Source organism: Vidua macroura, chromosome 17 (assembly GCF_024509145.1).
Source record: "Vidua macroura isolate BioBank_ID:100142 chromosome 17, ASM2450914v1, whole genome shotgun sequence".
Lineage (NCBI taxonomy): Eukaryota > Metazoa > Chordata > Aves > Passeriformes > Viduidae > Vidua > Vidua macroura.
In genome coordinates, this window is record NC_071587.1 from 2,316,640 (window position 1) to 2,454,622 (window position 137,983).

Here is a 137,983-nt window from a genome sequence, read left to right on the forward strand (position 1 = left end):
CCCTGCATCCCTTGTTTGCCACTCCCAGGGGCAGGAATGTGGCCCTGGGCCCAGCAGCTGCCCCACGGGCACAGCAAATCCTGGCTTTGGCCAGGGAAAGCAGCAGGGATTGATAATCAGGCAAACAACGTGGTGCTTGGGGGATGGGTCCCCATGGGAACGGGGACAGGCTCTGCCACCCCATCCCTGGGAGGGCCATTTGTGGTTTGGGTGCTGAGCCTGCCCTGGGCCGGGGTCTGGCAGTGCCCAGCTGGGCTGGCAGCAGCAGCTGCTGTCCCTCCAAGCAGGAGCTTCCCTGATCCCATCTCTGCAGCTTGCTCCTGGCATCAGCCAGGTCAGCCCCTGGCACCCCAAACCAGGCAGCTTCTGCTGGAGCAAAACAAGCTCCCTAAAAGCCAGTGACCCCTCCTGTGCTGTCACCCCCTGGGGCCAGCGGTGCCACCGTGTCAGAGCCACCCAGCACAGTGTGTATGAGGGGTCCCCAGGCAGCAGCTGCACCCACTGCCCCTTCAGGCACAGGTTTTCCTGCCTGCAGCCAGGGACTGGGGCAGAGGCACTCAAATTAATGTTTCTGGTGGAGCAGCACCCACAGGGAGTGGGAGAAGAGGTTGGGGGTGGTAGCAGGTCCCGGGTGAGTGAGGATTGGGGGTGCCACGCTGGCACTGAGGACAGGCACTGAGGATAGGCACTGAGGACAGGCACAAGGATGATGTTCTCCAGGCCAGGAGGGTGGCTGCTGTCCCTCCTGCCCCCTGTGCCCTCCCACTCCCTCCACACTGGCTGTGACAATGCATTTTTTCCCAGCTCAGCAGAGGCTCTGCTGCTGCAGCACCACCAAGGAAACCCCCAGTGCCACCCTGGAGCAGGTGGGATCTGCTCCAGCCTTCCCCCCTCACTTAGTGCCCCCCACCCCAGACCCCTCCCCATTAACTCAGCTCCAGCTTCTGGCACCACTGCCCAGTGCCAAGGCTGGTTTATGGGAACTGAGGAAGCAGCAGCCTGGAGCCACTCTGGCCTTCCCTGGGAGTGGGATGTGCTGGGGACAGGTTCAGCCGTGGGCACAGCTGGTGGGGCACAAAGCCAACCTCAAAGCCACAGCGCGTGCTGCCAGCGTGGCAGGGCATGATCGGGTACTCCCTGCCAGAAGCACTTCATGAAATATTTTTTCCCTATAAAACACTCTTCACAATCCATACCAGGCCACCTGGCTCCCTGGGCAGGATGTCACAGCTGGCCAGTGCCATGTCCCCCTGCCCATCCCCGGGCAGCCTCAGAGCCAGGAGGAGGAGCTGAGTGCAAGAGGGACTGAGGGCTCCTGGGCTGCAGCACCAGCGCAGTGCTCCCCCAAGGGCCAGGCTGCCACCCCACCCACGGCTCCCCCAGGCGGCTCGGACACTGGCTTAGGAGCAGGATAAAGAAATAAATTAACATGACAAGAGCAAAGGAGCAGAACACTGGCAGGGCCGAGGGCAGGCAGCCCCCGCTGGCCACAGGAGGGAATGGAGGGACAGGGAGGTGACAAAGGTGACAAGAGGCTGTGCCCAGGGCTCCACGTCCTCCCGCATGCTGATGGTGTCCTGGAGACGCTGCCCCGGGTCAGTTGTTGTTCATGATCCACCAGGAAGCTGGGAAGAGAGGGAAAGCAGGGAGGTGAGCGCGGTGTGAAACTGGGAATGGGGATTTGGGGTGGCAGAGATGGGGGACCTGACCCTGCAGGTCCCTGGCTCTAAAGCACCCACCCCACCCCGGGCAGGGAGCCTGGAGAGGGGAGATCCCCTGGAAATGTGGCAACTTGTGCAGGAGAGCACTGGGAATGTGGTCAGTGGCACTGGCAAGTCGGGAGCAGCAGGCTTCAGTCCAAATTAATCCATGTTTTATGGACTAATATTTTACAATATTTACAAGATCCCTGAAAGCAAACCAGGGCTGACTTTGGTTCCCAGTTCCCACAGCTGGTCCCATTTGCATTGGTACCCTGGGAATGTGCACATCCCCTGTGCTGGCCTGCCCTGCCCCAGCGCTGGGCTGTAACCCTGCACGCAGCCCCTGGCACTGACCTGGCAGCAGCAGCGCTCTGCAGAGCACGTTCAGGGCTCAGGGGAAACACAAAACGAGGCACCAGGTGTATGTGGGACAGGACTCAGCTCATCTGCTACCCGGGCAGTGTCCCTGCTCCTGGCTGTCCCCACTGGAGAGCACCCTTGGGCAGGGGACAGACCCAGCTTACACCCAAACCTGCTGGGGACAACGGGTCTCACCCTGAGGCTTGAAAAACTTCATTTAGGTCACCCCAAACCAATTTTCTGCTCTGCAGGGAGCCACAGTGCCTGCTCCTGGCCTGTTCCTGCCCTGTGCAGCACACCCAGAGCAGCACTGAGGCACCCTCACCTGGGAAGAGCATGGTGGTCAGCAGCTCCGGGGACTCCAGCAAGCTGAGGATGGACTGCTGGAAAGTCTTGCTGCAGCTGGACTGCAAGTGGCTGTAAAACAAGGTGTAGGGTCAGGGGGATGTGGTGCCAGGGCCCTGTGCCCACACACAGGGACAGGGCAGCTTCTGCACCCCCAGCACCAGCCCCTGCTCCTGCCCTGCTCCCCAAGTCCTTTATCGGGGCGTTCACCCCTGTGAGCTGCAGATGGCCCCAGGGCACACGGGGCAGAGCAGTGGCACAGGCTGGGCAAGGGAAGGGAGCAGTGGGCACCCCTTTGAGCCCCCCCAGCCCCACCCATGGGCACGGCCCCACCTTCTCCAGGAGGTCACGTCCCGCCAGAACTCGTACAGGATGAAGCAGGCCTCGTCCGTCAGCTTGCAGGCAGAGACACTGCGGGGACAGAGCCACCCTGAGCTGGGCTGGGCAGGCTGGCACAGCCCTGGCATGGCCCTGGCATGGCCCTGGCACAGCCCTGGCACGGCCCTGGCACAGCCCTGGCATGGCCCTGGCACAGCATGGCCACGTGTGCCCCCGCAGCCTGGGGCAGCAGGGCACTGCTGTGCCCATCAGCCTCCCCACGAGGCTCCCAAAGCACAGTTTGGGTGCATCCACACTTTGTGAACAGCTCCAGAGGATCCCGAACCCAAATCCTGCTCCACGGCTCCTGTGTCCAGGTGCCAGAGGAGCTTTGCAGCTCTTACACTGGTCTTTGCTGCTGCCCAGGAGCCAGCACGTTCTGTGTTTTATTGTTTTACTACTCCCCAGCACTGACACAGCTCATCCTGCCGGCCCCTTGGAGTAGGTGTATGTCACCCTTCACACGGGGGGAAACTGAGGCACGGGGGCAGAAGCTGAGCTCACAGCACAAACCCACAGCTCTCTGTCCCCAGAGGGCTGCTTCCCACATTCCTTCGTGCCCAGGAGAGGCTGGGGCTGGTGTTGGGGAGGCAGCCAGGGGTAACTGCAGTGCTGGGGGTGCAGGGCCAGGGGAAGCAGCTGTGCTGGGCTGCAGCAGCAGCAGTTCCAGCTGAGGACCAGCGATTCCTGCAGCTGCTGGAGGGGGCCAAGCCCTGGGGGGACAGCACAGCGTGTCACCCAGCAGCTCTGAGGCTGTCCCCTGCTCCCACACGGGGCTCTGCCATTCCCTGGAGGGACCCAGCCCCACGGAGGATCCCTGGGCTCGGCTCCAGCTTTGGGCTCACGTGGAGAGCCAGCCCACGCCACGCCACCCCGCTGTCTCCACAAATAGCCCTGATGACAAAAAAGCCCATCAATTCCAAAGAAAAAGCCTCCCATTCTCTCCACCACACGTGTCACAGCGAGCATCTTCCTTTTGTTTGGACTGAAAATGTGAATTTGTGCTGTTGAACGTGAAGAGCTGAGAAAGGACACTTGAAACGGGAACAGCAGGAACATTCCCTGCAGGAGGCGGCCTGGAGTGTCCCGTGGGACAGGGAAGGGAGCAGCTGTGCCATCAGGGCCAGGCTGGCACTGCCATGTCCCTGCAGGCACAGCAGGGCTCTGGGGCAGCCTTGGCCTCACCCAGGGGCAGCTTCAGGTGCTCGTGGCAGCTTCCCACAGGCTCTCCATCAGTCAGAGCTCTGCAGGAGCCCTGCCCTTGCCCTTCCCATTGCTTCTGAGTGCTTCAGTGCTGGAGGAGCTCGTGCATTCGCTTACAGGAACACGCCACAGCCACTCGTGCAGGCACAAACCCCCCACTCCTGGCCAGGCACTGGTTCTCACTGGGAATACCTGCGGCAGATGGGATGCTACTGCTGCAGCCGTGACACCATCCTGCCTGCCAGGTCCGAGCCCAGCACACAAAACACTCCACACAAACCCTTGTGTCCCCCGAGGGTGTTAAAACCCCCATTTCCGGGGGGGGGGCACCCCCCAGAGCACCCCCAAAACACCCCACTTACTGCAGGCAGCTGCTGTGCCCGGCCGTGCCCTCGGTGTAGGAGCGGAACGCCTGCCGGAACTCCTCGACGCTGCTCGTGGCCACCGAGATCTGCCTCTTGGCCACCAGGATGTGCTGCCGAGGGACAGCACGGCGTCAGGGGCTGTCCCCTCCTGCCCTCCCTGCTCCCCCCTGTGTGCGATCCTGTGCCACCGCAGTGGGTCTGGCACCACCGTGCTGGGGACAACGGGGACACAAAGCGGCCTCTCCCCAGCTGGACAGGCTGTCCTTACGGGGACCCCACCAGCGGGAGATGCTCCATCCCCCGTGGGGGTCCTGCTGCAGATCCCCCACAGAAAGGGGCTTGGGGACCCCCCACCTGGGTCTGTGGGCACCCTCAGCGCTCCTGGGGGATCTGGGCTCTCACGAGCAGAGGGCTGCATTCCTCTGGGCTGGCAGCGGGCACTGCCCGGGGCTGGCAGGGACACGAGGGAGCTGCATTTGTCCCCTGGATGGTCCCAGCCCTGAATCCAGCCTGCTGCATCAGCGGGTCACAGCAGAGCTGCCAGGCTGGGCACAGGGGCAGCGTCCCTGCAAACCACGGGGACAGGGACAGGGACAGGGACAGGGACAGGGACTTACTGCATCCTGTCCTTTGCACATGGCTTCTTCCTTCAGCGGCTCCAGGCGCGGGCTCTGCGTTAGCACCAGGGGAAAACCAGAGTTACTGGGAAAAACCGGAGGTACCAGGAAAAACCAGAGGTACTGGGTAAAAGCAGAGGTACCGGGAGAGCTCTGCAGCAGGACAGGCACCGACCCCGGGGACAGCTGGGTACCGCCCCAGGGACACCCCCTGTGCTACCTGGGGGAGGGCAGGGCTGTGTCCTGCGCACCTGTGGGGTCACTGGGGCCTGAGGGACTCCTCAGCACCCCGGGGAAGCCAGCAGAGCTCAGCAGAGCTGCGGGGGAAGGGGATGCAAGGCTGGGGCCGGTGCGTGGGTGCAGCTCTGTGACAATGCCAGGGCTGCTGGCACAGGAGGGGGTCCCAGCACTGATGTGGCCGTGCCCAGGTGTGGGGCAAGCCCAGCACCCCCCTGGGCACACACCTTGCACTCCAGCTTCTCGATGAGCTGCTGGAGCCTGTTGATCTGAGCCATCCACTGGCTGCTGTCCTCCACACAAACACCTGCAGGGCAAAGAGCACAGAGGTGTCACCCAAAATAAGCTCAGCTTTGTCACGGCCAAAGCTTGCTCAGGACCTAAAACCCACAAAATCTTCTAGACCTCTGATTTAATCCAAAAAACTAGATTTTTTTTTTCCTACTGCCCAAAAGATACAACATCCCCCAGAAGCTCCAGCTGGCATCTGGACAAGATGCTCCGGGCTCCATCCTGGAGGAGCCCTCACTGCCCAGTGCTGCTGGAGATGTGGCACTTGGGGACACGGGTCAGTGGTGGCCATGGCAGTGCTGGGAGGACGTTTGGACTCGATCTTGGGGATTTTTTTCCCACCTCACTGATTCTGTGATTCTGTGCTGGTCCCACACCCCCTCCGGGCTCCAGCAGCACACAAAGAACCTGAGGAACAGCAGGCACCTGTTGTCAGCATCCCAGAGTAGGGGTCTGTTGGGGACAGGCAGACGTTCTTCTGTCCCCTGCGCCCACACCGCCTCCCTGACCTCAGGCCAACAGAAGTCTCCGATTTCTTGATCTCCTTTCTGGAATTAAAACAAAAAAAAAAAAAAAAAAAAAGCAAAAGGAGGGCTTGAAGTCATTCCTAGAGGTGTCAGCTCCGCACTGGGCTGGGAGAGGGCTCCTGGCTGTCCCTCCCAGTGAGGAGGGGGCTGGGGACAGGGGGAGCAGCACGTCCCAGCCCGGTACCTCTCCCGTCCCGCCTGCTCCTCCACCGTGTCCACGGCGCACTCGAGGGACGCCTGCAGGGACTGCAGCTGGTGCATGGTTTCCCGCAGCAGGAACCGCGTCAGGAACTGCTCCATCTTCGAGGCTGTCTCGTACCTCTGGGGGAGAGGGGAAAGGATCTGTCAGACCTGCCTCTGTGCAGGGACAGCAGAGCCACACCTGGAAAGGGCTGTCCCTTCAATAAACCAAACGCGGTGGGGTTCAGTCAAATTTTAATCATCACCAAAAGCGGCATTTGAGGGCAGAAGTGAGGCTGTGGGGCAGAAGAAGCCTCGGGGTGCATTGCTGTGAGGTCACAACAGGGAATGCAGCCACGGTTCCATGGGCAGCCCTGCCCCAGCACCCACAGCCCGGCCCTGGCACTGCCAGCCCTGGCCCAGCACTGCCAGCTCCAGGAGCCGTGGGGGAGGGCAGATGGACACAAGCCACCAGGTGAAGGTCACTCTCAGGGACAGCCCCCAGCCCCAGGGAGGCCCCCAGGGCTGGCACAGCACCCCTGTGCCACCCGCTCACACCCTGCTCTGCTCACTGCAGGGCTTGGGGACAAGGCTGACAGCCTGTGGTGGCACCCTGATGCTGGCAGCTCCTCCAGGGACCCCCCCACCACTGGCAGGCCCAGGCAGAGGCTGGCTCTGTGCCCTCTCTGCCCAGGGAACAGTGCCAAGCCTGTCTGCTTCCATGCGAGATTCCCTGATGGATTTCTGACGTGTGCTTACACTGGGCATGTAAAAGTGCATCCAGAGGGGCATGTGAGAAGCTCTGGGGAGAACAAAGGGGTCACCTGGCCTGGAGAGTGCCCAAAGAACACGTCAAGAGGCACACCATGCCACAGGAGCAGGTCTGGGAGGCACAGAGAGCCAGGAAGGAGCCTGGACACACAGAGGCACCCCAAACTCCTGCCTTTCTCTGCCAGCTGGGATCACAGATCCTCTCAGCTCCTCTCTGTTGTGCTATGGGCTCTGCTGGCAGCAGCATTTACAGAATCATAGGATGCTAAGGGATTGGAACGGACCTCAGAGATCATCCAGTTCCAATGCCCTGCTGCCATGGGCAGGGACACCTTCCACTGTCCCAGGTTGCTCCAAGCCCTGTCCAGCCTGGCCTTGGACACTTCCAGGGATCCAGGGGCAGCCACAGCTGCTCTGGGCACCCTGTGCCAGGGCCTCCCCACCCTCACAGTAAAGAACTTCTTGCATTTAATATCCAGCATAAATTTCCCCTCTTGCAGTTTGATCCCATTCCCCTTGTCCTGTCACCACAGTTCCTGACAAAGAATCCTCTCCCGCCTCCCTGCAGCCTCTTCACACTCTGGGAAGGTGCTGGGAGGTCTCCACACAACCTTCTCTTCTCCAGCCTCAAGAGCCCCAACTTTCTCAGCCTGTCTCCAGAAGGGAGGTGCTCCAGTGCCCTCAGCAACTCTGTGGCCTCCTCTGGAATTGCTCCAACAGTTCTGTGTCCTTCTTATGCTGGAGACACCAGAACTGTGCACAATATTCCAAATGGGGTCTCACAAGAGCAGAGTAGATGAGAAGAGTCACCTCCTTTGACCTTCTGGCCCCTCTCCTTCTGGTACAGCCCAGGATTTGGTCCAACTACTCAACTTTCTGGTCCAGTGATCACTTGCTTCCTTAAAACCACCTCAAGTTCTGTCCTTGCACTGTTAGAAAACCTCTGGGGATGGAGACAAGGTACCCACGCAGGGACACTCAGTGAGACGGGGAGTGAGGAGACAGGAGGGACACACCCAGACGCTTCTAGAGCAGACACCGCTGTCCTGCAGTGGGGCTGAGCCAGCCCCCCTTGCAGAGCAGGCACCTGGGCCTGGTTTGCCCTCACCAGACCCCTCTTGTCCCAGCGCAGGCTCTTCCTCCGTGCCCGGCATCCCTGAGGAGCGCCAGCCATGCTGAAGGCCGCGGTGGTCATAGACAGCGGCAGCCGCTTCACGCGGGGGGGCTTTGCGGGCCAGGAGCAGCCCCAGTGCGTGCTGAGGACGGCGCTGGGGCAGCCCTGCAGCACAGACACCCCGTGGGACGCCCGGCAGCACTGCCCTGCCACGGAGAGCCCGCCGTGCTGGGCCGCAGCCCCCTGGCGCTGCCCGCTCAAGTACGGCCTTGTGGAGGACTGGGACGGCATGAAAACCCTGTGGAGCCACCTCTTGTGCTGCTGCCTCAGAGTGTCCCCAGAGGAGCACCCGGTGCTCCTGGCTGAGTCCCCGTCCTGCCCCGCCTCCGACAGGGCGAAGGCGGCCGAGGTGCTGTTCGAGAGCCTCGGGGTGCCCGCCCTGCACGTGGCCAACACCGGCTTCCTGTCGCTCTGCGCCCACGGCAGAGTCACCGGGCTGGCCGTGGAGGCCGGGGCCGCGGTGTCCCACGTCACCTCCGTGTGTGGGGGCCAGACCCTGAGGAAGGGCACCCGCTGCCTGGGGGTGGCCGGGGACCACCTGTCGGGGCACCTGCACCAGCTGCTGCTGCAGAGCCCCACGGAGCCCGCGGCGCTGCAGGCCCTGACCAAGAAGGTGCTGACGCAGCTGAAGGAGCAATGCTGCTACGTGTCCTTGGACTACGAGGGAGACCTCCGGGAGAAGGGGTCCCATCACCCAGCCAGATTCCAGACCCCCGACGGGCGCTGGATCACCCTGGGCAAGGAGCGCTTCTGCTGCCCGGAGCCGCTGTTCCGGCCGGAGCTGCTGCAGCACAGCTGCCCCGGGCTGGCCCAGCTGGCCGGCCAGAGCCTCCAGACGGTGCCCGAGCACGCCAGGAGGCACGTGCTGGGCAACATCGTGCTCTCAGGCGGCTCCTCCATGTTCCCTGGCTTTCCCGAGAGGATGTGCTTGGAGCTGAACTTCCTTTTCCGAGGAGCGGGTGTCCACATCGAGGTCCTGGCGAACCCCAGGAGGGGCACGGCAGCCTGGGCCGGGGGCTCCATGGCAGCCTCGCTCACGTCCTTCCAGCACACGTGGATGACGAAGGGCGAGTACCAGGAGCACGGGGCCGAGTACGTGCACGTGAAATTCCAGTAGAGGGGTGGCAGCCGTGCCACTGTGTCACTGCAGGAGTGACTGAAACACTGCCCTGCGCCGGGGGCAGCCGCAGCAGCGCTGCCCGAGTGGCTCCTGCGCTGCTGCAGGGGTGCAAAGTCAATTAAAGTGCCCCAAAAGAACCAAAGTGCTTTTCACTGACACTCCAGGTTATTTGCTATCTAACAAGGCTGTGTCCCATCGGGCTGGAAAACAACTGGGGCTCATGCTGGGGATCCAGGCCATGCTGACTGCCTGGTCTGGGTACATTCAGGCAATCCTAATGCTCCAGGCTGCCTTCCCCAACTGGAAATGCAGCTGCCAGGACGAGGAAGGGACCTGCTCCAGCTGTCAGCAGTGCAGGACCCCCAAGGGGAGCCACAAGTGCAGGAGGAAGGAGCTGAGCAGGGGAAGGTCCACACAGCACCTGCACTGCAGCCACTTACTGCAGGAGGTGATTCCTCATCCTGGCACTGAACAGATCAGCACTGGTGAAGAAGATGAGCTGAAAACCAGGGAACTGCTTTCACTCCTTTAATTTAGATCTAAAGGTCATTTGGTGCTTCAGGGAGCCGATTCAGCTCCCTGAGAGGCATTTCCTCACCTGGCCTTGCTGCTGCCTGGCTGAGCTGACTCAGCTCGGCAGATGATTAGAAAGGGATCAGAGGTTGTGAAGGAAGCAGCTGGGGAGCACAGCCCAGCTGTCACAGCAGACTCCTGTCCCCATGGCCAGCCCCGTGCCAGCTCCTCAAGGGACACAGAAACCACAGGATGTCACCGTGAGCTCTGAGAGACAGGAGCAGCAGTGGGAGGGCGAGGAAGGAGCCACCACATGATGCAGGAGGGCTGGTTGCTCCCCAGGAGCATCCACCAGGAGAGGTCCACCCCTTTCCTCAACAAGACAAGGCTGGAGCAGCATCCCTGCCTTCCCCGTGGTGTCCTCGTGTGACCCCAAGGCTGCAGCACCCAGAGCTGCCCTCTCCCCCCCCAGGCTTCATGAACCATGTCCAAAATAATGTCCAGCAATGCCACCCCATTACTGGGGTCAAATATTTCCAATTCCTGCTGTGTTTCTCTCCAGCACACTGAGGAGCTGGAATTTCAGAAGCTCTGCACAGAAGGATTTCGTTGTAACCTTTCTACTGCTGGTGTCAAAGAAAGGGAGCAGTGGGGAGGGTCCTGAGCCCCTCATGGTGTTCTGGTTGCTCTGTGCCAGTCCAGGAGCTGTGTCTGACTGGGCACAGCTGTGGCTGGATGGGAAGGGAAGGGAAGTGGAGAGAGTGGAGAGGATGGATGCTCATCCCCAAAGCTCTGGGCTCATGCTGGAGTCAGCAAAGGACAGTCACAGCCTCCCCACAGTACCAGGGGCCAGAGGCATGGGGGTTTTATCCCTGCTGGAAAATGAATCTCATTGTCCTGCCTCAGGAAGAGGATGGCAGCAACACTGACAAGATGCAGCCACAGCAAACTGAGTTCCAGCTCTGCATCTCCAGCCTCTCCCAGCCAAGCATCCCACATGTTCCCACAAAGCCTTCCTTGCCCTCAGCCCCAGAAAGGGAGAGCTCAGGGCTGGGAATCCCTGCCCACCCTTCCCCTCCTCATCCCAGGCTGTGCAGGCACTGAAATCCCTGCCAGCAATGCCTGCCCAGCTCCTGCCAGCCTGGACTCATTCCCTGCTTGAAGGGGAACAAGAGACACTCCAACCTCCCCAGGAGACACCTGGAGTGAGTGAGTCCCCAGGGGGGCACAGCAGGAACATTGTTCTCCCACCACATAGCCCTGCACAGTCTGTTTTGATGCCTCAGGTTTTAGCTTTTATATTTTTCAGATTCTCTGCTGCTTCAGTGTGCACTTCTGAGCTTCATATTATGGGATGGTGAGCTCTCTGCACAGAGCAGAGAGACAAAACAATTCCTTCTCCAGCTGGGGACCAAGGACAAATGATCCAAATCTCAGGCCCAAGAGCACAAACAGCGTGGGCTGGAGAGAGAAAAACAAGCAGGATGGGAGTGCCTGGGCTAAAGCTGGAATGGGACAATGAACTGCAAGGTGCAAATGGAGCAGAGCTGATCCCAGTGAGAGCCCCCGGGAGCGCTCGTGCATTTTGGGACCATTTTGGTTCCTCTTGGGTGCAGCCCTGGCTGGGCTCTGGTGCTGCCCAAGGTGGATCCATGGAGGCCTTTTAATAAATCCCTGCTTTATTCTCTAGCTCTGCCCAGTCTCTGTTCTAGGGCAGCCTGCACAAGGCATCAGTTTCACTGCCCCAAATCCAAATCCAAGCCTTGTCATGCCTCTGGCACCACCGAGGGCCCTTCCCCCAGGCAGCAGCCAAATGAGGTGTGCTCCCAGCTCTGAGGTGTCCTTCCAGCCCTGCCACAGCCTGGGCAAACAAACACTTCCCTTGGCCTGGGGCTTGGAGGCTTCTCCCCAAGCACATCACTCCCCTTCCTGTGGGAACTTACTTAAGTTAGTAATTTTATTTTTAGGGGGTACTGGGGTAGTACAATTGTACTACAAACTTGAGTTTCTGTATATAGGATGATGGGGAGTAACATTTAATTATGGATTTTTTTTTGGTACTGAAACTCAGTACAAAATTCTATTGTTAAAGTAGAATATTGTTATTGTGTTGTTAGTATTGTTAAAAATAGAATAGAAGTTTTTAAAGCACATCTCAGTTTGCCCCATCTCTGGGTCAGAAAAGAGAATAATCTGGCACCTCCCCAGGGCCAGGTTCTAGGAAAAGCAGCAACCCTGCCTCCCAGCTCTCCCCATCCTCTCAGCTTCCACCCTGAACCCCCAAAGCCTCACGCCCCCCATGGACGGAGTTTTATGGCAGGAGCAGAGCTGCTCTCACCAACACCACCTTCAGCCTGCCCTGAGCCCCACAGCTCGCCCAGGGCAGCCCCTACACCCCAAACACACAGGCACAGGCACCAGTGTGGGGTGAGAGCCCCCAGAACCCCAGTGCCAGCCCAGGGCACGCTGTGCCAGGAGGGGACTCAGCTGCAGAGGGTCCCATGGGGACACGGCAGCAGTGCCAGCTGCCTCCTGCCCCGTCAAACACAGCACACCCAGGGGAACGTGCTGGGGACAGGATGGAAATAACCATCCCCCAGGAGAGCTCCAAATGCTGCTTCACCTTTCAGCAGCACTTTGGAAAATTTCATGCCAGGGCAGAGAAAGAACCTAAAATCTGGCCCCCATCGCACTCCTCATTTTGGGGCAAAAAACCCAAAATCCTCTCATCAGATGCTGCACAGAGGTCAAACCCTCTGTGACCAGAGGTTCAATAAACTCACCAAGCACAGCATTTTCTGCTCATGGCAAAGGAAATAACTCAGCAAGCTCAAGACAAAGAATTTTGGTCGTGCACTGGTGTTTCAGCTCTGTTTACCCGGTTGAAAATCACCAAGTTGCCAAGAGCTGCTGTAATTCTGCTTTTCAGGGGTTTTATTGATTTCTTATGATGATAGTTAAGCTCAGGACAGAATGGAATGGGTGGCCACATCATTCCTGTCAAAGGATCAATAAGGCTGCCTGGCTTGGAGAGGTATTTATGTGAGGGTTTGCAGTGTTTGCACACTGGAGAATGGAAAGATTTTAGCATGCAGACCCCCTGTGAGAAACATCAGGCTGTTTTCTGACCTATTTCCACTGTTCACCTCCTACCCTTACACAATTATATTGAAAACATGAAGTTCAGCCACAAAACAAGGTGTAATTAGCCCTCTACAGCACAGCTATCAAGTTATATTTTACAAATAAGTGGGAATGACAGAATGTGGAGGGAAAACCCTCTCTTCTTGACAAGGCATATTTTCTTCAGCATGTTCCTAGCAGCCCAGTGAGGAAGGATGGAGGCATGGGAAGCCCTGCTGACCTGCAGATCCATTAAAAAAAACAGGAGCAGGTTTGCTGCTCACACACACACACACAGAGCTTCCTGCAGTGTGGGAAAGGGATTTATAGAAAATTCTTAAAATCTGACAGAAGGTTCACATAGTACATATTTGCACGAAAACGTTGAGATAAGAAATGTTAACTCAGAAACATTATAGAATAAGATAGATATTGTTGAGAGAGAAATTAAACTAAAAATAAGTTCTAAAAAGTGTAAGTGCAGTATAAAGTGTATATATATATAAGTATAAAGTATAGTATAAGTATAAAATAAGTTTTTAAAAAGTGTAGCTAAAGCTGATAGGCCAAGAAATGCTTATAGTGTTTTGTAATTAGGAAATAGTTGGCTTCTGATTGTGATGGTGTGAATTATAACATCTGTATAGTCTCACCCTTCACATGAGACTGAAAATGGAATAAAAGTTTTTAAAACCCCTCTCAGTCGCCCCAGCTCTGGGTCAGGAAAGGGCCCAATCCGACACTGCAGCAACTGCAGGCACCCAGGACAAAGCCAGCCTGCACTGCCCACGCTTTATCCCAGGGCTTCTCCTGACAAGGAGATCGAGGAGCCTGCCAGCCAGGAGACAGCTGGGACACAGCCCAGTGACCCATGCCAGGTATCCTGGCCTGCAGGGACACGCACAGAGCTGGGAATATTCAATCCCAAGAAGGCTTTTGGCAGCACTGCCTCAAACCACAGCTCCCAAATACCCCCATGGCACATTCCCTCTGAGCCTTCCTTTCCTTATTCCCCTCCTGGGTAGCTCACTGGCACGGTGTGAGCAGCCCCCACGGAGCTGCCCGGGCTCTCTGTGTGTTTTCCTGCTCCTTTTCACATTTCCAGCTGTGTCCCTGGAGGCTGCAGGGCTGAGCAGCCCTGTGGCTGCAGCAGGGAGGAGCTGCTGGAGCTGGATCATGCCCTAACCAAGGGATGCTGTGCTGGGACAGCTCGAGGCAGAGATCTCCTCCTCCTCCTCCTTCGTCCTGCCAGCCTGGACCTCGCTGCCTGCTCCAGAGTCGGGCCAAGTCCTCCTAAGCACAGCCTGACAGGAACAGGCAGGGCCTGCAGATCCTTCAGCAGTGAGGAGTCGTTGCTCCTTTTTCTGTTAAGGTTGGGATGAAATGCTTGACATGGGATTTCTTGTTTGGGCTTAGATGTTTATTACTTCATAGCTATATTAGAGTTTCACAATTTGTGAGTTCTATAGGACTTTATTTTAATTAACCAAAAATAGAGCTGTATCTCTCTCTCTCTCCAAGGTTTTTAAGGATAAACTGTTTAATTAAGAAATGACACTTAAATTATTTTTACTTTTAACTAACTACTTGTGGCTTGTAATGCAGGTTTTTTTATCCAATTACACAATACTACTCAAACTCATGAAGAAGAAGATGAAGAAGAAGGAGTAGCTTCCGCCCTAAAACTTCTAACTTGTTTTATATATATTATTCTAAATTTATATTATATTATATTATATTATATTATATTATATTATATTATATTATATTATATTATATCACATATATTATTATAAATTTCATATAATATATGATTATATATTATATTTTATACTATCAATTATTTTATTATATTATAATAATATATAATATTATTCTATTATTCTTTATATATATTATGCTAAATCCTTAAACTATAAGTTTTCTACTACATGATATTTCACACTTCATAATCCTAGTTCTATTATACCATTTTGGAAGCCTTCTCCACAGCCTCGGGTCAATGCAGTGTTCTCCTGGGGGTCAGTGCCTGTCAGCACAGAAAGTCTGAAATTCTCAGTATCTAGGGCTGCAACATTCCAGTTTTCTCAGTGCACAGGCAGCTCCCTGGGATGAAAGTTCATCTGGTTCTTCCCCGAGGGTGCTCCCTCTGCCAAAGTGGGGCTCCCAGGCCTCAGAGAGGTGTTTGAACCCGAAGAATTGAGGGGCAGGTGTAATGTGGGACATCTGCTCTCTGCCTGGCTCACAGAGGTGTGAGCTTTGGCTAAAATCCAGCCCACTAATCCCATCACAACTCAAGCTCCAGTCCAACTCTGGAAATACAAATGTGGGAATCCATTCAGGTCCCAGCAGGTAGGAATGCAGCATTTATCATCTCTGGAGCCTCCAGCAGTGGCAGGTATCCCACAGCTCTGCAGGAGCCCGGCCCACTCCTGCCTCCTCCCCAGATCAGAGCAGGGGAGTGCAGGGGAAGGGTCCCAGGAGGATCAATATCTGCACTGGGGCACATCAGGGCTGGGATCAGAGCACCTGATCAGGATCAATAGCTGCACTGGGGCACATCAGGGCTGGGATCAGAGCACCTGATCAGGATCAATAGCTGCACTGGGGCACATCAGGGTGGGATCAGAGCACCTGATCAGGATCAATATCTGCACTGGGGCACATCAGGGTGGGATCAGAGCACCTGATCAGGATCAATAGCTGCACTGGGGCACATCAGGGCTGGGATCAGAGCACCTGATCAGGATCAATATCTGCACTGGGGCACATCAGGGTGGGATCAGAGCACCTGATCAGGATCAATATCTGCACTGGGGCACATCAGGGCTGGGATCAGAGCACCTGATCAGGATCAATAGCTGCACTGGGGCACATCAGGGCTGGGATCAGAGCACCTGATCAGGATCAATAGCTGCACTGGGGCACATCAGGGCACCTGACCAGCACAGGCCCCTCCTGGGTGGGAGCAGTGCTGGGAACACTGGACTGCCCTGGCTACAGGCAGATCCAAACAGGTGGAGAAATGAGTCCATCCAAATTTGCTTCAACAGGAAAAACCTGCTTCTCTTTTCCAGGGAACACCAGTGGCACAGAAGGTCTGGAGGGAGTGAATGCTGTGGAGCAGAGAGTGACTGTTCTGCCCTTTGGAGAAATACATGGCTGTACACATTCATTACCCAAAGAAAACAGAACAGAAAGGAACTGAAATAAAGCACAGCTCTCTGGAGAGGATTCCTCCTCTCCCTCTGGATTTGTATTTAATAACTGTGAGTGGGGCCAGGGACCTGAACCAATGAGAAAATGCATTTTCAGGAGATTCCCTCTCCTGGCATGAAATTTCCACACGTACAGGGAGACACTGCTGAGTGTGGCTCTGGCCAGAGGAAAACGCAGAGAGGGACTGACACTAGAGAGGCACAAACACCACGGGGGTGAGTGTGGGGCTGGTCCCCCTTTTCTTTGTCTGACCAAGAGGTCAGAGGAGCATTCACACGGACGATGCCCCTCACCTGCTTCAAAGGAAGGGCGTTCCCCTGGCTCAGCAGCAGCCCAAGCACATAGCTGAACCCTTTGCCACATCTCAGATGCAGAAGGAGCTGCTGTCCCTGGGCAGGGCCCTGCCAGCGCTGCCTTTCCCCACTGTCCTTATCCTGGCGCTGCCCAGCACAGCCGGGGCTCGCAGCTTGCCCTAATTAGCAGCCTCCAAGCTGCTTCCATCAGCACGGGCTGCGGGGAGAGGGCGAGCATTGGCTCAGGAAGGAAGCCTGTACCAGGCTGGGAGAGCAGGAATTGCAGCGCTGCCCCTGCCCCTCTTCTGCAGCCGGCACTCGGTGCTGCGAGCACAGCCCGGGCTGGGCTCTGTCCCGAGCACCATCAGCCCTGCAGGGCACGTTCTGAGCCACGCTGCTGGGTGGGAAACACTTTGTTCTGGCTCAGAACTCGGCACGGGCTCTCAGTGATGCTCCCAGGAAGCGTCCGTGGGCAGGACGCTGCAAGGAGCTGCTGGAACAGGCACTGCCAGAGCCCTGCAAGGGGGGGATGATATCCCCAGAGCACAGATAAGGTCTCCACAGCATGAAGGCTTTGGGTTTACCCTTCCCTGTGAACACCTTTGAGCTTATTAAGGAAACTTCTAGGATATTGCCTTGGAAGAATTCACCACAGGCTTCGAGAATGCCTCTGACCTTAGGGTGAGTCAAAAGGGGCTTCTCCCATGGTGTCCTGCAGCTAAGTTAATCTGCCCTTTCCTCATAGGTCACTGCCCTTTGTACTGTCCCTGTGCCCCCAAATCATGGTTCCTGACCCCAGACTTAACTGAGGACACTCACTGTTTGCCCTGTCTTTGTCCCTGAATTCCTCCAGTGTGATTCTACAATAAATCTCACTGGAAGTCTATACAGAGACCCTTTCTGTCTCTTTTTGCTGACGTAGCTGTGGTGAGAGTGTGGATTGAGTGACTGTCTGTACTTGCCCGAGCAGCTTTCCCAGAAGATGCTTTTGGGAAAGGTAGCAGCAAACACCATCCACTGGTACCAGGCTGCTGCCCTTCCCCTCCTCCAGGCTGTGTGCCTGCCCATGCAGGCAACCCAAGCACGCACAGACACCCCTTCATTTGAGGGGTTTGCTGCCTCCAACCCCCAAATTCCACATTAAGAAGCAGCTGAGCTCACCACAGCTCCAATTTCACATCCAGCTGCCCTCCCCTGGTGCCATCCTTACCAGCTTGGTTTTGTCCATGGCTGCCAGCACCGCAGCGTTGAGGGTTTCCAGGGCGGAGAGCACATTCCTGTATTCCCCGAGGTACGCCGAGAAATAATCTGCAGCAGGACAGAACACCGTGGTCAGCTTCCTGAGCACCTCCATCTCTGCCTCCCCTGCTCCCACACACAGCCCAGAGCTGCGAGGGGGGATCCCCCTCCCTTTCCAGAATCATTCTCCCACTTGGACTGAAATGAAGAGTTCTTCCCTACTGTCCTGGGTTGTAAGATATGGTTCAGGGCTGTGTGTTCTATCCCCATCTGTCAGAGCTGGGGCAGTTCTCTGCTGTTCACTGGGCAGTTTTTTTCTTCATCTCTCCCACAGCCAATCCTCCCTCCAGGAGATCTCTGCTGTCCATGGCCACTGAGTGTCCCTGCATGGCTGAGAAAATTCCATCATCCCATGGGGAGATGCTGTGCCCAGGGGAGGAGCCAAGCATTCCTACCTGGATCCAATCTGACTTTGGAACCCCACAGCAGCCTTTGCCCACTGCATTCCCAGAGGAGCAGCTTTCTTCCCCACTGCATTCCCAGAGGGAGCCCAGGCCCATCTCCAGCAGCCCTGGAGCTCCAGAGGAAAACTCCAGCCTTGTCCAGGATCCTGCTCCAGCAGAAGCACAGCTGGCACTGCAGGAGGGCTGAGCCCCCATGGAATGGGACTGCTGGCACCACCCTGACCCACAGCCTGCCAGGGCCTGCTCTCACTCTGGCAGGGGATTGTTTTGTGTTACTGCATTGTTTATTTTATTTTTATTTTCTTCCCTAGTAAAGAACTGTTATTCCTACCCCCATATCTTTGCCTGAGAGCCCCTTAATTTCAAAATTACAATAATTCAGGGGGAGGGGGTTTGCATTTTCCATTTCAGGGGAGGCTCCTGCCTTCCTCAGCAGACACCTGGCTTTTCAAACCAAGACATCCATCCCCTTGGGAAAAGCACCTCTGTGCTGGGATCCAGCCACAGGAACCTTCGATGCCACCCAGTCCTGCCCAGCTCAGACACACACAAGCCTCACCACCCACAGCCAGGGGAGGAGAAGCTCTCCAGGGCAGGAATATCCCTGACTTACCACACAACTTCTCCGTGTCCACGTTACTGCAAGAAACACAAAAAAGCTCCCGTTAGGTAGTGGGGCTGGTGTGGGGGAAACAGTGGTGGTGAGCGGGGGTTTGGGGGCTTGTCTTGAGTCCTGGTGGATTTTCATGTTCGTGGATTTTCATAGGCTGCATTAGAAAAATAAGGAGCTGCACAGGTTCAGAGCCAGCAGCTCAGGAGCCATTCCCAGCCCCTGCAGCACCCAGGGGCTGAAGGAGCAGGAAAATCTGCTCCACCAACATCTCCTGGAGCTGGAGTGTGCAGGGAGAGCATCTGTGACAACAGAGTGGGGTCGGGATGGAGAGGCCCCACACCCCTGGCTGACCAGCTGGGTTGGCAGCCCCATTTCTGAGCCCTGGAGCTGCTTCTTCAACTGAAGCTGCTCCTTCCCCAAAGGTGGGAGACATCCAGCCAGGGCTCCTTCCTTGTTCATCCCTGAGCTCAGCCCAGGTCCTCCCCGTGGCCAGACCCCCTCCAGCTGCTCCTCCTCCTCTTCCCTCCCTCAGAGCCCAGGTGCTGTGGGGCTGTCTGCAGGCTCCCAGGGGCTGGATGACTTCACAGCCCTCCAGAGCGGTTGTTCCTGCCCTGAAGGCCATGAAAGCAAGGAGCTGGCTCCAAAATCCTGGGGGCAGGGGCCAGACCCCCACCCTTGTCACTAACAGAGAGCACTGCGCTGCACAATCCCCCCTGGCATCCCTGCAGGGCTTGGGCAGGTCCCTCCTGTGGCTGCTAAAGGTGCTGCTGGGGTGGAGAGGGAAGGGGGAATGTTCAAAAACAGCCCCAGGTTTTGGGATGGGTCTGCATGGTGCTGTAGGATCTGCTCAGGTGGCCAAAGCCACGGAGGCAGAGCTGCTCTCAATGCCCAGAGCCTGCAGGGACAGACCCCAGCATGTCATTTATTCAAATCAGCCTCTGCTCAAGGCGTTCTGCTGCCTCAAAATCCCCCAAATGATTACAACCAATTTTAATCCTGATTGGAAAAGTGGAAGAGAGCCCCAAAGAGAGCTTTTCAAGTGTTTTTTAAGTGTTTAAGTGCTGTCACACATGGAGGAAGTGGCGGTACCTGGAGTTTGTCAGGCTCTCAGCATGAGGAATGCTGCAGTGCTGCTGCCCAGGGGGTGGGAAACCATGGCCACATCACCCTGTCCCCCCTCTGACACTGCTCACAGGGCAAAAGGACAAAAACACCCCCATATAAAATAAGAGAACAGTGTGTGAAGTGTCCAAAATGCCATTTAAGGTGAAATAATTATGACAGAGTCTTCCCACAGCTGTTCCCAAGCCATCAAAGGTTGTTTTTGTCTCTCCCTTTCTTCTGGGCTTCCACTGAGAGCACTTTAACAGCAGGCAGTGGTTCAAAGCAGGGGAATATTTTGACCTGAGGGGTGGCAGAGCCAGGGCAGGGGGACTGCAGATGCTCTGCTCTGGGACTGCACCTGGAGCTCTGAGGCAGCAGAGAGGGGCAGTGTGAGGCTGGGATTCAGCTCAGCTATTTTAAACACACAGCAGCTGATTTAGGCAGGGCTCTGCGCACTGACCTGGCACTGCAGGCACTTTTAAAAGTGGATAAAAAAATCGTGTTTCCCTCGAGACTCAATACAGAAAAACCTGCAAAGCCACAGCCCCTCGCTCTGCCAGCTCCACTCTGCCCAACTTTGCTGATCCCATTTCTGGGCAGCTCTGCCTGACAGAGACACTGGGGTTTGGGGCACCAGTGTACATTGGAAAAAGGGTTTGCTCCTTCTGAAGTTTTCCCCTTTTATTTCTGGCAGCTGCCTGGAGCCTGCAGAGCTGCTGCAGTGCTGCAAGAGCCCTGGCACTGCAGCATCCACAGCTCACTGCCAGAGCTGTGCCCCAGAGCTGTCAGTGCAGGGAAAGCCTGGCTCCCACCTGAGAGAAGGGTAAAAGTCACCACAGAGGGGATGTGGACACCTGGTGCACACGTTATCCAGGCAATTGCACTGCTCCCAGTGAGCACCTGGGGCTGGGACTGGTTTCAGCAGCAACAAGGAGCCACCAGCTCAACTCACTGCCATTCCCAGCTCCAGCAAGGTGTGACAAGGAGCTGCCATCAACTCCCACCCTGTGGCTTCTAAGGTTATTAATAACTCTTTATATCTTGGCTGCTTGCTGCTTAAAAAGAAATGTTAACTAATCAATCACTAAACCACTGAACATTGAACCAATCAACAACATCTCGTGGCAGAAACCATCCCTCTGGGAGCTGCCCAGGAGATCTGCTCCCTTTTCCCCCTGCTGCAGCCTGCTCCATCAGCAGCCCTGCACGGGAACCTCTCCCATGGCCCCCAGCCTGCAGCAGCCCCAGGGCACAGACAGGGGCAGGACAGAGCACAGCAGGCAAACCCCAGAGCTGCCGGGGCCATTCTCATGCTGCCAGAACAAATTCACACCAAAAAGCGAGTGGAGCTCATGGACAGAACGTGCACACCAAATCCTGACCCATTTTGCAAGGCTGCCAGGGGCAGCAGGCTTTCCTCTCTGCCATTCCCACTCCAAGAGAAGAGCCATCCTCTGCCTCCAAAGCACTCATCCTGAGACTCTCCACATTTCCCATAGCTGTATTTTGACTGTGCTCAAACCACTGATTAACTGTAATTAAGCCTGAACTGATGATGGAGGAGCTTGTCATCATTATGCTATTGGGATTTTGTCAGAATGTGCCTGGAATTTATGCAAGAAAACAGCAATCAGCTGCAGAAAAGCAGACTTTTTTTTTTTTTTTTTGATAATTTGTCATGTTGGGAACCTCCACTGCCATCACAGATCTGGTTTCCAAACCTTTTTTTGTGTGACACAGAGTGTTTCAGTCACTCTCCATCATCAGGGGCTGGCAGATGCTGCAGAGTCTCTGAGTAAAGAGAGAAGAGGGAATCCACTCAAATCCCTTCTTCCAGACACTCACAGGCTTGAGGTTATTTCCACCAAGAGACTTCAAGAGGCACCAGGTCAGCACTTCCATCCCTTGTGGCTCCAGGTCAAAGGCTCTGAGCAACCTGCACCCAATTCCTGAACACCCTCATGGAAAGATGCATTTTCTAGACCTTATTTTTCTGAATTTCCCCAACAGGTGCAGGACAGAAGGACAGGTAAAATCCAAACAGCACTTCTCTGGGCAGGTTTCACAGCGCAGGCATTCAACCCCTGCAATTCTGGATGCAGCTGTGGAGCTCTCCTACTTCCAAAAACATCAGTCTTTTCTCACCCAGACATCTCAGAGGATGAAAATGCTCTTCTCCAGGAAGACAAACCTTAGTGTGCCACTGCCAGAGCTGGTGTGGAGCTCTGGACCAGCCAAACAAAGCCATGGACCTGCTGTTGTACCAGCTGCCATCCAGAGCTGAATTTGGCTTCAATATAAATTTTGAAATGTCACAGAATTAAAGTGAGGGGATACTTTTGCCAAAATGGCAACATTTTCTGAAATGCAGAACAAAACCAGCCTCGTGTGGAAATGTAGACTCTGAAGTGACCCCAGCAGAGGTGTGTGATGTGCAGGCCCCAGCGTCCCACCTCAGAGCCAGAGGGGTGGGAGGTGGACAGAGGAGAGCATGGGGCTCTCTGGAAAGACAACAAGAAATGTGGGAGACCTCTGAAATATTCATGTTCCCAGCTGCCAGCTCTGCAGGTTCCAGGGATGGGTGAGGGTCAGGAGGGGCTGTCTGTTACTGCCCCTCCTCAGGTCAGCCTGGCAGGGACAAGGAAACACAAATTCCAGCCTAGACATGACAAACACAGCACCAAACCCACCTGCTGGATTGAGAGTGAAACTTTCCCACCATCACAAAAGCTTCGGGACACAAAAGCAGCACAGCAGATCTGCTTGGAGAGCTTGTAGCTGCTTCCCAGCTTTGTAATACTCTTCAATCTGGCAGCAAACTTTGGCCAGCTCTCTGAAATATTAAATTCCTGACAGGGCAAGGAACAAGCCCAGGGGAGAAGGGCTGTCCAAGCCCCCACCACGGGGGCAGCAGGGCACCAGCACAGCCCTCATGCGACACCAAATCCTGCACACCCCAAACCCCTTGTTTCCTACATGTGCAGGAATTTGCAACAACTCTGTCTGAGGGTCCCTTCTGCTCTTGGTGGCAGGAAGAGGACAAGCACCCAATTCTCATGCCCTGCTAACAGATGTCACCAGCTCAATGCTGTCACAGCTACCCTCGTTAGGTAACGAGCTGTGGGGGCACTGCTGCAGCCACGGCTCCGGGCAGCACAGCCCGGTCAGGCCTCCTCAGCTGCTCCAGAGATGGAACAAGCCCCACCTGAAGGCAGGAGACCTTCCCTGCTCAGTTTTGAGCTGGGTTAAAGCTCCCAGCTTCACTGTACCCTGTGTTTTCCAGGGGTGTTGTGACTCCAAGATCACCCCAAAATGGAGCAAGAGGAAAGGAGCAGTTCCAGAGGAAAGGGAACACTCACTGCAGCTTCCTGGGATCACTGGGATCACAGCCCAGAGACAGAGATGTTTTCAGGAGACACCTCTTGCTGCCCACATCCACAAGCCCAACCAGCAGGCTCCAAGGAAAGCAGCACAAGGCTCCCCACACCTGCCCACTCCTCTGCCCACCACTGCAGTGGGAACCAAAGCCAGCTCCAACAGCACGGGGAGTCCATCATTCCCACTGCCCCAGGCCTGAGTGGGTGATGACCCTGGGTGGCTGCTGCTGGTGGCATTTGGTGGCCGTTGGCATCTCAGTGTGACAAGGGCCCTCTGTGCCACTGCCCTGGCTCCCTGCAAAGCCCTGGGACCAGCGTGTGCAGCTCAGGCTGCCCCAGATTTCCTCACCCTGGCAGGGACCTGCGCCCTGGTCAAGGGTGTCAGAGGTGCAGGAGATGCTGGGTGCTGGGGAAGCCAAACCTCCACCCAGACTGGGAGGAAACTGCAGCCCCTTGTCCCCCAGCAGCACCCCAGTGTTTGGGCAGACCCCAGCCATGCAATTTAGCAGCAGCCAGTTCCTTCCAGTGCCAGGACAGACTCACCCACAGCAACCAGCTGAGCATAGAGACCCCAGTGAGGCCAAAAATACCCAAAAAGTTGGGATGAGAATCCCAGCCAAGCCCAAGAGAGCCCTCTGGATAGCACCACTCATGAGGAGACCAGAGCTAATCACAATTCCTTCTCCTGCTCTTTGGGGCTTTCTTTTTTTTACAAGTAGCTGCCCTAAATTCCCCGTTACACGCACCGGGCCCACTTGGGGTGGAAAGCAGCTCTTACATAAGTGACAAGCAGTTCCTGAGTCAGCAGTGGCAAAGCCTGTGACTCTGCACAGCCTGTGCTGTGTCCCCACACCAGCACACGCTCCTGCAGACACACAGGCCGGGTATGCCTGGAGTACATTTTCCAAACCAAAAGAATGGCATTTTCAACGCCTGCTCGCTTTCCGGAGCTGCAGGAAATCCGATGGTGCTCTCAAAATGTCTGACTGCTCTCAGCACTCTCAGGGCTCGCTGCTGGTGGCTTTGAACACCTGCATGTGGCAAGAGGTGGGTTTGTCTCACCCTGACTATTTATCACACCCGCCTCCCAACGTCCTCCACCTCCAGCCAGGCAGTTTTAGCTTCTCCTGCGTCTCCCCCGTGCCACCGCGGTACTCACTCTGAGTGACGCCTGTCAATGCCACTGAACAACTCCCACAGCTCCTCCGAGCTCAGGATGCCATCAGCGAAATAGTTCTTGAACTCCTCAAATGACAGCTTCCCATCATCTGCATTCAAAGAAAAGGGAAGAATAATTATATCACTGTGGAAAGCAGCGCCCCGGCCCCGGCGGGCCGCGTGGGACGGCTGGGCGTGTTCTGCATGATAATCACAGCACAAATCTCCCTGAGAGCGTGGCCCACCAGCCCAGCAGAAACACAGGGTGCTGCTGGAACTGCAGGTGGAATTTCAGCCCTTTCCTAAAGGCCCCATTGTGGTGTTCTCAGAAAGGCACGCAGGCTGTCCAAGAACAAACAGCACACTGAGGGCAGCATCAGATTTCCACGGGAAGAAAGTGCTCTCCATGGACTCAAGAGCTTTTTCCCTCCTCTCTGTGGAGGACTTCAGCTCCTGGGCTGCATTGTGATCTGCAATAAAAGCATCTCCTAAGCTACCATGAAGGAAAAGAGCCCAAGAGAGTATGGGAAGGCTCAGGGAATCTACTTGTGATTTTGGACCTCTTGCTTTATGGGTGCTGGACTAAAAACTGGGCAGCAGAGCCTAACTCCCAAATGCCAGGGGCTCCAAGGGCACCCAGAAACAGGATCCCCCAACCAGGAGCACCTGTAAAACCCTGGACTGAGCACGGAGATGGAACCAATCCTGTGAGGGACCGAGCAGAAGCCTGACAGCCCCTGGGCAGGAGAAGGGCTTGGAAGGGGCTGTGTCCTGCGTGGTGCACGGATGGGGAATTGGGGGAGCCCATTCCCCAGCCCCTGGGCAGGCTCTGGGATCCAGGTGAAGCAGAAAAGCATTTTCCACCCTCCCTCTTCCAGCCAAACCTCGCAGTGGGAATGAGCCACGCTGCTTCAGCCAGAGCCAGGCAGGGAAGGGGGGCAGCAGGAACAAAGCACTCACCGTTCTTGTCGGCTCGCCGGAAAATCTGCAAGACAAAACACAACAGGGTTCAGCGTGACAGCAGGGGGAGAAGGGCAGCTGAACAGTGAGCCAGGCAGCACCCAGCACCACAGAAAATCACCTCCAGGAGCTCAGGGAGAAGCCCCAGGTGTTGGGACTGCACAGGCTGCTCCGGGAAATTCCCCTTTGCCAATGATTAAACCCATTTCTTGCCTCTAATGCACAGAGCCCCTGGCCGAGTGAGCCCGGCACTCACAGCAAGCACCTTTAGAGAACACAGAGGCGAAGCAGAAAGGACTTTGCTACATCCTTGTGATGGCAATTCTCTGATTTTTCAGTCCATTTAAATGAAAGAACATTAGGAGCAAACCCAGTCTGTAAGGAAGCACTTTGTGCATCACCAACACTCAGGCACCTGCGCCGAGGAGCAGCTCCTGCCCTGAGCTTTGTAACCACCCCTCAGCACAGCCCTTCCCGCAACACCTCGGCCTGCACACTCACTGGAATTAATTATTAATGAATTAATTAATCTGCAACTGCTTCTGCCACAGAGCACAGCTGGAGAGCTGCTCCAGTTCAGGGACTCAAGGCAGACTCCCAACCATGAGTCCTGCTCAGCCCTGTAGGATCTGTTTCACCAGGAATTATTGGTAGGGGCTGACCCTACTGAGGAACAACATCACTTCTGGCAACGTTTTCCAAGACCAAAATGTACCAGGTTTTGTCCAGCACATCCTAATGGAGGCAACGACATAAAATTTTCTATGTGGCAACTGTCCTTTACATTATCCCGGCTGATAAAGAAATCTGTGGGTCTGAAGAAAGATTAGGAAAGAAAAAAGGGCCGGGAAAGGAGACAGAGCTTTCCTATTCTTGCCCCCCCGCTGGCTGCGCAGGCAGAGGCACCGCTGCCCCTCCGCCCCGGCTCCTCCCGCACCGCCCACCGCCAGCTCTGCTGCGTGTTCCGAGGCCACGGTCCCTCACCAGCCCTGAGAGACTGCTGAGGGAAAGCAGGAAAACGCTAAAAAAACCCTAAAACCCCTAAACCTCTGGCTTGCAGCTGGGCAGAGGCTTTCCTAGGGCTGGAGCTCCCTGGTTCCTTCCCTGGGGCTGAAACCAGGAGCAGGGACAGCTCCTTGGAGGATGCTCTTGTGAGCACAGTGAGCTCCTCCTGCCCCAAGCTGCTGCAGGAGCAGGGGCTGCCTTGGGCTGAGCAGCATCAGGTAACCATCCCCCGGGATTCCAGCCGGCCAGGCTGCTGCCCTGCCAGCATTTATTAATAAACAGCAATAATAATAATAATAATAATAATAATAATAATAATAATAATAATAATAATAATAATATCGTCATCACAATTATAACTAAATAATATAATTATATTATAATTAATTATTATAATTATAATATAATAATAAACAGTATTATATATTATAATGCTATAATTATAATATAATAATAAACAGCATTTATTTCCTGCCAGGACAGGGGGGTGGGCACTCCCTGAGCACCACACAGCATCTGCCTCATGCACTGTGGAGCTGAGATGGGAACCTGCAGCTCCCAAACAGTGGCGATTCCTCTGGATTTTAAAGCAAAGCTTTCTCCAGGCTAACGGGTTCCTTGTGGGGTCTCACGGCTGCAGGGAATGGTCGCACCCTGCCATGAACTCTCCATCAAGGGAGAAGCTTCACCCTGCAGAGCTCCGTGTCATCAGAGGGACACGTGGCTCGTGTAATGACACCTCTGTGGCCCCAGGTGTCACAGAGGCCACCTAGCTCATCCCAGGGACTGTCAAGTGTCACCCAGGCACTTCGAGCGAGGGCAAACATTTCCCACTCAGGGGCTGGCCTTGCTCAGCAGGGCTTATCTGCGGGCTCAGAGGAGAACACAATTTCAGGGGAGATCCCCTGGGGCTGAGAAGGTCTCTCATCCGGGGTGAGCCCATCCTGATTCCCCAGGAGCCTCAGCACACTGAGCGGATGCCCCTCGTCACTCCCAGGGCTCAGTGAGTTACACGAGCCAGCGCACACACCACGACAGCTGCCTGGAGCTCCAGAGGAGCGCGGCAGGAGCGGGAGCCCTGAGTGGCCCCGGGGCAGGGCCGTGTCTGCTGCAGAGCCCCCGGCGTGGCAGGGCTTGGTGCGGCTGCTGCAGCCGGCCCGTCCCTGCCCGAGCCCAGGGCCAGCTGCAGCCAGCTCAGCCAGCACGGAGCCACTCCGTGCTGCACAGGACGAATGCTGTCCCCTCCCTGGGCACAGGCGATGGCAGCTGAGCGCTGTCCCCAGTGCGGGCAGGACAGCACCCTGGGACAAAGCCAGGGAAAGGTGATGCAAAGCCAGGCTGGGAGCGGGATTAGGTCTGCGTGGGCTGCTGGAGGGCCCTACAAGCAATCCTTCTCTTGCCTCAGGGTGGACTGGCAGCCTCAGAGGCACAGGGACACTGCCTGGAGCCCGGCATGTTTCCCTCAGCCCTTGGCCTTGTGCCCAAGCAGCCGCAGCCTCACCGGGACCGCGGGAAGAGGCACTGAAACAGCATTTATTTATGGGATGAGCCCCACACGTACCCCGGGAAGGAAGGAGATTACAGGATTTGTCCCTGCCTGCAGGTCTGGCTGGACAGGCAGGCAGGGACAGGCGGCTGCTGGGGAGGGGACAGCTGCCCTGGGGACAATGCGCTCATCGACCCGCGGCAGGCTAGGGCAGGCTGCAGCCAGGCACCAGAGCGCCGTCCTTCCTGAAGCTCCCGTATCCCGGGAGGGCAGAGAGCAAGCCCCGGCACCAGCCTGAGGGACAAATCTCCCCGAGGCTTGAGATGCTGCACAGGGCGATGGCAGCACTGCGGTTCGTGCCGCGCCTGCAGCGAAGCGTCTCGGGCAAAGCCCTCCTCCTCCTCCTCCTCCTCCTCACCTCTCCCAAAGGCAGGAGATGTGCAGGCAGGTCCCAGCGGAGCAGCAGCCACCGGGATCTGCGGCGGGCAGCGCTGCCGGGAGGCAGGCGGGGCTCCTGCCCTGCTGCCGTGGGATGCTCACCCCGACCAGCCTGGGGGGCAGCTGGACACCGGCCAAGTGCCCAGACCCAAAAGTGCAGAGATTAAACTCACCCTGCCGAGCTCTGGAGCAAAGGTGGGAGCAAAGGAGTCACAGGGTAGAGGAAGAGAAGCCGTCAGAACCCGGAAAGCAGCTGCTAGCGTTGTTAACATTTCCCATTTTAATTGCTTTAATGACACCCTGAGGGATGGATATGCGACTCAACGAGTGCCCTGAGGAGCTGAGCTGGAACACAGCTGTCACCACCCGCCCCCTCCTGCCCACCTTCCCTCAGCCAAGTAATTAGTGCGGTTAATGATGCTGGCTGGAGAGCCTGGCAGCCCGAACCCCCAGGCAGGGGACAGACCCTGACCCCCAGCTGGCAGCTGCGAGCGGCACCACGGCCGAGGGAGCCGCGCTTCCCAGCGCCTCCCTGGGGGTGCCAGGAGGTCTTGGACTGGACCAGACGTGGCATTCACCTTCCCAAAGTTCTGCCCGAGATCTGCTGTTCCCCTTCTCTGGGATGGAGTGGGGCACGGGGGTGAACCTGGAGCGGGTCAAGACGGAGACGACAGCTGGGACATGACAGCTGGCACCGACCTGGGCTGTGCAGGTGCCCGGGCACCACCAGCCCTCATCCTTAACCCTCGCTGGCTTTCTCCTTCTCCGCCCTGCGGCAGGGCAGGGGCAGCACCTCTGCCCCCACATCTCCTTGGTCCACAGGGTGGCTTGGAGCGCAGCGGTGCCGAACACATGGCAGTGCCAGGGCTCTGTCACCGGGGAGATTTGGGCAGGAGCAGGAGGGCCGAGCCCCGCGGAGCTGCTCCAGAGGTGGCTCTGGCCCGGGCTGTGCCCCTGGCCCGGGAGATGGCCGGGTGCAGCCGCCTCCCCCGGAGCCCCGGCCCCTGTCACAGGAGCAGCGCGGCCGCGGCCTGGAGGGGACGCGGTGCGACAGGAGGAACTGTGCCAGCATCTCCGAACACAAAGACAGCCACCACCTGCATTTCCAACTCCCCCGTGCCACCCACAGCCGCCAGGATGCCGAGGCAACCTCCAGCCCGCACGGAGCATCCTCCTGCACAATCCCGGAGCGTCGGGAGCGGGCAGGGACAGGGGCTGCACCCGGGGGCTGCAGCCGGGGGCTACCGCAGGCAGCGCTCTGCTGGATCCCAGGGCTGTGAACAGCTCCAGGGAACCTTCCACAGCGTTCCTGCCACGCACAGCTCCCGCTCCGGCAGTCATGACAGCCAGCTCTGGATGAGGCGTGGGCTGTTTCCAGCCACCCAGAGGCCCAGCATTCAGCAGGAGGACACGACACCATTACTGAAGCCATCACGACCATGCACAGCTCCGGGCTGGCACGGGCGCATCCCTCGGGCCGGTTCCTCCGGGAAGGAGCCTCACCCCGACGCCACCCGTGCGGCGGCTCCCCGAGGGCGGCCCCGGAGCTGGGCAGGGGTGCGGGGCTCCCGCCCGCGGTACTCACGTCGTGGAAGATGGGCAGCGGCTGGCGGTGGGGCTTGGGGCCGCGATCTGCTGAGAGCAGGCACACGGCCAGCAGCTCGGCACACGACATCATGGTCCGGCCGGGCGCGGGTGCTGCGGGCACCGGGGCGCGGGGAGCGGCGCGGTGCCGGAGGGTGCAGAGCCTTAGGGCGCGGTGCGGTGCCCCGGGATGCGGTGCGGTGCCGCAGGGCACGGGGCGCTGCTGTAGGGATGGGTTCGGTGCGGTGCCGGAGGACGCGGTGCGGTGCTTAGGGCACGGCTCGGTGCGGTACCGTAGAGATGGGCTGGGTGCGGAAGGAACGGCCTCGGTGCGGTACGGATGGGTTTGGTTCGGTGCCTCAGGGATCGGCTCGGTGCCGCAGGGACGGGTTCGGTGCGGTGCTGTAGGGATGGATTCGGCTCTGCTCGGTGCGGCTCTCTTCGGTTCGGCAAGGGTGGTTCGGCTGGGCTCAGTCCGGTTAGGCAGGGTGGTTAGGCTCGGCTCGGCCCGGCTCGGCTCGGCTCGGCCCGGCTCGGCTCGGCTCGGCTCGGCTCGGCTCGGTTCGGCTCGGTTCGGCTCGGTTCGGCTCGGTTCGGCTCGGTCCGTGCGCAGGTCGCGCCCCGCCGATCCCGACTCCGCCGATCGCGGCTCCGCCGCCCCAGCCAACTTTGGCTCCGCGGAGGGCCCGCCCCCGCCGCCATCCGATTGGCCACGGGCCGTGATTGGCATCGGAAACCACCAATGCGCTTGGCGGAGCGGAGAGGGGCGGGGCCACGCCGGGTCCGGTGCCCGCTCGCCGCTGGGGCGGTCCCAGTTGGAGCCAGTAGAGCCCAGTGGGCTCCCACTCCTGGGTTGTGTGACCGTCCCCGAGTGTCCCAGTGTGACCACAGGTCTCAGTGTTGGCTCCACAGTAGCCCTGGTTGCCCCAGCTGATCGCAGTGTGGCCACAGGTGGTCACTGTTGGCCGCGCTGTAGCACTAGGTGCCTCAGCTGGCCCGAGGGTGGCTCTAGTCTGGTGATGGGTGGTCCCAGTGTGGTCGTTGTTGACTCCACCATAGCCCTGGGTGCCCTAAGTGAGGCCCTGAGTGGTCCCAGTTTGACCGTGGGTGGTCCCAGTGCGGTTGCTGCTGGCCCCACTGTAGTCCTGATCACACCATTGTGGCCCTGGTTGGTGCCAGTTGAGCCATGGGTGGTCCCAGTGTGGTTGCTCTTGCCCCCAGGGTAGCCCTGGTTGCCCCGATGGCCCTGGGGCTGCCCCAGTTTGACCATGGGTGGTCATAGTGTGCTCATGGCTGGTCCTAGCATAGCCCTGGTTGTCCCACTGTGGCCCCAGTTGGACCACAGGTGGTCCCAGTGCAGTTGTTGTTGGCTTTGGGGTAGCCCCGATTGTCCCAGTTGGTCCCAGTTTGACCAGTCCCAACATGGATACTGATGGCACTGGGAAAGTCCCAGTTTCCTCAGTTGGCCCTGGTTGGCCGCAGTTTGACCACAGGTGGTCTCACTGTGATTTTGGTGGCCCTGGAGTGGTCCCCTGACACCCAGGGTGGTTCCAAATGAGTTCCCGGTGGTGCCAGCTCCTCCATGCCCCCAGTGCCAGGCACCCTTTGCTCTGAGCTGCTTCCCTCCAGAGCAACACGCCAGGATCCCAGTACCTGCAGAGATGTGACCCCCCTGCCCCAGCAGGCTGGGGGACATGAGGAGGAGGAGAAGGAGCTGTCCCCATCCCTTGCCTGGCACAGGCACCTGGAGGCTTGTGCCAGCATTCCAGGATTTCACTTCCTGAGAAGGGGCATGAACCAGTTTTGCCTGGATTTTGTAAAATCCCAGGCAGGCTTTGCCTCCCTCAGCACCACCTCTGCTTTCACATGGAGCTCTCCAGGACGCCCTGAGTCCTGAGCTCGGCTCTGCTTAAGCCAGATCTCAGATCCAAGCTCCTTCCCCACCCCAACGTGAGCGAGCTGCAGCACGTGGAGCTCACTCACCTCCTGCTCCCTTTGGGATAACGTGCTCCAAGCTGAGCCCACAGCATCACAGCTATTTTTACCATCTCCCAGCTGTTCCAGGTGTGTGCAAGGCAAAAGAGGTGGAAAAAGCACACCTGGGCCCTGGCAGGGGCATCTGAGGGCTCCAGGGTGCACGTGCACTCACCGCACTTGGCACGGGGCTGTCCCTGTCCCCAGGGAGGCAGAGAAATCCAAGGGCTGGAGCTGTTGAGCATGGCCATCATCAAATCCAACTGAAACGGGAGCAGGAACAAAACACGGGCAAGGGGTGCAGCAGGGGCAGGGGACTCACCTTGCCAGGGAGCATGGAAGGGGCTTGGGTGATGGTGAGGCTCTGCCACAGATCCAAATCCCCCCCTTGGAAGGGCTCCCTGCACTCCCATCTGCTCCAAAAATCCACGCTCGGTGGCCAGTGGGATCCCTGGGAGTCAGCATGAGTTTCCATGTGGGAAGGAGCAGCCTGAGAGTGACTATGAAGTTCAGGCAAACTGCTGATGGCAGGAGGTGACAGGTGACAGCTCCCAACTCCCAGAAAGCCACGGCAGGGAAGGGGGATGTGGCCCCAGCTGTGGGGGACAGCAGGGCTCTGCTTTGCTCCCCAGCACCTCAACGGGGAGGAATTAAAGGAAGCAGCCACTCAACAGCGTCCCAAAAATAAACCATGCTGCTCTTCACCTCCCTATGTTCCCTCCTCGTGGAGGAAACAGGAGAGATTTTTGGAAGTGGAAATAGGGAAGTGTGGGGTGGGATGCAGAGGGGGGGCAGGACACCCCTGCCTATAGAGACCCCAAACCCCTCTAGGACCCTCTGAGGGGGGTTAGGTTAAAGGCACAAACCCCTTGTGGGGGACACCTAATGCCACTGCCATGCTGTCCCAGAGCTCACCCCGCTGTGGAGCTCTCCTGCCTCCCCCAGATCCCAACCCTGCAGCACAGGGCCAGGACATCCCAGGGCTGCCCGGGCTCAGCGCCGTGGCCAGATCCTGCACGGCATTTTCCAGTGCCAATGGGGTCACCACTCACTGCAGCCCAACAGCACCCCAGGCTGGATGGACACGGTCCCTGTGGGGTCACACTGCCTGGCAGTGAGAGCCCCAGGAGCAGGCAGGGTGTGTGCAAGGTGCCTTCACCTGACAGAAAAGCAGCGTTGGAGCCAATAAATCAAACCAGGCACTGCCTGGGGCCGCTTCCAAAGTGGAAGCTGCCCTGTGCTCTTCCAAAGCAGCTACCATCAGCTCCCTCTCCAGCATCCGAAATAGCAGGAGGGAAGCCCTTCAGCTGCATCGTGAATCATCCTGGGAGGCAGAGTGGTTATTTTTACGTGCCGTGGCTCACGTGGAGCTGGCGGAGCAGCCCCCAGGGCTGGGCTGTGCTGCCGCAGTGGGACACAGCCCTGTCCCTGCCGGGGCTGCTGCCAGCGGGGTTGGGAGTGCCAAGGGTTCGGCGTGCCAGGAGGTTGCCTGCGAGGGCAGTGTGATGGTGATGCCATCGGAGGTTTGCCTTCTCTCGGGGGAAAGAGGGAGAGCTGTGCTGCTGCTGGGGGTTGGCTGGCTGTGGGAACAGCCCTGTGGAGCTCGGGATGTCAGTGCAAGTCCTCGCCCCTCTCCCTGTGCCCCCCGGCTCCCACAAAAACCATTTCCCGTGCCGGGGTCTCTCCCCTTTGCAGCGCTGCAGATCACCATCACCATCCATCATGACAGAACTGAGCAGAGGAGAGGAGGAGGGATGGCTGGGGAGGGGTTGGCATATGGCTGGGCTGGGCACCCTGCAGTAACTCATAGAACCTCCAGCACCTGCCACCTCAGGGGACAAACCCTGCAGTGGAGGACACAGCAGGCAGGGACGTGGGTCCGTGCCCTCCCACCTGGTCCCTGTCCTGCTGCCCTGGCTCTGTGGGGCAGGATCCCATGGACCAGAGCAGCAGGAATGCTGTTGCAGTGTCACTGTGTGAAAAAGCCCCATTTGAAGGGGTGGCAGTGTGACAAACACCAGCTCTTCCCAGCCAGGCGCAGGGGTCACCGTGCCAGCCTGTGCGTGACACTGCCGTGCTGGGCACTGGCTTGGAGATGGCAGGGCCTGGCTGGCCCTGCTGCCGTGCTTTGGAGGGCTGGGAAAGCTGGGAAAGGGAATGGTGTGCAGAGCTGAGCATCCACACGTGTCCAGCTGTAGGAACAATCCAGGGGCAGCACAGCCAGCCAGGGACTGGTGTGGGAAGAGAGGCACAAGGGTGCGGGCAGGAGGCCAGGCAGTGGTGATGGGCTCTCTGTGCCACCCAGCACCCAGCAGCAGCCTGTCCTGAGCCTGGGATCCCATTGCCTGCCCGTGCAGGAGCAGGGTGATATTACACAACATGGTCAGGGTGAAACATTTATCAGGCTGTTTAAAGGAAAACCAGGCAGGAGGCTGGGCAGGAGGAGGGGAGAAAGCGCACAAACACGGGCAGGAAGTAGCACAGCCCTGGCTGCCACTAGGGCAGTGGCCATGACGCTGCTGAGCCCCATCCTGGCTGCCGGGGAGCCCCTGGCAACCCCAAGCACCCCTCCCTGGGGGTCCCCAGTGTCCCTCGGTCCTGGTGTGCTGCAGAGGGAATCAGGGCACCCAGGGTCAGGGCTGCTGCTGGCAGTGTGTCCCCAGCGAGCAAGGACACAGGGACCTCGAGCTTTGGGCCAGAAACTGCTGCCAGCAGGTGTCTTGAGGCAGCACCAAGAGCTGGGTGAACGGGGAAAGCTGGGAACTCAGTGGATGGAGTGGCTTCACACTGGCCCCATGCTGCAGCCACAGCAGGAAAGTGCTGCCCCAGGACCAGGGGGAAGGCAGGGAGGGAAGCAGGCAGGAGAGGAGCCAAGTGGGGACAGGGACTGCTGAAAGAAAAGCAAACCCCACCCCAACCCATCACCCCATCCCCCTGCAGCACAGCCTCTTTGGAGGAGCAGGGAGGGCAGGATCAGGCCCAGATCCCACCCTGTGTGGGACCAAGGACTGAAACACCTATTGCAGCCCCAGGTATGGACATACCTGGTCATGGATTTCAAGTTCAAAGTGGAAAACATACCACAAAATAACCCCAAACCTCTCGGTTCTCAGCTGAAGTTCCCACCACCCCTCACACCCCCAGGCACCTGAGCACAGCCGAAGGGCAGAGTCAGTAGAAACCTTTATTAAACACAAAGCTCAGAGAACACAAGCTTGTTAAATGGCAGTAAAAGTGAAAGTGCGTCTCCAGCTCGGCCCAGGGGGACCCCAGGACCCCCCTCCCCTTCCAGCCCCAGTGGCCTGGGGATGGAGAGCCAGAGCCAAAAGGCTGAAGGGCTGCACAGGGAGGGGAAGGAAAGCCTGGAGACAGCGTTGGGTGCTCACCTGCAGAGACACTCCCCATGGACACCTCTGTGTCCCCTGAGGGGACACACACATGGTCCCAGGGCCACCAGCCCCATCCAGCCCCGTCCCCGCTCCCGCAGCCACCTGCCACAGCCGTGGCCTTGCCAGCCCCGCTCTGGACACAAGCAAAGCCAGGATGTGCTGGTGAGACCCTGGTGGCACCCTCCATGTCTCACCAGCACTGTCCTCCTGCTCCCCCCATGTCCTGGGAGAGCTCCACACGCCATAAATAATAAATAAATACCCCACGCTCAGCCAGGCTGCGGGCAGCCCCCACGCAGGGGGACAGCCCTAACCCAGCACCCCCCACATCTCCACCACCCCCTCCCAGCACAACAAAAACTCTCAGCACCCCCACTCTGCTGTACAGTCCCCCCAAACCCCCATGGAAATGAAACGCTGTCCCCAGGGGACAATAATAAATTAATCAAATCATTAATCTATACACAGGACTGCTTAAAGCTCTGGAACGGGCTCCCAGGGGGCAGTGGCTCTGCCCTGGGCAGTTGCCCCCGATCAGGGCCCTATTGGGAGGGGGGTTCCCCTGAGATGGAAACCCCATCCTGGCATCCTCCTTGTGGGGCTGGAGCTGGGGATGCCACTGGCCCCCGCCGGGCTGGAGGGATAATGAGAAAATATTGCAAAAAGGGATGGGGGAGAACAGTGGGCGCTGGAGCCAGAGGAGCTGCCCTGCCCTGCCCTGCCAGGGCTGCCCCCTCCCCTGGCAGCTCCCCCAAGCACCCGGGCAGGCACAGCTTCAGAAGTCCAAGGGGGTGAAGTCCCCAAAGTTGCAGTCAAAGAGCTCGCTGATGCCCTCGCCCTCCTCCAGGCCAAAGTGATAGTCCTGCGCCTGCGGCGGCGACAGGTTGATGAACTCATCGGCCAAGAAGCCCGCCAAGTCCTCCCTGCTCTGCTCCAGCAGGATGTCCATGGAGGCCAGTGGGGACAGGCTCACCTCCTCCTCCGGGCTCTTGCTGGGTAGCACGCTCGGTCCTGGCAGCAGCGCTTCTGTGGGGATGGGAAGCAGCTGTAAATCCCATAATACTCTCCAAAAAAACCCCCAAAAAAGCTTTTTTTGGCTATGGAGATCCTGCCTTCCCACCTCCCTGCCTCGTTGGGGCGCCTGAGCAGCATGTGCCAACAGCAGAGGGGCTGATGAGAGCCACCGTGACATCCCTGCAGCTCCCTCGTGTCCCCAGGTCCCTCGTGTCCCCAGCCCCACCTTGCTCTCCAGGCAGCAGCGGCATGTTCACATCCTGGGCGGGATGCAGGAGCAGGGAGGCTCTGGGCTGTGAATGGCTGGGAGAAGAGTCCTCTGCAGGGGCTTTGAAGGGGCTCTTGACGGGGCTGCAGACCCCCGAGCTGTCCTCGGGGCAGAGGAACACATCGATGGGGCCCTGAGTGCTTCGCACGGAGACCTGGAACGCCTGGGGAAGGGGACAGGAGTGAGACAAGGCGGCACAAGGACACCCGGGGAACACCCAGGGCTGTTCAGGGAGGGCACCGGAGGAGCAGAGCGTGACCCCAACTCACCTCTGCTGGGTCTGAGACCTGCAGCTGGGTCTCTGGGGGGGCTTTGATAACCATCACCATTTGCTCTGCGGGGTCCACAATGCTGCGGAGGTCCTGGCAGGTCACATAGGCTGCGGTGGGGCGGGTCAAGGAAGGGACACGGGGATGCGGGCTGAGAAACAGCCCTGTGTGAAACAGCCCTGCCTGTGACACCAGGGCTCAACCACAGCCGCCACCCAGCCAGCCCCACCCCAGAAGCAAAGGATATTGCTGGTTGGCGGGGTCCTCGGTGAGCAGGCGCAGCTGCACCGTGCACATCTGGATGAGGTCATCCAGCTGCCGCTCGGCCGCCTGCAGCTCCCGCAGCTCCTTCTCCAGCAGCCGGTGCCGGCCTGGCGCTCCCACCGTGGCCTGGCTGCCCCTGGGGAGCACCGTGTCCATCAGGAGCCAGCTCCCACAGCTTCCTGTGCCCCCGCCAGGCCAGGCCACATCCCACCCCACAGCCAGGGAACCAAACCAGCCCTGCAGGGATTTTGCAGACCACTCCCCAAGGCTGGATGCAGCCCCCCACTCCCCTGGATGACTTGGGGAGTCCCAGGGGGACTCGCAGGTGCCTCCTGCCATTGAGCACAGCCCTCCCGACAGGGGGCCACCACTTGGCCTGCAGCAGAAGTTCTGGTGACCCCGCCCTGAAATTCTCCACCCAAGTAAGAGCCTTCTCCACCCAGACAGCTCCCCCACCCCAGGAACAGCCAGGCACAGCCCCATGAGCCAAGGGACATACAGCCACTGGATGTGGTTCTTGGACTTCTTGGTGATGAGCTGTATGCCCTCCAGGACATTGGTGATGTCGTAGATGCGCCTCTTCTGCACCTTCAGGACCTCGGCCGCCCAGTTGAGGTCCACCACACCATCTGGGGACTGGCTCAGCAGCTCCAGGAAGCGCTTGGTGGTGAGGTTCAGGGAGGTTTCATAGCGGGACTTCTCTCCAGGAGACTTTGCCCCTGCCAGACGTGGAGGACAAGTGTCATTTGGCCACAAGGGAAATCCAGAGATGAAGTTGAAAGGTCACCAAACACCTGCCATGCTTGCAGGTGGCTTGTGGACTAGTGACCAGGACTGGCACCCCAAACCCAATCTGTTTTCTCAGGGCAATGGGGTGAGCTGCCCAAATCCCCCATAGGAAGCATGTTGCAGCACCTGGCACAAACTGTGACACCTGTGACTGAGACACCGAGTGCCAGGCTGGGCTCGGGGGGAGATAACAGCAGGTCCACCTGGGACACTGCACTGACACCATGCTGGCACCTACAGCTGCATCCCACGGGGAGGGACAGAGCCAGTGGGGTGCCCAGCAGAAGGGCAGGACAACCCTGGCACCAGCACAGGGCACAGCAGTGAGTGCAGAGGGTGGGCAGAGGCAGCCCATCCACACCGACACAAAGGGATGAGCCTGGGGGAGCAGAGTGGGGCTGCTGGACCTCTGCTCTGAGCTGGGCTGGCAAGGGGGGCCAGGGGCAGTGGAGCCGATACCTTTAGCAGGGTTCCTGGCCTTGCCCCGGCTCACTGGCAAACTCTCCGCTATGTACTGGTGATCCGTCTCCAAGTTCAGCTTCCTCTTCACCTGCAAGGGACGGGGTCAGCACAGGGACAGGCAACCCCTGGCCCCACTGCTGATGAAGGGATTCTGTGAGGAACCCCCCACAGCACTGTGGGGTACAGACACCCCAGATCCCGGCAGGAAGGGGTTGATGAGAGCTGTCACGCACGCCGGCGGGGATGGGGGGCTGTTCCAACCGCGGGGGCCCTGCCACGCTGCGGGGAGCGCCCCAGAGCCGACGTGGGCCGTGGGTGGGGAGGCAAAGCACGGCCCGGCGCCGGGGCCTGCGGCTTCCGGAGCGGCGGCGGGGCAGGGCCGGCCCGGCAGGTGCTGCGTGGCACGGCCCGGCCGTACAGCCTGGCACAGCCGGGGGCACCGGGCACGGGCTGGCACGGAGCAGGGCACGGCACGGCATATGGCACAGCACGGGGCACAGCAGGGAGCAGTACGGCCCGGGCCGGTACGGAGCCCTGTCCGGTATACAGCACGGCTCGCTGTACAGCCCGGCTCGGTATGGCACGGCTCGCTACATAGCAGGGCCCGGTATGCAGCCGGGGCCATTGTACAGCCCGGCTCGGTGTAGCCCGGTCGGGTATACGGCCCGGTCGGTACACGGCCGGTTCGAGGCCAAATACTGCACAGCCCGGAACACAGCCCGGGCCCGCCGGTCCCCGGAGCCCCCGCCCGGCCCCGGCCCCCGCCCCCTCCCCATCCCACTCGCGGGGGTTACCGGCGGGCGGCCCAGCGCGGGCCGTCTGGGCGCGGCGCCGGGGCGGGCGGGCTGCGGCGTGGCGAAGAGCAGGAGGTCGGTATCGGGGTGGCCGCCGCCCGCGGGCTCCTCGGCGGCGGCGGAGACGATCAGGAGGTGCGGGGAGGCGCTGCCCAGCAGCGCCGCCAGCCCCGCCGCGCCGCCCGCCGCCGCCATGGCTCACATGGCAGCCGGTGCCGGCGGTGCGGCGGGCGGCGCGGCGGGCAGGGCGCGGACAGGGGCGCGGCCCATGGCGGGCGCGGGGCCGCTGCGCTCCGGCTCCGGCTCCGCTGCGCCCGCCGCCGGATTGTTCGGCGCGCCGGCCCCGCGCGCCTTTGCGCGCCAAATCCTTTTTGCCGCGAAAAGCGGCGCGAGCCGTCCCGCCGCCCGCCCATTGGCTGCGCCCGCCGCGGCGGGGAGGGGAGGGCGCGCCGCCATTGGCCGCGGCGCGCGGGGCGGCGGGCGGTGCCGCGCGGCCATTGGCGGGCGGGGGCCGCGCTGACAGGCGGCCAATCGGCGGCGCCGCGCCGGGGCGGCGGCCAATGGGAGCGCGGCTCGGGGACGCGGCGGGGGCGCCGCGTGGGTGCGGCGCGCGCTGCGTGTCCCCCTCGGGGGTGTCCCCTCCCCTGTCCCTGTGCGTGTCCCCCTCGCGTGTGTTCCCCGTGTCCCCCTCGGGGGTATCCCCTCCCCTGTCCCTGTGCGTGTCCCCCTCGGGGATGTCCCCTCCCGTGTCCCTGAGTCCCCCATACGGGTCTCCCCCTCTTGTGTGCCGCCGCGGATTCCTCGCTCCGACCCGGCCCCGGTTTTCCCACCCGTGGGGATTTTAGGGCTCAGGCAGAGCCGGTCCCGGCCCGGGCTCAGCCCCGCCGGGGTGATGGGCTTCCGGCCGCGGGCGCGGCCGCTCCCCGCTCCGGACGGCCCGGGAGGACAGGGCACGCACCCACGAGCAAAGTTCAGCTCGCTCCCCTGCCCTGCGGGCTCCACCCACCCACGGGTGTCACTGCTGGGGAAGAGGGTGGCTTTGGACTCTGCGGGGTGTCCCAGGCTGTTCCCCTTCCCCAGGGGTGACAGCCAGCCCAGCGTGGCCCAGGCACCCCACAGCAATGCCTTGCTTTGGGGACATCAGTGGGTGCTCAGCCGTGCTGGGCAGGAGCTCTCCTGTGCTGCGGGGCAAGGCGTCTGCAGGATTTTTGTCTAAAAGTGCTGGAGCGATGAAGGGCTCAGTTCAGGGCTGCTCACTTCCCTCGTTCAAAGCAGCCCCGAGACCACGGATGAGGCTGTCGGGCTAGTCTGGAGGCTTCAGGCTCTGACGCTGCTCCAGGGTCCAGCGCGCACGGAAGGACTGGGATGCTGCAATCTGCTCCATCCGTTTGGCCGATGATTCACGGCATTCTGTGTTTCCAAACACCAAACAGCTGCGGATCTCGGCAGCTCCTTCAGGAGTGGCTGATAACCCCTTAGAGGGAAGAGGAAAAGCTCTGCCGGGAGCACAACCTGCACTTGACCGTGCCAGGCGCTATCTCTGGCCGTGGGACCGTGCGGCTGGGGAGCGGCAGGGACACAGGGGCGGCAGACGGAGCCGGGAGCGGCCCCATATGCTGAGAAAGGTGAGAGTCCACCCACGAGACACAGGACAGGCAGCTCCCAGCACCAGTATCTCCTGCCTGCAGGACACTGATAACCTCCTGCTGCATGAGGAAGCAAAATTAAAAAGGAAAAAAGTACATCTTGCTAATTTAAAAAAAAAAAAAAAAATTAAAAAGCATTTAAAGATCAGGCCTTTTGCAGGGCCTAGACGTGGGGAAACTCATGAGGAAAGTGTGGAGTGGGGTCTGATCCAGGCACCCAAACCCCACTGAGCCGAGCCCAGGGTTTGACCCCTCTGTTCCCCCCCTGAGCTGCCCCACGTGCCCCCGGGGGTTGGTGGTTGAGCACAGTGGCCCCCAGCCCGCTGCTGCTGCCAGGCAGGGCTGTGAGCCAGCGCTGGCTCCCGCCCCGGCCCCGCTGCCAACCCTGACCTGCCCGGGATGCAGGAGAAGGGCTCTTTTCCCAGCAGTGCAGGAGAAGGGCTCTTTTCCCAGCAGTGCAGGAGAAGGGCTCTTTTCCCAGCAGTGCAGGAGAAGGGCTCTTTTCCCAGCAGTGCGTGGGATGCAGGAGGCATTTGCAGGGATGAGTTAACTCCTCTGCTGTGGAGCAGATCCTGACATGCAGTGCCCCTGTGCTGGCCTAACAGGTTTCTGGCTTTAAAGGATTTTATGCTGGATATTTTGGCAGTGGCTGCAATTCCCCTGGGGATGGCCAGTGTGGAGCAGAGCTGTGATTTCCCTGGATCCCTCCATCCTTAAATACAGCAGTAACATGGTGCGTGTCCGTGACCAATCAAATAAACTCGCTGTGCCTCATTTCTTCATCAGCAGAGAGCAAATAGAAACGCTGCCTCGCTTAAAGGAAATTAATACACTTAATTAACACTTGGCCCTTCTAATATTCCAAGCCCCACTCTCCAGAGCCCTTCCACTGCAATATCATCATTACTACGAAGCATAAGCAACAGTTAGACCAGATGTTTGCACACAGTTAATGCTTCTTCCATCTGGGGAAGGGGGAAAAGGCAACCCCAGCAGCCGGGCGGGAGCGCATGGCTGGCGCTCTCCCCATCCCTGGGGAGCCTCAGCCCGGCGCTTCCTGGGATGAGGCAGGGTTTGGGACACAGCTGCTGCACCAGCTGCTCCCGCTCGGCTCACAAAGGCTGCCTTCACCCCCCCTAATTCATGCAGGAGCTTTTCGGGGGGAGCAGGCTCTGCCCCCTCTCCCGGAGGCTGCGCTGCGACTTCTCCGAGGCTTTCAGCGCCGGCGGCGCGAAAAGGGGCGGCTGTGGAAACAAATGAAAGGCGAACGCTGGTGGGAGAAGGGCGGGCAGGGCCTTTCCTTGCGTGTGGATGAGGGGAAGCAGATGAATTCTGTCTCCTGCACAACTGCAGCCTCCCCCCGGCCCCGGCAGCCCCGCTAAGGAGTGCAGAGTGCTCCCAAGATTAGCGGTGTGGCAGGTGCTGCTCCCAGATAAAGCCCTGTCTGCACAGCCCCGCTCGGTCCTGGAGAGCATCAGCGAGGCTGCTCAGACACTTCGTGCCCCAGCAGGATTTAGCCCGCGGCAGTCGCTGAGTTTGGGTGGGTTTGGCACTGTGGGATAGACTCAGGGCAAGGGGCGTGTGCTGGGAAAAGTCTGCAGCTGGAGCACAGCTGGTACCTGCGCTGGAAAATCACCTGGCAGCGGGAGCAGGAGAGCTGGCAGGATGCAAACCCCTGTGCTCAGTTAAGGGCAGCCTGCGGGTGTCCCAGGGATATTTACTGTCCCTGCCATCGCAGTTCCCACGTGGAGTGTGCTGAGCTGTCACACGCAAGGGGGGCAGGACTTCCTCGGGGTGTCCTGCCAACGCTCCTGTTCCCAGCTCACTGGTTCGTTCACAAGATGGTGAGTTGGCAGTGTGGCACAATCTGCCTGTGGTGGGGACACGCAGCTGGGGAAAGCCCAGAGCACCCCCAGTTCTGCTGCCCTGACCCTACAGTCCCTCACCTCTGCCACCTGAGCCATCACTGTTGTTCTGTGCAAACCAAAGCGATTTTCTGGAAGCATAAACAGTGTCTAAAGCTGGCTTGTGGCAGAAGGGGGCAGCCGTGGTTTAGGTGTCTTCTCTCAGATCCCAGTCCCAAAAGCCCAAAGCAGGCAGTGCCTGCTCCCTTGCATCTCTTACAGAAGACACAGCCCTTCTCGCAGGACACCAGGTCAGCTCCTCTTTTGGATGCTGGGCACACCAGACTCAGCAGTGCCACCTCCTCTCTCTCTGTTTTTAAAGCTGACACCATGCAGAGTGTCTCTCAGCAGAAGCCAGGGGCACAGAGCCCTCTGCCCTCCTGCTCTGCTCTCACACCCAGCCAGGGCAGCCTTGTCTCATCCTGAACCAAAACACCACAAACACTGAAAGCCACTCCATGCCACGAGGCTCTTCCATTTCCTTCACTCAAACCCCATGGAAGAACAGAGAGGCTGAAGTGTTTCTGGGGAGCCTGGGGCTTATCGAGGAGTGATTTGGGAATATGCCAGGCTCTAGCTTCTACCTCTGCTTAGCCAGTCCAGGTTCACTTCCCACCACACGGTCACTGGCACTGAGAACCCAAAAGTGCTGGAACACTTTTGCTTTTGTCAGAAAACCAGCAGGTCACCCAGAGCTTCACCTGGAGCAGAACAAGGGCTCAGACAGAGTATGTTGCTCTGTGAGGAGGAAAAAAACACTTGAAAGTAGGACTGGCATCAGTTTGGAGGTGTTAATTTGGCTCCTCATGGGCCCAGGCTGGACACTCCAGCATTCCAACAGCTACAAAGCTGGAGGTTTGGTCTTACAGACACTCAGCAATTGCTTCATCCCCATCACCACAGCAGTCACCTCTACAGCACATTCCCTCTGAACTTTTAGCTTGGAAGAGGCAGCAAAACCATCCATAGACATCCTTATTTTCTCTATTTGTCATATTAAAAAAAAAAAACAACAACAAAGAGGTGTCAGCCATCCCAATTTGTTTCTGCAGCTGGCATCCTTACACCTGCAGGAATTAAATCTGATGGTGGGGTCAAAGCAGCACTGGCTGTTGTTTCCAAGCTGGTAACACCAGAGCCCAAACCATGCCAAAACTGCACTTTGTGCATGGCTTCTCTACATCCAGGACTACAGACATGCAATAATCAAGCATTGCTTCAGAGATTTTAGCTTAAAAATTATGACAGTAAAAAAAGACAAAAAATTGGGATTTTTATTTGTAGACAAAGCACAGTACTGTAATATTCCAAGAGTGATTATACAGAAATAATGACCCCAAGAGGGTGATTCATAGCAGACAGAGCCACATCAAGAACTCCCTGACCTCTCTTTTTATTGTTTTAAACCCAAAATCCGAGATACATCTACAAGCATTCTGATCAGTGTCATGTAAGTTACCCGAGTTTATGTTCTTTAGTTTATTCTATGCTGTCAGAAAATCAGGGCCTGGATTACACAGCAATTATGAATACAAAATATATCTCAAAAGCAGAGGTAATAATACCTGCATTATAGAGCTTTTAGTTTGTTTTTCTCCCTCCTCATCACCAGAAACACAAAAATTCTTCAAAGTAAAGAAAAAAGTTACCTCCTCCACCAATCTGGTAGGAACACACAGGTTGAAAACTCAAGATTAACACCCCAAAAATATTAACAGTGGCAGACAGACATGATGCCTTATTTTCCCTCCTCCCTTATCTGTTGGGTTTCAAAAGCAGCATCAGAAAGCACATTTTGCTTCAGGCTGGCATGAGCCAGGGAGACAAACACAGCCTGACAAATAGGGAGCAGCACACAGCTCGGGGTATTATCCAAAGGTCACCTTTGTGCTGATGCAGGGAAAACGAGTTGGAGTCCCAGCAGCTTCTCCTGGGTGAAGGATCTGCACAGGGTTCTGGTTGCTCCAGCAGCAGCAGGCAGCCATGGCAGCTCCCAGCTGGCTGCAGAGCTCCCTCTGCACAGGGGGGCCCTGCTTTGGGTCACTTTCAGCAGCCAGGGATAATCTCTGCCCTTCCACCCACACCCAGTGGGGTGTAAAGCAGAGTTTGACCTACTCTAGCAGGGCAGAAAGTCTCACAGCACCAATATCAAAGCTTCTCTGCACCCTCTCCACCCTGGCACAGGGTGCCCAAAGCAGCTGTGGCTGCCCCTGGATCCCTGGAAGTGTCCAAGGCCAGGCTGGATGGGGCTTGGAGCCTCCTGGGATAGAGGAAGGCGTCCCTGCCCATGGCAAGGGGTGGGATGGTTTTTAAGGTCCCATCCAACCTGAAGCACCCAACAATTCTCTAATAAATGCCCTGAACAGGGCCAGTTCTGTGGTTATTGCACAGACACAGGGGTGGTGGCCAGGACAAATGCACTGTCCCATTACAGACACAGGGTCACACCTCCCAGCAGCCCCAGCCTCCCCGAGCTCTCCTGTGCAGCACTGAACGGCCAAACACAGGTTTTGCTCTCAGAAATACTCTCTCCTTCACTGCCAGCATCAAACACAGCCCAGAAAACCTTCCCTAAACCAAATGTCAGGCAGCTGTCTCGTTTTCACCCTTGTTAAATAATGCAATTGTCCCGGAAAGGATTCTCCAGCCATCCCCAGAGCCAGCCCCAGCACACAAGCTGTCCTCCAAAGGGAAGGGAAGCACAGTGGGTATGCCAGGGCAGCAGGCAGCAGCAGTAAATAACCCTGAGCCTGCTTTGTTCCTTCAAAAAATAAATGATTAATAGCCCAGGATAGTCAGTCTGCTTGAAAAGCTCAGGATTGCTGAAAACTTTTGATCAGTTCGATTCATTAACCTTTAAAACTGCCTCTAAGAGAGGCTTAAAATCTGAGGGAGAAGCATCATTTTAAACACTTCAGTTTTATCCAGTGTTCCTCACTTCTGACAAACTGAGCTAAGATTGAGACACTCTGCTCCTCTTTACAGACACTCAGCATCAGCCAGGTGTCAAGGAAGAAATAACAAAGGGGGAAATAAAGTTGCTGTAGACAAACAACCCCATGCTCATCTTAAAATTCAAACCCATTCGGGGCTGGGGGGAGAAAATGCCTCTTCTTTGTGATCCTTAAGCACTTGGCCATACGCAGGTGGCTTCCCAACTGTCTCTTTATTTCTTTTGCTTTTAATGCTAATAAAAAGGGAACCCAAACAGGGCACTCCATTCCCCACACAATGCCCTGGGGGAGGGCAGGGAGTGTCACTTACATATCCCCAAAGTCTGACTCAGACAGATTACTTCTAGTTCACTTCCCTACTACACGCCTGCATTGTTCCAACACCTTGGCAGCAGAAGGGGCTCATCCCCAGCGATCTGGTCCCAGAACAGCCATGGGGGCTGAGGTCATTAAGGAGCTGTCCCAATTACTTCCCTGGGGAAAGCAGTGACTTGCAGCTTACCGTCCTGGCCCGGCACAGCAGGAAAACCAACGGTCAGCAAACCCCCAGGGGCTGTGCTCCGGGAGGAGCTGGGCTTCCAGGGATGGCAGCTGCCTCCTGCAGCTCCTCTGCAGATGGCTGCAGGCTCAGGCACGGGTTCCTTAGGAAGGGAGAGATTCCCAAGAGAAAAAGGGCGTTTTGAACCAAGGAGAAGTCACGGTCACTGCTGCCAGGCTGACTGCAGACACTGGCTTTTGGCTGGGATTTATTTTCTAGAGAGGACAGAGAGCAGTGTGAAAAGGGCAGGAAAGGCCACTTGTCCTTCTCTGCTTCACCAGCAGCCACAGTGGTACAATGCCCAGCAGAGGAAGGTTATTCCACCTCGAAGGGAGCCACAAGCCTTTCTCAGAGAAAGAAATACCAGCTACAAATTTTACAGATCAAAACCTTCTCAGAGACACCCAGCTCACAGAACCAGCCCACAGCTTCTTTTGCTGCAATAATGACACATGGTCAAGGATTTGTGAGTTTAATAGTTTTAGGGAGCAATTCCCAAGCCACAGCTGTCAGCTTTCTGAAATCCCATCAAAGCTTGCAGGAATTCAGCAATTTTAGCAGAAGACCAATGCTCTTAGTTGGAACAATACTGAGGCTTCTGACAGAAAAATTGTGATGCTTCAAATGCACAACAGTGGTGGAAAGAAAGATGTTTATAAAGGAATCAGACCTCACCTGTAGCTTCAGCAGTTTTTCTGTATTGAATCTTTATGCTTCTCTACTAAAAAAACAAAACCAAAAAAACCAAACAAACAAAAAACCCAACAACAACAACAACAAAAAAAACCCACACACAAAAAAAAAAAACCTTAACCACAAGAAAGAAACCAAATTCCTAATGTTACAGCTTTCATGGGGTCTGATGGATGTTCCAATTCAATTATTCAGTCCAGACTGTAACAGCAGTTAAGTTAGAAGTTAGCAATGAAATTAGAAGTTGAAGGGATCACAGAGAGTTATTATGACAAAGTAGTATCTTGGTTTTTGGGCACCATGTACATCATGGATTTGCATGGACAAAGAGAAGTGGAAAAATAAAGGGCAAAGCAGCACTCTGCATATATGCAACAGTAATAAAGGAGTTTAGGAGGACAAGGAAAAATTACTTAAGAAGAAATTGGGAATTTTTTCCTACTCAGAAGCTCCCTGAAGTTAAATGTACTGTTTCAGCTGTACCATTGAATAGGAGAAATTGCCAGAGCTTGGAGGGTAAAGAGTTCAAAAGATGATGACGAGAGCATCGGCAGGATTATGAAATGCCATGGGCAGGTCAGGGAAAAGCAGGTGGACACAGGGAAAGTGAACCAAACAGTCCCAACTGAGCCAAAAGGGCTTAATGATTCTCTTGGAAATATCACCACATCAAACCAGCGTGGCAGGGATTCTTTCAATGCACAGCACTGAGTGAACTGTGTAGTGTTATATGGCAGGTGAGTGCTTTGCACTATGAGGCGTTTGAATTTATTAACTGATTAATTAAACCAGTTTTTGTGCTTTCTCAGCTCTCTAGTCAATCTTCTGTCACAGCTCAGGGCGTGCTGCCCTATCCTGGGACTCAGCAGAGTGTTTTTGAGAGGAAGATGATTAATAAATTAATCCATTAAATTAATCCATTAAGCCTGCACAAACTACAGGTACAAAATCAGACTCAAATCTGGTTACAGCCAACATATTCCACTGCTGTGGAGAGCAGATTCTGGACCTCAGAGAAAGCCTTGTCATGCTCCACCAAAATAAAAGTGCTTGGGAAATGTTGCTCCCTTGGACACACCAAGTCCCCAGCATGAGATCTGAGGCCTGGTCATAAAGGAGCTCAAGCTGTGTAACTGTTTTTGGTATTTAGTTCAAGCAGCTTTTAAAAGCTTTACAAACAAATTTAAAATAATTACAGGGTATTCATTAGTGCACTTTGCAGAGGCTCAGATTCAGACCAAGTGCAGGAAAGAAACCAAGCAAAAATAGTCTTTCCAAGCCTGATTTACCAGGCTTGTACAAGACAATCCTAACAAGCCTATTCTCACACATTTTATTGTCTCCCTGAGGGAAAACTGCAGAGGAATTCTCTCAAGGAGCATACAACTGTCTTTGTAATACTTCAAACAGGATTCCCAGCTATCCACAGCAATGAAGAAATGCTGGCCCTGCTTTCAGAGCTCAGCAGGGTCCCCCACACCCTTCACCCTCGATCACACCACAGTGAGCACAGCAGCACAGAAAAAAAACCCACTTGTAAACATTCAGATGAGCCCTAGAACATGTTTTCATACTCTCCACTTAGTGTCAGGCTGTCACTTTTTAAATATATTTAGTTTTTAAGGAGCAAACACCAATGCCACACTTGTAGGGAAAATAAGGCCTCTTAAAAAAGACTGCAACAAGTTTCTCTGGGGCGTGTGCTTCTTGTAAAAGGAGCCAAAAGACTGATCAGAACATTCTGGCCTGGAGACAAGAGCCAACTCTGCTCGACAGATGTTAATTTAAAAAAATCACAGGTCAAGGGCAACAGAATAACCTTTTCCTTCAGCTGCTGGGAGGTCCCATTCCATTCCAAGGTGTTTTAGAGTGAAGCACCTACTTGCTGTCTGTCCTTTTGTTGTAAATGAGGAAGTCAGACATGTCGTGCCACACCTCGCTGTCCTCGTACAGGTAGGTCATGGAGGACTGCAGGGAGGGCTGCAGAGTCTCCCTGTGGTATTCAAAGAGCCACAGGACTGTGCCCCACACCAGGGCAGCCAGGAGAGGGAAGGGATCCTGCCTGGGCTGTGGGATGTAGCCCTTTTCCACAGCCAGGCGGGACAAACCGAACAGGACCCGGGACAGCAGGTACATGATGATCTGCAGGAGGAGAAACCAGAGAGCAGGGTGAGAGCTGAGCACAGCCAGGAGGGCTGGGAACAAGTCCCCCACTTCAAAGCAAACAGGCTGTCATTTCCCCTATCAGCACCCTGCCAAACCACGGGTATTTGTGTCTCTCCAAGGCCTGCTGCTCTGATTTGGCAATCACCGGGCTGCATTTCATGCAACACTGCCGTGCAGTTGCACAACTTGTGTCTTTGCCCAGCTCATGGTGCCTCAGATGGTGCTGATGGAGCAGACCCAGAGCAGTCCTGCCAAGCAGGTGTGAGCTCAGGAGTCTGGACACAGCCTAACACCAGGCCTGGCTTAAGGTGAGCACTTTGGATTCACCTGAAGCTCTGTGTTTTACTCCTTGGTTTGTGACTGTGTGTTAACAACCAGCTTTAAATCAAACACCCCCTGGGCAGCTTTCATCAGTTTAGCCAGTTTAGTTCAGTGCAGCTCTAACTGATCAAGTTCTACACTCACCACACTTCAGGGGAAGGGTTTAACCCTGCGATGGCCAGACCAGGAACACACAGGTAGTGACCACAGCTCAGGTGACAGGTGGGACAGCCCCACAGCTTTGGGTTACCTGGCTGCCTTCCTACAAACTGAGTGCAGCCCTGGAGGCAAGCCTGGCCTTCCAGCACTGCAACTGCTCATGGAGACACACAGCCACGCCTGGGACTTGAGTGCAGAGCAGCCAAAACTGCAACTTGTGCAGAGAACGTGATAAAAGAGCAATGCTCTGTGGTCAGAACCACCAGAAACAGGCGCCACCAACCAGTTCCTGGCACACCTGTTGTGCTTCCTGGCCAGAGAAACTTTCAGCAAGTGCCTTTACCTGGCTGTTGATGGGATTGTTGTCACCAAACACCAGCCAGCCCCCAATGCAGGCTGCAAGGAAAGAATGAAATGGGATTTTTTCCTCCTGCAGCCAAGACTGCACTGCCAGGAGCCCCTTGTAGGTGAACACAAAATAGGCCAGGTTCCGGGAGTGAGTGTACGTGGCCTGGGCAATGGATTTCAGCTTCTCCCTTAAACTGAGGGAAAGAAACAGACAATTACCAGAGTGAAAAGGCAAGATCCTGCACTCACTCAGCCTGGGCACTGCACCCCCGACCTCCACCGATGGCTTGGCCATGCCAGGAGTGTCTTGGCAAGGAGGAGAAATTCCCTCAGCTCGGGCTCACTCATCAGAGCACAGCCCTACCCACTGTGGACTGGGTTTAATTTTCTCACTACTCAAACAGCCCCTTTTAAAACTTTTTTATTGCTAAATGCAAACCTCTGGAACTCAGGGAAAGGCACAATGTGCACTGCTATAGCCTGGGTTCCCATATTTCAGCACGGGACAGAACATTGCTGCTGGCATCTACTAATTCCCCCTCTGTCCTCACCAACCATTCCACCAGTGATTAAATCCCTCAATGATCTATATTTGTGTGTGTTTCACTATCAGGACAAGGCTCACACATCCTTCTGCTCTTTAAACTCCCTAGAAACACAGAAAACGGGCAGCTGTCATGAAAACATTCTAAGCAGCAGCACAAAACCACAGATTTAGCGTTTGTACCTTCCACTCTTGAACAGGAAAGTCATCACCAGGGCATGCGGGGCACGGATTTTGGCTCCATAACTGTAAAGGCGGACAGATACTTAACAGAGTTTGTTTTATACCATGTAATGATTGTTATTTCTATTCTACTAACAGCCGAAAAAGGCTATTTAACCAAATATCTATTATTTTAAGGCAGCCCAGCAGCACAGCAAAGCGGCAGGAGCCCAGCAGGAGAGAGAAGAGCACACGCACCTCAGCGAGCCAGGCCCGAAGGGGACCCTAACCCCAGCTCAGAGCACCCCAGCTGCAGGTGAGGGAGCGGAATCGCCTCCCCCGCACCCCCGCCACAGCAGCCCCGGCCTCCCCACCCAACGGGAGCGACCGAGACCCCCCTGCCCGCGCCCGGCACTCACACGGCGCCGTTGCGGAAGCCCTTGATGACGGCGAGCGCGGCGCGGTAGCGGCGCTGCCGCAGGAGCGCGTTGGCGGCGCGGAGCAGAGCGCGGAGCGAATCCCCGCCGCCCGCCATGGCCCCGCCGGCCATGGCACCCCGCCGCACGCCGCTTCCGGGGCCGCCGCCCCGCCCGCCGCTCCCATAGGTCCTAACCCCTGTCAATCACGGCTCTCGGCCAATAAGCGGCACCACCGCACCCTCTCATTGGTGCGGAGAGTTTGTCCTGCAGCCAATGGGGGCCGAGCGAGGCGTCCCGCCCACCCGCTCCGTGAGGGCGGCGGGCGCCGCTGCGAGCCCGGCCCGGCACAGCCCGGTCATGGGCCGGGGGTCGTGGCCGACGCGGCCGCGCCGGATGCCCGAAAAGGGCAGGGACGGCCCCCGGGCGGTCTCTGCCCGGTCTGCGCGGGCTGTCGCAGTGCCGCTTCGTCGCGCCCCGAGTTGAACACGACCCTCCCCGTCCCGCGGCCTCCCCCGCCTCTCCCGCGCTGTGGGCCCGTAGCGAGCGGCGGGCGCCCCCTGGCGGCGCCGCTGCCGCCGCCGCTCCAAGATGGCGCAGGCGATCTTCGAGGCGCTGGAAGGTAACGGGGCCAGACCGGGGCCGCGCCGGGACCTCCCGGGCCGCGGCGACAGCCGGGGTGCGCGACCCTCGCTCCTCCGAGCTCCCCCTGTCCAGCGCCGCCGCCGCGCGGGTCGAGGGGCCGCCGCGGGGCCGCCCCGTGAGGCCCGGCCCGGCGCGGCGTGTGGCGCTCCCGGTAGCCCCGGGCTGTCTCCCGCGCTGCTCCTCCGGTGCCCGCACCGCAGGCGCAGCTGCAGTCCCCGCCGGCAGCCCCCGCCGCCGTCCGCGGCTCCCTGCGGCGCCTCTGTCACCTCCGCTCCCCCGGCCCTGTGCCACCTCCTGCCTGTGCGCCGCGGCATCCCCGCAGTGCCCTGTGCACCGGGCAGCCCTCGTTAACCACGGGCCCTGCGCTCGGTGCACTGCATCCCTACCCTGTGCCAGTGCCCGACGGCCCAAGGCATCCCATGCCTTCCCTGCCCTGTGCCTGCTCTTCTGGGGCACCTCATCCCTTCCCTGCCTCTGTTGCCTGCTGCTCCTGGACACTCCATCCCCATCCTGCTCCTGCTGCTCTTGGACACTCCATCCCCATCCTGGCCCTGGACACCCCATCCCCATCCTGCTCCTGCTGCTCTTGGACACTCCATCCCCATCCTGCCCCTGCTGCTCCAGGCCCTCTCACCCCATCCCTGCTCCTGTGCCCTGCCCATCGGGGCATTCCCATCACCCCTGTCTCTGTGCCCAGGAAGCACCCCCGATGCCCAGGGCACTCTCAGCACTCCTGCACCTCCCGTGTCCCTGCATGCTGGGGTCCCCCCTTCTCTCCACGTCCAGGGCTCACGCTGCCCGTCCCACTGCTGTGCCATGCTCTGTGCCAGCCCCAGGGATAGTGCCTGGGTGGGTGCTGGCCCCTGCATGTGTATTCTGAGGGGTAGCCCGGGCAGTGCTTGTTGTGTGGGTGAACAGGTTGTGCTCAAACACATCTCACTTTAGTGCTGGGGCACTGTTACAGCCAGGTGCCATCCGAGGATGATGTGCCAAGCTGTGGCAGTCTGACACTGGGCTAGGGGTCAGCCTCTTTGGAGAGAAACTACTTCATGGACATTGATTTCCTAAATTGGATTACAGATGTATTTTCCTTTACATGACACCACTGCCTGGAAGGTCTGACATTGGGATTGTTACCCGTGATTTTGAGTATCACCTGTGACCATAGCAGCAGAGAGAGGAGCAGAGAATAATTATTTTTCTCTATTTTGTCAGGTGACTTGGTGCATTTGCCAACACCCTGTGTAGAATCGGGTCCCCATTTCCTCTCTGCAATCAGCTCCTCATTGTGTTAGTTTCCCTGCAGCATTCAGGACAGCAAAGCTTTTTAGCAAATTGAAAAAGGGGGGGGGGAGTTTAAGCTCGCAGCAATTGGCAGCTTTTAGTGCTTGAGCTTGTTTGTTTTGTCTTGTTGATTGGATTACAAGTCGATGGTGACTTGGCATTCTTAGAGCAGCCTGGTCTCAGGGTGCTGCAGGGCACAGGTGCATCTTCACCTGTCACTAAAGCACCTGGTGCTCCTGTCAGAAAAAAAGGCTTTATCACAAGGGCAAATTAGCACCTGGGTGACGTGGACAGTCTTGCTTCATCTCCAGCTGAGAGAAATTTGAAAGGGAAAGAAAAAAATCACAGATCAGTAGCCCTGTGCTTTTATCTTGGCTTCCCTAAATCACTTTGGTTTTGTCAGGCTCTGGGCACCTCAGCTGCTGCTGCTGCCAGGAGAGAGGGAGCTGGGTTTTCTAAGTTCCATGGCTGAAGAGCATCCTGCAGGCTGGTGCTGGCTGTAGGCAGGGCAGGATTGATCCAGAGCTTTCTCCTGGAGTCTGTGGATGGCTGTGACTGGCATCCACGTAACCAAGTAACTGCCAGCTTGCCTTCAAGGGTTGCTAGCCATGTCCTCAGGGGTTTCCCTCTGGGAAGTGTGGTGGTGTGCAGTGCCTCAGTGAAGTGCAGGGGCTCTGAATTGCAAATAGATATTTCTGTTGTCCTGGGCCATTTTTCTCCATCAAGAGGCTGAGTGCAACACTGACAATGTTGCTGCATCATTGTCTTGGCCTCTCCTGAAGCTTCTTCCTCCTCGTGGGATCAAGGCAATTGTTTGGCTTTTTTCTTTGGAAGATCTGACTCTGTGCCAGAAGGAAACCCATTTGTCTAGTACCCATATCACGAGTGGCACTGTTTGTGCAGTTGCATTATCCCCATACCATACTTCACCTGAATTTTTGATCCTTCTTTTCCTCCTGGCTTATTTTTGCTGGAGAAGCGCTGCTCCATGGCACTCTGTGCTTTGGCTGTGCCATCGGGAGCCTGCAGTGCTCCCCTTGCAGTTGACCAGAGGTTCTTTGTGCAGGGGGAGGTGTATTTAGAGCAGGGCTTTGGCTGGAGTGAGGAGATCCTCCCAGCACTGTCCCAGCAGTGTTCTGCCGGCGGGGCTGAGCTGCAGGGCTGGCTCCAGCTCTCCCTGCCAGCCAAGGCTTGCTGAACTGGACCTGCAGCTTTGCTGTGCCTCTGTGATCTGTGTGAAAGGCTTCCCATAGGCATGGTGGGAATTTGATGGGAGTGTGTGACGTAGTGGGATCTGCAGCCTTCCAGCAGCTGCTTGTGCCCTTGGAGGATGGTGCTCTGCTCTCTCCCAGGGATACGAGCAGGGGTTGCAGCATCTCCTCAGTGAAAGGATGAAAAAGGTGTTCACAGAGTCTTAATGTGACATAATTCACACTGGGAATGCATGAGAAATGAGTGTTTAGGGTATCTTTAAAAGGCTGTAGATTATATGGGTATTCCCCATCAAGAAGGTAACATTCCAGTTGTTCAGGAGAAGTTTTGAGAGGAACTTGGGGTGGTGGATGCTCCTGCTGTCCTGGTCCCTTATGCTGTGATCTGCTATGGTGCTTCACTGTCCTTCCTGCTGCTGTCTGCTGAGCAACCTCCCCTCATCTCAGCACAGTCCTCACCTCACTGCTTAGGAATGATCAGACCGATTGATTTTCCTTTCCCGTGGCACATAATTCTGAGTTCAGAGCTTTGCAGTTTTGGTCTGCAAAGATCTGGAAGTGAAAAACCACCTAAGAAAACCCCTCAGCTTTCTTCTCTCCCTTAATCCACGAGATATAATATACAACCTTGCTGTTCCATTTGCTTCCTTTGTGAGTTCTGTGTCATAAAAGAGTGATAGGAAGGAGTGGTGCATGAAAATCACCCATTTTTGCTCTTTTTCTCCCAAAATCAGGTTGTCCTTTGTGTCTTTACATTCAGTTTCTAAATAGAGTGTGTCATGCTTAATCCACAGTCCTGTGCTGCTGGCCAGGTTGTTTCCCTAGATGAGCAGTCCCAATCTTCTGTGTTTATCTGGAATACTTTAAAACATTTTAGCTGTATTGTAAAATGTTTGTGCCAAAGCAAGTAAGCTGATTCTAAAACAAATCTGACTGGGTGTGTGTGCCCTGTGTCTGATAGATCTGGGAATGCTGGCCTTGGAACAGGGAGGCATTTGTGACACTGCTGCTGGGAGAGCTGCTGCACACAAGGATTTTGTCTGCTGCGAGCTCGGTGTCTGTGCTGCACCCCTGGGCAGTTCCACCCAGGCTTCTGCCCCACACTCCCTGTGACATTCTCAGCTCTTTTCATACCCAGTGTTATAAGCATCCTTCCTCTCTGCAGCAAGTGCCTGAAACCAAACCCTCTTTGGCTTTCCTTGCCCTTCTTCCCTTCTCTTTTTGCACCAAAGGAGTTCTGAAGACAGGTGGGAGTGTTGCTGTTGTGTGGTAGTTGGTGCTGTGGAGTAGAGGGTGAGAAGGTGAGAGTGGCTCAGGGAGGAGAGAGCAGCAGCTGGAGAGTGTTTCAGGAGTGAGCTCCCAGCACCCAAACACCCCTGTCTGGCTGGGTTCAGTTCACCATCCATGCTTGTGTCTCCTTTCAGGGATGGATAACCAGACAGTGCTGGCTGTGCAGTCCTTACTGGACGGGCAAGGAGGTGTCACGGATCCGTCTGCTCCCAATGTCAACTCCTCCGCCGCCATCCAGCCCATGGGTGAGTCCTGGTGGCACTGGGACAGAGCACAGGGCAGGAGGGCTGCACATCTCCCCTGCAGCGTGCACAGCTGGCAGAACAGCTGGGTGTGTGGGGTACTGCTATGAGTGTTGTGAGCCCTCAGCAGGACCAGACAGAGCAGGAGGAAGGGACAAGTGCCCAAACAAGCAATGATATTTTTGGAGACAGTCATGACAACAAACTTGACCATGTGCTTCCAATAAATACACAGAGTGAGAGAGAAGCCACTGCCCCCACATCTAGTGCCTATCACTGTTCATGTTTTTTATTTAATATCCATTCCTTCTCCTCTAGAGATGCTCAAGTGCTCCAGTCCTGGAACATCTCTGTGTGAATGAATATGGGAACTGGTCATTTATGTGCATGTGGACCCTCACGGTGCTGGACTAGAATTTGCTGGGTGGATGGGGAGTTATCCCCCAAGGAGTTACAGTCTGTGTCCCCAAAAATGGTCAACCTCAGGCTGTGACTCAGACAGGGGAACAGCCTTGTGAGTCAGCCTGGATGGAGTGCAAATGGTGTGTGGTTTGCTAATGCTGCAGATTTCAGCTGGGACATGTAACTGGGTTGTCTTCTTTCTGCTTCTAACGTCAGGCATAGGTGCCAAAAACCAGCAGTGTTGTGGAGGGGTGTTAGGACACAAGCTGACAGTGACTGTGCCTTTATCCAAGGTACTTCTTGTGCTTTGTGCAACCTGAGTAATAAAATCTGCCTCAGCCAGCATAATGCTGATGCTTTGGAAGGAGCTGCTTTGACTAAAAGCAGAGGGTGCTACAGGAACAAGGTTGGTTGTTCCTGTATTTGGGATGAGAAGACAGACAGTGTGATTAGTGTGTCCCAGGGAGACAGTGGGGTTTGTGTATGGGAGCAGGGCTAAGATGAGCTCTGTCACATCACTTGCTTTTAGAGAGAGCTTGGGCTTGGGGAGGAGGGACAGCTTGGTCCTTGCAGCTGCTCTCTCCTGACAAGGATGTCCTCCAGGTGCTGAGATCCAAAGTGCCTGTTACCCTACACTGTGGTTGCTGGGTAGAGCACTGTGGAATGCAGGAGAGGGCCTGAAGCTCTGCTCTTCTTCACTGCAGATGACGAAGACGTGTTCCTGTGTGGGAAGTGTAAGAAGCAGTTCAACTCCCTGCCTGCCTTCATGACCCACAAGAGAGAGCAGTGCCAGGGCAGTGCCCCGTCCCTCTCCTCAGTATCTCTGGCCACCAACAGCGTGTACACCCCGTCCATCACCTCGGTGCAGCAGGCTCCCAGTGCTGGCCGGCAGGTACCGTGCTGCAGGCACAGGCTCTGCTGCTGGGATTTGGGGCTGGGGGGCATCGGGGTGATGGTTTTAGATCCAGTGGTGTCTCATGACTGAGCTCTTTTCTAGGAGGCTCAGCTGTTGTCCCTTTGTTGGCTTTTCACCTTGTGGTTGAAGTGGGGCCCTCTGCAGTGAGGTATCCTCCAGCAGGAGAGTCTGACAGCCTTTTTTCAGGACAGGACAAAAGGGGTTTCATGTTCTGTCTGTGCTGCAGCCAGACCTTGGCTCTACTGAACAGCCCCAGTGTCAGAGCCTGGCCACAAGCCTGGGTGCACTCTCACAGTGCTCAGGGGGCTGTGGCTCTTGCTGTCCCCTGGGCCGTGGTCTGGCTTGTGGGCAGAAGTGGAGCAGCTTCATCCCTGCATCCCTTCTCTCTCACTCTTGCAAATAAGCCCACGTAATGTGGTGTGATGACTGTTGGGGGAATATCCCCTCTGGAGTAATCTCATTCCCCAGAGAATCCTCCAGTGGGAGTCCCTGGTGCATGACATGTAATGTGCCTGCAGTTTCCAAAGTACTTTCAAACCAACTTGCTTTTTGCAAGTTAATGTAGTCCCAGTGGATGGTGCTTCTTCTCAGGGCTGCAAATGTGGGTTATTTACTGCCAAAACACTCAACAGCCTCCCTCCCCTGCTATAACCTGAGTCCGGTCTGAAGAGATGAGCCTGACATTCACTGTCTGAGCCAGGGCAGCCTCTGTGAGTTTTCCACCTTCCCTTGCTGGGGCAAGCACCTGGGAGAGGCCTGAACTTGTCCGTGACCAGTTTGTCCTGCAGATCTTGTTTAATAACCCCTGATTTGACTTGCAGGCAATGGCCACTTTCTGACCCACTGTGATATTTTTTTCCTCCTTTCTGAAGAATGTTTGTGGAGCTAAGAACCCCCATGGACTCAGCAGGAAGCTACAGATAATTACAGTGGCTCGCTGCTGACCAGAGGCTGTGAAAGCAGAGACCCTGAGGCTCAGGAAAAAGCAGTGTCATTGGTTTCTGGGTATTGTTTTGTCCTATTGCTGGTTAACAGTGTATCTTTCTTTCAGCAAATCTCTACGTACATCACAGTTCCCCCATCACCTTTGATTCAGACCCTGGTGCAGGGGAACATCTTGGTCAGTGACGAGGTGCTGATGTCAGCCATGTCTGCTTTCACCTCCCTGGACCAGCCTATGCCAGCAGTGCAGCCCCCGGTGCAGGTAAGGGGCACGTGTGGATCCAGGGAGTCATGGGTAAAGCTCACCCAATTCCAGCCCCTTGGCCATGGGAGAAACACCTTCCACTAGACCAGGTTGCTCCAAGCCCTGTCCAGCCTGGCCCTGAACACTTCCAGGGATACTGCCCACACTGCTGAGGATGCCTCCCAGGACATGCTTGGCTTTCAGGGCTGCCAGTGCCCACAGCTGGGTCATGTTGGGCTTCTCATGCACCAACACTCCCAAGTCCTTCTCCTCAGTGCTGCCCTCAGTCCATCCACTGCCCTGTCTGTGCTTGGGATCACCCTGACCCAGCTGCAGCACTTTGCATTTGGTCTTGTTGAACTCCTGAGCTTCACACAGACACACCTCTCAGGGCTGTCCAGATCCCTCTGGATGCCCACTCCTTCCCTCCAGTGTTTTGACTGCACCACACATCTTGGTGTTGCTCACAAACCTTTTTGTTGCTGGATGCTCAGATATTTGTAATGTGGTCTCTCCAGCTTTTTTTTGGGCTCCCATATCATGATTGGCTTCCAGGGCCCTTGTCAGCTTACTCCATGGACTCCTCTCCTCCTGGGAGGGTTGTTTGGGCTCTCCCCAGGCTGGCTGGGCTGTACACGCTCTCCATGCTCTGAAAATATTCCTTGTAACCAGAAGGATTAAAAGCTTTAAAAACAAAGCAATAAAAGCAGTGGGGCTTGAGGGCTTGGGTTTTGGAGGAGGCAATGTGTACCCACAGGTCATGCCAGGCCTCCAGCACAGTGTGCTCCAACCTGCACCGCCAGTTGGAGGTGCTGTGTTGTGCCAAGGCATCCCTGCTGTTCCTGCAGGCGAATTGGGATGGGCAAGGCGTGTGAGGGAGCAGCCCCTCCAGCTCCTGGCTGCTGCATTTCCAACGTGTGGTGTCTCTCTGGTTGCAGAGCAGCATGAGTATGCACGCTGGGGCTGGCTACCTATCCCAGCCCCCTCCGCCCCCGCCGCCCCCGGCGCCGCCCCCGCCGCAGCCTCCGCCTCCCCCGCCGAGCCTGGCGGCTCCCGGGCAGCCCGGCAGCGGCAGCGGGGTGGTGGAGGTGTACAGCGCCCCTGCTCCCATGGCAGCATCCAGCACCGTGGAGATCCAGACCCTGGGCATGCAGCCCTACCCGCCCATGGAGGTAAGGCCAGCGCTGCTCCTAAGGATGTGTTCTCAGAGAATCACAGAATGGGTTGGGTTGGAAGGGACTTTAAAGCTCATCCCCTGCCTTTGGGATGGACACCTCCCACTGGACCAGATTGCTCCAAGCCCCATCCAATCTGGCCTTGGAGGAATGTGGAATTACAGTGTGGGAAGATGGGCTAGGTTATTTGAAAAGAATTATTTTCTCTGGGAGGAGGCAGCAAACAGAAGATCAGTAAGATCATGAGGATTCTGAGAACAGGAGAAACAGATAAGAGACAGAGGACTGACACAGGCTTAGGAGACCTGGGCATTTGTTTCTGGCCGAGGGATACCTCTCAGCATATGCTGGAAGTGAGAGGGAGTAGACGTGAGGGGCTCACCTTCTGTGGAAGCACAGAGCATCACACTGCATACTTGAGGCTTATGTGGAGAGAAAAATCCAGTCTAAATCTCAATGAGCTTGTCAAAGTGGCTTTTGCTAAAGAATGGCACAGGCAAGGGGTGGATTTACTGGTGGATCAGCTGTTTGCAGTCTCTACATTTGCACTGCCCTTCATAACAGGAGCTGCTGGGTGTGGCTGAGGTTTGGCATCCTTACCTGTGTAACTGGAATCTGGTCTGGAAGTGCCAGTGGACAGGAATGGATGGGGATGTTGGATAAATAGTGATCTGTGTTAATTTATCAGGATGGGCAGCAGAAATGCCTTTAAACTATCACCCCAGACTGATCACTCTGTCTCTTAAGTGTTCTTTCCTAATCTTGATGCTGACATAAACTGTGCTTTGGCATCTGGAGTTTCCTTCTGCCTTCCTTCCCTTCTGCAGTCCTGCCAGGACAGGCAGCAGGACCTGGAGATCCCTGCTTCAGGACTGGTGTGAACCCACAGGATCAGCAGTGATCCTTCTGGTAACCTGCCCCAGAGGGATAAGAAACTTTTCCAGGCATGAGACATAGATGGGGAACAAGACAGCTCCCTCAGAATGTTTCTTTGCTGCCCTGTTGCTGCTGTAATAACTTCTGCATGCTTTTTGATGTTCAGCAGGAGAGTTTCACACTGTGCAAGGTGTCAGTTTTGGTTAGAGATATATTGTTGGATTGGTGAACCAGAAATTTGATCCAGTTTGGCAGAAGAAAAGTCAACCCAACTGCAGCCTGGTGTGGGTGGAGATGGAAGTTAGGGCATGGTATAATTCTCTGTAGCAAACCTGTTCCACTGATGAACTGCCCTCTCACAGGTACCAAGCCAGTGTGTGGAAAGCCCTGTGTACCCCTCTCCCCCTGTGTACAGCCCTGGGAAGCAGGGGTTCAAGGCCAAGAGCACCAGTGCTCCCAGTCCCCTGAGCAGTGCAGGAGGAGGCTCTGTGGTTGGATTTGATTCCCCTGCTGCTGCCAAAACTCGCCGCTGCAAGAACGAGAGTGGGCTGCAGGAAGGTGAGTCCCTTCCAGCACCTGCCCTGCGGGTCACTGGGCTTGTCCTGAGTGGGCTGCAGGAAGGTGAGTCCCTTCCAGCACCTGCCCTGCGGGTCACTGGGCTTGTCCTGAGTGGGCTGCAGGAAGGTGAGTCCCTTCCAGCACCTGCCCTGCGGGTCACTGGGCTTGTCCTGAGTGGGCTGCAGGAAGGTGAGTCCCTTCCAGCACCTGCCCTGAGGGTCACTGGGCTTGTCCCAGCTGGGCTGCTGAGCCATGGGCTCCCTGAGGGGTGGCATTGGCTGTGCAGCTCTGGAGGAAGAACACCATGGCCTTGCATGAAACTGGTGGGTGACCTGGGGGGTTCACAGCAGAGACAGAGCTGAGGCCCTTCCTCTCACTCATGCTATGTCTTTTCCCAGTGCCCAAAGCACCTTTAAGGTTGGTGCTTTGTAGCTGGAAAGGTCCCTGGAAGGCAATGGCTGTTGCCTGGGGGGAATGTGCTGCTCCACCAGACTACACTGCTCAGGATTTGTAGAGTAGTCTCAGGCTCTGTTAATAAATGTTTGTCCCCATAACCACTTCCCAGTCTGGCCAGGCAGATCTTATCTTTTTATAAGCTTTTTATTCTTGGTCCTGAACAGTCATGTCTTGGGGTGAGGGCCCTGTGACGCTGTGGGGACAGGGCTGTGCCACATGATCTCATTCTTGTGTGTGCTCTTCCTTTCAGGCAAACCCAAGTCCCCCAAGCTGAAATGCACATACTGTGACAAGGCCTTTACCAAGAACTTTGACCTGCAGCAGCACATCAGAAGGTAACAGTGCCCTACCCTGCACACAGCAGAGTGACTGGGCTGGAGCAGGGCACAGCTCTGCTGAGGGAGTCTGTGCAGTCCAGTTTGTTATGTCCCAGAATCTGTGCTGCAATGGGAGGGATTCATTCTTCTCACCCCAGGATACCTTTTCCCAGTGACTGGAGTGAAAGCTGTATCATGGATGGAATCTTCATGTTGATTATGTGCTGGGACTGGAGGTTCACTTTCCTTGCTGATGAGACCTTGACAGCCAAACCTCTTGTCACCTGATCACTGGAGTAGCAGTGTTCCCACTGCTTGCCTCTGCCCTTCCCCTTCCTCCCTAGCAAGCTGCAGCCTTCTTGTTTGCTGCTGTTAGCAAAGTGTAAGCCAAGCTCAGTGTCTATATAGGGAGCTCTAATCAGAGAGCTTTTCCCTGGCAGGAGGAAGCTGAAATCTGCAGAGTTTTTTCCCCCCGTGGGGTCAGCTGGACTCAGAACAGATGGGAAGGAGCAATGGTGGTTTTTGCACCTCTTCCCAGCCTGGACTCTTCACTGTTTCTTGAAGCAGAAGGGCAGAGTAGAAAGACCTTTTTGTATGGACAAAGGAGAGCACATTCAGGCAGATCCAGCTAGAAGAGGTGTGTGCAGGAGAGAGAAGGGTGACAGGGAAGGAAAGGCTTGTACCCTTGAAAAAGTGATGAGGTCCCAAGGTCTGTGCAGGGACCCTGACAGTGAATGCCCTGATGTTGCTGGAGAGCTGTTTTCCTCTCCTGCTTCTTCCTTTGATCCCCTGTCATTCCCAGACCACGGGTGTTTTGTCTGTTTGCCCAGGCCTCTCACAATCCACCTCCTCTGGGGAATCAGGTCTCACAGCCCTTGTTTGGTGTGTCCAGGTGTGATCTGCCAAACTGAGTGCCCAGCACTGTCCTTGTCCCCGCACAGGCCCTGCCTGGGGCTGCCTCTTGTCTCCACCAGCTGCTGACCTGGTGCCTTCATTCAGTCACACAGGTGAGAAGCCCTTCCAGTGCATCGTGTGTGGCCGAGCCTTTGCCCAGAAGTCCAACGTGAAGAAGCACATGCAGACCCACAAAGTGTGGCCTCCAGGGCTGGGCTGCACCATCTCCCGCAACTCCATCACTGTGCAGGTCATGGCCCTGAACCCCAGCCAGCCTGAGGACGAGGAGAACACAGGTGTGGTGCCCGGGGATGGTGTGTGTGTGGGGCACAGCAGTGGTGAGGGGAGGCTGCAGGTCTCTGCACCTCCACACAGGGAGCGAGGGGAGCTGTATGTGCTGTCTGCATTCCTTGGCAGTGTTTAGCATCTCACACTAACAGTGGCATTTGCTGAGCTCCAGCTGGAAGCTGCATAATTTCATACCCTTGTGGTGGGTTCAGGTGCTGCTGGAGACAATGGCTCCAAACTCTGTCCCAGTATGTGCATAAACAGGGCCAGGTGTCTTCCCCTTCTCACTCCCTGGCAGTACAGCTTTGGCAGTGCACAAGCCACAGCTGACAGCTCTGGCCTAGGGGACAGACAGCTGCTGGTTTAGGACAGCCCAATGTTCTGGCTTTGCACTGTGCAGGTCATGCCCAGGTTGGATCTGCCCGCAGTGGCCACCTGTAAATACTTGAGGCAGAGAAGAGCTCCTTATTGGTGTCTGGATGCCCTTTCTGCTGGTGGCTCCAGACCTGGTAGGGGAGGGAATGCAGTGGCAATGTCATGTCTAAGACAACTGGAGCTGCTCTTTGTATTCATCATGGACTGTGAACCACTGGCTGGATCTTACCTCCTGTCTCCTGCCAGTGGTGGGAGTAAATCTGGCTCTGGTTCACTGGTGGAGGCCTGTTCTCTGACTGCTCCACAGAACACATTTTTATCCCTGGAAAGAGAGAATGGGCTAGGGAGGGGAAGATGGAGTAGTCAGAGCCCTTAATAATCTGTCAACAAATTTTAAACAACCTTGTTAATGAGATTCATCTGTCTTTGAAAGAGAACAAGAGCCTGGTCTGGTGTGTCCTGGCAGCATGGTGCTTGCAGAGCAGCTTTCAGAGCTGTCTTGTGTGACAGCTGGGCTCAGGCTGTGACTTTCCCTCTCTCCAGGTTTGCCGCAGCCCTCCAGGAACGTGGTGCCCCCGGCCCAGGAGCTGAGCCCCTTGGAGGAGAGCGAGGCAGCCAAGCTGGAGGCCAAGCAGGTTGTCCTGATTGACAGCTCTTACCAGTGCCAGTTCTGCCCCAGCAAGTTCAACACCTACTTCCAGCTCAAATCACACATGACACAGCACAAGAATGAGCAGGTAGGGACAGAGGGTGCCTCTGTGGATGGCAATATTGGGATTGGCTCCATATAATGCACCTGTTATCGGGGTCTGACCTGAGCCTTTTGGTCTGTAGAGGTGCCAGTTCTTCACATGCAGCTCAGCTCTCAGGGTTGTAGCTGTGTGGTCTGGGTGGCTTTGAAAACTCCTTTGAAAACTGAGTGAGAAATTCAGCCAGGCAGGTTTGGGTGGCTAGAGAGGAAGCAAAGAAGTGAATTGTGTTCAGTTCTGGGCCGTTCACTTCCAGAAAGGCATGGAGGTGCTGAAGCCTGTCCACAGAAGGGCTGGGGAAGGGTTCTAGAGAGTAAGGCAGAGGAGGAGGGGCTGAGGGAGCTGGGAAAGGGGCTCAGTCTGGAGAAAAGGAGGCTCAGGGGGGACCTTTTCATTCTCTACAACTCCCTGACAGGAGGGTGTAGCCAGGGGGGAGTCAGGCTTTGTTCCCACAAGGGACAGGAAAAGAGGAAATGGCCTCAAGCTGTGGCAGGGAAGGTTCAGGTTGGACATCAGGAGGAATTGCTTTACTGAGAGGGCTGTCAGGCATTGGACTGGGCTGTCCAGGGAAGTGGTGCAGTCATCCTCCCTGGAAGTGTTCAGTAACTGACTGCACTTGGCACTTGGTGCTGTGGTTTAGTTAACCAGGTGGTGTTCTGTCAAAGATTGGACTTGCTGACCTTGGAGGTCTTTTCCAGCATTTATGATTCTGTGAAGTCCAAAATTTTCAGTGTAAGTGGCAGCTCTTGGGTCCTGGGACAATCACTTCCAGGGTGTTGTGGTCCTACCCACTCGAGTGGTTTCAGGCCCTCACATCAACACCCCTTTGTCCCACTTTGCTTTCTCGGGGGTGTGCCCTGACAGTTTGTGCTTCTTTCCAGAAAGGAAGGCAGTTCTGCCTGTTGGCAGAGGGCTTTCCCTGCTTGTTTCCATGGTGAGCCTCTCCAGTTGCTCTCCCTTCCCCCAGGTGTACAAATGTGTGGTGAAGACTTGTGCCCAGACCTTCCAGAAGCTGGAGTCCTTCCTTGAGCACATCAAGAGCCACCAGGAGGAGCTGAGTTACCGCTGCCACCTCTGCAGCAAGGACTTCCCTTCGCTGTACGAGCTGGGCGTGCACCAGTACTCACACAGCCTGCTGCCCCAGCACAGCCCCAAGAAGGACATGGCCGTGTACAAGTACAGTACAATCGCTGCTCACAAGGCTTGTAGGAGTGAGTGGGTGCAGAGCATGCTTGGTGGGACCTTAGAGGGGACAGGGGGCCCTGTGTCCGGTGGCCGTGGTGCTTTTGGACACCCAGGTGGCACATGGGGGGTTCCCTCCACCCACCAGACTGCAAAGGCCAAGCACTTGGAATGCAGGGAGTCTCTTTGAATGACAGTGAAAAGCTGGGATTGCTTATGTGGGAAGATCCCATCACTGCAATTCCTCTTATCATCAGTCAAGAGTGAGATGGTGTCCTGGGGTGACTTCATGATGCTGAATTGTATCCCCATTCATCTGTTTAGCCCAGAAATAAGTTTTGCACCTTTAAGACTGGTTCTGAGCACCAAGGAGCGGGGAGAAAAGTAGTGCACAGTTTGTTTTCAGAAGCTGCACTCACTCCTCCGCAATCCTTATCCTGGACTGTGTTGTCTGTGGAATGGACAGTGAGAGAGAGCTCTCCTTTGCTTTTAGTTTTTGCTAGCTGAGGCAGTGAAGTTCCCTGGGAACCAGGACCCTAAACCAGGACAAATACGCACAGCTGAACCTGCCCTGGGCTGAGTCAGAGAGCCAGGGAAGCCCTTCCCAGCCTGTTTACTATGATTCTCCACCTGCAGCAGAGGGATTGTGTTTTGTAGAAGCTGTGCCCAGAAAAAAGTTTCCTATCCCTTTGCTGCAAAAAGGTCTGTTCCTTGGAAAGCTTTTCTGCTAGAGTGGAGGGAAGGTGTGAGGAGTTCCACAAAGTGTTCCACATAGCTTTTGGAATGCCCATAGAAATGTTCAGGGAGAGTAGGAAGCCCAGGAGGTACTGGAGTCACTTAGGAACTTAATGGAATAAATATCTACTAATTCTTGCCTAGACCATGGTTTCTAGTTATCCTTGCACTACAGAGCTTTGCTCTACAGCTTGGTGGTGGGGATCCCTGAGATCAGAGCCCTGCTAGAGCTTGAGGAGGTTTTAGTGTGACCTAGGGAGAAGGGGTTTCACAGCAGGAACAGGGTGTGAGTGCCTCTGTCCTCACTGCTGATGGTGCCTGTCCCCAGTGCCTGCTGTCAGTCAGCTTTGGCAGAGCCCTCTGGCAGAAACACTGCCAGGATGTGTGACCCCTGCCATGCTGTGTCCCCACTCTCAGCTCCTTCTCTGGAGCTTTCAAGCAATGAAGATGAAAGGAGGTGTTTGAAGTAAAGTGAAGTCCTTACCTAAGGCTTGTCTCCACAAGGAAGCAATCGGGACTGTGTGCTCAAGTCTGGGTGCTCCCATGGTAGCCTGTGGCAAGTGCACTAGTATTTAAAGGCTTCTCTACCCAGTTTTCCTGCATCTCCCTCTCTGAAGGATGCTAAGTGTGAGTGTGAACTGGCATGTGGGTTGCTGAGGTTTTAGAGCTCCTGAGTGGTTATTTTGTATCAATGCTGTCAAAGATCACCGTGGAAGGTGGCTGGGCTGGGCAGGTGTGCCTGTGGTGTGGGGTTTGCTGCAGTAGCCTTGCTCATAGGCTCTGTCCTTTCTCTCCACATCCAGGTGTGTGAAGTGTGTCAATAAATACTCCACCCCAGAAGCCCTGGAGCACCATCTGCAGACAGCAACTCACAACTTCCCCTGCCCTCACTGCCAGAAGGTGAGTGCTGACCACAGCCTGAGCCAGGCCTGGACACCTGGCAAGGGCTCTGAGGGGGACAGGAGCCCTTGGCCCCATGAGTAGGAGCCTTGGATAACAGATTATGAGGAAACAGAAAGTGAAGTTATCTGTGGGGAAGGTAGGAATTGCTGGGGATCCTTGCCCAGCCCATCCTGCTGTTGGCTTTGGTGGGAGACTGGGCATCCTTCTGAGATGCTGGTCCTCAGCACTGTGGTGTTACACAGTTGACAGCAAGGTTTCAGCTTATGTGTTTCTTAAGAAAGTTTTCGTGCTTTTTCTGTTTTGAATTTTTGTTGGCTTGTTTTTAAAGCTCTGTCTGTACTTTCTTTATAAAGTCCTGAAGGTTTTCACAGTGCATCCTTCCTGGGAAAGCAGTGACTGAGCTTCTTGCTCAGGTTGCCCAGAGAAGCTGTGGCTGCCCCATCCCTGGCAGTGTCCAAGGCCAGGTTGAACAGGACTTTTTATGTTTTCTATCCCAGCTACACCCCCTGTGCCAGCTCTGTGATGTCCTATGTGTGATGCCAGCTCTGAGCTGTGTGTTTGTGGTACAGGTGTTCCCCTCTGAGCTGTGTGTTTGTGTGCTGCAGGTGTTCCCCTTTGAGCTGATTGTGTGTTGCAGGTGTGTGTGTGTTATAGGTGTGTGTGTGTGCTGCAGGTGTCCCCTCAGCTGTGTGTGTGTGTGTTGCAGGTGTGTGTTGGTGTGCTGCAGGTGTCCCCTCAGCTGTGTGTTGGTGTGTGTTGCAGGTGTGTGTTGGTGTGCTGCAGGTGTCCCCTCAGCTGTGTGTGTGTGTGCTGCAGCTGTGTGTTGGTGTGCTGCAGGTGTCCCCTCAGCTGTGTGTGTTGGTGTGTTGCAGGTGTGTGTTGGTGTGCTGCAGGTGTCCCCTCAGCTGTGTGTGTGTGTGCTGCAGGTATGTGTTGGTGTGCTGCAGGTGTCCCCTCAGCTGTGTGTGTGTGTGCTGCAGGTGTGTGTGTGTGTGTTGCAGGTGTGTGTTGGTGTGCTGCAGGTGTCCCCTCAGCTGTGTGTGTGTGTGCTGCAGGTGTGTGTGTGTGTGCTGCAGGTGTGTGTTGGTGTGCTGCAGGTGTCCCCTCAGCTGTGTGTTGGTGTGCTGCAGGTGTCCCCTCAGCTGTGTGTTGGTGTGTTGCAGGTGTTCCCCTGCGAGCGGTACCTGCGCCGCCACATCCCCACGCACGGCGGGGGCAGCAAGTTCAAGTGCCAGATCTGCAAGAAGTTCTTCCGGCGGGAGCACTACCTCAAGCTGCACGCCCACATCCACTCGGGTAGGGCTCCCCTGCTCCCAGTGCTCTCCCCTCTGTGCCACAGCCCTGGCTACCCCGTGCCCTGGGAGCAGGAGTGACAGAGTTATTGTAGTAACGTGGTTTCAGATCCATGGGTTTGGTTCAGCCTCGTGCCCAGCACTGCACTCGTTAGAAATGGGGGACACAGGTGCCTTCCCCACTTGCTGTGGTGGCAGAGCTAAGGAGTCTGGCCCTGGAGAGCAGTGTGCAACATGGGTTGTGCCCATCCATTTATTATTTTATTGAGAAGTGGCTGAGGGAGTGGGGGTTGTTTGGCCTGGAGAAAAGGATGTTCAGGGGAGACCTTATCCCTGTCTACAACTCCCTGACAGAGGCTGTAGCCAGGCAGGGGTCGGTCTCTTCTCCTAGGCAAGCAGCAATAGGACAAGAGGGTAAACACAACGCAAAGCTGTGCCAGCTTGACCAGGGGAAGTTTAGGCTGGACATCAGGCAGAATTTCACAGAAAGGGTGATTGGGCACTGGAATGGGCTGCTCAGGGAAGTGGTGCAGTCACCATCCCTGGAGGCGTTTGAGAAAAGCCTGGATGTGGCACTCAGTGCCATGGTCTAGTTGACAAGGTGGTGTTAGATTATAGGTTGGACTCAATAATTTCAAAGGTCTTTTCCAACCAAATTGTGTGTGATTTATCCATGGGGCAGGGAAGTTTATAGTGTGGCACAGCTGGCCTGGCGGCCTGTCCATGGCCAGAGCAGCCTGTGTGGCTGGAGTGTCCCTGAGGCCTGGTCTCTCTCCTCCCCAGGTGAGAAGCCCTTCAAGTGCTCAGTGTGTGACGCAGCGTTCAATCGCAAGGACAAGCTCAAGCGCCACATGCTCATCCATGAGCCCTTCAAGAAATACAAATGTCCCTTCTCGTATGTAGTGTGTCTGCACGTGACAACATACCTGAACGGGGTTGGGATGGGGGGAATGTGTCCTGCAGCTATCCTAGGGGACACTGTGGCACCTACCAGGCTGCCTGGGGAGATTGGAATGCTGTGTGCTGTTGAACTGGGAACCCAAGAGTCCCAGTTCTTTGTTACTGACTTCCTGTAGGGCCACATTTCATTGCTTCATCAGCCCTGTAAAATAACTCCTGCCTTCATGGGAGGCTTGGGGTTGCACTAGAGAGAGAAGGAGCATTATTTGACCACAGAAGGTCCCTGGATGATGTGCTCTTACTCACTGCCACGTCTCCAAAAGTGTGTGACAACACAGGACCTAATGTACAAACCAGAGGAATCGAGTTTTGGAAGGTCCCAAATCCATGACATAGCCATGGACTTTCAGCCAGGCTGACTGGCTTATCCCTGCTCCAACCAAGCTCATACTTCCCTCCAAAATGCTGCTCTCTCCAGCTGGGAACTTGAACCTGCTGCACTTCAGAGCATCCATAGTGAGACACAGACCCTGTGTAGTTTAGGAAAAGCCACATGTCCCTGTGGCAGCCTGTTTAGTCCTTGCCCCTCCCCAGAAAGGCTGAAACAGTGGAACTCCTGCTGAGGCTGCACCAAGAGAAACATCTAGGTGCTGCAAAGGAGAAGGGTCATGGATGTCTTTATGATCTGGGATCTGTCTATGCATTGCTCCTCAGCTGGTTCCCACATCTCACCAGCATTTGTTGTTGTTGCAGAAGCCACACAGGCTGCAATAAAGAGTTCAACAGGCCTGACAAGCTGAAGGCTCACATTCTGTCCCATTCAGGTGAGTGGTTGGGAATGCAGTCCCTGGGATTCCCTCTGGTGCTATAGGAGCATGTGACAGAAGGACTAAGCCTGAGAAATAAGAATCAATTACTAGCTTTAGATTTTTTTCTCTGTTTTGCTGCAGGCCTGTTTAAGTGAGTGTCTATTCAGGATTATGTCTAAGCTTTGGGCTGGTTTCTAAAACAATATAATTTGTAAGCAGGGCTTGCAGATGAAACTCAGGAGCTGAGCTGGATTATTTGGTCTGTTTGCTATCAAGTGAATATCTAGAGTGCTCTGTCCACTCCTCCCCAGTCCCATCTCACATGCAAAAGAAGATCTCATGGGATTTGATTCCCTTCTTGTGTTCTAAAAATGATGCTCCCAATTCTAATAAAGACAAATAATTTATTCCCATTAATTATTCCCATGCCCCAGGGGGAACAATCAGACTTTTATCTTTTGGGGTAAAACTGGACATCTTTCCTTGTGCCCAAAGCCCTGCAGAGTGAGATCAGATGGCTTGGGCTGATAGTGCAGTCATGGGTTCTTTCAGATTGTACATTCCCATATTTTGGAGGGGGAAAAAAAGTGAAAATTTCTTTTTTTACTAAGTGCACTTGAAAAAAACAATACTTCAGGGTTGTTTTGCATTTTCATCACAATTAACCTGACATGTTTTTCTGGTGATATTTTAATGCTCTTACTTGAGGCAAGAATATTTATTTGCAGTCTGCAGCTTCCTCCTGAGGGAGAGTGAAGGCACAGGCACTGATCTCTGCTCTGTGGCAGGGACAGGACCCAGGGAATGGCTGGAGCTGTGCCAGGGCAGGCTCAGGCTGGAGATCAGGGAAAGGCTCTTCCCCAGAGGGTGCTGGCAGTGCCCAGGCTCCCCAGGGGATGGGCACGGCCCCGAGGCTGCCAGAGCTCCAGGAGCGTTGGCACAGCGCTGCCAGGGGTGCCCAGGGTGGGGCTGTTGGGGTGTCTGTGCAGGGATGGGGCTGGGCTGGGTGATCCTCTGGGTCCCTCCCACCTCAGGACATTTTATGACTTTGCAAAGTCGTAAGTGGTTATGGTTAAACACAGACATTGAAGCTGTAGCCACCCACCCTTTACTGTGTGTGGCACAGTGTCTCCTCCCTTTGATCAGGGAGCACATCCTTCGAGGAGGCAAAGCTATCCTGCTCTCCCTGGGGGCTGGCTGGGTCTAACTCAACTCCCTCTGTGTGCAGGGATGAAGATCCACAAGTGCCAGTACTGTAACAAGTCCTTCAGCCGCCGCGCCCACATGGTGGAGCACCAGCGCTCGCACACCGGCAACTACAAATACCGCTGCCCCACGTGCAGCAAGGGCTTCACTCGCCACAAGTACATGAGGGACCACAAGTGCCGCCTGGGCTCGCCCAAGGACAAGGAGCTGCAGCTCAGGAAGGCCCAGAAGAAGCGGGTGGCGCGGGGGCGCAAGGCGGGGCTGGCACTGCCCGGCGCGCTGGGGCTGCCGGAGCTCAAGGACGGCGCTGCCGGGGAGAGCTCCCCCGAGGGGGGCCCCAACAAAGAGCCCTTCCAGGAGTCGGACGCCGTCCTGTCCATCGTGGTTGGCGGGTCAGGAGCTGCAGACCCAGAGCTGGTCCCTGGGCAGCCCAACAGCATGGCCTCCAACCTGGCCCTGGCAGAGCTGCAGACGGGCTCGGACGGGCCCTGCACCATGCTGGCTGTCCCTGTGTACATCCAGACCTCCGAGTGACAATGCCCGGAGCCACTGTGTGGCTGGGGGCTGCTGCTGGCACTGTCCGACTTGGTGCTCAAATTTATCCCTGTGGAAAAGACCAAAGCTCTTCTGGGGAGGTAGATGGATATGGGAGGGAATGGCTTCCATCTCCACTGGTTCTTCCCATCCTTGGGCAGAGGACTGCTTGGAGGCCACTGATGCCTACAAGGCACTGAAGAGGGTGGCTCCGTTATTTCTTGTCCCTCTGTACCACGGGTCAGCTTAGGGCAAGAAAGACAAAGATCCCTGAATCAGGGAAGAAGAAGGACCGTGCAAACTTGCAACGAACAGAGCTGCTGAAATTAGGTGGCTTTGCAAATCACAGCCTGTCCCATCTGTGGTTTTTCTGGCCTAAAATCTGTATTGCCCAGTATTTGGGTGGCCCTTCTGAGAGCAAACATCCTTCCTAGTGGAAGCAAGTTCATCCTGAGATCCTTTGGGAACACTGTTCAGAAATATCCTGATAGACTTCTGTCTGGTATCTTCTCTCTGTCTGTCTCAGTAGAAAGATCACCGTGTCTGTGCTACACGTTATAAACATTTTTCTTCCTGTGTCCTGGGCACTGCTGTTTTCTTTACAAACCCAGCTCCAGAAGCATCTTGGCATTTTCTGGAAGTTCCCAGGAGAACCCCAGAACCAGAGCCATGCCCGGGGAGAACTGCATCAGAGCAAAGGTCTGTGGTGCTCAGTGACAGCAGGCACTTGTGTGGGAGGAAGCAAAGGGCACGTAAAGCCCTCCCTCCCCTGTTCTCCTCAGCCTCCTGTGCTGTCAGCTGGAGCTTTCCTGCCCTGGCAGTTCCATCAGCCTCAGAGATTTTTTTCTCTTTGCTTTTCCCACCCAGCTGCAGTGGGAGATGGAACAGGGCAGGAGCCATGACAGGGCTCTGTTGCTGAACTCCCACCTGCTATGTAGGACGTTCTGTGTGTTTCCCAAAGCAGTGCTTTTCCCTCTTATTCAGGCCACAAAAAAGCTCTCTAACCCAACAAGCATTTGTTTGGGTCATTTTTCCTCTTTTCCATGTGGTGTGTGATATCCCAGCCCTGCTCCAAAGCAGTGATTCATTTTCTTGGGTGATTTCCAGTGACAATTATTACTGTTATTAATAACTGTTGTCACAACCCTGCTGTGGCTGGAGATGGGGGTTTATCACTTGGTTGAGGCCAAGCACAAAGAAAGAGAAGTTGAAAGTATCCAGTTGGCACCAGGCTGAGGTACTCAAGACTCGATTTCCTTATGGGATTTTGTACGTAGGTACTGTGAAATTATGGCTTACATCATGGACTGGTGTCCACGCTGCCCCCACAGCTCAGAGCATGTGATTCAAGTGTCCAGGAAATGAGCTCACAGCGAGTCACCACCCATTAAATAGCCCTGCTTGTGGATTTTAAGACTTGGTTTTGTACAGTTGGCACGTCAGAAGAGGAAGCTTGAAAGAATAAATATCTCAACACCGGAGCAGGCTTGAGGGGTACACGAAGGGGAGTCACCCCAGCCGTGGGTCGGGGTGCTGGAGGAGGAGGGGATTGGCGCTGACACGAGGCTCTGCTCCCAGCTCTGGTCACTTCTTGGTCACTTCAGGCGTGTCCAGGGAAGGGGCTCAGCTGGAGAAAAGGGGGATCAGGGGGCCCTTGTGGCTCTGCACAGCTCCTGCCAGGAGGGGACAGCCGGGGGTCGGGCTCTGCTCCAGGGAACAGGGACAGGAGGAGAGGGAACGGCCTCAGGCTGGGCCAGGGGAGGGCAGGGTGGATATTACAAAGCATTTATCGATGGAAAAAGTTGTCAGGGCTTGGCAGGGGCTGCCCAGAGAGGTTTGGAGTCTCCGTCCCTGGAGGTGTCCAAGGAAGGAGCGGACGCGGCGCTCTGGGCTGGGGACACGGTGTGGATCGGGCACAGCTGAACTCCTCAACGACCTTGCCGGGCTCTTCCAGCTCCAGTGACTCGGTGACGCTGCACCCGCGGCTCCCTGGGCCGTGACCGCGCGGGCCCAGCCCGAGCGCCGCCGCCGCAGCCGCTCCTCGCCTCGGGCCCGGGCAGCCGCCGCGCCCGCTCCGCGGCCCCGCCCCGCCCGTGACGTCACTCCGCCCGTGACGCCACACCGCCCAGCGCCACTGCAGGGTTCCGCTCGGGAGACACCGCCTTCCCGGCGTGCCCCGCGCCTCGCTGCGGCCGCGCCTCCATCTCCCAGCAGTCCCCGCGCGCGGAGCCCGCCGGCGCGCGCGGGGCTACGGCGCAAGGCACGCCGGGAGTTGTAGGCGGCGCGGGGGCGGCGGGGCGAGGCGAGCGGGCGGAGTCGGACGGCGGCGGCCTCGGGCCTCGGGTCGGTGTGTGCGGGGAGCGGAGCTAGGGGAGCGGGCACCGCAGCTGCACGGCCTCGGCCCGGCCCCGCGCAGCCATGTCGGGGCTCCTGGGGAAGCTGTTCGGGACGGGCGCCGGCGGGAAGGGCGGCGGGAAGGGCCCGTCCCCGCAGGAGGCGATCCAGCGGCTCCGCGACACGGAGGAGATGCTCAGCAAGAAGCAGGAGTTCCTGGAAAAGAAGATCGAGCAGGAGCTGGCGGCCGCCCGCAAGCACGGCACCAAAAACAAGCGCGGTGAGCGGGGGGGGCCGGGCCGGGCCGCGCCGAACCCGGGCAACAGGTCGGGAGGGCCCTTGGCAGCGCAGACGCGTCTGAGCGGCTGCATTTTGTACCCGGAGCCTTTATTTTTATACCGGAGCGCCTTTATTTTGTACCTGCTGCCATTATCCTGGCTCTCCGCGGGCCGTGCCGCCCTTCCCGGCGCGGTTCCCGCCCCAGCCGTGTTTCCTCACTGAGGGAAGGACACCTTCCCTTCCCTTCCCTTCCCTTCCCTTCCCTTCCCTTCCCTTCCCTTCCCCTCCCCTCCCCGTGGGGATGCCCCGTGTGGGAGTCGCGACGTTCCCATGTCGCGACAGCGCTCGGCTCCTCCGTGTGGCTCCCGCCCCTGCCCCTGTCGCTCGGGAGAGCTCAGGGAATGTCGCAGCTGGAGCTGGAGCAGCACGGTGCCATCAGGCCTGGATTTGCCCTGCTGGACGTTTCCATTCCGGCCAACAGAAGTCTTTACCACCTATGTTTATTTTCGTCAGCTCTTACCAAAAGTTCTGAGCACGCTGGGGAGAGCAGGAGTTACAGCTTGAATGTGTGTGTTGGTTGTTTCCTGTTGGGATGAAGAGCTTCCAGGGAGAAAATTGGCCAGCTTGAAAAGGATTTCTGGAAAACTGGCAAGTTAATATCCCACAAATAATAATCAGCACACACATGCAAGCTGTAACTCCTGCTCTCCCCAACAAGCTCAGAACTTTTGGTAAGAGCTGGCGAAAATAAACATAGATTTAATGGTTAATATTCCCTCTTCTGGGAATAACTTGTGTTCTGCTTGTGCTTTGTTTTGTGTTCTCATGGCAATATTAATTCTTTTGCAAGTAGTGTTTGTTCTGGGGTTTATTCCCACTCCTCAGCCCCCTCCAAGAAGCTCTTCCACACACATTCCTAAAGCTAATAAATGGAATTTATGTTTCCCAGGTGAATTGGTTTCTACAGTAGGAAAGGCTGTGTTTTCCAGGCAGTGCTTGATGTGTCTAGAGATAAGGCAGTTGTCACATTACATATTCCAGAGCTCTGAAAACAAACTTCTTCCTTGTTTTAGCTTGGTCAGTAAAAGTTTCCAGGAAAGCACATCCTGATTTCTGTGTGGATGTTGCCCTCTCTGTGCAGGAGCAGGAGTGGCTCTGCCTGTGGCACACACACGTCTGGCAAGGGTTACTTGGAGTAATTACCCTTAGGAGTTTCGTGTCGCTCCTTCAGTCAGCACTTTCAGCTCCTTCCAGACTCCAGCACTTCCCTGTGTGTGGGTGACGTGGATGGAGCCGGCACACGAGGGATCAGGGATTATCCAAGGACCTCAGCAGAGCCTGAATTCAGGCTTAGCCAAGTCAGTTCTAAATCAAACACATTGCAACAGTTTTAAGAAGTGAGCCTGTGCTGTGGTTTTTGGCCTAGTTCGGTAACAAGCTCAAAACAAGAACTAAAATGTGTTTCTGTCTGCAGTTTTTCATCTTCTGGGTCACACCGGGCCTCTTGTACTTCGAAACTTTTTGTTCAGCTTTGTCTCTCTGCTGTAAAGTCATCTCCCTCTGCTGCCCTTCAGGACGTGGGATTACATTTCCTTGGGGGTGGAGGAAGGAGGAAAACCTGCCCATTCACCGGCGGGTTCTGGCTCATGTAATTGAGGGCTTGCAGCAGCGCAGGAGCCTGAGGAGTAATTAAGGAGCTGTGGATAGGAGAAGGGTAGGGATGGGTTTCTGCTGGAAAACGAAACCACTCTTTTTCCATTTCTGGAACTGAGAGACCAACTGTTCTTACTGGGCTGGGAGGTAAGGCAGCTGATTGCCTGTGGCTTGCTGGGAAGTGAATTCCCCTCAGGACACACTCAGTTTTTCTGAGTTCAAGTTTTCAGTCATCAGCTGATCTCCTACAAATGGCATTTTTTGATATCTGCATACTGGATTTTTCTCCGACTTCAGGCTGATTTATAATCTATAATCTATGCTGTTGTGATGCAAAGTCACTTAAATCCATATTTTAACTAAAACCAAAAATATATTTGTTTTATATGTGAAAGCCTGTCATTTTAATGGAAATACTTTGATATAGTTAAAATGCTTTCAAGTAAAACTGAACAAAAGATAATTAGCCAGAGATTATTTTGGGTGTTGGATCAACTTTTAAAAAATTAAATTTGGGGAATCCTTAGGCTTAGTTCTCCAAGATTTAATCACTTCGTTGTGGAGTCCCTGCTGTTCCTGGAGGATCTCCTGTGGATGGTGCACATTTGTGATCTCAGCTGGGCAGTCCTGCTGAAGGTCCTGGAAGCTGCTGTGGGACAGCCAAAAGGAGGTGATAGAGAGGGGCAGGGAGCTTACCTGGAAGCTTAAAGCCACCCTGGGAAAACCTGGAATGGCGTTTTTGTTGTCCCAGAGGAAAGCTGGGTGTCCGGCACACTTGAGGAAACAAAAGGAAACATTCTCTGCTCCCCAGCACACTGGGTGATTGTTCAGGTGCCAAGTGAGCCGCTTTCCAAAGGCTCATTCATTCATTCCTGTAGCACTTCTGGAGTCTAAGGAAAGCTTAATCGAAGAAACTTAGAGGCTTCTGGTTGCTGTGCCTGCCCCAAGCGCATGCAGGGTTTTGTTAATTTATGAACTTATTTGACGTGTGTATTTTTTGTAATCCGTATTTAGGGTATCCAGGCTGTGTCACCAGACAGCTCAGGAAATTCTGAGGTTATAATAAGGAACCTTGTGGTATGAATTTCCTCACTCTGTGTTGTTTCTTGGCATGGGAGGCTTTCAACTTGTATGAAAAGTTCTGAGTGTGCTGGGGAGAGCAGCAGTGGTGGCTTTAACGTGCTTGCCGTGTTTTGTCCATGGGATGAAAACTATCAAGATTAATCATCATTAGAAGGGTTGTTTGAAAACAGGCAAGTTACTCTTCCCTCTTCTGGGAGGAACTTGGGTTATGCTTGCGCTTTGTGTTCTCATGGAAACGTTCAATCTTTTGAAAGCAGTGTTCTGGGTTTGTCCCACCCCTCTGAGAAGCCCTCCCACATGTTAGCTCTGCCTCACGGGTAGTGATCTGCTCCTCTCAATGAACTTCTCCAAGCAGCAGCAGTGCTGACTGATTTGAACGCTGCTCAGCCAGTACCTCACTCATTTTACATCTGCCCTGAAAATCAACTTTGCTCTAACAAAAGCAGAGTGCAGCTGTGAGCCTTCTGCTCTGGGAGCCCCGCGTTGCTGCCGCCTCCTTTTATTCCGCTCCAGTTTGTCCGTGCTGTTGTTTCATCTGGGATGTTTTCTCAGCACTCAAATCTCGTGGTACAAACTTAGCTGCTCCATCTACTCCAACGGTTCTGGAGCTCTGGGGTTCAGGGTTCAGTTTCAGGGGAGTTGAAGCTGATCCTACTCTCTGCTGCTCTGGTGTTTCTGTTCCTGTGGTTAATCACGCAAAGACGAGCTGCCAGAGGAATAGCACAGGCACACAGAGAACAAGGGGTTAATTCCTTGAGCTCTGACTGCCTTGGGTATAACAATTCCACAGTCTGTTTCTCCTGGAACCCAAAGCTCAGGTTATGTCTCCGTGTGAAGATTACAGGAGGGAGAGAAACTCAGTGCTGCTTTAGAGTGCCAGTGTTAAAAGCAGCTCAGTCAGCTTCAGATCTGGGCTGAGTGGGTGCAGTTTTGTGCCTGTCTGCCACTGATCTTACCTTTCTGTTAGTTAACACTAGGGCTACAAACAGTGGAATGGGTGAAAAGCCAATTTGGTGCCAAAATATATTCAGGCTTTAGCAGGAGAGTGACATTTCATGGATTTTCCCTCCACTCTGGTTTCTGTTAGGGAGCAGTTTTTCTCTCCTGATGTCAGAGTTTTTCTTTTCACTGTACATAAATAGAGTGTAGGGTTTTTCCCCAGCACTAAGTACACAAAACAGATGCAAACCCACTGCTAGATTCCTGCTGTATAATTCAGGCTTTTCCTGGAAAGAGAACACTCCTGTTCTCCACCCAGCACCAAAACCAAACAAACCGGGAGCCTGGCGTAGGCTGAAGTCCTGACTTTGGGCCCACCTGGGGCTCTCAGTGCTGCCTCAGGTGATGGTTTGTGATGGAAATTAACTGCTTACATCCCTTTACCTTTCTTAAGCTGTCCCATCAGCCTGTTGATGTGATTTCCCTGCAGCTGGAGGGCTCTGTGTCAGAGCTGCCCCTGTCTGGGAACCTGCCTGGAATGTCCAGCTGGACTGGCTGAGCCAGGCTGCTCCAGGAGTGGCCCTGCCTGTTCCTCTGTGCTGCTCTTGGTGTTTGTGTGGGCAGGCCATGACTTGGATTAACTTGCTGACCCAGACAAAACCCAACTCTTACAAAAAAAAAAAGAAAAAGAAGAGATGTTTTCCACACTTAACCACACAAATGCTGGAGCTGGCTGGGAGAGGGAGGCAGGAATTCGATGGGAAGGAGGAGGGAGGGCAGTTCTGCCTCTCCTGGCAGCAGTCCCTGCTCAGAGGCACTACCTGTGATAACTCCTGAGGGTGAGGAGGGATCCCAGGAGGGACACAGGGCTCATTAATGAGGTCAAGGCAGCAATGCCTGCAGGAGGGCCGGGATGGTTCTGTGTGCAACGCTGGGTGCTTCAAACCTGGCAGTGAGGGAGGGAAAGCTGCAGCCCCAGCTCCGGGCACGGGCAGGGATTCGGAGGGCCTGTGAGTGTGTGTGCCACACACCTCAGACGCCGTTTGTGAGCGTGGCTTAAAGCTCCTGCTTGCCAAGAGAAGCGATCCTCCTCCCAGAATGTGGCCCTGGTTTTGTTTCCATCAATCATCAGGCGCTGTGCAGGGAGTCCTGCAGCACTTCCAGCCTATCTTCAGGCCCTCAGCCTGCCCTCTCTTTGTTTTAAGTCACAGTCTAATGGAAGATTGATGTTTGAGTTCCAGGTGCTTCTCCAAAACCCAGGGCTTCAGTGCAGGAATATTGATGGCAGTGCTGAGATGGTCATTCACCACCTGGCTTCGGAAAAGTGATAATTGCTCTTTTAAATTAGATCTTAAAAAACAAGAGGAACTTTCTCCTTTGGATTCTTCCCTACCTACGTTTAGCAGAGGTTTTTGGAGACAAGACTCTCTGGTTTAAAACAGTTTGGGAGCAGTGGTGGGATTCACAAACAGCTTTTTAAAAACTGCTTTAAAAAGTGGCGTAAAAAAACCTCCAAACCGTGTGACTGTGCCAGATATGATTTGGTAACTGTATTTGATGCAATACATCCTTCCTCTGTTCCTGCACCCTGTCAGGAGGGAAAGCTGGCATGTTTGCAGCTACTAAAACTGTGTTTATTACTTTTTCTCTCAAAATATATTAGATGTTGGATTCTAGTATCTCATTAGACTCCAGGCCTAATTACTGCATCCTGCTCCTAGGCTAATTCAAAAACTATAATTTGCAGATGATGCAGATTGTCAATTTGGTTCAACCCTCTTTTACTTAAACTTGTGCTGAGTTGTGGAGAGTTTAGCTGGACTGGGATATGTTTGGCTTTGCATTTGTATCATTCAGGTCTCTCTGTTGAGACTCTGTTACTGCTCCCAAAACCCCAAAATTACATTGCCATTTCTGTTTTTTGGGCATATGATGTTTGTCCCAGAGACTTTGGGCTGTGGTGTGAGCAGCAGGTTGTGGCCTGACTTTTGCAGCCAGCAAGGTGTGGACGTGAGTGGGGTTTAAAGTAAAATCTTGTCGTTTACTTACATCACTTAAAGATGATTTTTGCAAAACTAAAAGCTGGAGCAGCTCTCATCCTTAACTTCCCATCAGGTTTGCAGCCAGGTGTCCAGCAAATGGGAACTCCTGGCTCAAAGTGTCTGAAACAATCAGGATGCAGTTGGAGAGCCCAGAACAGGGCAGGCATCAATGTTGTGAGGCTTTTGCCTTTTCCTGAAACAGCCCAAGGCTGCAGCAGAGCTGGTCATAAGGAGGTTGGTTCTGCTCTGAATGATGCCCCTGAGTCTTGGAGCAGATTCCTGAAGGAAGGGCTGGAGCTGGGGGTGCTCACCTGGAGAGATGAGGGCTCTGAGGAGACCTCAGAGCCCTTTCCAGGGCCTAAAGGAGGTCCAGGAGAGCTGGAGAGGGGCTTAGGACAAGGGTCTGGATGGCAGGATAAGGGGGAATGGTTTCACACTGACAGAGTGGGATATTGGGAAGGAATTCCTCCATTTGAGGGTGCTGAGGCCCTGGCACAGGGTGCCCAGAGCAGCTGTGGCTGCCCCTGCATCCCTGGCAGTGCCCAAGCCAGGTTGGAAGGGGCTTGGAGCAAACTGGGACAGTGGAAGGTGTCCCTGCCATGGCAGGGGGTGGGACTTGGGTGGTTTTTAAGGTCCCTCTCAACCCAAACCACTGTGATTCCATGGAACCTCCTTGTGGCCAGTACCAAGGGCAGTGGAGTGGCCCCAATGGCTTAGCTGGTGGGACACAGAGGAGCAGAGTGTGAAGCTCAGTGCCAGGCTGTGGCAAAGGCAGTAACAGTTCTGTCCATGATGTCCTTCCAGTTGGAGAAGCTGTGCTGTGGCTTCCCCTGGGTTCACTGTAGAGATGAAGCCTTGCCAATTGCCAGTTTCTAGGAGCTAACACAGTTACAGGATAATTACGTGGGCAGCTGTTGTCTTGCAGCTCTTGACTGGTGGCAGTGAATGATGGAAGCTTGGTGACAGTACAATATTTTAGATGTTAATAATAATTTATTTTCACATGAGTTACTTATTCTAGCCTATTCTACGCTTCTTAATCTCACTGTATAAATTGTCTTATTTCAGTGTTGGAAAACAAAAGAAGGAAATTAGCCCCTCAAAACACTTACAAAAGGCATTGTATGTTTTTAATTTTTTTAACTGCTCCTTGATAAACTCTAATTTTCTAACTGTAGTAATTTGCATCTACAGCTCAAACAGAAAGTCCTCTGAAGTTTAGAGGTGTCCAGATAACCAGAATCACATCTCTCCTGCATTTCCTGGGATGTGCAGCAAGCCAGGGCTCTGTTGCTCCTGTGGTGGGGTGTAAGTCTCACCAAACATCCACACTGTGTGTGCTCCTCATGGCCTGGCAGGATTTCATCCAGATTTAGGGACTCTGTGTTTGCTTCAGGTGAGTGCACAGAGGTTGTTCAGATGTAGTGAAACTGAGAAGAGAAATGGCAGAGTGACAGGAACATCAGTGGAATTCAAACATTTGGAGGTGATTTTGATTGATTATGAAATAAAACAAATTAAAGGAAGCAAACTCCATCGTGGGCTCCCTGGGAGCTGCATCTCCAGTGAAGGTGGTACCTCCTGAAAGTGCCTTGGCAGCCTCTCCAGGGTGGGCTCTGCATGTGCCCTGTCCTGGGAGGACAGTGAGAGGCAGAAAGGCTTTTTTGTGACTGCTTCCCTGGCAGCCCCATCAGCAGGAGCAGAGTTTATTGCTGAACCTGGCTCTGGAGCTGATCCCAGCCTCAGAGCATGGAGTTGCCATTAAAAACTGCAATTCAGCCTCAAAAAAGTACTGCAGTATTGCCACAGGAGTGTTTGGAGGTTGAGTCAAGAAGTACAAACTTTTAAAAATAATTATGGTTTGTCTTACTTGCTTTATAACTTTTGGCTTTCTAAACATTCATGTTCTCAGCTTTTCCCCCATAGTTGTCAGTGTTGGAATCTCAGCATTCACAAAAAAAGTACTTTTTCACATCCCAAAATATCTCATCTGGGGAAGTTAGGCTGTTAAGAGAAATGCTAAATATTATGACAGCATCAATGAAATTTTTAGACTTGGCAATGCTCTAATAATAATGGTCCAAGGCTGGAAAATGCCTGATGGATTCCCAGGCAGCCACTCTTTGAATTCCCCAGCAAGAAAAGTTCTTGAAGTGTGCCACTTCAGGGTAGGATCTTCTGAGTTTTGTGAATTAATTACAAAAACACTGTTCAGCTTAGGGAACTGGGTTGTTTGTTTGGTTTTTTTCCCTGTGAGAAAACAGTGTTTTGAGATACTTAAGAGCTATTCCTGCACAGCTGAACCTGATGCATTTCTGGCAGGGATTCAAAGGAAGATGCTGAGTTTTCACTGGAATTCTCTTTAACAAGGTATCTTCAGCACTCCAAAATAAAATAGAAATCCCATAAAGAATATTTACAGGCTGTGAGAATCTCAGGGACACCTTAGGGAACATACATTTCTCATCCTAAAATTTAAACTTTGGTTGAATACTGAATAATTATCTAATTTCACATCAGAATTTTATGGGTGTATCGAAGAAGGTGCAGATTTTTAACCAGCAGAGTTAGTGCCAGTTGGAAAGAGTAAGAGAGGATAATTTACCCAGGCAGCCTTAGAAAATACATCATTTAATTTGGAAAGAGCTGTGTTTTGGGCAGATCAGCTTTGCAGATGCCTTGCAATCCCCTGCCATCATCCAGAGACATGCAGGGCCCTGAGGAGTGGACACTGAGCATTGGGAAAGGCAGTGCAGCCTTTGCTTCCAGAGCGTGGAGCAGATTTCAGGGAATGGTTTGAAGCTTCAGGCCTGGATGGTTTTGGCTGAACCAGCTTTTCTTAGACTCCTTCCAGCTCCTGGGTAGAACAAAGCTGTCTCTGTAACTGGGATTTCTCATTCCTGGTTTTCTCATTTGAACTTCAAGGCTCACTGTAGATGACTTTTTTTTCCTTTTTTTTCTTTTTTTTTTTGGACAAAACTGACATTTTATTTGACGACCAGTTTTTTATTACTTTTTTTTAATGACCTCTTTTTGATTACTTTTTTCCCTTTTTTTTTTTTTTTTTTTACAAAACTGACTTTTTTTGATGACTTTTTTTTTTACTTTTTTTTGATGACTTTTTTTTTTTTTTTTTTTTTTTTTTGACAAAACTGTCCTAGAGTTGCCTGGAGATTATTTTACAGAGCATTACTGACCAGAGTAGTGCTGCCTTAACATTCAAGGGACAGTGGAATCACCTTCCAAGGCTGCAGGAACCCCCCTGAGCTGTGCATGTGGGACAACACCGGCAGTCCAGGGGCTGAGCTGCTGCTCTGGCAGAGCCAGGGTGGTGTCAAGGTGCTGCTTCCCCTTGTGTTTGGGTGCTGCTGTATCACAGCCCTGATTGCTGCTCTACAGATGCCTTATTCTTTATCTCTTTGGTTTTTTTTTCTTTTGTACCTTTATAGATTTTTAAAGCAGGAGTGTTTATTGTTTTGTTTCATCTCTTGCACACTAGACTAAATGTTCTGGCACTGCTTTGCTCAAAAGGAAGTTGTAATCTTGTATTTTAAAAGGCAGAAACCTTGTATTCTCTGCCTGGGGCTGGGTGCTTTATTGAAGTAATTTTAATCAGTCCCAATCTCTAAGTTGGGAATAGTTGCCTTCCTTTGAGGGCAGGGTTTGGAAACTTTATTAGACATCTAATAAACAGGCAGAGAAAGACAAGGGAAGGACCAAGCCTTAACTCTGCCCACATTTCCCTGCTAAAAGTGCACATTTCCCAAAAGAAAAGCACAGGAGACTGCTGCAGACAGGCCTTGGCATCAGGGACAAATGTGGATCATGGCTTTTAGACCTGAACATATCCCTGAGACAGCAGAGCTCTCAGGAGGTGATCCTCACAGGAAAGCAGCTGCTGCACAGGATCATAAATATATTTATTTATAACCATCCTTTGGTACCTCTGTGTCCCAGCCACTTGGACCACCACAGTGCTTAAAATCACACCTGGCTGTTTGGACCTCTGAGATTTTGTGTTCTGAGACTCACCTGGGATGAGCCATCCTTGATGCCTCTGTATTGAACCAGCATGGGCAGTCCTGGGTTACAGCTCCTGGAGACATCAAACCTCTGCAGAAAGGTTCTTACTCAAGGCAGAGCTCCCAGTGTGCTCAGGCTGTAGTCACCTGTCTTTTTATCTGCTTGTAGCTTTGGGGGATGACTTGTCAATGGCTTGAAGTTCCCTTTTTGGGGCTTTTTTGGAGATCTCTAGGCAGTTTGCTGGATCTCAGCAGAGAGATGAGCAGTTGCTGCCCAGGATAAAACTCCTCACTGCAGGCAAGGCAGGCAACTCCTGCTTCCACCTCCCAGAGCCCCTTGTTTATCCCGTTCCAAGGACAGCCAGGATGTTGTTCCTGATGAAATTTGCTGCCAAGGCGAGTGCCAGGAGGATGGAATGGTATTTTCAGAAGCAGCAAAAATAACACTGCTGCTTTCTGTGGAGCAAATTACAGCTGGATGCACAGGGTAACGTGCAAAATGCTCTTCCACTATTAAGTTGATTATCTCAATCCTATTTACTGCCTGGGCTTGCAGCTCGAGGGGCCAAGGCCCCCCAGTTTGGGCAGCTCCTCTGTAGCTCTTACACTCTTTTTTATTTTGGGGTGGCTGACATTTGGTGCACGTTATTTTCTGAGGCTGCTGTGGAACTTTCTCGTGCCTTATTAACATTGCTGCTGTCCCTGTGCCCTGGTATCCCTGCTGCTGCCATTTCTGCCAGAGAGAATGTAAGAATTAGCTGTGAGCTGAAGTTATTTTTCCCCTCAGTTGGAGCAATCAGAGCTATTAACTGCAGTGTCTTCCCCTGGAGGAGATGCCTCTCTATTTTAGACAAAAATTTAGACCCCTATTTTAGGTGTCAGTGTGAGTTTTGGGAGGGTTTTGCAGAGGCAGGAGACACCTGCACTGTGTGGGGACAAGTCCTGTGGCATCATCAACACTTCCACCTTGGTGAGGTGTATTTTGTGTTCAGTGAAATTCCTGAGTTTTATTCCCAGTGCTCTTTGCTCTTCTCAAGCCGAAATGTGTTTTTGCCAGCAAAACTTGAAGTTCCATTTATGTAAGAAAGCCTTGTTCTTCCAGGCTTTTATCTGCTGATCTACTCTTTTCTGCTAATGATATTTAAAAGCATTAATTCCACAGCATTGCTGTGTACATAAATATCCCAGGAAGACTGCCTGTCCTGCCAGTAAGGAATATTTATTTGTAAGGAATATTTATTTGCAGGAGGGCTGTTGATTTTTAACAAAACCACTGACATTCATAGTCAATTTTCCCTCTCTGAGTGCAATACCGTGTAGTAAAATTATATTTTTATTATCCTGCAAGCTGCTTATCACAGTGAACATTTATCTCATTTGACTAAGAAACTGCTGTAAATATTGCAAAGAAAATCATTAGACTTACAACAGTTCATTTAATAATAATAATTTACCTATACATGGGTTAAACTAATTCCAAATACATCAAATTTGTACAGATAGCATTTCTGGAGGACAAAGTGAAATTATCTGGGTGAGCAGTGATGTTTTTCTGACTGATGTGCTGACAGAGGAGGAGAGTCTGGCTGAATGACTCTGCTCTTTTCATTTCTGGTGTTCTTTAGTCAGGAGTGACTGAAAACAGTGACACGAGTTCCTGCTTCTCACCTGTGCTGGAGGGCTGGGTCCTGTCACGGTCACATCCCAGTGAAACCCTGGATTCTTGGGAATCACCATGGTCAAACAGGAGGTGTAGAACACTGCTGGAATTTCTAGCAGTGGGGGTTACCACAGAAGTTCAAGTAAATAGACAATTAAAACAGTATTTACCACAGAAATTCAAATAAATAGGCAATTAAAACAGCATTTTGTACTTCAATCAAAGACTGGAAATAAAAAATCCAACCAACCAATGACAAACCATCCCCTAAAAAACCCCAAACTAAACCAAAAAGCAGAGGAAGGAATAGGTTTTAATTTTTAAAAAGCTTGAAAATCTTTCTTTGAATGTAGTTTTAGGCAGGTTTTACATTCAAGAAATTGAAGCAGCCAGCCCAGATCTCACTGGACTCAGCTGCAGTTTTATTCCTCTCTTGAATGTGGTGTTTGTGAGAATTTCTCTGTAAAAAGGAACTGCAGAGATCACAGTCTGATGCTCATTAACACAGAGAAATTTTACATCCCTTTGCCAATGGAAAAGAGTTAATAAACTATTGATACCCATTTTAACTGGTCAGGGCTCTGTGGGGCAATCATTTTAATCTTTATGAATAAAAATTGGCTCCAACATCCCTGTCACAGCTGATAATAAAGACAATTAATATATCAAAATGTCATTCAGAAAAGGGCATTTTGAGCCTACTCACTGTCTCCTGATGCATGGCAGAAGTCACCCAGCTAGTATTAAATATATTACCTTTAATTAATTATAATAATAATAATTATACACAAATATATCTAACTGCTTTTCCCCCAGTCATATGTATTCTCTGAAAGCTTTATTACAATTCAGATAAAGTGCAGCTAAGGTTGGTTATCTGCTGTTTGTTTTTTTTTTAGGGGATCTTTTAAGTGCTTGCAATTCATGCTGCACATTGGACTTGCAAGTTAAAACAGCAGTGTGCCTGGCAAGGAGAAGGTGTGGGTTGTAAAGGTTGTTTCAAACACTCTTTATTGTCAGGTTCTTGCTCCTGTCTTGTGAAAACTGCTCATGGAATGATCAGATATTTTTGCTGGCATTGAGGGTTGTTAAATCCCCTCTTACAGCAGCTGGTTTTTATGTCACAGGGATATTCCAGAGTGAGTTCAGCCATTAAGCTGTGGCGGGAGAAAAGCTGTTGGGAGTCTTTTTGGGGAACACAAGGTATAAAATTACCATTACAGTCTGCTTTATACTGATGAACAAACCTTTTACTTCTATGTTTTGTAAAAGCAAGCATTCCTGGGTGTTAGCAGAGTAAGTTTTTGTATGTTCCATGCTCATGCTCCTGGTTTTTATGTCCCAGGGGTATTCCAGAGGGAGCTCAGCCAGTTCTCCAGCTGAACCTCTGCATATCAGGCCCTGTGCAGGAGCTGCTGGGAGAGCCTGGCCCAGCCACCTGGAAATCCTGCATGGCTTTTGGGTGCAAGATAAGGAGTTTGTCCCACTGCTGGAAAGCTGAGATCAGCTGTTTCTAGAGAACTCTGCTGGGTGATCTCTACAACACGTTCTAGGGCATGAGTGAACTCTGGCTGGCCAGGGATAAATGCTTTTAACCTAGTGTATGGTCACAGGTCCTGCTGAAGCAGCTGCTCAGCCATTAAAGGTGGCTGTAAATTGCATTTCTGCCTCTGTAATTACTGCCCTTAAAGGCATCCTGTGGGGTGTGGTGCTGAGGAGAGCCTCTGTCATGGCTGTTTGATGTGATAGCAGCCTTTGAGAAGGGCAGAGAGAGGCCCTGGCCCACTCTGATTTCAAACACACCCAGTTCTTGCATGTGCACAATGCCACAGGACATTTGTACCCCACTGGCTCTGGTTCTTATTTAATAGATTTTTTGGGGTTTTTTTTGTTAAGGTTGGGATTAAATGTGTGAGAAGGTACTTTTTGTTTGGACCTAGATGTCTATTAGTTCTTATTGATATTATAGCCTTATAAGTTGTGAGTTTTTGTAGTACTGAATCCTAATAAGTTAAAAATGGAGATGTATGTCTCTCTATAAGGTCTTTTAAAGATAAACTGTTTAATTAAGAAATGACACTTAAATTTTTTTTACTTTTAACTAATTATATGTGGCTTGCAATGTGGATTTTTTTATTTTATTATATAATACTAGTCAAATTTATGAAGAAGGCAAAAAAGAAGGTAAAGAAGGAGGACTAGTCTCTCCCCTAAAACTTCCATCTTGTTTTTTATATATTATTATATTCTAAAACTTTAAATTTTCTACTGTGTGATATTACACACTTCTGTTCAAATTACGCACTCATAATCTGAATTCTATTATTTATTTGGGAAGTTTTCTCTACAGTTTCAGGTCAAATGCAGTATTCTCTTGGGGGTCAGTGCCTGTCAGCACAGAGAGTAAAATTCTCAGCAGCTAAGGTTCCAACACTTATTTATTTCTGATTTTGGAAAAAGATTTTTGTTTTTGAGAAAAAGAGCCAATGTAATTCCCTTCAGATTAAGTTTTTATAGCTTTGATTTTAATAAAAACTTAACAAAAACATGCTACTCTGACTGTTCATGAGATTTCAGTAGGTTCCTTTGGCCTTAGGAAGGAGAGAAGAAAATAAGTATCTTCCTTGGTCTGAAGGGGTGGGAAACAGAAAATATCACAAATCCATGTGAAGTTTAAAGGCAGTGCAGTTCTGGTGCACAAGAGGTGTGGGTGGGAATGGGAGGGACAGGGTTACACAGCAATCCTGAGAAGAACTTGTGATCCCTCACAGTGATTCTGCAGTGTTTGGTGTCTGAGCAGCTTGTTTTAAACACGAGCATGAAATGACAAACTGTAATTGTTCTCAGAGAAAGTTGGAGTGGGGAGCTGTACAGAAATTGTAGCACTTTACTTGGCTTTGTGTGGTGTTATATAATGCTATAAAATCTCTGGTTTTGCCAGTAATTCTCCATGAGGCACAAAATTCTCAATAAAAACATCCCCTTGTTGTCGGGCATTTCCCCAGCATCTGTCACTATATAAACACAGCTATTAACAGTTTTTATCTTTCTGAGTAAGAAAGCTTCCTATATCCTTAATTAAACCATTAGTGCAGATTGAACCAGCCTAAATATCCCAGCAATGTGTTGCTCATCACTTTATGATCTGGCATAAAGCTGGAATGTTTGGGATATTTGTGTTGTGCCTCATTCTGCAGATCAAACACTGTCCTTTGAAAAGCCCCTGTTCTCAGTCCTGTCAAACACGTGGCTGTTGGACTGGCCCCAAAACTGGGCAGATCTACTGGCCACTGGAGAGAAATTCAGTGCAGAGGCTTGGTTTGGGTCCTTGGCTTCTCTTGGAACAGTTGAGGTGTTTTTACTGACTTCTCCTAAATAATTCTGAGCTACTTTGTGTGCTTGGCATCCTTAGCTGGGCCTTCCCATAAAAAAGTGGTTCTTTTTTGTTCTCTAACACATTAGTTAATTTGAAATGAACCAAATGCAGCATATTCATAACCAGTTGCAGAGCTGAAGCTCTGTTCAGGACTTGATCTTGCAGGACTGTCAGCATCTCAGGATGGCACCTGCCAGGACACCCGGGGTGCCTGTGGGCTTTTAGGAGAGCAGCCACTTTGTTTGTGCTGCACAGATATTCATCACATCCCTGAGTTACCAGCCCTCTGCAAGGGGAGATGGGGAAGCTGTCTCTTGTCAGGATTTCCTACTCCTTGTTTCCTGCTCTGGAAATAATGTCTCTCAGAGATTTAAAGATTTAAAGCTTTTATTTGCCACCGTTCCTGGTGTGTGTGACTGAGCTTTTGGGAGGGCCAAGCCTGATTTTTAGCAGAGCTGCTCCTGTGTCACATTAAGTGGTTTCTGCTGTGAGACTCTCAGAGATCAGAGCCCTGAAGAAGTGAAGAGTGTGTGTGAGTGAGGGTGAGGCTGCTGGAGCAGCAGCTTGGGGCCCAGGTGAGGTTTAGGGTGTTGTTTGAGCAGGGCTGTCGTGGAGAGGACAGGTCAGAGCAGGGAGGGAAGTGGCAGTGCCATGCTGTACTTGTGTCTTACTCCATGTGCCACCAGGAGTTTGTTGCTCCAAGCCCTGTCCAGCCTGGCCCTGGACACTGCCAGGGCTGTGGCATCGAGCACGTCTGGTACAGCTCTGTGTAAAGGTGCTTGGTGTTCCCTGGGTTATAGATACATATTATAATACTGGCTTTTTGCAAATACTAACATGCATTCTAATGTGCAGTGTTAAAGTAACTTTGCTATAAGGATAGAGTTTTTATTTCTGTTGATAACTAAGCTTAGACATAGTAGTGAAATAGCTGATATAGGTATGCTTATGTTAAAATACCTACTTAGATAACATCCAATAAACATATGAAGACACCTATTACAGATGCACCAACTAGCAACACTCAATGTCTAAAGACAATATAGACCAAAGCCTGAAACTAAAAGTTATAATAAAAATAGACTAAAACCACAGTGAAAGATTACACATGCTCTAAAAAACAAATCTGAAAAAGAGCCATACTAAACACTTCTTAGAAGATGTAAACTAATTCGAAGAAAAAAGTTTACTATGCATAATTGTTTATAAATATGTAACAAACTTATGCAGTAAAAATAGTACAGAAAGAGTGTTTCCAAAATAGCAAATGTGCTCTTTGCTGAGTGCCAAGACACACCTGGCTGTAATAATCTTTGCTTTATAATCTTTATCTCCTATTAAACTTCTTTAAACTTTTTAGAAGTCTTTTATTAAACTTCTTAAATTTTTGCAAGAGAGTGAATGTGTTTTTCACACCTGTCTGTCTGAGGAATGGCCATGCCCTTGATTTCTGTCCTGGTGTCTTGGGAAGAGCTGGCTGTGGGCTGTTGTCACCTGCTGGGTGCTCCCCTGGGTGGGTGGAGCAGGTTGGACCAGTCCTCCCACACTGATCCCCAGGGCTGGGAGCTGTCCTGGGTGGGCTCCTCCTGCACAGCCCACGTTGTACCAGTGCTCACAAGCAGCAAAGTGCTCAAAGCACCTTCTCAGCTCAGGCTGTTGTGTAAACACCTTCTAGGAGGAGTAACACAAAACATACGTAAATACCAGCATTTTTAGAATGTGTATTTCACATGTAAGTGCAAAATGGAGGGAATTTCTCCTTGGATTTGAACAAGCTGCTTCTCCCAGGGGTTCAGCAGGAGAGGGGGATCTGCAGCAGCACAAAGACCTCATCTGGCAGGAGCTGCACCAGCAGTGCTGCCTTCCTGTGATGGGGTAAGGGTGAACAAGGCTGGTTTTGGTGGATGAGCTTGGATATTGAAGCTTTCTGTTCATTGTAGCATGGTCTGTGTGGTGTGTTAGGAGTGGGTCTGGGCTGGCATCCTGCTGTGGCAGGTGATGGCAGCAGCCACCTCTGAACACCTTTGCTGATGGAGGCAAATCAAGGCTTGGGCAGCACAGTTTATGTGGGAAGAAAGGACAACAAACACTAGAACGTGCTAAATATTTCTCTGTGCTGAGTGGCACTTGGTGCAAAGTGTGAGTGGCTGTTTTGGGCACAAAGCTCATCAATCCCACCCTGTCCTTTGCTGTGCAGCTGCCCTGCAGGCCCTGAAGCGCAAGAAGAGGTACGAGAAGCAGCTGGCACAGATAGATGGCACGTTATCAACAATTGAATTCCAGAGGGAAGCCCTGGAGAATGCCAACACCAACACTGAAGTGCTCAAGAACATGGGCTTTGCTGCTAAGGCTATGAAAGCTGCTCATGACAACATGTAAGTTACTCCCTCCTGCATCTTTCCATGGGATCTGTAGTTTGGCATTTGTCAGATCTGCTGAATGCCAGGTGTGTTTCAAACCAAAGGTGGAACCAAAGGTGGAGCTGGAGCAGCAAAACCTTCTTTTGAAAGGCTCTCACTTAAGCTAAAATTGAACAAAACACACAAATGTCAATACTTCCTCAGTTTACTACTGTTTTATTTTTTACATTTATCCAAAAGCTGGGTAGCACCAGTGTGGTCTAAAGAAAATGGGAGCCTGCAGCAGTTACAGATCCATCTTGTAGCAGCAAGAATTTTAAGCCTCAAGGGAGGGTCTTAAAACTTGTTTTTCTGCAGTGGAGTTGGTGTATGTAGCAATAATTAAAGGTAAAACTGCATTGTGGGAATGTTGTGCTTGCTCTACAAGCAAATATTGTGGATGTAATAATGCTGAATTAGGGAAGAGAGCAAATTATTATTAATATCAGTGGTGCAGAACAAAAGCTCTCCCTGGTGTCTGTATAACTGCTGGGAGCTAAGCTTGCAGGGAAGAGTAAAAAATACATCTATAATTGTGTTGAGACCAGGGGGATAAAACCCAGACTTGCATGCAAAGTGGATTTTGGGAGAGGCCTTGGAAATGTCACTGTGATGGGGCATTTCTACAGAAGCCAGGAAATGCAGTGTTGATTGGGAAGATGCCTGCTGATCCTGAATTCTTTCCTTTCTTTTGCAGGGACATTGATAAAGTAGATGAATTAATGCAGGACATTGCAGAACAGCAAGAGCTGGCAGATGAGATCTCTACAGCCATCTCCAAGCCAGTAGGATTTGGGGAGGAATTTGATGAGGTATGGCTTTCAATTTGCTTCTGTTTGTACCAGTGAGTCACGGAATCCTCTGGGTTGGGAAGACCAGGGAGTCCAACAGTGGCCCAGCACTGGCAGCCCCATCACTAACCCTGGGCACCACATCTGCATGGCTTTGAAATCCCTCCAGGAATTGTGTCCCCCAGGAGATCTTTCTCTGGAGATCTGCACGTTGTGTGTGCCTGGCTGCAGGACAGGGCTGTGAAATCCCTCCTGCAGTTGTTGGTGGCTGTGACCTGGACTTTATGCTCAGAATGGTCGGGATGGCCTGACCTGAGAATATTTGGACTTGGATTTCTCCTTCCCTCCTCTGCTTTCCCTCCAAGAGATCAAGTACAGGAATCACATCAGAATCAGACTCTTCATCTCCTCACCTTGCTCTGATCCTGTGCATTTGAGCTATTTTCTTTAATAATATGATCAACTGTATCTGATTGGTAATAAATATGACTTAAAGTTCCTTCTTTTTTCTTCTTGAAATCCTAGGATGAACTCATGGCAGAACTAGAGGAACTAGAACAAGAAGAACTAGACAAAAACTTGCTGGAAATCAGTGGTCCGGAGACAGTACCACTACCAAATGTGCCCTCAATATCAATACCCTCCAAGCCAGGTATGGATCAACCTTTACTGAAACATCCTGGATCATTAAAATTGTGCTCATTAATCTGCCAGCTTCTTGTTTTTGGGAGATCTGGCTGCTGGCAGCACAGAGATTTTGCTTGGAATTGCTTCCTGAATCCCAAATCACACCCAGTGCCATTTCTCTGTGAGGGGCACCTGCCTTTGAGAAGAAGCACAAAAATCAGCACTCCTGTCACAGGAGCAGCTGTTTTCTGCTCCAGCTCATCCAGGTACTCTGCAGCCTGGATGATGCTCAGGGTGCAGTGGAGGTGTGGGAGAAGGGAGCCTTTTCCCAAGTGCTGCTGGGCCAACAAGGAAGAAATCTGGACAAGACACCCTGAGGTGATAAAAGGGAGGGCAGAGTAAATTAACTCATAAAATCATTGCAGTTGCAAAAGACCTCCAGCGTCATCCAGTCCCAGGCAGGTTCAGATTCCCCCATGGATCCATTTTTCCTTGCTGCTGCTTTGGGTTTTAATTTGATCCCTGCTTTTCTGGCTTTTGGGAGGATCTTCCCTTGGGGTCCCCTCTTTGGGAAGGCTATGGGATCCTCTGCAGTCCCCAGGCCAGGCAGCCCCAAAGTCAGGGTCATCCCAGTGCTAGAGCACACATACCCAGGGAGTTTTAGGTGATGTGAGGATTTTACCTGGAGGATGGACAAGAAATGTTTGTATTTACACAGAGAGTTTCAAAACTGCTCTTAAATCTGATCTGTTCCCTCTTGTATGAACATTCCCCATGGAAGTCAGCTGAGTTGGGACACCTCTGGCAGCACTAATGGGATATGAAGCTTTACAAGCCCATTTTGCTGAATCTGCCTGACTGTGATGAATAACTTACAGACTTTGCAGCTCTGTTCCATGTCCTTACTTGGAAATAATGCCAATTGGTCAGTGTATCTGTAATTATCCTGCTGCCTTTCCAGGCTTGGATGGGCGTGGGAAGCAGCAGCACTGCCTGAGCAGGTTCTGCTCTGTGCCACTGCTCCTTGTGAGTTACTCTGCTTTTATTCTGACACCGCTGAGCTGTGTGATCCTGGTTGTGTTTTGCCAGGCAGAACTGCTGACCAGAGTTGGTGAGAGGGGAGGGAGTTCTATCAGAATATCTGAAATTTGAGACTTTATCAGATTCAGGAGAAATAGATTAAATGAACCAGTGCATTGCCTTTTTATTGCTTTGATGGTTTAATGAGGTTTGTTCTCTAAGTCATCTTAAAACACAATGTCTTGGACCCAAATCTACTCTTTGCATTTTGTGATTGCACACAAGTAAGAGATGTTGTAATTGTGGATATATTTAAGGAGCTACACAGCCTAACACTTAGGGAAACTCCCTAAAATAATATAAATTGTGTACAAGTTTGGTAGTAAAAGCTGCAAGCATAAAGCTCAGTGTTTCACAGGATTTATGCTAAGCTGCTTTTAGATGGAAATGAGAATTCCATGAATGCCATTAATGTATTTAAGTGGCACTTTTTGCTTCAATAAAGCTGCCTTCAAGGCTGGCACTTGGGAAAATTTGGGATTCTGGGATGGTGTTGGGTGGGGATTTTGTGTGGGTTTAAGTTTGAACCTAAATTGATTTTCACTTAAAACTGACTTTACACTGGGATTAAAAGTTTGCTTGTAATTACAGTGGTCAGACTTCCAAAGGGAAAACTGTCCCTTAATGGTTCAGGTGTAATTGTGGTTTTGGGAATAATAATGTGTCTTTTGAGGTAGAGCTGACTCTGTTATCTCCTTTTTATCCATTGAAGGGAAGATTACCACGAGCTTTCCTGCTTTTCCACTTCTCAGGAGCAGTCTGGACTTTGGCTTTAATCAGTCTGAATGAGGAGTTTTGTTACTGGTGGTGTCAGAAGAAGTTCAGGCACAAGCTGTTTTTGTTTACTGGAGGCTGGAGGAGCTTAATATAGAAAACCAAATTCCAGCCTTGTACAAATGAGGGGTCTGGAGCTTGGAGCTGACTCAGTTTTCCTGATGCAAACGTTTCTTTTGGAATGACACAAACCACTTGGACCAGGAATTGTTTCACTCTTTGGGGTTTTTTTTGACATTTTCCAAAATTATTGCAGCTATTTGTGGGTTCAAACCTTTTTTGCTGAGTTAATGGAAACTGAATTTGTCAGATGATAACAAAGAGCATCATTTTCTGCCCTGGAACAACCAGGAAGAATGAGAGGGCAGTGTCCAGGCTGCTCCCTCACATCCACAACCACATCCACCCAGCTGCCAGGGAGCACAGGAGAAGGGGAGTGGGATATTCCCAGGGCTCTCCAGCCCCTCCACATTCTGTACCTGACCCAAACACCTCATTTCTTGCATTCACAGTACTCAGTGATGGAGTAAGGAATTTAATTTGGATGGGGGAGAGATTAATACTGGAGACATCAGATGAGTTTGCATTCCTCTGAAAGAGGCTTGGAAATTATGGAAAAACATCACACTTGAACTTTCATGCCCACTGCCTTCTTCCTGTGGGAGCTGTTGTTTTTTTCCACTTGGGAAGTTTGGCCCATGCTGGCTCTTTCAGCAGAGCACCTTTCACTTCAGTTCAAAAAGGTTTTTGTGTGGTTTTTGTCCACAGCTGGCCCTAGGTGCTTAATTTCCTGGTTTGTCAGTGGCACAGAGGGTTCTGTCAGGATTCCCACTCACTTGTTCTCTTCTGTGATTTTGCAGCCAAGAAGAAAGAGGAAGAAGAGGATGATGACATGAAAGAGCTGGAAGCTTGGGCAGGAACCATGTAACCACAGCAGCCCCTGGCTGGAAAAAAGACTTTGGTTACCTATTCTGGGTGCAAATGTGTTTTGTTGAGGAGAAAGCATAAGCAAAATGTCTTTATCTTTAATTTTAACCCAGAGCAGTGGGAACTGCATTGCTGTTTTCTGCATAGCATGGAAAAAAGTCTGCCCAGAGGAGAGAAGGGGGAGCAGGGGAACTGCCTGCTGTCGATACGGTTGAATTTCTGTAGAAAAGGTATTTGCAAAATCAAACACTCAGCTTTGGGACTGTGCTCCTGCCACTGCTGGATCTTCATCTTCAATTTGGGCCATATATTGAATTGAAATAAGCTGAAAAACACTCTGTAATTTTAAGTCAGTTTAAGTGTGTCTAGGAGTCTTGTAAGGCATTTAAAAACCAGGAAAAGTCATAAGCCCCCATTGGCTTCTTTATTGTGTTTTAGGTGCAAGAATGCTTTAGGTTTTTAGTTCTTTGCCAGTTCTATTTATATCCCTTGACTGCTGTGTGGCCAGCCCTGTGTCTGTCACTGCAACGACGTAGTCACTGTGCCCATTTTAATTGCTGAGAATGATCTGCAGTTGATCCACACTCTCTTGGAAGTAGGGAAGGTTTCAAGTTCAGTTGTACATTTTTCTACACAGCACTACAATGTTTATTGCTTTTTTGTGATAATTGATAACCCATTCAGATACATGCACACAATTATTTTAATTAAGAAACTACTATGGATTGCACTGTATTAAATATCTCGATTAATTTTCACCTGTGGCTGCTGTGGTCAATTCTGAGTCCTGTTTAAGTGATCTGGCTGTGGTTTAGGTGGAGTTTGGCCTCCTTCTGCATGAGGGACATCCACTCTAAAGCCTGCTGAGCTATGGTTGGGCTCTGCTCCCAGGGAACAAGGGACAGGACAAGAGGAGAGAACCTCAAGCTGTGCCAAGGGAGGTTCTGGTTGGACATCAGGAGGAATTTCTTCATGGAAGGGTTTGTCAGGCTTTGGAAGGGGTTGCCCAGGAAAGTGGTGGAGTCCCCATCCCTGGAGATGCTCCAGGAACAACTGGATGTGGCACTCAGTGCTGTGGCTGGTGACAAGGTGGGGATCAGTCACAGGTTGGACTCAGTAAGCTTGGAGATCTTTTCCAAGCTCAGTGATCCTGGGATTCTGTTCTGTGTGAAAATCCCCACACCAAGGAGAAATCAGCTGAATTAAGTTCAAAGCAAGTGGTTTAGGGACAGAGCTGGGACCCTTGGCTTTGGTTTTCATCATGGAAATGACCTCTACTGTGCACTGTGCTAAGAGATGTTGTTAAAGCAGCTCTGTTTTATTCTGGGAATTACAGGGAGCATCTCAAATGCAGTGAAATGTCCCAACAGGAGCATTCAGGTGGAGCTGGGAGGGGAAAGCCCAGCCCCATCAGCACCATTAGTGCTGAGCAGTGTCCTGATGTGGGAGCTGAGAGCTGGGGGTGCCAGAGGCAGCCCCTGGCAGCCCAGTGACAGGGACCAAGGATGCCCCTGGCATTGGTTATGGGATTTGTCTCATTGGCAGCTTTATCCTAATAATTGTTCCAATTGGGTATTGGCCACTCCCTGGTTGGCACTGGTACTGACTAAATAGGTGGTAAAGAGTTTGTCTGGGTTTGAATTGGTTAAACATAAGGTGTCTGAGTTTGTTGACTTGGTTGCAGTAACTTAAACATTCCTTTTTGGTTGATTTATAGGTATATCTGTATTGTAAAAGTAAGTAAAATTAACAAGCATTAATATATTATTTGATTAAACTCTATGTTTCTGTTTAGTTACTTTTTGGTAAAAGCTTATATATTTTAATTCTTAAGTAAATTTTTTAGTACTTGTTCAGGGACTGGTCAACTATAAGGCACTAAGCTGTCCCTGTAACACTGAATTCTTAAGCTTAGCTCAGCTGTACCCAAGCCCAGAGCCTGCTCTGCTCAGCAGGGGAGATGCAGCAGGGAGTGTGTGTTGGGCTTCCTGCTGAGTGATGACAACCCCTACAACCTCTTCTTTCTTCATCCTTTGAATCAGGGATGGGGTGGTTCTTATTCCTTCAGTGTAACAGTATGTCTGAGGACTGAGCACCTTTCTGCTTTGGGCATCCCTGAATTCCTTTTCCCTGCCTTAGTGAACAGCTGGAATGTCTACAGGGAGCATTCTGCTGCCTTGCTCAGAGGTTCTGAGGGCAGAACTTCCCTGTGCTGAGCACCATGGGGCAGTGCAGGAGGGAGCAGCTGTGCCTGCCAGCAGTTTCTGGAGCTGCCACTCATTGCCACTCACTCCCTTTTCCTGGCAAAGCCACTCCAGTTCCTGCTGGGAAACTCAGCTCCATTCACTTGCCCTCAACAACTCAAGCTGCAGCTGTGCCAGTGTTTTCTTCTGGAGCTCTTAAAGGAGGCAAGCAGAAATGTGGGATCCAGGTGTTTTCAGTTTAGGGAAAATCCTTGGGTTTTTTCCTCTGGGGAAGGTGGAAAGCATTGTCACTGTTGTATGTGTGTGTGAGAATGATCCATTTAAAGCAGGGTGAAAAGCTGTGGCTGCCCCTGGATCCCTGGAAGTGTCCAAGGCCAGGCTGCACAGGGCCTGGAGCAACCTGGGACAATGGGAGGTGTCCCTGCCCATGGCAGGGTGTGGCACTGGATGGACTTTAGGGTCCCTTCCAACCCAAACCATCCTGGGATTCTGTGAAAATACAGACTGGGCTGAAGGGTCTCATCATCCCTGCTTTTCCCTTGGAATGCTTTCAGTACTGAGAGAGTGGCTGTTGTGCAGGTGGAGAAGCCAGGACATGGCATTTGTACTGGGATCCAAGGGAAGCACAACACTGGGAGGGACAGGGAAGTGTTTTGTATTTGTGCTGCACATTTGGGTCAGGGAAATAGGAAGGAGATCCCTCCTTGGTGGCTGCTCAAGGCTCAGAGTCCACTGACACCGAGGATCTGTGTTTGTACCTCTGGAACAGGGTGAACACTCACAGAGCACTTGGAAAAGCTGGGCCAAAGAGGCCGAGGTGAGGTGGATAAACCAGGATAAATAAACCTGAGGATAAAGAAAGCTGAGCAGACATCACCCCTGGGGCTGCAGAGCCCTCGTGCTGTGCAGCAGCTGGGGGACTCTTCCCTCCAGGAATAATGGGAATCCATAGCCCTGCCCAGTACTGCCCTCAGTCAGATCCAGCTGGATCTTTGCCTTCCCAGGTGGATAAATGGCTCTCCTGTGGGCCTCTCCTGCTCTTCTGGGACTGTTCTAAGGCACAGGCATTTCACTTCAGTGCAATGTTAAACAGGCAGGGAATGGGGGGCTCCATCAGCCACTGGGGAGGCAAATTGCTGTTCAGTTGCTTCACTGGTGAGTTGTTAATGTGTGTGTGGGTTAGTAGTGGGTTAGTAGTGGGTTCTGAGGAGGTGCTTGGTGCTGAGAGCTCTCTGGAGAGCCTTTGGCCTCACATGGAAGCAGGTGGGTACAGGAGCATGCACTGAGGGGAATGTCCTCACTGAAATCTATCATCTACAATTTGGCACTTGAAGCATCTGAGGGAATGCACAGCTTCTGCAGAAAATGTCATCAGATCCCCGTGTGCTCTGCCTGCAGGGAAGTGTCCCCCAGAGCGACACACAGGACATGGCATTTCCTTAGGAGTGAGAGCTGTGGCTGCCAGTGCCATAAATCAGGTGCCTTCCCCTGTGTCACATTCCCCCTTCCTGTGACATCTCACCCTTGGGTCCTGCTCGGGGGCCAGCTGACCTTGTTTCACTGCTGCAGCTCTCACAGCAGTGCATCCCAGCTCCCTGGCTCTGCCCCACCCTGTCTCACCCAAGTTACTGTCTGGTTCCATTGGCTCCCCGTTTTCCCAGCCCTACCTGGACCCTCAGGCTCGGAGTCCTGCAGGTGTCCCAGTGCTGGGCTGTCCTGCAGGGCTGATGGTGCCAGGGTGCTACTGTGGGATGTGCTGTGCCCCAGCTGCAGCTGGGAGCCCCTGCCTTGCTTGCTCTGGAGGGAGGCTGAGGGACAGAACTGGTGGCCTGGAGCTCACAGCCTGGGCTAAGCTGTTTGTGCTTCTCTCTTCCTGCTCTCCCTACCTCACACCTGCCCCCTCCGTTAAACCCCACCCCAAAATCCCACAGGGCACTCTGCTGATGCTGCAGCTCCTCCACCCCAGGCACAGCCCCAGGGCCACACCCCGGGGTGCTGGGGACACCTCTGTCACTGTGCATTGCTGCTGCCAGGTGAGGGTTTGACAGCTCAGGGCACCCAAACAGCAGAGAGGGCTGGGGACCCCCTTGGCTGCACTGGCTGTGGGTTCTCCAGGGGGTTCCAGCCCTCCACAGCTCCCCTGGGATGCACTCCCCACTCTGGGGTGCCCCCGTTGTATCCCAGCCTTTTGGGACATGGCAACGTGGCTCCAGCCCACAGATGCCAACAGCATCTGTTGTCTCTAATCCCTTTGCAGACAGATGTGTGTTTAAATCTCATTCCTTTCATTAAAAGCACTCAGCTCACTGAAGGCCCTGAATGCACTGCTTATGGAATTAGTCTGTAGGGATGAGTTCATTCCCACTCGAGAGGTGTAACACCACTAATTGATAGAACCCTTTATTAGGGTGCTGCTGAGAGGACCCTCAGGTTAACATTTGTATGTGAGCCCAGCACTCCCTCCCTCCCCTGCTCATTATTTTTATCATTATTTTGGTTCTTATGACAAAATTGCACGGCTCATCTGGAAAGCTCTTGCCCTTCTAAATCCTGCTTGCTGCTCAGCCCTGTGGCAAAGAAAAGAGCTCTCAATTTTCAAACATCAAGGTTCATTAAGTCAAAGTGATGCTCTCCAAATCTTGTGGCTCTCGGTGGCCCAGCCCCATCCCTCCCTCCTTCCCTTCTCTTCCTGCCCTCCCTCCCCTGGCTCCAGGCCTTCAGCTCCGCCAGACATCTCCCAGTCTGCTCAGCTGGCAGGATTTTGAGGCCACGTTTTAGGGCATTATCAGTGGTTTCCCTTTCCTTGTCTGTGCTGTGGGAACCTGGTGATCTCCTCTGTGTCACCTCAGAGCTGTGGCCAGAGCTGGCTGTCCCTTGGGAGCAAAGGAGGGGTGGATCCACCTGGGGCTGGGGCTGGCTCATGTCACCCTCCTGCTGTCCTTGGGATTCTCCTGCTCTCCTTGGGGTTCTCCTGCCATCCTTGGGGTTCTCCTGCTGTCCTTGGGGTTCTCCTGCCGTTCTTGGGGTTCTCCTGCTGTCCTTGGGGTTCTCCTGCCGTTCTTGGGGTTCTCCTGCTGTCCTTGGGGTTCTCCTGCCGTCCTTGGGGTTCTCCTGCTATCCTTGGGGTTCTCCTGCCCTTTGCTGACCTGTTCCCCTCCTCTGGCCCCATCCTCCCCTGTAGCCGGCTCCCCGTGTGTGATGGGAGGAGGTTTCAGAGGATTTGGTCAGCAGGAAATGGGGACATGATGTGCAGGGCTTGGGCAGATCTTTCCCATCCACAATGAGTTTTCCAAAACCTCTGCAGCTCCTGGGACTCCCCTGTGGGCATTAGGGGGGAGATGGCTTTGGGATGAGGTAGAACTGAGGCTTCTGGGGCTTCTAGGGTCTTGGGTTGGCAGCACCCTGGCTTCAGGATCCCAAATGTCCCAGGCACCAGTGGGGTTTAGACTGGGCTGTCCAGCAGAGACACAACCTAAGAGCTTGTCCTGCTGCCCTGCCTTGGCCCCTCATCTCCACTGTGCTTGCAGAATCATCAGATTTCTTTGGGAAGGGACCTTCAATCCCATTCCATTCCACCACCCCAGGTTGCTCCAAGCCCCAGTGTCCAACCTGGCCTTGGACACTTCCAGGGATCCAGGGGCAGCCCCAGCTGCTCTGGGCACCCTGTGCCAGGGCCTGCCCACCCTCCCAGGAAGGATTCCTGCCCAGTATCCCCCTCCTCAGCCGCTGCAGTGACACAAACCCCTCTCCAAGGCGTGCCGGAGCGCGGGACGGTCCCTGCAATTTCCCACTCGAACACTTGGAGGCAAAGCTGCCTTTCTGGACAGACAGACAGACGTGGGACAGCCGGATGCCTCCCTGCTGTGGGGGTGCTGGCACAGCAGAGGCTCCTGCCCACCCTTCCTGGCTCTTCCTCTGAGATTCAGGGGCCACTAACCCCAGCTCCTGGGCACAAGCCACTTGTCCTGAATGCAGGGCCTGACCGGGGGTGCTCTGCCAGCCCCGACCTTCACCCGGGGGGCTGAAGGTGATGGGGCACAGGTGACCCTGCTGAGGCCACCCTGACGAGGTCACCCATACCTAAATAACAGCGGCTCACCACCCAGCATCCCACTTCTCTGGAAAACCATCTCCCAGCCAACCACTTTCTGTGTCTCTCACCTGAGCACCATGAAACTTCTTTCAATTCGAGGCCAGTATTTCCCTGCTGTGACGGAGTCATTGGCTGCCGGCTTTAAATAAAAACTTTAATTTCAGGCTGCCTTTTCCCCAAGGGAAGGCCCAGCCCTGAAGGGCTCCAGTCCCTGTTTCTGGTCACTCAGCTGCTTTCCTGGGCACCCAGACCTGGGCACCCAGACCCTGCACCAAGCCCCAGGGAAGGTCCTCCTCGCCCAATCCCTCCAGCTGAGGGATGATGCTGTGGGTGCCCAGATGCACATCCAGAGGCAGCGCAGTTGCTCCCCAGGATATTTTGGGAGAACACAGCGGAGGAAAAGCTCATCCGAGAGGGATTTGCCAGCAGAGGGCAATGCCGGGATGGGTTTCTCTCCCTGCGCAGCTCGGGGTGTTGAACCAGCTCCAGCGTGGGAGGAGAAGGCGACAGATGCTGGGGACCCAAAGTGCCCCAGCCCCGGCAGGAGGGGACAGCCCAGCACGCCCCTGTCGCTGCGGGGAGGGCTGGAGGTGACACCGAGAGCTGCCACCCTCCCGTCACAGGCAGCGGGGTTGGGGCACCCAAACCAGGGTGGGGCAGATGCTGGCTGATGCTGAGTGTGGGGGCAGCTCACGCAGATCGAGGCTTTCTGCTTAGTGCTGGGTTTGGCAAGGCCGGGTTCATGGTTGGGCTCGATGACCTTGGAGGTCTTTTCCAGCCTAAGGGATTCTGTGATTCCCAGTGCCAGAATCCCTGGGGTCAGGCATGGCTTCTCCTGGCTCTTGTCAGGGATGGTTTGGTATCAGCTCCGCCTGACCAGCAATGACACAGAGATAAAATGCAAAACGCCCTTATTTATTGCAACAGGGACTAGATCTGCCTGGCATGTAAGTTAAAATGCAAAATTAAAATTAAAATTAAAATTAAATGGAAATGCAAAGAACAGGGAGAAAAAGGGAAAAAAAGAGAGCATTTTTAGTTGAACAGCTGGTGCTGCTTCAGTAGGCACCTCCATGGGCTGTCACAGCACTTCCCAAACCAATATCTGACATCATTCTTCAGCTTCATTCTGTTCAGTTCCACCTCAGTCCTGAGCAAATATTGACAAATCTGATATAATCCTATGAGCACAGTCCTGGAGAACTTCCTTTTGTTTGCAGGGAGCTTGGTACCCTCCATATCCCCTGACCAGGAGCCAAGGGACATGAGCAGAGTTAAATTGGAAAATAGAAGGACAAGGGCAGAGGGGCTGTGTGTGCATGTGGTTTGCTGGGAGGAATTCTGGGGACCAGAGAAGCTCTTCCCACACGTCTGCCCAGAAGAGGGCTGTCAGCGCTGGGTGGCTGTGGGGGCATCCCCTGTGCCCAGGGACTCGCTCCAGTGTCCTGGTCCAGCTGCAAAACCCTCCAGGACACATTTGCTATCAGAGAATGTGACAAATCTTCCCTCACCCACCTCTTCCATCCCTCAGCTGACGTTATTCTCCCCTGCCAAACCATCCCTCAGCAAGGTCAGGAGGTCCTAACTCAGCTCCACAGCAGGGCTCACACAATTGCTTGGAAAGTTTAGGGTGCTTTTGTTTTACCAATCCACCAAACAGCAATTCCAGCTCAGGGAGAGCGATGGGAGCGCTGGGATAAAGACTGAGGGAGAACACACTGGACATGTGCTGACAGGGTTCCCACCTCTTCTGTGTGTCCAGCGAGGAGCCGGGGGCTGTCCCTGCTGGGGCTCTGGGGTTCGGTGACATGTGGGCATGAACTGCCTCAAATCTGTTGCCTTGAACTGGAGCCAAAGGTTTTGGCTTAGGCAGGGTGAAGGTCCCCTCTTTTTTCTGCTTATCCTCATGGATGTCATGGATGTTCAGTGCTTACAGAACCATGGAGTCACAGGATGCTTTGGGTTGGAAAAGACCTTAAAGGTCACCTCATCCCAACCAAGCTGATGGCTGGCACCAGTCCATGCCGAGCCGGTGTCTGGTTCAGCCAAACTCAGGGCAAAGCAGCATTCAGGCTCTGCTACTCATCCCTGGGGCTCAGATGTGCCAGGAATGGCTGAGTCCTCCTTTGGGATCGCTCTGCACCTCAAAAGCTGCACCCAATGGGCAGAGATGGGCCAGCATCGAGCCTTGCAGGTGAAATCCCAATGCCTGAGTGGCAAACACCTGCCCTGGTTCTGCTCCTAGGGAGTCTGGAGTCTGCTGGATGCATGGCACAGCTGGGATCCCCGGGATCTCATGGCAAAGAGGGTCCCCAGATGTGACAGCATCACTGCAAGGAAAGGGACATTCTTTCCCGGGGTGGCTGCTGTGGTGTCACCACTGCCTTACTGCCTGTGCAGGGGAGGATTTGCAACCTCTCCAGTCCGGTCCAGCGCAGCACAGGTGACTGTGGTGGAGCTGCTGTCCCATCTGTGTGGCTCTGGGAGCTGCAGAGGGGCAGGGCCTGCCCCAGCCTGAACCCCCAGTGCTGCTCATTTGTCAGCACCACAAGTGCTGCAATGGCCCCTCGCCATCAAAAAATGTGCTTCTCATGCAGCCAGGCAGCACAACTTCTCCCAGATGGCACCCACAGCACCTTCACCCTGCCCAAATCCTGCCGCAAGCTGGGCCCAGGGGACGGCGCCGATGGATGTGTGTAGCTGGGAATTATAGAGGGATGGATGATGGATGGATGGATGGATGGATGGATGATGGATGGATGGATGGATGGATGGATGGACGGATGGATGATGGATGGATGGATGATGGATGGATGGATGGATGGATGATGGATGGATGGATGGATGGATGGATGGATGGATGGATGGATGAGGGATGGATGGTTGGATGGTTGGATGGATGGATGATGGATGGATGGATGGATGATGGATGGATGATGGATGGATGATGGATGGATGATGGATGGATGATGGATGGATGGATGGATGGATGATGGATGGATGGTTGGATGGATGATGGATGGATGGATGGATGGATGGATGGATGGATGAGGGATGGATGGATGATGGATGGATGGATGGATGAGGGATGGATGGATGGATGGATGATGGATGGATGGATGGATGGATGGATGGATGGATGGATGGATGATGGATGGATGATGGATGGATGGATGGATGAGGGATGGATGGATGGATGGATGGATGGATGGATGGATGGATGGATGATGGATGGATGGATGGATGGATGGATGATGGATGGATGAGGGATGGATGGATGATGGATGGATGGATGGATGGATGAGGGATGGATGGATGATGGATGATGGATGGATGGATGGATGATGGATGGATGGATGGATGGATGAGGGATGGATGGATGATGGATGGATGGATGGATGGATGGATGGATGAGGGATGGATGGATGGATGGATGGATGATGGATGGATGGATGGATGGATGATGGATGGATGGATGGATGGATGGATGGATGGATGATGGATGGATGAGGGATGGATGGATGGATGGATGATGGATGGATGGATGGATGGATGGATGATGGATGGATGATGGATGGATGGATGGATGGATGGATGGGTGGATGGATGGATGATGGATGGATGGATGGATGGATGGATGAGGGATGGATGGATATGGATGGATGGATGGATGGATGGATGGATGGATGGATGGATGGATGAGGGATGGATGGATATGGATGGATGGATGGATGGATGGATGGATGGATGGATGGATGGATGGATGGATGATGGATGATGGATGGATGGATGAGGGATGGATGGATGGATGGATGGATGGATGGATGGATGGATGATGGATGGATGAGGGATGGATGGATGGATGGATGGATGGATGGATGGATGGATGAGGGATGGATGGATGGATATGGATGGATGGATGGATGGATGAGGGATGGATGGATGATGGATGGAGGGAGGGATGAGGGATGGATGGATGGATGGATGGATGGATGAGGGATGGATGGATGATGGATGGAGGGAGGGATGATGGATGGATGGATGGTGTCAATAGACTGGTTAAGGACTTCATCAAGTCATGACTTGTTGGTGGCAGCTGGCAGTTCATTTTTAAGAGCAGAACTTCAGTGCTCAGCCCCAAATCCACAAATCCAGAACTCAATAAGCAGCCCTGGGTCCAAAAAAACAGCTCAGATTGATTCACATCCCTCTCCTCCCTGTATCCCATCCATGCTCCGTGTGCTGCATCTGTGCCATGCCCCAGTCCTGATGGAGGGATCACTCTTCCATGCAGAGTTCAATCCTAACCTGGCACCCAGATCAGCCTCTTCCACACCCAAAGGCTGTGGACAAACGGCATTATGGTTTGACTGGGATACAACCCTGATTTTCTTTCTCTTTATGTGTGTGGGGCAGAGCAGGAGGGATCCTCCCTGGTGGAAGGCAGGGACAGGTGCTGTCCCACCCTCAGTTCTCCCTCCCCAGCCGTGTGTCCCATCCCCCCAGGCTAAGAGAGATAATTTCTCTCATTGCTAATCTACACCACGTCTCTTGAAACACTTGTAACATAGTTTAATCTTTCTCTAGTCTTGCAGTGCTGCTTGGTGGAAAGTTGGGTGTTACCTCTAATCTTCTGCTCAGCCAATTATCTTCCTCCACACTTCACCCTTCTCACCCCTGATCCACAGACCATGATGGCTTCTCAGACCTCACCCTGCAGCTGAAGCTTCATCTCCACATGTACACTCTCAAGTTAAGGTCTCACTTAAGTCTTCACCTAAAATTCCTTTAAAAGCTTCCTTCAATCTACCTGTGACCTGCCCCCACCTATTGAGCATCTCCCTCTGTGACACCCACTGCTCCTACACCCCACAAACCATCCCAACTTCACCCTCAGGTGATGTTCTTTTCTAGCAAGGCCCAAAAAAACAGGACAGAACCCTAATAAGGGCTTGCTTTGGAATTTATTTATGGAGGCAGTCCTGAGCTGCGTGGGAGGTGGTCCTGGAGGGGATCTGTCAGGGATGCCATGGGAAACTGCTGTAGTTTAAAGAGGAGCATTGTATCAGAGTTCCCGCCTTTTCCATGTCCATCACTGGATGCACCCTCCCCAGTTTATGCCTATCAAACAGTTATGCCATCCCCAGTTCTGGAAAGTTCCTCGTTCTATGTTCTGTAATTGGTTCCATCCCTGTAACCACTCCTTCCCCTGTCTCCCATTGGATTGTCCCATCCTTACTCCTCCCATGGGCCCCCATCCCATTGGTCCATATGTACCCTGACCCCACCTCCCCTTCCCCAGATATAATCCCCGACCCCTGCTCTGGAGGGGCCCTCAGAGTTAGCTGCCCTCTCGAGCGGTGGTCTCCCTGCATCTCCCCTGCCTTTCCCTGCCTTCTCCTGCCCTGGTTGTACCTGCAATAAACCCTTGAGAACTGTAGTGCTCTGGGTGTCGTCCCGTCCGTTGGTGGATCCATCCTCCTAGTTATCGTGGCTCCTGCTGACCGGCCACCGGCGGGTTTCCCCGCAGGACCAAGGCCCGGCAGCCTGGTGGAGCTGGGATGCGTTATTGCATGGTCATTAAAACATGGAGAGGAGCTGCTTGTGGAGATGTAAGGGTGATTTTAGCCTGGGACAGCAGGGAGAGAAAAGCCATAAAGACTTTTGGAGGAAGGCGGCTTCTGGGAAAGGAGTGCCAGCAGAGGCGAGGTGAGGGAGCCTGGAGGCCTCACAGCAGCTGAGCAGGACTTGGAGGGGCCCAAAGGAAAGATGGAGACAGAGTGCTCAGCAGGACATGTGGAGAGAGGAGAAGGGGGCATGGCTGAAAACTGAGGGAGGGCGATTGAGGTTCAATCAGAGGAAGAGGTTTTTTTCCAGTGTGGCTGGTGAAAACATTGGTGCAAAGTGTGGATGCCCCATCCCTGGGAGCATTCAACAATCTGGTCTGCAGGGAGGTTGCTCAGCATGGAATGGGATGATCTTTAATGTTATGAACAAGTTCAGTATAGTTAAAGTTGTTGAAACACTTACAGTTGTGATAAGCTAATAACTGTTAAAAGTCTTGTTGTACCCCCCCACTGTTAACACCCCCACATACACCCTTGTTGTACCCTCACTGTTAATCCCCTTATATATATATATCTTTTGTTATTAGACACCCTTGTTGTACCACCCCCACTGGTACTCTTTGTTCTTACACACCCTGGTTGTACCCCCTTGTGCTCTCCCCACTGTTAAACCCCTTACACACCCCTGGTTGTACTCCCTTTACCTGTGCCCTTATTGAGTCCCTCGGGTATCGCCTCTGCTGCTCCCAGAATGGCGGCCGGAAACAGTGCCGGTGATATGCAAATTAAGCTAAGCAGAAGGAAATCCAACAAAAGACCCTAGAAACAATGAGCCAACCTAAAATTCGGAAAACTAAGTGACTGGACTTGCTGGGGGAAAGCCCCTCTATTCCATCAACAGGGTTTTGGAGGTCACCACCACCTAGAGTAACCGGAGTGCAATGAGGACCCTAACTGATGAGCCAGGAGACGTCTTCCTAGGCACGTCCGTGAGGACAGGAGTCCCAGTTCTGCTGCAAAGCAGAACTGATCATCTCCTCCTCTGCGTCGTCGAAGGGAGCAGCGGCGGTGTGCGCAACCCCTCGGGCCCCCACCCAGAGCTGATCACTTAATAAAGGCCTTAAAAAAGGAGCTGGTCTCCTGGCCCATTTCTATCATTTAAGGTCTCATCCAAGCCAAACCATTCAAGGATTAGATCATTCTACGATCCCTGTCTCCCACAGTGGAGTGACCCAGGAGTTCTGTGGAGGAGCCAGCGCTGTCTGTGCTGGGCCGGGGCCTTTGGGCCCCGCGGGTGCTGGTGTGGCAGGCACCAGAGTAAGCAGGACCCTCACTGACTCTGCTGCGCTCCTTGTGGTCTCGTCTAAGCAACAAAGTCCACAGGGAATCAGCCCTGCAGAGTAGAGGCTTTGACAGCTGCTGGCATTTCCAGCCAGGAGCTGCTGAGAAGCTTTGGGAGTGTGGGGAGCAGCCCAGGGTGGGTGCTGAGGACAGGCAGGAGGCCACTGAAGGGACACTACAGCCAGTTGTGTGACAGAGCCCAGAGACAAGTCCCAGGGAAAGGCTGCTCTGTCCACACCAAGACAGGGCCTCTCACAGCCCCAGAAAACATCAAGTCTTTTGACTTTACCCTTGAGTAGGCAACAAAGTCAAAAGCCACGGGGTTCAGCTGACCTCCCTCTTTGCCTGGCAGGCTGCTGTGCTCCCAGCACCACGCCCTGCCTGCTGCAGAGCCTGGACACTCCCCACAAGCTGCCCACAGGGAAACGCCATGGTCTGGCAGCAGTTTGCTCGGCTTCCCTTTCCCAAACCGGAACCATCTCCTTTCCCATCCCAGGACAATTCAATCTCTGCCTCTTCCAAAGTTCATTTCCTGCAAATCACTGATCAAAAATGTGCACTCCTGTCCCAGTGAAGATACAGTGCCAGTCCAGGGAGGGGGGCACCCCCTGACTGCCCAGGCAGGCTGGAGCAAACAGAGGCTGCTGTGGAACAGAGACCCCCTCTGAGGCATCTTCCTGATACAGCCTGGCAGAGACACCCAAGAGGACATGGAAGTGGATATGGACAGTGAAGAGAGTATGGAAGTAGAGGAGCTGGAGGAGATGATGGAAGTTGATATGAACGAAGAGATGGAGGACATGGAGGTCGATGAGGAAAATGAGGAGGAGCCCATGATCCTGGGATGAGGATGGAGCCCCAGCAGCAGGACTGGCAGGTGCTGGCCATGCCCTGCCCACAGGCAGGGTGGGTCCCCTGCTGCCAGGCTGGGGCTGGGCTGGGCTGGGTGGCCCTGCTCAGGCACACGGTGCCCAGGGGGCTCTGGATTGTGGTGGCACAAACACCACCCCAGCCTGCCCCGTGCTTGCTTTGGGCCACGCCGGCCCCGTTCCAGCGCCTGGGGCCCGGCTCCCAGGTGGGCTCAGTGCTGGCACCAGAGTCCTACTGTGCCAGTGTGTGCCAGCCTGGGGACACAGGGAACAGCCCTCAGGGCTGGGCTGGAATGGCCCTGTGCTGCTTCCCTCTCTTCCAGAACTGACAGAGATGATGGACTCAGTCCCTTCTGTATATATGTTCTGTAAGCTGTAGTCAGGTTCTTCTGTAAATAGATGTCTTAGACTGCAATTGCTATATAGGTCCTTTTACTGTAAATACGTTCTAGAGATTGTTGTTGTTATAAAGATTCTTATAATGCACACACGTTCTGTAGTTCGTTGTTGTTGCTGCTGTTCTGTAAATACATTGTCCTTGTTTGTCACAGCCCAGCTCTCTTTGCATTTGCTTTGGGCACAAGCAGCATTTGCAGAGTTGTGGTTTCCACTTGCTCTGGGCTCCTGGGGCTGGAGGTCCCTGGGGGTGCTGGCACAGCCCCCCCGGGGCTGGGGGTCCCTGTGCACTGCCAGAGGTCCCTCTGTCCCTGCAGTTGCTCTGCACACATTTGGTGTCTGTAGGGGCAAATCCCAGCGGGCCCTGACCCATGGGAGCCCATGAGGGAGCAGGGCTGAGCCTTCGTGGTCCTGCAGAGCCTCAGCCACGGCTCCTCCCTGGGTGTCCCTGGTGCCACTGAGGCTGCGCTGGGCTGTGGGCACCCCCTGCTCCTGGGCACCCCGAGGGCCTGGAGCCAGCCCGGAAGGGAGTCTCAGTACAGGGGCCTCTGCCTTTGGCTCAGGCTCCAGCAAGCCTTGGGGACAGTCTGGGCTGTGTGGGCACCCCAGGGTGCTGCAGGCCCGGCCTCAGCTGCAGGGGGCCAGTGTGGCAGGGCTGACATGTCCCCATGGCAGGGTTTGCTTTGGAGCCCGTGCCTGTGGGACCACTGGGAACTCCAAGCTGGGCCGGGCACGGACCCACGGCACAGGGAGTTCTGAGCTGGGCCGGGCACGGACCCACGGCACAGGGAGCTCTGAGCTGGGCCGGGCATGGACCCATGGCACAGGGAGCTCTGAGCTGGGCCGGGCATGGACCCATGGCACAGGGAGCTCTGAGCTGGGCCGGGCATGGACCCATGGCACAGGGAGCTCTGAGCTGGGCCAGGCAGGGACCCACGGCACAGGGAGCTCTGAGCTGGGCTGGGCACAGACCCACGGCACAGGGAGCTCTGAGCTGGGCCAGGCAGGGACCCACGGCACAGGGAGCTCTGAGCTGGGCTGGGCATGGACCCACGGCACAGGGAGCTCTGAGCTGGGCTGGGCACAGACCCACGGCACAGGGAGCTCTGAGCTGGGCCAGGCAGGGACCCACGGCACAGGGAGCTCTGAGCTGGGCCAGGCACAGACCCACGGCACAGGGAGCTCTCAGCTGGGCTGGGCACAGACTTACAACACAGGGAGCTCTGAGCTGGGCCGGGCATGGACTCACAGCCCGGCCCTGCCGCCCCTTGCAGCTGCTCTGGGCTGGGGGCCGCAGCAAGGGGAGCCCCGGGATCTGCTCCTGCCAGATCCCTTCAGCCTCCACAAGGAGCTGCCGCTGGCAGCAGGACTGCCCAGCACATTGATTCCTTTCATTTTATCCCTCAGCATCCAAGCGCACTTAGTTCCCCTCCAGGGATAACACAAAATTCCCCTCTGGTGCCCATGAAGCTGCAGCCCCTCCTGGGCTCATCCCTGCCCCAGCTCTGGGGTCCTGAGCATGGGGAGCACCTGGAGCTGTTGGAGGGAGTGCAGAGGAGGAGATTCCCCCCAGATCCCCCAGAGCTGCTGCAGGGGATGGAGCCCCACTGCTCTGAGGAAAGGCTGGGAGAGTTGGAATTGCTCAGCCAGGAGGAGAGAAGGCCCTGGGGAGGCCTCACTGAGGCCTCCCTGGCTGGGGGCAGGGCACGGGGGGTGTCCCTGGGCACTCATGAATCTTGGCCCAGCCCTCCACTTAAGTAGAAAAAAGGAAAAAAAAATTAAATGGGCAAAGAAAAGGGGGAAAATGTGTTTATTTGTGCATCAAGAACTTGGGGTGAAAAAATGAAGCAGGTGTCCTCAGGCCCTTTGTGTGATGCAAAGGATAGGCACAATAAATCCAGGTACTCACTAGCTGTGGAAGCCCCGTGCTTCCTTGGAGGCCAGTGCTGGGGACAGCCAGATGCCCGTGTTGGGGACACCAGCCCGAGGGCTCCAGGGCTTTCCAAGGTTTGGGAGCATTTTTCCTCCAGCTTGTTTTCCTGGTGGCAGGTGAACAGCTTCCAGGCCATTTCCACTCTCCCAGGCAAAGCATCGGAGAGGTTTAATGCAAGTTGTGATAAAATGTCTCTGTCTTTACACACAGCTATAAACTAATCAAGGAAAGCTGAACTCCTGGTAAAAATCATTGGATCACTTTGGACTTCAGCCTTTAATTTTTATCAAGCTTTGATTTTCATTAGGATTTAATTGTATTTAGATCATCTGACTTTTAGGAGATACATCAAGCTTTCATTTTTATCAGACAGGAGCTGCTGGTGGAAGCTCGATGTGCTGATCATGGATGGGCTCTGGTGAGGGTGGTGGGCCTGAGCTTTGTGGGTGTCTCACTGCATTCCCTGGCTCAGACAAGCTGCTGTTGGTCCAAGTGTCCTGAACCAGAAGCCTGATGAGGAGAAAGGCTCATGGGAAAACAAATTTCATTAAAACCTTTGAATGCTCATTATAAATGTTGGGAAGAAGTGCTGAATATTCCTTGCTCCCCAGGTAAAGCTAGAAGAGTATTTTAAGCATGGATCTGAGAATGGCAGATTGGCTGGAGAAGAGGATGATGCTCAGACATGGACACTGCCCACCAAGGCAGGAGAGGTGCGTGCCCTCACACCCCATGAGAAAACCCTGGTGGCTGTGCTGACCCTCTGCCAGGATTCCCTGGGGCTGCTCTGCCTGAGCCCCCCTGGCCTGGCTGTGCTTGTCCTGCCTCCATCCTCCTGTGGTTGTGCTCCCAGAGGGGTGTTTGTGAGGAGCCCTTGGAAAAGCAGATTAATGAGTGAGACATTGAGAATTAAAGCAATCCAAATCCACACACTAAGCAGGGCTGCTGTCAAGTGCTGTTCCCGAGGGAGATAATATCCCTTCCCCCCTAATTTCTTAGTAAATCCATTATGATTAATGCTATTACAGTGGGAAAACTATTATTATAAATACATGGGTGATGGCAGAGCTGCAGCATTAATAACGCTGGGTATTACTTAACTAATTAGCTGCTGGTTTTGATAGGACTCTTACCCAGCTGCATTAAGCTGAGCCTTGCATTGCAGCCTTCTCTGGGCTGTCTCTGCTGCAAGGACACAAAATGAGAAGCAACTCCTTCCTTCTGGCCACAAGCCACCTCCCCGTGGCACTGTCACCCAGCTGAGCTCCCAGGGTTGGTGGCACCTGTGGAAAGCCTGGGACAGTGCTGATGGAGTTTGGAGACCAAATGGAGTGAAGGAGGGAATGGAAGCAGGACCTGACACCTCCAGAAGAACCTCAGCCCTTGGGGCTGCCTGTGCAGGGGACACGAGAGGCCTCTGCAGCCCATGGGGACCTGGGCCAGCTTGGGAATATTCTCATCCCTCCTTGTGGCCTCATGGCTTCAGAGCTTCTCTGAAGGACTTTCCAACACCTTTTTTTTCTGCTTTTCATAGATCTGTAGAATCATTAAGGTTGGAAAAGCCCTCTCTGATCATTGACTACCAGCTGTTCTCCCAGCACTGCCAGGCCCACCACTAAACCATGTTCCCAAGTGCCACATGCACAGGGCTTTGAAATTCCTCCAGGCATGGAGAATCCAGCACGGCCCTGGGCAGCTCTTCCAATGTTTGACAGCCCTTTCCATGAAGAAATTTTCCCTAACATCCAACCTAAAGCTCCCCTGGTGCAACTCGAGGCCCACTCCTTTTGTCCTCCTGCTTGCTGGGGAAGAGCTGACTCCCAGCAGGAGTGGAATCGGCAGGAGCCCTCCCGAGCTGGGGGGTGGCTCTGCCTTTTGCTGCTCCTGCCTTCCTGCCCTGTCCCTGCTCCCCAGGGACCCTTTGCAGTCCCCAGGGGATGCAGAGGGCCTTTCCCCTCCTTCATCCCCATCCCCTGCTGCTCCTGACACAAACAGGCCGCAGGGCTCTTTTTCATGCCTTCAAATCAGCACCTGCTTCAAATTCCAACGCAAATACATTTTTAATTTCCTTAATTACAATTATTTCCTCGTTAGAGCTGAATAATGGGATTTGAAGCATGGAAGTAAAGGGGTGTGCTAGGCTGCATGGGAGCTGAGGCACTGGTGAGCACAGTGAGGTCCTGGCAGTGATGGGATCATGTCCCACATATTCAGGGAGCCAGAATGAGCCAGAGCTCAGCATCCCTGGCACCTCCAGTGAGTAAAATTCACCCAAATGGCAGCTTAAAATGATATTCCAGCAGCTATTGCTTTTCCAAAGGTTGAGAGTGATGGATTGCTCCCGCTGCCTCCCCTCCAGCCCAAAATGACAGCCAAAGGGGATGCTAAGGGGGCTGAGCCCTTCTCACTGTGGGGGACTGTGGGAGTCAGGGTCTGGGGTGAACGTGGAGGAAAATCATAGCAGGACCCCAACACGAGATGGGGTCACTCCTCCCTGTGTGCTGCTTTGCCCCAAAATGCCTCTGCCCAGAATAACTCTGGGGTTTGGCTCTGCAGGCTTTTCTCAGCCTGGGAGTTGTGCTGGTGGGATGCTGCAGAGCTGCGTGCTGGGGCTCTGGTGAACATGTGACAGGGGAGGAAAAGGGAGAATACATGATGATGATGATGAGCTAAAATGCATTTAACGAGCTCCTGCTGCCCTTACACACCCCAGTGCTGGGGCTCATGGATGGGAGGTTCTGTAGCAGAGATGGGTCAGTCCCACTTGGATCTGACTGAAAGACTACTCAGTGAAAGCACAGATTTCCCACTCCAAATCTCTAAACCCTCTCTGCTGTTTCTGTCTGGATGCCTCCTACCTCTTCCCAAACTCTCTCCTCTGCTGTATTTGGGAGTAATTCATCTATTTATTTAAATTAATAATAATTTACTCATTAAAATGCTGCAGATCAGTGGGTTCTTCCTGAAGGAGGAGCATGTTCAGCTCCAGAGGGTTCATTAGCGGCATGTTGGGACTGGGAGGTGCTGTGCACAGAATGATTTATACACAACCCTGCCACTCGAGCCAATCCAACCTAGAATAATTCAAAACCAATTCCATAAATCACCTATTAATTATTACTGAAGTATTTATGCAGCAGAGGTACCTTCCTGTGAATTGCTGGGGTTTATTACCAGCATTTTCTGCACAGACAAAAAAATCTTGACTCTTTGGTGCATCCGGAGTGCAAGAAGATCCAAATCTTTGGAGTCACCCTGCTCTGCCTGGCTGGGGTTTGAGCAGAGCCTCTCACTGCAGCCCCAGGCGTGACCACAGTGTGTGTGCCTGCTTCCTGAGTAACGAGCAGGTATCCTAATTAATCCTCATTTCCAGCAGCAGCCCGAAGGAGCTGCAGGATGAGCACGGTGCTGTTTGATGCAGATGAACTGTGCTTTGGTGGGAATTCAATTACACAGCTTTTCCTTGCTGAACATAATGCATTTGGACGATACAGTAGTTTCTGTGTTAATGAGATGCATTTTCACTGCTGTGAAGTCTGTATTTCTCCCTGCACTTAGTGCACAGCATCCACATTAATTACAGTTCCATTGGAGAAAAACCCACAGAGTTACTACCTGCATTTTCCTCCTGGTAACAGCAGTTTCATTACATGGCCAGGAACATTATGGATTCACTTCTCAGCCACATTTTATACCAAACAACTTGATTGTGATAGCAGGGAGAAAACAACTCTGCTTCCCTTTGGCTGCTCAGGCTGTGCTGTAAAAGGGTCATTTAGAGGGGGGATGAATCAGATGCATTCAAGTCAGAACATCCTCGGAATAAAAGCATTTCTGGAAGTTGTTTTAAGAGGGTTTTGTGAGACATATGGAACTCAAGGCCAAATTAAACCAGCAACTGATGGGCCCACAGAAAATGGAGCATCCCCCAGGGATAGGGGGCTGTGTCTGGCTGGAGCCCACCCCTGCAGAGCCAGCACGGGAAACCACAGGTATTTTATTCCAAGGAATGAACATGTTTGTGCTTTGATTTCTTTCTTGGTTTTGAGAGTTTTCAAACTCCTGACAGCATGGAGTTTCCCTGATACTTCTCCAGCAGGAGTTGTGCATTGGGGAATATCCCACTGTATTCTGCAAAACCCCAGATTTTGGCCACAGATTTTGTTGTCACCTTCCCTGGAAGTGTTCAAAAAACAAGTATTTGTGGCACTTGGCAATAGAGTTTCGTGGGAATGGTGGTGTTTGGTTAAAAGTTGGACTTGATCTTGGAGGTCTTTTACAACCTTAATGATCCTGTGATTCCATGGAAAGCTGAGCAGTAATAAGATGTGTAAAGCAGGAGTTCCCAGTTCCCGCTGCAGAGATATTTAATGAAGAACGAGCAAAAGTGTTGTAGCATTTTGTATAAATCACTCTGTGACCTTCATTTAACACCACTGCCTCCTCACCTGTTAATAGCTGGAAATCCCTTGTAGCCTCTTTAATGCTTCTTGGCAATTGGCATGGAAACAATTAACAGTTATTAACAGTTATTTCTGTTAATCATTCATGTGTTTATTCAGGTATTTACACATCTCCCTTTATTTAAATCTCCCCTCCCTCTCAGGAGTTGAAACTCCCTGAATATTGGGGGTGGTTGAAAATAGAATGATGGGCAAAAAGGCTTGGCTTCCCCAAGGAGCAATTGTGCAGGAGGAGGGGAAAACACTGGGATTTGGGGCTGTTGTGGTGGGCATGGATGGCAGAAGGGCTTTAGGAAAAGGATTTGCACGGACTACTGGGAAGAGAGATCCTTGGTCTCTGTGTCCAGCTGAGTGCATCTGGGGAAAAAGCAGTGAGAAGGATCTCATCCCACTTTTTCCTTCATTCCTTTGAAAATTAACATTGTCCTTTTTCCAAAAAGGCTGCTTTATTTTTCTTTTTTTCCCCCTTCTGATACTTGTGTTTAAAGCAAAACCAGGAGCTCACTCTCTTATGCTCATGCAGTTCCCTGTTTGCTGACAGCTTTCAGCAAGAATTTCAGAGGAAATCACCTTTTTCTGGAGCTCTGAGCACTTCTGGTGTGGTGGCGACTCTCAAAGACAATGGAGCAGGTGTAAGAGGTGAAAAGTCTGAATCCTTCTGAAAACCAGAGCTGTGTTTCAGCCATCTGAGCCCTGGTGCTGCCCTGCTCTTTGAGAGGTTGCAGTGCTTGTGAGCAACACCTTTTGCAGCCCCAAGTACTTTAGAGTCAAAAACTAGCCAGAGGATTGAAAAAACAGAGAATCCCTGTCTGTTTACTACCTCCTGGCTGTAAATGCACCTGAACTGTGTTTTTATGGTGTCACCTGCAGCAGCAACAGCTGCAAATGGACTCATTTACTGATGGGGGGACTCTGAAACACAAGTCTTCAAATCCTGTGACTCCAGGAGCCAGAGCTTCCCCAGATGTGGAGACAGGAATAAACCCTGGGTGCCTTGCACTAGATGGAGCTCCAGGACAGCTGGCTCTCCTCGGTGCCCAGCTCCTGCTCCTGCCCAGCACTGCAAGGTGCCTGGACACAGGGAATGCCGCAGGTGACCCGCACGAGGACATCAGTGACCACCCTGCCCATCCCAGCAAAGCCCCCAGGATGCCTTTAGCTGATGTTGTTTGCTGCCTCCAGGTTGGTTTGGCTCCCTGCAAAACCAAAACTGGCTCAAAAATGTGAAATACCAGCTCCTCCTTCCCTCTTCCATCCCTTTGGTCAGCCCAGAGGCAGAGCATCCCATCCTCCTGGGAATCAGGACAGAGAAGGGCTGGTAGATCTTGCCCCCAGCTCACCTGCTGCTGGCTGAATCTGGAGGGATCTACTTGAGGGAGATTTCTCTGCTTCTTTAAATAAAACTTGCTGGCAGGTTCTTGTGCAAATTTCCCTTAAATCTGGCTTAGGAGACACCTATGGAGGTTTAATTGGAGCTAATAGGAAGTGCTGGGTTTGGTAATTAGGGAAAAATGAATGGAAATGCAGCAGGTGAATGGTTGGGGTGGAACTCTTCAATCTTTCTGAAGTTCTAGGGCTCTCAGCGAGATCCTGCACTCCAGTCGGGAGTGGTTTTACTAAAAATTTCACTTATAAATGGTACTAAAGCCTCTGTTAAGACTCCAAAACATTGACTGTGATTCTTTTTGTAGCTCTTCTGAGTACAGTGGTCCTGAGGGGCTCAAGAAATGGAAGCATTCTTTATTAAATGAAGGTGTTGGGCTGTACAGAGGCTGCCCAGATATCTGCTGGGGGTATCTCTCTGGTTTAAGATGAGTCTGATATTCAGTATGGCCCCTTAGTAGGAGAGCAGGACTGGATAAAGCAGATTTTGCTCTCTAAGAGATCAGCTGTTCCTGTGGGGAGCAGGGAATTGTGTCTCAGCCAAAGCTCTGCTTCCAGGGAATGCTCCAAGCCCAGCTCTGGGTTATTTTTTAGATGAAAACTTGCTAATTTTGTGGCTGGTTTTGTGTGCCACTGAAAACTTTCATGGAAACATGGGAACTATGCCCTAGCTGAGGATAGGGGAGGAGGGGGCTGCTCCCTGGGGTGAGGGCTGGCTCTGAGCAGGGCTGGGGATGGCCCCTCTGGGTGATCTCCCTTTGGGTGCTGGGAAGGAGGAGCCAGAGGGGTTTTTAATCTGGACCAAAAGCTGAGTGCCTGTGCTGGGAGTTTGGCTGAGGTCCTGCTGCTCACATCCTGTCCTGCTGCAGGTGGAGATAGGCATGGGGAGGGCTGGAGCATCTGATCTGTAGAGACACACCTGGAGAGCTGGGGAGGTTCAGCCTGGAGAAGAGAAGGTTCTGGGGAGTCCTCAGAGCCCTTCCCATGCCTGAAGTGGCTTATAAAAGAGAGGACAAGGGGCTTTTTATATGGGCAGACAGTGATAGGACAAGGGCAATGGTTTTACACTGAAGGAGGACAAGCTTAGACTGGATATTGGGACAGCATTTTTTACTCTGGGTGGGCAGGCCCTGGCACAGGGTGCCCAGAGAAGCTGTGGCTGCCCCTGGATCCCTGGAAGTGTCCAAGACCAGGCTGGACAGGGCTTGGAGCACCCTGGGACAGTGGGAGGTGTCCTTGCCATGGCAGGGGGTGACCTTTAAGGTCCCTTTCCACCCAGTCTGGTGTTCCAAGAGCAGTTTCTTACCTGTGAACACACCTGCCTTTGTCGAGCTTCTGCTGGGAATTGGGTGTGAAGCCCAGCCCTGTGTCCTAAGTCATCCCAGGCTCCTCTAATCCCTGCCACCTTTCTCCCCCCAAACTTAGGTCTTCTCCAGGGTCTGTGTTGCAAAGAGCCCCCAGGCATGAGCTCAGCCTGCCTGAACTTTTCTGTTTGTTCTCCTTCCCACGTTTCCTGCACTAAGGATCTCAGCTGGGAGGAGACAGCACCTTGCAAATGCCAGATGCCCAGGACTGTGCCGCTGTGCTTTCCCACAAGCACTAAAATCTCACAAGCAACCTGCTCAGACACGAGTGCCAGCCCCGCTTCCCTCACCAGAGGGGAATGGAGATTTGCATCTATTTCAGAGAGGCAGCCGTGATTTTGATTCTTTTTGTGAGATTAATTGAACCATGACAAGTTTTCTGGCTCACCAGCTCCAGAGCTGTGGCTGTAGGAATTCTTCCTCTTCTCCTTCTTGGAAGCAGATGGCAATTTATTCCATAGTCATGTTGGAATAATGTGTGTTTCTGTGCCTCTCTCTTTGGATGGTCAATAGGGAGCAGTCCATCTTCATGTGATTTTAAATATCTTGGAGGACCCAAATGCACAGAGCTGCACTTGGGGACTTTGTGTAGATTTGTGATCATTTTTAGAGGAGCTGAGGCCATAAAATAGTGACTGGAATTCAGGGGGTCATAAATAGCATATTTTCATCTGTGGCAGCTCTAACTTTGCTTGACTGTTGTTGTGCTTTTTAGAGGGAATATGGACACATTTGGGTTGTTTAAGCAGTCTGGAGCTCCAATGTGAGATGGAGTAAGGAGTTCTGATAGTGGAATAAACTGCACAAGGCTTGGGAAGCAGCTGAATGTCCTCTAGAAGAAAAAAAAAAGTTATTTTTAGGCCTTTCTAGTGGTTTATTTATGGAGGGAGCTCCTGCATTCTGGAATGGGGCTGGGTTGGTGGGAAGAGCATCTCTGCCTTCACAGGATTCACTTGCCATGTTTTAATGATTTTTGGTGGTGACTGTGGGTGAAAGTCAGGTTTTCCATAGTTCAGAGCTGGAAATCTGTTTTTCATAATCCCAGAGATGGAAGGTATGAGGTGGGTCTAAGATAAGCCCAGCTCTGGCACTTCTTTCTCCTCTGCAAGGTCAGCTCTCTATTTTGGGTTTTTAGGGAGTCAAATCATACATATGAATTACTTCTTGTACAAAGTTTTCGATTGTCAACAGAGTGATTTGTGAATAAATGTTTTCATTACTTGGCTGGCTCCATGGATGGATGAATAATATCCATCAAATAAATTATTCATCCCTTTCTCTCCTTGCCATCATCAGATAAATTCCTTGTGATTTATATTTGTTCATTATTCATCTGGCTACGAGCAGCAGACATATTAGAGATGGGTTAGGAGCTAAATCTGCTTTGTGGAGCCCAAGAAGGGAACTCTGGTTGATACTGGGGTCTGTATCCACACAAACCTCATCCCATGGAGTCCCAGTGGCCTCTGCATGCTCAGAGTGGCTCCATGGCTGATGAGAGTCCCCAGGTGCAGAGCCCTCATTCCCGAAAGAAATCTGCTGCAATGGTGGAGAGGAGGGGAATGACCAATTTTAATGGCAGTTTTTGCAGTATTTTACACAGCACACGGGTCTGAGGCTGCAGAGCTTCCTTCCTTTCCCAGACTCCCACTTTTCAGCTTCCTCAGGCTGCTTGTGCCCCTGACGGAGCCACGCCAGCCTCCTGCAGAACACTCCAGCAGCAGGAGTGGGGGAAGATTTTCCACTGGTGCCAGAGGAGGAATGGAGGGGAAAGGAATTAGTTCAGCTCCTCTACAAAAAGAAGCAAAGAAAAGCATCACACAGAAGCTGACTGAAGGGACAGAGACCAGCTGCTCCTGCTCCTGAAGTGACCTGATTTATTCATCTGATTTTCAAGTGTTTTGCTTGAAACTGAACCAATTTCAAGCTTTTGTGCCTTTTTTTTTTTTTTTCTCAGTGTTATTCCAGTTCTGAAAAGTGCATCTATGGTTATTTTCTTTTTAAACCACTGGGGAAAGCATCTTTCAATTCCAAAAAAAAAAAAAAAAAAAAACCAAAAAAAAAACCACCCAAAAAAAACCAGACCCAAAAAAAGACAATATGTTCTTCAAACCATTTTCCTTCTCAAACGGTTCAGGCAGACACAAAATACAGGAAGTTTCACCTTTAAATAAAGAATGAAGAGCTGGGAGAGTTACCTGGATGTGAAAAACAAGGTGATAACAGATCTTGTTTGCATCCTTAATTTGAGAGTGCTGTGCCAGACCCGACTGATCCCTGTGAGGGGTTTGCAGCCAGCCCTGGAACACCAGGAAAGCTTTGATTTTTCATTCCCAACATCAAATACAAACACAAGCACTGGGATGCAGCTGAAGAGCAGGAATGACAACGGGGGGAAAAGCCTGCGACTGAGGGGATGAAGGGAAGCACATCCTCTGCAGGGAGGGAGGAAGGAAATGGCTCAGGGGTTTCTCCCAGTGCTTCCCAGCCCGTGCTGGTCTTCTCAGTGTGTTGTGTTGCAGAGAGGAGCCCAGAGATGCTCTGGGATGATCCTATGGCTCCCATCCCTCCCAGAATACCACACAGCAATGCCCCACACAGGTTTTGTGTCTGTTGTGTGCAGGATCCACTTAAATGAGCCACTCAGCTGCTGCAATCCGTGTGTTCCCTGAAGAAGGAGAATCCCAGAGAAAGAGGATATGGCACCGAGCAGGGGACCTTCCTGTCTGAAGGATGTATTGGAGTATAATTTGTGCAATGATTGATGTATTTTATTTTTAATAATATTTTTCCCATCTTGCCAGCTTTCTCGTCCAGGGGACACATCAATCTTTGAGCCCTTTCCAAGTCAGAATTGGATTTCAGCAGGAATGGTTTGCCTTGCCCAGCTGGGTGGGAGTGGGAAGGGGAAGGAGCAGGGTTTGCTCTGCTTGTTTCCTTTGGCTTTGGCCTTGGAATTCAGGGTGCCAGGGAATGCAGGAGCTCTCACTCAGCCTGGTGGGCATCCTGATGGCTCATCAATTAAAACTTGGTGCTGGAGAGGCCGTGAGAGATTTTGCACAAAATTAAGCCTATTTCAGTGTCCTTTTTAAAGCTCAGCAGGTTTTGGGAGGAATCATGGGGGACAAGAGTGTCCTGAGCCTCAGTCAGGGAGCTCAACTCTTGCCTGGACTTCCTCAAGTTGGCTTTTATTTTTTTCTTTTTCTCCTGCTTTTCCCCCCTCCATCCATGGCAAAGAAAGCTCTTTGACACCAAGAACTTGGAGCTATGTGTAGGATGGAGGGGGTGAGGAGTGTCCCACTGGCTGCTGTGTGTCCAGGAGTGCCCATCTCACCAGCTGGAGCCATGGCAGACCTGGCTGTGAGTGGCTGCACTTGGGATTCTCTTTGTGCTGCCTCTCTGGTGCTCCAGATCCATTTAACAGCTGGGATTTACTGGTTCAGGCACATCCCTGCTCTTCCCAGAGGCCATAGGGAGCAGAGGTGTGTTGGGAGGGAGGGAAAGCACAGGTGAAGCCAGCACTGGTTATGTTTGGGGACCTGATGTGAGTACCCCTTCACAGAATCCCAGGATCATTTGAGCTGGAAAAGAACTCCAAGTCACCAAGTCCATCCTGTGCCTGATCCCCATCTTGCCCCAGCCCAGAGCTGTGAGTGCCATGTCCAGGCTTTCCTTGGACGTCTCCAGGGATGGGGACTCCACCCCTACCCTGGGCAGCCCCTTCCAGTGCCTGAGCACCCTTTCCAAGAAGAAATCCTTCCAGAAATCCAACCTGCCCCTCCCCTGGCCCAGCCTGAGGCTGTTCCCTCTCCTCCTGTCCCTGTTTCTGGAGCAGAGCCCGACCCCCCCGGCTGTCCCCTCCTGTCAGGAGCTGTGCAGAGCCACAAGGGCCCCCCTGATCCCCCTTTTCTCCAGGCTGAGCCCCTTTCCAGCTCCCCCAGCTGCTCCTGGAGCTCCAGCCCCTTCCCTGGACACTCCAGCCCCTCAATGCCTTTCTCATGAGGGGCCCAGAACGGGGCACAGCACTCGAGGTGCCCCAGCAGTGCCAGCACAGGGCACAATCACTGTCCTAGTCCTGCTGCTCACTCTGGTTTGGGTACAAGCCAGGATTGTTCTCCTTGCCCACCTGGACTCATGCCAGCTGCTGTCACCAGCAGCCCAGGTCCCTTCCCAGCCATTCTGCCCCAGCCTGCAGCACTGCAGGGGTGGTGGCCAAAGAGCAGGGACCTTCCTGCTGTCCCTCTGTGCCCTGTCAGTGGTGATCCCGTGTGACAGAGCCAGGCACACACCAGTGCCCACTGTGCCCACGGACCAGTGGTGGCTTCATGAGCTCTGCTCTGTGCCCTGGAGCTGTGCAGTGTTTTGGTTTGAAAAGCCAGGTGTCTGTTCAGGAAGGCAGGAGCCTTGTCTGAAATGGAAAATGCAAACCCCCTCTCTCTGAATTATTATAATTTTGAAATTAAGAGGCTCTCAGGCAAAGATATGGGAATAGGAATAACAGTTCTTTACTAGGGAAGAAAATAAAATAAACAATGCAGTAACACAAACCAACCCTGCCAGAGTGAGAGCAGGCCCTGGCAGGCTGTGGGTCAGGGTGCTGGCAGCAGTGCCATTCCATGGGGGCTCAGCCCTCCTGCAGTGCCAGCTGTGCTTCTGCTGGAGCAGGATCCTGGACAAGGCTGGAGTTTTCCTCTGGAGCTCCAGGGCTGCTGGAGATGGGCCTGGGCTCCCTCTGGGAATGCAGTGGGGAAGAAAGCTGCTCCTCTGGGAATGCAGTGGGCAAAGGCTGCTGTGGGGTTCCAAAGTCAGATTGGATCCAGGTAGGAATGCTTGGCTCCTCCCCTGGGCACAGCATCTCCCCATGGGATGATGGAATTTTCTCAGCCATGCAGGGACACTCAGTGGCCATGGACAGCAGAGATCTCCTGGAGGGAGGATTGGCTGTGGGAGAGATAAAGAAAAAACTGCCCAGGGAACAGCAGAGAACTGCCCCAGCTCTGACAGATGGGGACAGAACACACAGCCCCATTTCCAGCCTAAGGCAAGCGTGCAGATGCTGGGCACACTGTAGGGCAGCACAGCTGGCACTGGCTCCAGAGGTTCTGCTGCCTCCTGGCTCTGCTGGGCCCCATCACATCCTGCTGGGTCCTTGGGGTGGGGTCAGCACACAGACCCAGGGCTGGGCTGGCAGCTGTGAGCCTGAATCCCTTAAACCAATGGCACAAGGAAGGAGGAAAAGATGAGGAGACGTCTCCCAGACCAGTAGAAGCAGGGAGGTTTTTCCTGCAGGTCCTGCAGCACTGCAGGATAAACTCATCCTGTCAAAGCATCTCTGTGCACAGGAATGTGTACCAGTAATTGCCACTAGTGTAACAAATCAACTTCTTCTCCAGAACTGAGTTTTGTTTTTGTTGTTGGTTTTGGGTGTTTTTTTTTTTTTTGGTGGGGGTTTTGTTTGTTTGTGTTTTTGTTTGTTTGTTTGTTTGTTGGGGTTTTTTTTGTTTCTTTGGTTTTTTGAGGTGGTGAGTATTGAGTTCTCAGCATTTCCAGTGCTTGTTCAAAAACATGGGAAGTTCCATCCTCCCATGAAGTTGTGAGAGCACAGCACTCCTCTGGCTTGTCCAGTAGTTCCTAGAGCTGTCCTGGATTTTAGCATGAGGAGTCCCTGGCCTGAGAACTGCATCTTGCAGGCATTCCCTGCCCTGAGCACATTCATTGCGTTGTTGGGCCCTTGGCATACAGAGGTGACACTGAAAAGTTTTGGGCTGGGAAAATCACCATCTGCTCAAGGCTGCCTCCAGTCTTAGCCTGTTCCAGGAGTTCACTGGGATACATTTGATGAAAATCCCACTGGTCACCTCAAGTTAAGCAGCAGGCAGTTGCACTGCTCTGTGCCCAGCTGCTGCATCTCCTGCAGGTGTTTCAATAAGGCCCATGGATGCAGGCTGGGAGGTGGGAAGATGAAGCCTGGCAGGGCAGCTGTTCCACGTGTCCCTGCTGATGGAGAGGTGCAGAGCTGTCTCTCCCACAGAGCTGTGAGAGGGGCAGGAATGTCCCTCACTCGCACCCTCGTTGGGGCTGGTGTCTCTGGAAAAGCAGGATTTTCCAGCCTGTTGCTTCCAGACTCCTTTCACCTCCGAGTGCCTTGCAGGAATGTCACCCTCCCTGTGTCAGAATAAAGAGGATTATTGATATGTTCCCTGCCCTGAGAGGGCAGCTGGTGTCTGGATGGGCTGGATGGCCTTGGAAAGGTGACCTGGGGGCACTCACACCTCCTGCTGCTGGGCCAGGCTGTAGGAATTGCCTTTGCCTGGCTCTGGGTACGTGTGGAGGCTCTTAAATCAACAGATTGTTGTTCCACTGTCCTGTGCCCTCTCAGCAGCTCCCACCCATCCCTTGGTGCCCTCCTGGCAGGGAATTCCCCGTGGTCAGCATGGATTTGGGGCCATGGGGAGGGGTGGCAGCTTTCCCCCTGGAGCTGAGGGCAGCCCATGGAGGCGTTTCTCGTGGAGCCTTGCAAGGCACAGGGCAGAGCTGCTGGGGTCACCTGCCCAGGGGCTGCTTGCTCTGTCTCTGGAGTGCATGACAAGATTTTTGGACTTTTTTTTTTGCACCCAAGAAAGTGGCAGAGGCTGGACTAGCTCGTGGGGATGCTGAGAGGCAGCTTTTCCTCAGGCAGGCCCTGGGGCTGCTTCTGGAAAAATACAATTTTCTTTTGGCTACAAAGGGCTCCTCCCATGGGGGCAGGGTCACTTTTACCAGGGATGTTTCATCATTTTTCTTTTGCTAACAGGAGCTCCAGGAGGTTTCTGCTGAGATTCCCCTGTCATGTGCAGCCCAGGTGTTTCCAGCTCAGCTGCTGGAGCTTCCAGTAACAGCTTTTGTAACACTTATTTCACCCAGAATATTCTGTAACTCGCTTAAAATTAAATATGTAAGAGTTGGGTAAAACAAATTGTATTTAATATCAACTTAATTAGCCCAATGATATTGCACAGATGGCACTCTGGATTGTCATGTTTTATTCAAGAAACCTTTTGGGTTTGGAATAATATAGCTGAAACTGAGGCAGAATTCAGCACCCTCACCTTGGCATTTAAACCAAGTCTGCTGCAGAGCTCGGGGGGCCTGGGCTGGGCTCTCTGATCTTGGTGGGGTTCTGGTCTTGGATGGGCAAGAGGAAATGTGGAGGTTCCCAGCTGGCTCACAGGTAGGAATAAAGCTGGATGATGGAAGACAGCCTAATAGAGAGCAAATGACAAACAGCCTTTTAAAGGGGAAAGGAAGATGAGAAACTGCATTTCTTGGAGACCAAGCAGGAACTCTGGGAGTTTCTGTGGGCAGAGCAACTGGTTGGGCCAGCAGAAATTAAGAGCAGGTTTCAGGGAGACCTCAGAGCTCCTTCCAGTGCCTGAAGGGGCTCCAGGAGAGCTGGAGAGGGACTTTGGACAAGGGACAGAGGGACAGAACCAGGGGAATGGCTTCCACTGCCAGAGGGCAGGGATGGATGGGATATTGGGAGGGAATTCCTGGCTGTGAGGGTGGGCAGGCCCTGGCACAGGGTGCCCAGAGCAGCTGTGGCTGCCCCTGGATCCCTGGCAGTGTCCAAGGCCAGGCTGGACCCCGGGGCTTGGAGCCCCCTGGGGTGCTGGAAGGTGTCCCTGCCATGGCAGGGGGTGGAATTGGATGAACTTTAAGGTCTCTTCCAACCCAGCCTTTTCTGTGATATTTTTTTTCTCTTCAGCCCCAGTTATTGTCAGTGCTGTTTTTTTAAGTGGAGACCAAGTGGGCCAATTTCCTGAGCTCTGTCCCTTTCCTTTTCTGGTGTAATGTCCCTAAAAAGTGACACCTTGGAGACTCCCAGTGGTTCTGAGCTCTGAGAAAAGATCTTGTCTCCCTTTTTTGTGGGGACACACCACGAGCCTCAGCCCTGGCCCTGCCTCTCAGCTGCCCTCTGCTCTCTGAGCAGCCTTCATCCACTGCTGAGTATCCCTGAGGAGCTCCTTAGGAGCCCAGGCTGAGGATCACACGGTGTGCAATTCCCAAATTCCTGTGTAGTTGCTCTGCCCACAGAAACTCCCAGAGTTCCTGCTTGGTCTCCAAGAAATGCAGTTTCTCATCTTCCTTTCCCCTTTAAAAGGCTGTTTATCATTTGCTCTCTGTTAGGCTGTCTTCCATCCTCCATGGCTGGAGCAGAGGAGCTGCGTGGCTGGGCCAGCCTGTGTCCCACCTCCCCATCCCAGCTTCACTGGGCACTGTGCCTCAGAGCATTCCAGCCCCCCTTTCTTGGTGACCCTGTCTGCTCCCGGCCTTACCAGTCCTCCCAGTTTCAGGGGCAGTAACAGACTTTTCCAAAATCCTTCTGCTTTATTGAGGCAGCAGCCCCAGGTTTCACAGGGAAGGGCTGTGCCCAGGATTTCTGCTTCCACTTCCACAGTGTTTTGTCCTTGTGTGACCTTCTGGACACAGGTGAGCCCTGATCTGAAGACCCTGGATGAAGGAGGTGTCCATCCCCACTTGGAGGGTCCAGTGCCACTTCCTGGTGGAAGCAGGCCAAAAATTTCTCTGCAGTGTCAGAGTCTGCTTCTCTTTGGGAAAGGAGTGAGTTGCAACCTCCATGTGGGAAAAGTCCTGGGCTGGTTTGGGTCCAGGACAAGTCACATTTGGGCCATCCCATGTGAGCAGGTGAAGCTGCCAGTGTCCCCACCACCAGGGAACGTTCCCAGCAGGCTGTGTTCTGCAGGACAGCGGAGCTGCTGGGTCCCAGGCTTTGAGGAGTGTTGGCCAGGAGGTGTGGGGAGACAATTCTGCTGCACAAAATGTGCTCCAGGAAGAGCCCTCCAGCTAAAGGGCTCAGTAAGAGACAGCCCAGGAAGCTGGGGGGAGAATCAACCTGCACTGCTCCCCCAGGGAAGCTCATGGGGACTGAGGGAGATTGGGTGGAGAGGGGAAATCTGCATCACCCAACTTTGTCCATCTCCAGTGCAGGCAGCTGTGTCTGAGCGAGTTATTCAGGCTTTCTTTGGAGCTGAGAGAGAGAAATAAATTTTTCTGGAGTGCCACTCACCACCCTGGATTTCAGAGTGAAAATGTGTGTCCTGGAAAAGCCTTTTTTTTAAACATGGAACCTCCAAAAGCTGACTTGGACAGAGACACATGAGTAGTTAATATATAAATTCAGGCAAATTTAAATGTGTTTCTTCCCTGCCCAGGTATATCCACCCAGCTAAGGCAGACCCAAGCTCACTGTTCTTCCCAATTCTCTTTCCTCTGCCCCCAAACATGATGTGAAACACTGTTTTAGAATGTTTTACCTGGTAAAACAACATATTGCACTGTTCCGTGTTCACTTTCAATTTTATGCAACTTTCTCTGCTGGAATAGGCTCAGTGATCCCAGGAAATAATTGGTGAGCTTGTTAGACTAATGGGATTTTTATTTTCAAGGCTATAGATCAAACAAGTATGCCTGAACATTCATTATACATGCAGTGAGCACAAAATAATTATTCCTTCCCATGGAAGTGCTGGAGGAGAGACTGTGATAAGGTGAAACTTTAAAAAACCTGCTTGATTTATCATTTCTGAGGCAAAGTTCCTGTGAGATACACTAGTTCAGTATGCAGTGACAGTTACCTGGCTGGCCAGGAGCAGGGGACAGCCTGGCAAGGACTCTGACTTGCTTCTTGGACTTTATTTTTGATCTGGAGCTGAACAACCTCTGAGTTCTGCTCCTCCTTTTTAGCAAAGAGCCCCAGATGTTTGGAAGAGCAGAATTTTGTGTTGCTCCAGGTGGTGAAAAGGGGATGATTTCCCACCTCCCTCTTTTCCAGGGCTTTGGTTTTCCATCTCCTTCCCCTCTGGGAAAGCAAAGGAAACCTCAAAGGAGAGAAGATTCACTCAGTCCTGCAGGTGGACACGTGAAAAAGGGGACGTCAGTGGAGAATCCATCCCATAATGAAATGATGGCTATAGACTGAGATGTGGGCTGGGCTGGATCATGTTCAGCTTCACTATCCTGAGCATTTTGTGTCTAAATTGCAGTGTCTGGGATTGTCCTGGTCGGGGCTGCTGGGATCTTGTCCATGAGCTGAGCTTGAGCAATTCCATGGGTTGTGTCCTGTAAGAAACCAGGTGGAGATCTTGGCAAGGGGACTGGAGAACCTTCCCTACAGGGACAGGCTGGGAAAGCTGAACCTGGAGAAGAGAAGGTTGTGAGGAGACCTCAGAGCACCTTCCCAGAGTGTGAAGGGGCTGCAGGGAAGCAAGAGAGTGACTCTTCCTCAGGAACTGTGGTGACAGGACAAGGGGGAATGGGGTCAAACTGAAAGAGGGGAAATTTGGGTTAGAAATACACAAGAAGTTGTTCCCTGTGAGGATGCTGAGACCCTGGCACAGGGTGCCCAGAGCAGCTGTGGCTGCCCCTGGATCCCTGGCAGTGTCCAAGGCCAGGTTGGACAGGGCTTGGAGCACCCTGGGACAGTGGAAGGTGTCCCTGCCATGGTAGAGGGTTGGAATGAAATGAGCTTTAAGGTCCCTCCCAATCCAACCCATTCTGTGAGTGATTTTTACCTTCAGTGTATTTGCAAATTGCAATTTATTTTTGCATCTTTGTTTGAAAACTAATTTGTCTTAAGGATATTTTGTGTGTCTGAGTTGGAGATGTCCACATATTGCTGCTCTTCGATCAAGTATTTTCCATTTGTAGAGCTGACCAAAGAATTAATTGTTTACTGAAAATTTCCATAGAAAATCCTTTTATAAAATATCACAAGTGAATACTGTCTTTGTGAGGAAAATTGGTGAATGTTTGGGATATGTCAGGAGAAAGAAAAAAGGAAAAAAGGAAAAGCAAGTCATAAAAAGGATCAAAAGCACAAGCTGTGACATCTCAGAAAGGAAAATGCTTGATATACCTTGAAAAAGCTTGAAAACAAATCTCCAACATAATTTAAAAATAGTTCTTCTCATTCTGCAGGCACAAAGACTAATTGGAAGTGACATGTTTAAGAATGTCACTTCCAGTCTGTCTCCTCCCATGCTATTTGTCTGTTGGCCCTCCCATCCTGTGCTGGGGTGGGATCGCTCCGGGAGCAGGCAGAGGGAATCCTGTCCCTCACTGGAGACTGGCCTTGGTGCCCCAACCCCTCCTGGGCAAGCAGCTCCTGATCCCCATGGATACAGCCACAAGCGCAGAGCAGGGACCTGGACTTGGCATTTCCAAGTGTTCTGGTTTGAAAGCAAAACCAGTGAGAGACTCCAAGTCAGAAATACAGTTTATTAGGAAAAGGGAAAAGAAACAAAATCCATGCAATAATACAAAAGAAAAACCACTGACAGTGTCAGAATACAACCTGACACCCTATTGGTCAGGGTGTTGGTAGCAGTCCAAATTGGAATGGCTGCAGTCCTCCTGGAGTGGCAGATGTGGTTCTGTTGGAGCAGTGATGCTGTAGAAGGGTGTAGTCTTCCTCTGAAGGTCTAGAGAAAAAAAACCCAAGCTATTCTTCTTGGAAACCTGTGGGAAGGCTGCCTCTGATGTCCCCAAAACCCAGATTATATCCAGTTAGGAATGCTTGGCTCCTCCCTCTGGGCAGAGCATCTCCCAATGGGATGTTACAGTTCTTATCAGTCATGCAGTGACATTCAATAGCCCATTATCAGCAGATGTCTCCCCGGAGGGAGAATTGGTTGTGGAAGAGATAAGGAAAACTGCCCCCTTAACAGCAGACAACTGCCGTACAGATGGCAATGGAAAACATCTTGCTTCTCAATCTGGGACATCAAGCCAGGATCTGCTCATTGATCTGCTTTCCACACGTGCTAATAATTTAATAAATGATTCCATCACCCAGCAACTACTGATAGGAAAAGCTGCTCTGCAGAGCTGAGCTGTGCCAGCTGGGCGCCTAGGGCAGCCCAAGCTGCCTCGGCTTGGGGAGCTGTGGGAGGTGGCACTGGAGCTCCTCCTGGAGAAGGGGAGCTGTGGGAGGTGGCACTGGAACTCCTCCTGGAGAAGGGAAGGTGTGGGATATGGCACCGGAGCTCCTGGTGGAGCAGAGGAGGTGTGGGATATGGCACTGGAGCTCCTGGTGGAGCAGGGGAGGTGTGGGAGGTGGCACTGGAGCTGCTGGTGGAGCAGGGGAGGTGTGGGAGGTGGCACTGGAGCTGCTGGTGGAGCAGGGGAGGTGTGGGAGGTGGCACTGGAGCTGCTGGTGGAGCAGGGGAGGTGTGGGAGGTGGCACTGGCGCTCCTTGCAGGGAAATGAGCCTTGGCTGCACTGTCCAGTGGGACATTTCCTGGCTGGACCATGGGGAAGGCAATGTCACCATGAGCATCCCACTGAGGGTGGATCTTGGGGGTTAATCTGTCATTCAGGGTACCACAGAGAGCTGTTTTGGGCTGGGGTGGAGTTAATTCCCTTCCCAGAGGCTGCTTTGGGGCTGGGTATGGTTTTTGCTGGACACAGCGTTGATAATACAGATATTTTTGTTATTGCTGAGCAGGGCTTGCACAGAGCCAAGGGCTTTCCTGCCCCTCCTATGGACATGCTGGGGGTGTGTGCAGGCCAAATGCAGTGCTCTCCTGGGAGTCAGAGTCTGCCAGCACAGAAAGTCCGAAATTCTCAGCATCCAGAATTCCAACAGGAGGTGGGGGACACAACCAGGACAGGTGACCACAACTGACCCCAGGGATATTCCAGACCTTGGGGCATCATGCTCAGTATATAAAGTGGAAAAATGAAAGTGCAAGTGAAGGACATTTGGAGTGATGGCTTTTGTCTTCCTGAGTCACTGTGAGATGGGACCCTGCTGTTCTGGAGGTGCTGAACACGTGCCCAGCCATGGGAAGCAGTGAATTAATTCCTTATTTTGCTTTCCTTGTCTGCGTGGCTTTTGCTTCCCCTATTACAGAATCACAGAATAATGAGGTTGGAAGAGACCTCTAAGATCATCAAGTCCAACCTATGCCCCAACACCTCAACTAGACTATAGCACCAAGTGCCATGTCCAGTCTTTTTTTAAACACATCCAGAGATGGTGACTCCACCACCTCCCTGGGAAGACAATTCCAGTACTTTATTATTCTTTCAGTGAAATTTTTTTCCTAATATCCAACCTGTACCTTCCCTGACGGAGCTTGAGACTGTGTCCCCTTGTTCTGTCAGTTGCTGCCCGGTGAAAGAGACCGACCCCACCTGTCTGCACCTCCCTTCAGGGAGTTGTGGAGAGCAATGAGGTCACCTCTGAGCCTCCTCTTCTCCAGGCTAAACCACCCCAGCTCCTTCAAATGTTCCTCACAGGGTTTGTGTTCCCAGCCCCTCTCCAGCCTCATTGCCTCCTCTGGATGTGCTCGAGCATCTCAATGTCCTTCCTAAACTGAGGGGCCCAGAACTGGACACAGCCCTCGAGGTGTGCCCTCACCAGTGCTGAGCACAGGAGCAGAATGACCTCCCTACTCCTGCTGGTCACACAATTCCTGATCCAGGCCAGGAGCCATTGTCCTTCTTGGCCACCAAGGCACACTTCTGGCTCATGTTCAGCCGGCTGTCAACCAACAGCCCCAGGTCCCTTTCTGCCTGGGCACTGTCCAGCCACACTGTCCCCAGCTTGTAACGTTGTAGGGGATTTTTGTGGCCAAAATGTAGAACTCGGCATGGGTTTTCCAGCTTCCACCCTTCCAGTTCTCTCCCTGATCCTGCTGCTGGGGGAATGACTGAGCAGCCAAGAGGGGCTGGGGTGAACCACCCCACACAGTCCATGGGTTTGCTGGGGGAAGGAAAAGCAGTGGGTTGCAATGAAGAGTTCCCATCATGGTGCACTGAGTGAGGGGAGGAGGAGCAGGTCAGCAACAGTTTTGGCTGGAGGATTCCTGCTGGGCTGAGGGCACTGGCTGCACCCATCCCCTCAGGAAACACTCTCAATGTGTGTCAAACATCTCCTGAAGGAGGCCTTTAAGCACAACTTCTGCTGAAATTTTGCAAACATCTCCCTGGGCAAAGCATCCAGGGCAGTTTTTCCAAAGGCCACAGCAGCACCTTTGAGGAACCCACAGTTTATAGCAAATTGCACAGGATTACTCTGCAGTGCATAAGCAGCAAGCAATCAAGTGTGCTAACGACCAGCAGCATTAATTGCTGGCCACTTCCCCAGTTGTTCCTAACCTCTGGTCCCAGCTGCAAAACCAGCTCACATTGTGTAACAACTGCATTTAGAGGCCCAGAACATCCCTGCTCTTTGGCTGACTGTGTAAAAGTCAGATGACAATTAAAGCTTCACTAATTAACGCCTGAGTGGTGTGGAATTCTCTGCTGAAGGATTGTGTGAGTGTGAAAAGCTGCTGATAATGCTCTAAGTTGGTGTTGGGGCATCACAAAGGAGCTTGGACACCTTCCCCTATCCCAGGCTGCTCCAAGCTCCATTCAGCCTGGCCTTGGACACTTCCAGGGATGGGGCGGCCACAGGAAACCTGTGCCAGGGCCTCAGCCCCCTCAAAGGGAAGAATTGACATAATTAATGTAATTAACATAGTTCCTTCTGAAGGTCCAATGATGAAAAGCATCTCTGTAGCTTTAGCTGATGAATTTTAACACTGAAAGGCACAAAAAACCCCACAAGAAATGGAGCTCAAGCTGGCCAGGAAGAATATTTCCTCTCTTGCTGCCAGATATGGTCAAGGATTACACTGCAGCGTGTTAGTATAATTAAATATCTATTTGAACTTTGCTTCCCGTGTACTTTTTAATTTTAATATTATTTATTCTTTGACTTTCAATAATTCATTGAGATGCGTCCATATCGGTAATTAAAACATGTACAGTAAGAAACAGAGCTCACATAAATTATTCCAGGGCATTCATTATTTATTTGGCCACTTAGAGCTGTGCAAAATTTACTGAGAAAATATGTACATTAATTAACGTGTGCATTACAATTTCATTAGTGCACTTTTTCAGTGAGTAAAGATACTCAGATTTGGGTGTGTGAGCAGCAAGAGAGGCCTTGCTTGTGCCTTTGAAATGGCTTAGATTTAAAAAGAGGTCTGTGGTTAGAATCCAGGAGGAGCTGCTTGAGGGAAGCCTTTCTGCTGGCCTTACACATGTGATGGCAAGGTGGTTTTTTCCAAAGCTGCCAAGATTCCTGAGCCAAACTCAGGGACGTGTGTTTGGCTGTGTTGTACAACCACTGCCATTTGAGTAGAGCAAGGAACAAGATCAAATCTGGTATTGAGGGTATTTCAGACCCTCTGGTTTAATTTCCTGTGGTTGTGTCTATCAGGGGGTGCTGGTGCCATGGTGGTCCCACTGCATTTCTTGGCTGGTGCATCCTGGAGGATGAGGCTCAGGACAAGGCCCTGGAGAAGACTCTCAGAGGGGTTCTGGAGGCACCACTGTTGAATTTTACCAGCTCCACAGACTGCAGCGGAGGCTGCTGTGAAGTGACTCCAGTTCCAACTGCACCTCTGGAAAAAGTCCTGTGCATCATCACTGAGGCACAGCTCAAACAATGAGGAATTTCTTTGTGCCAAGTGGACTGAAAATACCCAACCCAACCAAACAACTCACAGATTCTGCTGTAGTCTGAAAGGGAAGAGAAACACTTTAAATCAGTGCCACAAAATTCACATAGATAACAAGTCCAGCAGAGCACCAGGAAATTTCCACATGAGTAAACTCCACTCAGTGCAAAAAGGCTTGCATCCACTCCTGGAATTGAATGGTTCAGCTGGCATGTGAAAGCTGTTATTTGGAAGTTTAATTATTAAGGTCAAATTAAATTTCAGCTCTTGGAGCAATGAGCTCCCTCCCTCTGCAGATTCCAGCTGAGGGATTCCTTGCTGGGGAATGCTGGAGAGGATTTTGGTGTACCCACTTAAAATGCATGTCCCATGGTAGCCTCCCTGATAGGAGCACGTTCAGAAGGCATCTCGCCTTGGATAATGAACTATTCAGGAGGCACAACTCATTTTGGGGGTCCCAGAAGTGCCTTTTTCTGGTTATGAACTATTCCTGGTGAAATCTGGCTATGAACTTCCTCATGGTGACCTGTGGAGCTCCTGGTCAATGAAAGGAATGCTCCACCTCATGGTTATGGAGATTCTCCTTCCCCCAGCAGGAGCTCTGGCTGGGACTTGTAATGGCACATGGGGGTGTTGCTGTGTGAAGACTTGCCCAGGCTGGTCACCAGAGGCAGATGAAGAGCAAAGAGAACAAAGACCCTCCAAAACTCACTCTGTCTTTCCAACCAACCCCAACCCCACAGAATATGTCTGTGAGCTTTTATAGTTTTTGAATTACCAGCCACAAAACACTTTTAGTTATTTTGGGCCTGGCTGTGACTACACTCAGAGTGTGGAGCAGATGAAGAGACACACAGGTTTGGGGAAGCAGAGTAGGAGAAAACAAAACTCTCTGCTTCCTAGAAGGCTGGAATGAGAACTTGGAGGAAGTCTGCCTGATTTTCCCCTGCCTTTCACAGAGACTGGACAAGAGCCATGAGGCTCTGGATCATCCTCCCCTGGACTGCTCGGACATGGGAGCTCCATCCCTCTGTCCCACAGTGAGGCAAACTCCAGAACCCCCCCCAGGCTTCCCCGAACACCTGCCTTCAGGGCACTGAGGAGCTGATTTCACAAGGCAGGGCTGCACTTTGGGCATTTCTTTGTTTTGCCTTTAACAGCTCAGCTGCCAGGATGCAGAACAGAAATTGGTTTGCATGGACACAAAAGACATTTCTGTGTGTGCAGTGAAAGTCTGAAAGGAATTCCTGCTGGACTGAACCATCTGCTCTGCTGTGAGAGCATGACACTGCAGAGATCACTAGATATTCTGGGCTGTAAGATATGTGTGTTCTGTCCCCATCTGTCAGAGCTGGGGCAGTTCTCTGCTGTTCACTGGGCAGTTTTTTCTTCATCTCTCCCACAGCCAATCCTCCCTCCAGGAGATCTCTGCTGTCCATGGCCACTGAGTGTCCCTGCATGGCTGAGAAAATTCCATCAGCCCATGGGGAGATGCTGTGCCCAGGGCAGGAGCCAAGCATTCCTACCTGGATCCAATCTGACTTTGGAACCCCACAGCAGCCTTTGCCCACTGCATTCCCAGAGGAGCAGCTTTCTGCCCCACTGCATTCCCAGAGGAAACCCAGGCCCATCTCCAGCAGCCCTGGAGCTTCAGAGGAAAACTCCAGCCTTGTCCAGGATCCTGCTCCAGCAGAAGCACAGCTGGCACTGCAGGAGGGCTGAGCCCCCATGGAATGGGACTGCTGCCACCCCCCTGACCCACAGCCTGCCAGGGCCTGCTCTCACTCTGGCAGTGGTTTGTTTTCTTTTTTGTATTATTGCATTTGTATTTTTAATTTTCCCAGTAAAGAACTGTTATTCCTACTCCCATGTCTTTGCCTGAGAGCCCCTTGATTTCAAAATTATAATAATTTGGGGAAGGGGGGTTTACATTTTCCATTTCAGGGGAGGCTCCTGCCTTCCCGAACAGACACCTGTCTGTTCAAACCAAGACATTATAAGAGGATCTTCTCCTCCTCCTTGTTCTCTTCATCATCCTTACAAGGAACTTGGAGGTTGGGACACTTCACCCAGGCTGAATTAGAAATGGCCACTCCCCACTTCTCTTGGTGACCCTACAAAGATGCATCCCAGAAGTGCCTGTTGCTTCCTGGCAGGTGGTGGAAGGAAGTGGAAGCATTCCCAAGGAAAAAGGGGAGAGACTGAGTCCATCTCACCAGTGCCTCAGAGCAAAACTTCAGATGACATTATTCTGTGTATTCCCAGCTTCATGGCCAGAGCTGAGGCTGGGTTTGAAAAATGTGGATTTACTTCTTTTATAGAGGAACATTTATTTTTTCATAGCAGAGAGAACTCTTTTGAGTTTCCTGCTTGAGACAGAGTTTGAAAAATACAGTGCCTTGTCTTTCAAAAATGTTCTGAGGAGCCACTGCAAGGTTTCAGATGAGGGCCACGATTATGCTCTGGAGGTTGTCAGAGGGAAGGATGCTGCTCAGTCTCTCCCTGTTCTCTTTACTGGAGCTGGCATGAAAATGGATTATTCTAAACCATCTCTCTGTGTGGCTGTCCCATTTGTCAGGTTCCTGCAGGCACATTCTCTGCTTGATGTTTTCATAAACTCACTCATTTTCCTTGGGTTCTGGTGATTAATTGTAATGGCAAGTGAAAATATTCCAAAATAAATCTGTTTTCATGGCCCTCTGCAAAGTCCACTCTGAGAACCCTCTGCAGATGTAGCAGTTTGGGAGGAGGTGGGGCAGCACGAGATGCACATCACAGCAGCAGCCCTGTGCTGTCCACATTTTTCAAACCCAGCCTCAACTCTGGCTTCTGGTTTGAAGTTGGGAATGCACAGGAAGTGCCTCTAAATTTAGAGGAAATGCCTCTGAAGTTTTGCTGTGAGCACACTGGTGAGATGGATTGAATTTCTCCTCCTGTTTCTTTGAGAATACTTCCTGCAGGTATTTTGGTAGGGTCTGCATTTTCAACTAAGGAGCACATTATTATTATTCCTTCCAGGAAACTAAAGGAAAATATGCAAGAATCACAGAAATTATTAGGCTGGAAAAGACTTCTAAGATTTGATCCAAGCATGAACCCAGCCTTTCCAGGCCCACCAGTGATCCCATGGACAGGGAGGTGCCAGCAGCAGCCCCAGAGCTGGGCTGTGACAGAACAGGGATGGAGCCAACTCCAGAACTGCTTGGAGGGATTGCTTGTAATTTCTGTACCCTCTTCTCCTGGTACCAAGGCTGCTGTTTTCCCTGGCAATGTGTCTTTCCAGCCTGGAAACTCCTCTCCAGTGGAGAAGCCCCAGCAGCAGTGCCCTTCTTGCGCTCTGTGGATGCTGCAGGGTAGAGCCCCTTGGTTTGGGTTCCTGCAGCTCTCACCACCCAAAAGAAGCTCTGCCAACACCGCCTGCTTCTCCTGCATCCTTGCACACTGTCTGATGATCTAAGAGCTTTTCCCAACCCAAAAGAGCTGCAGTGAGCACAGCAAGAGATGAAAATGAACTCCAGTG

General features: G+C 53.0%; 5 protein-coding genes across 10 annotated transcripts; 2 read left to right on the forward strand and 3 right to left on the reverse strand.

Annotated features, from left to right (window-relative positions):
- Window positions 1-976: 976 nt before the first annotated feature.
- Window positions 977-30,468, reverse strand: NECAB3 (N-terminal EF-hand calcium binding protein 3). Of its 5 annotated transcripts, XM_053992692.1 has the most exons (14): window positions 29,849-30,468; window positions 25,335-25,359; window positions 24,376-24,484; window positions 18,736-18,761; window positions 17,630-17,727; window positions 6,211-6,347; window positions 5,926-6,047; window positions 5,436-5,515; window positions 4,972-5,025; window positions 4,352-4,464; window positions 2,742-2,819; window positions 2,375-2,480; window positions 2,058-2,222; window positions 1,543-1,625 (listed from the first exon to the last, which is right to left on the reverse strand). In XM_053992692.1, exons 1-13 carry the CDS (start codon window positions 29,939-29,941, stop codon window positions 2,088-2,090), a joined length of 1,176 nt encoding a protein of 391 aa, XP_053848667.1. In that variant the 5' UTR covers window positions 29,942-30,468; the 3' UTR covers window positions 1,543-1,625; window positions 2,058-2,087. The 5 variants fall into 5 exon arrangements, with proteins under 5 accessions (XP_053848666.1, XP_053848669.1, XP_053848667.1 ...); XM_053992694.1 differs by lacking the exon at window positions 2,058-2,222 and having other exon boundaries at window positions 1,509-1,625; window positions 2,389-2,480; XM_053992693.1 differs by lacking the exons at window positions 17,630-17,727; window positions 18,736-18,761; window positions 24,376-24,484; window positions 25,335-25,359; window positions 29,849-30,468 and adding an exon at window positions 8,086-8,469.
- A 5,125-nt stretch (window positions 30,469-35,593) lies between these two features.
- On the reverse strand, window positions 35,594-39,265 carry E2F1 (E2F transcription factor 1). Its single transcript, XM_053992690.1, has 7 exons — window positions 39,071-39,265; window positions 38,274-38,364; window positions 37,525-37,744; window positions 37,009-37,161; window positions 36,762-36,876; window positions 36,451-36,655; window positions 35,594-36,236 (listed from the first exon to the last, which is right to left on the reverse strand). Exons 1-7 carry the CDS (start codon window positions 39,263-39,265, stop codon window positions 35,986-35,988), a joined length of 1,230 nt encoding a protein of 409 aa, XP_053848665.1. The 3' UTR covers window positions 35,594-35,985.
- A 4,607-nt stretch (window positions 39,266-43,872) lies between these two features.
- On the reverse strand, window positions 43,873-51,061 carry PXMP4 (peroxisomal membrane protein 4). Its single transcript, XM_053992703.1, has 4 exons — window positions 50,925-51,061; window positions 50,527-50,589; window positions 49,795-49,993; window positions 43,873-48,947 (listed from the first exon to the last, which is right to left on the reverse strand). Exons 1-4 carry the CDS (start codon window positions 51,053-51,055, stop codon window positions 48,684-48,686), a joined length of 657 nt encoding a protein of 218 aa, XP_053848678.1. The 5' UTR covers window positions 51,056-51,061; the 3' UTR covers window positions 43,873-48,683.
- A 147-nt stretch (window positions 51,062-51,208) lies between these two features.
- On the forward strand, window positions 51,209-71,924 carry ZNF341 (zinc finger protein 341). Of its 2 annotated transcripts, none has more exons than XM_053992683.1 (15): window positions 51,209-51,543; window positions 55,486-55,596; window positions 56,700-56,887; window positions 57,963-58,115; window positions 59,036-59,269; window positions 60,511-60,706; window positions 61,413-61,497; window positions 62,479-62,669; window positions 63,580-63,773; window positions 64,753-64,961; window positions 66,506-66,602; window positions 67,769-67,901; window positions 68,681-68,792; window positions 69,551-69,621; window positions 70,835-71,924. In XM_053992683.1, the coding sequence occupies exons 1-15, from the start codon at window positions 51,513-51,515 to the stop codon at window positions 71,344-71,346; spliced, it is 2,517 nt and encodes an 838-aa protein (XP_053848658.1). In that variant the 5' UTR covers window positions 51,209-51,512; the 3' UTR covers window positions 71,347-71,924. The 2 variants fall into 2 exon arrangements, with proteins under 2 accessions (XP_053848658.1, XP_053848659.1); XM_053992684.1 differs by lacking the exon at window positions 51,209-51,543 and adding an exon at window positions 55,912-56,135 and having other exon boundaries at window positions 55,550-55,596.
- Window positions 71,925-73,637: 1,713 nt separating this feature from the next.
- On the forward strand, window positions 73,638-96,090 carry CHMP4B (charged multivesicular body protein 4B). The gene is made up of 5 exons (XM_053992702.1): window positions 73,638-73,960; window positions 90,932-91,109; window positions 91,831-91,945; window positions 92,450-92,576; window positions 95,266-96,090. Exons 1-5 carry the CDS (start codon window positions 73,765-73,767, stop codon window positions 95,331-95,333), a joined length of 684 nt encoding a protein of 227 aa, XP_053848677.1. The 5' UTR covers window positions 73,638-73,764; the 3' UTR covers window positions 95,334-96,090.
- Window positions 96,091-137,983: the final 41,893 nt, after the last annotated feature.

What these genes read in the sequence shown, in the direction of transcription:
- NECAB3 (XM_053992692.1), bottom strand. Translation starts at nt 29,941, where the DNA reads ATGATGTCGTGTGCCGAGCTGCTGGCCGTGTGCCTGCTCTCAGCAGAT. An exon ending in CCGGCGAGCCGACAAGAACG is followed by an intron (nt 24,485 to 25,334) that starts GTGAGTGCTTTG and finishes CTTTGAATGCAG; the next exon opens with ATGATGGGAAGCTGTCATTT. An exon ending in GACGTGACCTCCTGGAGAAG is followed by an intron (nt 2,481 to 2,741) that starts GTGGGGCCGTGC and finishes CTTGTTTTACAG; the next exon opens with CCACTTGCAGTCCAGCTGCA.
- E2F1 (XM_053992690.1), bottom strand. Translation starts at nt 39,265, where the DNA reads ATGGCGGCGGCGGGCGGCGCGGCGGGGCTGGCGGCGCTGCTGGGCAGC. An exon ending in CCGCGCTGGGCCGCCCGCCG is followed by an intron (nt 38,365 to 39,070) that starts GTAACCCCCGCG and finishes CGTCCCTTGCAG; the next exon opens with GTGAAGAGGAAGCTGAACTT. An exon ending in GAGGACCCCGCCAACCAGCA is followed by an intron (nt 36,877 to 37,008) that starts ATATCCTTTGCT and finishes GACCCGCCCCAC; the next exon opens with CGCAGCCTATGTGACCTGCC.
- PXMP4 (XM_053992703.1), bottom strand. Translation starts at nt 51,055, where the DNA reads ATGGCCGGCGGGGCCATGGCGGGCGGCGGGGATTCGCTCCGCGCTCTG. An exon ending in GGCTTCCGCAACGGCGCCGT is followed by an intron (nt 50,590 to 50,924) that starts GTGAGTGCCGGG and finishes CCGCCTTTACAG; the next exon opens with TTATGGAGCCAAAATCCGTG. An exon ending in ACAATCCCATCAACAGCCAG is followed by an intron (nt 48,948 to 49,794) that starts GTAAAGGCACTT and finishes CTCCTCCTGCAG; the next exon opens with ATCATCATGTACCTGCTGTC.
- ZNF341 (XM_053992683.1), top strand. Translation starts at nt 51,513, where the DNA reads ATGGCGCAGGCGATCTTCGAGGCGCTGGAAG. An exon ending in AAGGACATGGCCGTGTACAA is followed by an intron (nt 64,962 to 66,505) that starts GTACAGTACAAT and finishes CTCCACATCCAG; the next exon opens with GTGTGTGAAGTGTGTCAATA. An exon ending in TCACATTCTGTCCCATTCAG is followed by an intron (nt 69,622 to 70,834) that starts GTGAGTGGTTGG and finishes CTCTGTGTGCAG; the next exon opens with GGATGAAGATCCACAAGTGC.
- CHMP4B (XM_053992702.1), top strand. Translation starts at nt 73,765, where the DNA reads ATGTCGGGGCTCCTGGGGAAGCTGTTCGGGACGGGCGCCGGCGGGAAG. An exon ending in CGGCACCAAAAACAAGCGCG is followed by an intron (nt 73,961 to 90,931) that starts GTGAGCGGGGGG and finishes TTTGCTGTGCAG; the next exon opens with CTGCCCTGCAGGCCCTGAAG. An exon ending in AAAGCTGCTCATGACAACAT is followed by an intron (nt 91,110 to 91,830) that starts GTAAGTTACTCC and finishes TTTCTTTTGCAG; the next exon opens with GGACATTGATAAAGTAGATG.